Source organism: Leopardus geoffroyi, chromosome B4 (assembly GCF_018350155.1).
Source record: "Leopardus geoffroyi isolate Oge1 chromosome B4, O.geoffroyi_Oge1_pat1.0, whole genome shotgun sequence".
Lineage (NCBI taxonomy): Eukaryota > Metazoa > Chordata > Mammalia > Carnivora > Felidae > Leopardus > Leopardus geoffroyi.
The window spans coordinates 64,435,835-64,580,013 of NC_059341.1; the positions used below are offsets into that span (position 1 = coordinate 64,435,835).

Here is a 144,179-nt window from a genome sequence, read left to right on the forward strand (position 1 = left end):
TCCACGTCAGTTGTGAAGATTACTTAAAAGTAAAATCTTAGAAAAAAAGATCTCTCATCAGACTGTTTGCTTAAGATTTGTGCATTTCAGAGAATGGAATTAGGCCTCAACCAGCGGGGGAGAAAAGGGAAACAAATCCCTGTCCTCATGGCAAGTCCCTGTCCTCAGTTCAATAAGCAAAATAAGGGATGAATACCTATGGAGAAAAGCAAAACAGGGAAAGGAAGGATTACTGTTTTATTTTATGATTTATGTATTTATTTATTTAGGAAGGATTGCAATTTTAAGTAGACTGGTAAGACCTTATGGAGATAGTAGCATTTGAGCAGACTTAAAAGAGAGGAGGGGTCAAAATCTCCAACAAAATACTAGAGAACTGAATTGGACAGCATAGTAAAAGGAACATACACCATGACTAGGCACGATTTACCCCTGCAATACAAGGATGATTCAACATACAAAAAAAATTTTTTTTAAATCTAAAATCTGTTTATTGGAATAGTTTCCATGCATGATGATTCGGGGTGATTTTGGTACTAAAGGAGCATCCTTCTGTAAGCTTGGCTGTTCCTCCTGTGGGTTGGTACAGGACAGTGGAGCAGCCCACACACAAAACCACTGTCCATGATGTAGGAGCTGGGGCTCTGCGCCAGGCGCTCCTTCTTGTGCTTTCTCTTCTCCTCTTCTGGGGACGGGTGCGGGAGGTCCTTCGTGAGGAGCATGTTCTCCTGGGCAGGTAGTCATTGCTGGAAAGCTTCAACATACAAAAATTGATCGATGTCATACACCACATTAACAGAATGAGGGGGGAAAACCACTCAGTCATCTTAATTGATACAGAAAAAGCATTTGGCAACTGAGGGGTTAGTTGTGCTCGTGGTCCGAGGGAAGACCATTCCACGTGGTCCAATGGAAGACCATTTGTGGTATAGCAAGTGTAAGGACCCTGAAGCCGGAAACAGCAAGTGTATTTGAAAACAGCAAGATGATGGGTCTGGCATGTTTGAAAAGGTGTTGAAGGGGGCAGATGATAGGAGTGGAAGTCAGAGAAGGGGCCAGGCTTGTGTGATGGAAGGCACGGTGGGTGCAGTGCTACTGGAGGGCATACAGGGGGGCATTCACATGATCTGACTTCCTTTTCAAAGGATCCCTCTGGCTTTTTCCATTGGGAACAGACCACAAGGAGCAAGGGTGGAAATGGAGAGGTTAGGAGGGCTAGTGCAATAATCCAGATGGTAGGTGATGGTGACTTGTACCAGAGAGAAGCAGTGCCGGTGGTAAGAAGTGGTAAGATTCTGGGCATATATTTTTTAATGTTTATTTATGTAAAAAGTTTTTAATGTGTATTTATTTTTCAGAGAGACAAAGAGTTGTGAGTGGGGAGGGGCAGAGGGACAGGGAGGCACAGAATCTGAAGCAGGCTCCAGGCTCTGAGCTGTCAGCACAGAGACCGTCACAGAATTCGAACTCACGAACTCACAAGATCATGACCTGAGCCAAAGTTGGAGGTTTAACCGCTGAGGCACCCAGGTGTCCCTGATTCTGGGTATATTTTTGAAGGTAGAGTCTATAGGATTTGGTGGTGGATTAGTTGTGGAGTGTGTGTGTGTGTGTGAGAGAGAGAGAGAGGGGGGGGGGGGAGGGAGGGAGGTGATACGGAGAGGGAGAGAGGGAGACGGATGGAGAGGGAGAGGGAGGGAGAGAAGGAGAAAGCAGGAGAGAAGAAGAGAGCAGTGAGAGAGAAAGCAGGCAGAGAATGTGTCATGGGTGACACCAAATCTTTCTTAAACTTTAGGATTTAGCTATCATCGGTGATAAGTGTTTCCGCCGTATTTTACAACTGAATGAATGTATGGTAACATTGTGAGTGAGAATCTGCTCTTTACACAGAATTAAGCCTATGTCACAGTTGCAGGGTTTGTTGGTTTTTGTTTTTCTTTGACCATTTAGCTGACACACCTGGCTGATGTTAAGCTTGCTTATCACTAGATGGCACCGTAGCTTTAGTTGGCAGAAGACTGCGTGTTTCAGTAACAGCTCAATCCCTTTCATTGCAAACTGGTCTTAAAGGGCCAGCTGTCAGGATTTTTAGGCGTGACTAAGTGACCTGGGTTTGTAAGTTTGCCTCCTGAAGGAGCAGCAACCTCAGATGAGGAACTGAAAAGAAAAAACCTACACATTCACACCGACATGGTCCTACACAATGGTTGCGAGGATAGTTTGGTGGAGAGAACCTAGAAGGAAGCTTAAGCTCTAGAAACCCCCTAACTTCACACTTCAAACGTCTGGGGAGAAGCACATTCTGGGATGGCAGAGGCAAATCACACTTCCTTGCATGCAATTTTTTTTGCAAGTAAGCTTTACACCCAACGTGGGGCTTGAACTCAAGACCCTGATATCAAGAGTCACATGCCCTACAGACTGAGCCAGCCAGGCACCCCTCCTTGGGTGCAATTTATGTTCTTTGCATCTTGAGGCTGTTTTTAGAACAAAACTGAAGTGTCAATATTTTATTAGAAATATATTTACAAATTTATTTGTAATTTGTATTTATAAACACTTAAAAGTTATGTTATGTTGGGACACCTGGGTGGCTCAGTAGGTTAAGAGTCCAACTCTTGGTTTCAGCTCAGGTCATGATCTCAGTTTCGTGAGTTTGAGTCCTGCATCAGGCTCTATACTGGCAGTGCAGAGCTTGCTTGGGATTCTCTCTCTCTCTCTCTCTCTCTCTCTCCCCACTCCCCCACTCACACTATTTCTCAAATAAATAAACTTAAAAATTTTTAAAAATTATGTTATATTTATAAACAATATTCTCCCAATGTGGCAAAAGAAGTTATGTTTTTCTCATCATTCCATATAATTCCATTAGCTTTATTGTTCTCCCGGCACTGAGGAAAAACGAAGATAGAAAGCCCCTATTTTTGGTGTACCTGAATTGTGTAAGAACAGAAAACAATGCAACAATTTCGATTTAAAATAAGCCACAAGCCTCAATCAGTTAAGCGTCCACCTCTTGGTTTTGGCTCAGGTCATGATCTCACAGTTCATGAGATGGAGCTTTACCTTGGGCTCTGTACTGACTGTGCGGAGCCTACTTGGGAGTCTCTCTCTCCCTCTCTTTCTGCTCCCACCCCCCGCCAAAATAAATAAATAAACTTTAAAACTATTTAAAAAATAAAATGAGATGATTTGAATAGAAGATGAATGGATGGCAAATAAGCATATGAAAAGATGCTCAAACAACATAGATGAATCTCAAAATAATCATGTTGAGTGAAAATAAAGATGAAAAAGAGTACATACTGTATGATTGCTTTCATATAAGAATCTAGAAAATACAAATTAATCTATGGTGACAGAAAGCAGATCAGTGGCTTCATGGGGATGGAGGAGGGGATGTGGGCAGGGAGGGGTGGGGGGGGGGAGAGAACACGGGGACACCGAATATGTTCACTATCTTGATTTTGGTGATGGTTTCATGAGTGTATACATACATCAAACATCAAATTGTACACTTGAAATATGTAAAGTTTATTGCATGTTAATTATACCTCAATAAAACTGTTAAAATTTAAAAATGAGACACCGATGTGTAATGTTTGTTAATTTACTCATTTATTTGCTTTCTCTTTCACGTAGCAGAATTTATTGAATATCTTAACCGTGCCAAAAGATAAAAGAGGAAAGAGATGGTCTGCCTCTCAGTCTAGTAGAGGAGCCAGGCAGTGACAGTGCTGCATGATATTCCTGTCGGATAGACCCGTAAGAAGCTAAGAAAATGTCAAGATTAGTGTGTATGTGTGTTGGGGAAGGCGTTTCAGAGGGCCTCGACCCTGAGCTGAGTTCTGAAGGATGACGAGGCGGTTAGAGACAGTGAGGATGGGTTGTCTATGTGGGGGTGGCCCTAGCTTGCTGTCTTCATCAAGGCTTAGGGTGAGAGGACAAGGCCCAGAGGCAGGGGAGCAAACTGTAGGAGAGAGAAGGAGCGTCTTGAAACCAGGCGGGATAGAGAGATAGGGACTGATCCCTAAGACCCTGGGAAGCTGTGAGCAGGAACTGGACTCTGACAGGGAAGGTCTGGGGAATCAGGGAGGATTTTAAGCAAGGGAGAACATGATCAAATAGCATGGTTTAAAGAGCATGGACAGGTCAAGTTGAGAAAGAAACACCAATATTCTTGCCCTCAGGTTTTTCCATCATTATGGTTACACAAGTATATTTAACTAGCCTCCAAGTCCTGCTAGGAACTTTTTCCTGAATCTGTTCAGATGTGTCCAATTCTTTCCATCCTTGGCACAACTGCCTTAGTTCTGTCCTCATTATTGCTTGCTTGGATTACCACTACATCCTCTGATAGGGGTCTCCTTGTCCTCTGTCCTGCCTCTATGCTCTACCCGCAGCTTAAAACATTGCTCTGAAACTCAATCTGATCCTCTCAGTCTTAACTGAAAACCTGATCTTCAGCCTCCAGTCTTGTGCCTTACCAACACTATCTCCACATTTCCAACGATAATCAGTTTCAGTGTACTTATCAAGCATTTACAATATGCCAAGAACTGTGCTAAGCACTTTACTTTTTTTCATTAAATCCTCCCAATTCATTTTTATCATCATCACTATTTTACAGCTGAGAAAACTGATTCTTAGTGTAGGGGAGGGAAAGCTTTCCTCTACCTCTTATGAGATCTTCATATTTAACTGAGAGAAGATAAATGAACGGAAAAAAAATAGAACGTAAACATGCAACACATACAGAACTCACTCATGAGTAACTCAAAGGGGGTGGTTAGAATTTGGCACTCCTACATCTAACTCAGTAGGTGATGGGCAAGAGTAGAGAGGGCACTTACAGGAATGACTTTTTGGAAACATCAGTGGTTCTTTAGGAGAACAGGTAGGAGATAATTTTGAGACAATGTCTGTTTGGGCGTGGTATTGATTTCTCAAGTGTAAGAGGATTAGTTGCTCCCAGGAAGGGGCTTATGACAGTTGAGTTCTTTTGGGATGCTCTGCTTTGGGCAGATAAGGGGTTTCAGGAAGTCAAATCTCTTCAGCTCAAAAGAATTCTTATGCTGAAGTAGCATATTTTGGGGTGTCATATCCTGGTCCCCCTCATTAGGAAGGTTTTTAATGTACCTGAGGTCATTTAGCCAATAAGTATAACTGACTTAAAAAACCCTTGAAGACAAATTTCAGTACAGAACAAGATTTTTTACTTGCACTTGCAAGAGAGTCTGCTTATCAGATAGCTGGCTCTCTGAAGAAAAAGAAAAATGTAGGCAGATATTTAGAGGTAAAAATCATAAAGTTAAGTGATAGCTCAATTGTTATTAGACACTTGACAAGTCTGCTTGGTAGCATTTGGGTCAATTTTAATAAAAACAAGACAGTTCTTTCTTTTAACTAAGAAATAATAATACATCAACACCAAGCAACAACAGAAAGAAAAATCCATGTCTGTTTTTCATGACTTATCTGGTCTATCTTATCTTATAGGAACGTAAGGCCTTTTCTGGACTATAGAATATACAATAGCCCAGGAAAAAACATTTAAGTTGTATCATAGAGAAAGAGAGGAAGGTAGGATTGGAGAGAGACTACTTCTCAGAATAGAAAGTGGATCAATTTTAAAATTATTAAGGTGGGCTGGGGCAGCTGGGTAGCTAAGTGGGTTAAGCTACCGGCTCTTGATTTCGGCTCAGGTCATGATCTCAGGGTTCATGAGTTGGGAGCCCCACATCAGGCTCTCTGCTGTCGCACGGAGCCAGCTTTGGATCCTCTGTCTCCCTGTCACTTCCCCTCCCCCACTCGCATGCGCTAACCTTCTCAAAAATAAATAAACATTTAAAAAAAATATTAAGGTGGGGAAAGGACATTGAGCAGTCCCTTTACCTAGTTCCAAGTGTTGGTTAAAGTAGCTTCACATTACTAAATGCATCTTCAGTGATGAGCACTTAGATTTTCTCTTTAAAGTTTATTGATTTATTTTTGAGAGAGACAGGGACAACATGAGTTGGGGAGGGGCAGAGAGACAGGAGAGAGAATCCCAAGCAGTTTCCTCGGCACTGTCAGTGCAGAGCCCTAAGCAGAGCTCAAACTCTTGAAACCGGGAGATGGTGACCTGAGCTGAAACCAAGAATCTGATGCTAAACTGACTGAGCCACCCACGCGCCCCTTGAGCACTTAGATTTTTACTACAAATCCTCTTTTGTAGCAACATTAGGCTTGCTTCTTCTTCCTGGTGTCTTGGGCAACAATTGGGTCGTTCATGCTATTCACTGGGATAGAACACAGAAGCTAGTTAAAAATAATTCTTTGACAAATTGATCTTGAACATGTATTAAGGTTTATTGCTAGTGAGGGAATGGGAGAGCATGTGGAAATAAGAAGTTATAGTTGAGAAAACAAAGGTTTACATCAACAGCTAATTTTTTAAAAAGTAGCTAGTTAATAAATAGAGTTTTATTCACAGTCATTAGCTTTATAGAGGAAATCTAGGGCAGAATGACTCAGAAATGCTAGGTGTGTAGCCTACCAATTTAAAATAAGTATTCATGCAAGCTATTTAAAATTTAAAATAAGCTATTCATGCAAGAAGGAAACGATAAGGATGCATCTGGGCTTGTTAACTGGAGTAACAGTTTCATTCCCTTCTAGTAGTTCCTAGAAGTTCCAGTTTACAGGGAAAATGGGAAACCCCATAAACTGAGGGCAGAAATGGAAAACAGAAGCAACGAGCTCTCATTTTGAAAGGTGGCTGCCAGATACTGCAAACTAAGACGCAGAAACATGGTTTGTCTGTTTTTTCATTTGGGGTCAATTTTCCTTTCCTTTGGCACAGCAGAGCAGGTTTTAATTGTTGTCAGGAGGGATGGTGAGTTGATTTTGGACTATATTTAGTTGAAGGTTGGAAGATGGACATATGGGTCCAGAACTCGAGTGATATAGGTTGCAAACAGATTTACATTGTACATTTATGAAAATTATTGTAAAAGGGAAGACATACATCATGATTTAATCTCAGTTGAAGGTAAGCGTCATAAAAGGCTTATACTGTGTCTATTTTGCTCACCATTCTATGCAGGGTGCCTAGAAGTGTGTGAAGGGGCTCAGAAGGAATTGCCCCAAGGTATGCCACTTTGGCCTGCAGATTATTTCTGAGCTGAAAACAATCAAGGTACAAAAAAGACTCAGGAAGAAACTGACCTCCCCTAACTGCCTAAAAGAATTTAAAAAGAGGACCTGCTCCAGAAGAGAGCTATCACCATAGATGACTATAGTATAAGATGAATTAGATGTGATTAGGGAGGAATTTAGCAGTCTTAAAATTCCTCTCTATGTCCCATTGTTTCCTATGGGGCAGCAAACATTTCTTTACCAAACATTTACTCCTTTTCATCTTCTGTGAATTGCTTTCCTTCCCTTTGAAGTCCCAAACTCCCTTCTCCTCAGTTCAGGATGACATATATCCTCATTTTATCTTCCTGCCTTTTCATTTCTCCTGTACCTGGCATTCCCCATAGGTACAAAATTCAATTTGGTCTTCTTCTGTTAATGTATTTAATGTCAATTTAAGACTAAGATCAGCTGGAAGAAGCTTTGAAGGGTAGAGGAAAGGAAGAGAAACCTGTTTCCTCTCCAACACGTGCCTGGCACAAAGCAGATGCTCCAGTTTGACTGGATGTTGTAGAAATCAGAGTTTGGCGGTTCCCGGTTTCCACAGGGAGGTGGAGCGCCACCTCCTCCGGAAGCCCTGTCCCTTTAAGAAAGGTAGGAAAAGGGAGAGAGAGGCTGCTGGGAAGGAGGGCGGGGCCCTCTGCCACCCGGAGCAGCGCGTCAACCTCCACGCGGGGGCTCGCAAGCGCCAGGCGCGCTTCTAAAAAACGCAGGAAAAGACGCACTGGGGCCGGGGGCTTAGCTTCCCTGGGCCCTGTTAGCCCAGCCTGGTAAGAAGAGGACTGTGTCTGCCCCTTTAAGGCTGACTCCTGTTCTCCTTGGAGGGAAATAACGTGGTCACACACACATTTGGGACTTACCCTTTTGAACTTCCCCTTTTTTCCTTAACAGTGCGTACAGGTGGCAAGTGTCCTCTACGTTAAGTCGCGTGTTCATAACAGATGCTTCATTGGTGCTGGAGTGGGAGGGGGAAACGTCGGTCTAGAAGACATGGTGTCCCAAACCAAAACCAGTTTCACGTTTGTTCTGCTGTATTTTTAAGCTTAGGCTTGTGCGATTCAAGGGCTGACCCGATACTTCTAATAGAAGGAGTCCAGTGAGAAGGCAGGCTGTTAGAGACCCTGGGATCCCGAGGGCACGACCCGGAGATGATTAACACCCGCTGGAAGTCTGTACCGAGTTCACACAAGTGGCCTGACAGGTATTTTAGCCTGCCCTGTGTTTTGATATTTTAATTGATCGCTTGCATTTACAAGTGGGAGTTTATGTGTAAATATCTGGGTTATTATCTTGGGAAGATCTGGCAGTGTGTTCTTCCCTGACCAGTTTGCTGGCCTCTTTGGACTATTGAGAAACCATCTCCAGTTCGCTACAGTCTTTCTGTTACAACCATTGGCATCACTCATCACGAGTCTGGACCCTAGTAAGGGTTTGAGTTTGGGGCCCCTCCTCTAAATATTGGAGTGGATGGATATATGACTATTTAAAACATTTATGTAGAACAGATCAGAGGTCCCAAGTAACTGGGTGTATAGTTCGTGTTTAAACTGCTGTTCCTTACTCTTGCTTATTCTCATTCAAGGTGTTTTTCTGTTGGAACAAGCGTTTTTGGCCCAGGCTTGGGAAAGATGAGTCATCAGAGATATTTACAGAAAGATATTTGGGAGTTGATATTCTTTTGTGACAATTAAATCCACAAAGTTTTCTTTTAAGGAAAACATCTGAATCTTGATTACATTGATGTTTTATGCTACAACAATTTTTATTGAAATAGAGTGTACTCAGTATGATTTATATGTCTTTGTCCATAGGCAGTTATAGTTTGTTAACCTCCACAACTCTTGGCAAGGCTTCATAAAAGCAAGACCAGTGTTTGCCCTGGTAATAACTCTGCCTCACCCACTAGAATCTAAGCTTCCTGAAGCCGCAGACTTTTATTTTGTTCAGGGTGCGTGCTTAAAGGTAAGTGATTTATTCAATGTGTGAAAGCACTTTAAAGGTAAACCTTACTTTATGTAACAGGCATGTTCCCAAGGATTTCTCTCAGATTCAAATGCGTGTATATTTGTTGTTCTAAATTATTAAAAGGCTTTTGTTGTGAAAAGGCTTCCTTTTTGAAAGGTTGTATTTTCCTAAATTGATGCACCAACACTTCCATCTGAAATGGACTTGCACTTGTGAATCATCTGCTACAGAGCTTACACTGTAATATTTTCTCACTGTGTAATGGGATTTGGATGTGTCAGTGAGCCTTGGAATTTTCAGCTTTATTTCTGTTTTTAGAGACGCACAGATTTCCAGTTGAGATCAGTGGCAGCCAGACCCTTCCTTCCTCATGAGGAGCAGCAGCTCTTGTCAACAGCATCACTGACAGAACCTGTGTTTTGGAAAAGGACTGATGGCTTTGAGCCTGGGTGGGAGAACATTTGCACCATTTCCTGTGAACCACTCTGGTGTCTTTCTGAAAGCTGTGAGAAGCAATGGCCTTCCCTTGTTTCCCTGGAGCCACAGCCCCTGGAGAAGAACTGGAAACGTTTTGGATCCTGAGATGAAAGCTTTCCTGGAAGGGAACACTGAAGTCACCAACAGAGGCAGCCTCACTCCTGAAATCCGGTTGCGGCTTTTGACACCAAGATGCAAGTTCTGGTGGCAAAGAGCTGACCTGTGGCCCTACAGCGATCCTTACTGGGCAATCTACTGGCCAGGAGGCCAAGCCCTGTCTAGGTACTGCCCTAATTGAAATGGGAACCTTTAAGGACCATTCAGATCCTTTCTGTTTTCTACAGATCCTTTTTTCTGCATTCTCCTTCTCACAAAAAACCAGAGCAAATCCCTAAATTCTTGTTTGTTTAATTTGGAACAGTTTACTTCAGGCTTATCAAGGTAATTCCCCATATACACTTCTCTGTACAAGAGAAACCCTAGGGTCAGCTGTCAAGACCATTGCCAGCTATAAATGATCTGGAAATTTCACACTATTCTCAGGTTCATGGTTCATAATATATGGCCAGTGCAGAGTTCCTAGATGGAAACTAAAGCCCCAGTCCTTCAGCTTTCCTAGTTTAATTTCATAAATATTGCTCCTCGAGCCTCACACTCCCTCCATCATTGCATCTTAATCTCTCAAAGAACAAGAGATATGAGTGGGCCCCACAAAGGTTCCCTCTTCTGTAGTGGTTTATTGACGTCTCAAGTGAACTCTGGACTTGAATCAGCATTTTTTTTTTTTTTAAAGTAAGCCATATGCCCATTGTGGGGCTTAAACTCATGTCCCCAAGACCAAGGGTTGCATCTCTACTGACTGAGCCAGACAGGCGCCTCTGAATCTGCATTTTTTAAGGTCTCCTAATTCCCCAGACTGCAAAAGTGTTCTTTTTTTTTTTTTTTTTTAAGTGTATTTATTTATTTTTAGAGAGAGAGAGCACATTCGAGCAGAAGAGGGGCAGAGAAAGAGGGAGAGAAAAAATCCCAAGCAGGCTCTGTGCTGTCAGCTCAAGTCCTGGGGCTCCATCCCACGAACCTCAAGATCATAAATGAACCTCAATATCACGACCGGAACCAAAATCTAGAGTCGGAGGCTTAACCGACTGAGCCACCCAGGCACGCACAAAGGTGTTCTTTAGAACATTTTCTCACACATTCACACTATGCTTTTTATTAAAACACAGCTGCTGAAACAAAGGCAAGACCTTGCAGCATTTCAATCTGGTCTTTGCTCTTGGATTGGTAAATGATTAAACCTGTTTATGCCTTGAGGTTCTAGAGCTCTGAAATGAAAAGGATAAGGACTTCTCATTCATAGGTATCATATGGCCTAACAGAACTAATGTTGCTTATAGTTTTAAATGTAAATTAAATAAATGTAAATATAGGGCTTTTCAGAGAATGAAGATTGGAAAGCTTTCTAGGTGTTAATAAACAATTCTGATTTTCTGGTTGTTGTTGGCAAATTTTCAAGCTTTCTTCACTTACATCCTACCTTAAAAATATTGACATTTTAAATGACGTCTATTAAAGTGATTGTTTATCAACTTCAAATACAAATTCCTTAACAGACTGAATCAGAGGCTGCACATCGGTGCACCCACAGATGTGTTTTGTTTGGCCTTGTAAGCTTAAAACAAAAAATTAGTTGCTAACATTTTACAACTTGGAAAACTTCATGTAAAAATCTACTCTGACTTGAAAAACAGGACTATGTGATAACATGGGATTTTGTGTGGCAACAGGGAGCTGAAGATGGGGTAGCAGCTCTCCCTTTAGCCTGGCCATGGACACCGCTACTTTGCCATAGTCCCTGCTGTTCTTCACTTTCCACTAGTAAGGTCGAGTGTCAGTTGATAATTATTATTTCAGGGTTTCTCATCCATCTTCATTGTTTGATAACTATTTATCCCTGGTCCAAATTCTTTAGTTGAACTGGACTGTGTGCCTTATCAGAGAGGTCATTATAATGTTAGCAGTAGGTAAAACCATTCTAGGATGAACAATCAAGAGGAGACTGTGAATATCGGATCTCACTTACTGAGTCCTGATTGTAGCAGTATTTTGTCTGCTTATATTCTTGGTGCTCAACAGTTTCTGGATCCTAGTAAAGTGCTCAGTACTTTAAAACGACACATTTTTGGTGGGTGCTTGGCTGGCTCAGTTAGTAGAGCATGTGACTTTTCATCTTAGGGTCATGAGTTCAAGCCCCATGTTGGTGTAGAGCTTAAAAAAAAAAAAAGGCTTTTTCTTTTATTATTTAAAAAAAAAAATTTTTTTTTTAACGTTTATTTATTTTTGAGACAGAGAGCATGAACAGGGGAGGAGCAGGGAGAGAGGGAGACACAGAATCTGAAACAGGCTCCAGGCTCTGAGCTGTCAGCACAGAGCCCAACGCGGGGCTGGAACTCCTGGACCGTGAGATCATGACCTGAGCCGAAGTCGGACGCTTAACTGACCAAGCCACCCAGGCGCCCCGCCATTTCTTTTATACTTCTTACTGACCTCCCATCTCAGATAGTGTTTTTTTCTTTCTTTCTATGTAGGTATCTTTTGGATAATCCTGATGTTGTCAGAGGAAGGTCTGTATTGGATCTTGGGAGTGGATGTGGAGCTACAGCTATTGCTGCTAAGATGGGCGGGGCATCGAGGATCTTGGCCAATGACATAGACCCTAGTAAGGATTTCATATTTAAAAATATTTAAAACTCAACTTTATTTTCTTTCAGGATAAATATCTATAGATGCCTCAACGTGATAGCTTATTTCCATGCGTATTTTGTAATCTGATATCGTGAACTTATGTTCGGTGGGATATTGATATTATCTGTGAGGATCCTGTGAGGCCTGAATTAAGTACATTTTTCTTAACAGGATTTATATTTATGTCTGTCAGATATCCCAAGGCGATACCAGTTGGGAGCCTGGGAGCACTCACTGTTAATTTCTGGGCTGCGAATTTCCTGAAATATGTAGGTTGTGTGTATTTGACCCCAAACCGAAGTGAGGAGAGGCCTTGGGTTCTTAAGGGAGATTTTAGTCCATTAAAACCCAAGTTGAGACAGGTAAGTTTTAATTTCATCTGAGTTTCTTTTAGTTTTCAGTTTTACCGAGGATTTAGCTCTTGAAGATCCTGTTTTATACAGGGGTCTCAGTTCTAACTTGCCACATTGCTCAAGCTCAAGGTTTGTTTCCCTGTCTCCTAGACTAACAAACCAAACCTCTTGGTTTCTAGGTCAGCAAATGTTCCTTAAAACCTCCACAGTTTTAGGTGTTTTGTGTTGTTTTGTTTTGTTTTCAGGATATCCATTCATATATCTGAAGCAGTAAATGGTTTCTATTGGTGTAAACTGCTTTACCTAAAAAACAACTTACAACAAAAGGGAAAAAATATTGTTAGGAGATTTTCTGAATCACTTAAATGAACCAATAGGGAATCAAAACTGCCCAGCATATACCAATGCATTTTGTTCTTTTTAAAGTTGCAGGAATGGCTATCACACTGAATTGTGAATTGAACCAACTGAATCCTTTTCCAATTTTAACCAAAAACATTTTGGATTTGGAACAAGATAAGTGGGACCTTGTTGTGCTTGGAGACATGTTTTATGATGAAGCCCTTGCAGACAGTCTTCATCAATGGCTGAAGAATTGCTTTTGGACTCACAGAACTCGAGTACTGATTGGTGACCCTGGGCGACCCCAGTTCAGTGGACATAGCATTCAACATCAGCTGCACAAAGTGGTAGAATATTCACTTCCAGAGCCTACTAGGAAGGAAAACAATGGATTGACAACAAGCACCGTATGGGATTTTCGGCCTTGAGTTGTCCAAGTGCTTCTAAGATGAATATAGCTATGTTTGGGTTTACTCGTAAGAGACCTGCCAGTTTAGAGCATGCTGTTCCTGTTAAATGGCAAATCTTGTTTCCAAAATGTGAAGGCTTAAAGTTTTGTCAGCTGTTGTCACGTAGTTCTGCATTATGCCAAATATACAAATCTCTACCTGCAATTTTCTAGTTTTACTGCTGTAGGGATAGAAATATAAAAGACAGTACCAAAATGGTAGCAACATGTAATTTAAGTAGTGGAGAGAAATGAGAAAGTGTGGCAAAGTCTGTTCGTGTAGTTGAGGACAACTATATGATATATCTTTGAATTAAACACAATACAAAATATATAAGAATGCTGTATTTCCAAAAAATTACCTGTAAAGATCAAAGATGCAGTTAGTATGGTACAGAGTACACGGGCTTTGGAGTCAGGCAACTCTGTCACTTTCTAGTTGGGATTTTCAGGTAGTTAAGCTCTCTGAGCTCTAATTTCCTCATCTATAAAATTGTACCAAAACTTAGTAAACCTCACCTCAAAGGCTATTATATTAAATGAAAGCATAAAGTACATAATATATAATAGGACCTCAATGGACAGTCATGCATAAAAATAAAGATTCTAGAATTTCCTACATACTCTGTACTGTGACACCTTATGATGCCTCTTTATATCTCGCTAAGGTTAGCTAGAAATTGGTTATGCTACCACTACATGTCCCAGGTTGTCAGGATCTGATAAGTCAGAAAAAACCCTATGACATAAGTGAGAATGTAAAGAAGAATATGTACAGTATACCACTATTTATATAGAAAAGATATACATATGTACTTACATATATGTTCACATATAAAATACGTATTTGCTTGCAACATACATAGACTATCCCTGAAAAGATAAATAAGTAACTGGTAACAGTGGTTGCGTTCGGGGTAGGGTACCAGACAGCTGGTAGACTGGGGTGGGAGGGAGACCTAGGTTTTACCTTTGGGTCTTATAATTTTGTACTAATTATATGTACTACATTTTCTTTTTTTTTTTTTTTACTTTTTTTAATGTTTAGTTTTGAGACAGTGAGCACGAGTGGGGAAAGGGCAGAGAGAGGGGGACAGAAAATCTGAAGCGGGCTCCACCCTGACAGCAGCAAGGCAACGCGGGGCTTGAACTCATGAACTATGAGATCATGACCTGAGCTGATATCAGACGCTCAACCTACTGAGCCTCCCAGGTGCCCCTATGTACTATATTTTCTATTTTCTAATTTAAAACTAAACACCAGCATCATATATGTTACAAGTGAAGTAGAAGATGCAGCCTTTCTAATGTGCTCTCATGTTCTTATACACTGCTTAGGAATTGTTTATAACATACGCATTATATGTAAGCTTTCTAATAATACATGCATGCCACTGGGATTAGGGTACCAAGGAGATGTGATCAGTTATAGTCATACGGCAGAAATGTGCAGAAAGCAGTAAAGGACAAGTTGTTGCTTAGATAGGAAAATAGGATAATTAGATGGGAATTTTGGAGCTGGGGCTGCAGAGGAACTTGGGATTCTTGAACTTGGAAGTCAGAATTTATTCCAGCCTACTGAAACAACTTTTGTGCATCTAATTCCTGCTGGTTTACTGGGTCTCAAACATTATCAACTGTAAATTTTTATTCAGCCTTGGTTAAAATTAATAGAAATTACAGGCTACAATGGCATTGGATGATATTTGAGAGGAAAGAGTTTTGTTGACATATCCTTTGAAGATTCAGAGTATTCTGCTGGTTATTGCCCTTCTTAGCAAGATAAGAAAGAGAAAATTGGAGAAAATTACACTCTGGAGCACTGTGGAAATTAACCTGAGACAAAGAGAAGATTTAAGCTTAAATATCTACGAACCCTGCTTCTATTATCCTCTCTTGATGATTTATTTGGAGAGCACAAGAAGGTCGTTGAGGGATCCAAATGTTACTTATTTTAAAATCTCCCATGTATATAATGGTGAGCTGTGAATGACTTCATAGTTTAACAAACAGGTTTGTATTAAGACTATTCACATTTAGTGGTGCCTGGCTGGCTCAATTAGTTGGGCATGGGACTCTTGATCTCACCCCACGTTGAGTGTAGATATTACTTAAAAAAATCCTTTTTTTTTTTTTTAAAAAGGACCATTCAGGGAGCGCCTGGGTGGCTCAGTCAGTTAAATGTCCAACTTCGGCTCAGGTCATGATTTCACGGTTCATGGGTTCAAGCCCCGCATCGGGCTCTGTGCTGACAGCTCAGAGCCTGGAGCCTGCTTCAGATTCTGTGTTTCCCTCTTTCTGCCCCTCCCCTGCTTGCCTGTGCTCTCTCTCAAAAATAAACATTTATTTTTAAATTTTTTAAATGTCTTTTAATGTTTATTTTTGAGAGAAAGAGAGAGAGAGAGAGAGACTGAGCATGAGCAGGGGAGGGACAGAGACAGAGGGAGACACAGAATCCGAAGCAGGCTCCAGCCTCTGAGCTGTCAGTGCAAAGCCGGATGCGGGGCTCAAACGCACGAGCTGTGAGGTCATGACCTGAGCTGAAGTTGGACACCTAACCGAGCCACCCAGGTGCCCCAAAAATAAATAAACATTAAAAAAAAAAAATAAAAAAGGACCATTCAATTTTAAAGTGGTTATTGATATAGTTGGATTAATATCTTCCATATTTGTAACTGTTTCCTATTTGTTCCCGAGTTCCTGGTTTACTTTTGGTGTTCTACTCTTGTCCTGCCTTCTCTGCTTTAAAGTTTTTTTTGTTTAATGTTTATTTTTGAGAGAGAGATGGAGCGAGAGACAGAGTGTGAGCAGGGGAGGGCAGAGAGAGGGAAACACAGACTCTGAAGCAGGTTTCAGGCTTTGCGCTGTCAGCACAGAGCCTGATGCAGGGCTCGAACTCATGTACTGTGAGATCATGACCTGAGCCAAAGCCGGGCGCTTAACTGACTGAGCCACCCAGGTGCCCCCTGCCTTCTCTGCTTTAAAAAAAAAAAAAATTTTTTTTTAATGTTTATTTTTGAGAGAGAGAGAGAGAGAGAGAGAGCAGGGGAGGGGCAGAGAGAGAGGGAGACAATCCGAAGCAGGCTCCAGGCTCTGAGCTGTGAGCACAGAGCGTGAAGTGGGGCTCAAACTCACAAAGTGCAAGATAATGACCTGACCTGAAGTCAGACGCTTAAGTCAGACTGAGCCACCCAGGTGCCCTGTGCCTTCTCTGCTTTTAATTGAGCATTTTCTATGATTCTCTCTCTTCCCTTAGGATATCAATTATACATACTAAAAAAAATTTTTTTTAGTGGTATATATTTATAACTAGGCCAAGTCCACGTATAGTACAAGCAGTATTGTAGCACTTAATGACTTTCAGTTTGTTCAGCTTTTATCTTTCGAGGACAGGAGTGATGACTTCCAATCTCTTTATAACATCAGACCAGAAACTGGAAGTACGGAGATTATTTTTATTTATTTATTTTTGTCCTTTATTTTTTTCTGTGTCCATCGATTCAACAAATATTGGGTGCTTGTTATGTACCAGATACTGTTCTAGGTACTGGGAATACAGCAACGGGAAAAATTTTTTTCTGTCTTCGTGAAGCTTATATTCTAGGGTGGGGAGACAGATAGTAAAAAATAGACAAGATGTCAGATGGTGATAGATGGTAAGGAGAAAAATAGAGATCAAGGTAACAGGTGAGGATGATAGAGATAGATAGGCATGGGGTCCTGAAATTTTAAATAGAAATAGCTAATACAACCAGCAATATAAAAAGTCAAGAATATTAAACTGCAAAGTGCTTTAGGAAGATAATCCTTTACAGACCCTAAAAAGCTGATCTTTAGATCTTAAAACTTGTTTCCCCAAGAGAGGAAAAAGCTACTTTGTTTGATATTTACTATTAAATTTTATTGAATTTGTCTTTAGGGGCAGCTGGCTGGCTCAGTTCATAGAGGAGATGAGTCTTAATTTTAGGATTATGAGTTCAAGCCCCACATTGGTGGAACCTACTTAAAAGAAAATTCACAGGTAAAACAGGCTTTACCCATTTTACACATATACCTATGTACCACCTTTGAGGGGCAATATATATATCCATACTATAAACATACCATATTTATAAAGTAATTAATAGTAAGGTCAAGAAATAGAGTTGACTGTGTAAACCCTCCTAAACATGTAGAAGAATTTTGCCTATGCTATACTTCCCTTCTTTTGCACTACATCAGAGTTAAAATAGAAAATCTTTAAGAAAGTCCCACTGAGACAGGCTCATGGCACAGGGAATATTCTGAATTTGGGGGTAGTTTAAACACTGTATATTTCACTGTATACGTGTGATAATAAAAGAGCAATACATTTGAAAACTAAGACCTGTGCTATTTGTTTCACAATGTGAAACCAACAGAGCTTTAGAAACAGCCTCTATAATATTTTGTAGCTACTCATTCTTACACATTCCTGAATGCAGTTTTTAAGGAAGAAATTTCATAGATGCATAGCACGTATTTGGAAAAAGTAGCCATAAAAAGTAAGTGGCTGGGCAAGGGCCTCAGTAACATTCATATGCTGAATGGCTGAGGTGTATGATGTCATGGGTTTATGGCATTAAACTATTATATTTCTTTGTTTTATTGAAATATTGAATTCTGGGAAGATTTAAAGGCCTGATGTTCAGCTTTCCTTTTAGCCAATGACCACTTAAATACTTCAGGAAGGTAGGGGCCAGAAAATAGTTAGGAAGGTAATTATGCCTTTAGAGATGCTTAGAATTCTAATGGTTATTCATATTGGTAAAATTTCTCTTATAATGGCTCAAATATGTAAGTAGGAGAAGGAAATCTCCAGGGAAAACTGGTAATTTAAAACTTTGTTATTTAAGAAACAAACACAATACTCCCCCTACCCCCACCCCGAATACATCAGAGGGCATGCTAGGCTTACCATGTCAAAAACAATGACTCCTCAAACAAACATAGAATAATACCACTATTAAAATGTTTAAGAGTCTGGTTAACTTCAAAGCAAAAACCACATTATTGGAAAGCCAATCTCAAAAACCATTGTTTCCTGGGAATGTAGTATGAAGATCATTGCTTTGATAAGCTTCGATAAGCATCAATAAACAGTCCAAGTCACTTGCTTTAGTTTGTTTGGGCCTACTAATTGCTCCAGGACTTCTCGTGAATGATCTACAAAAGAAAACAATGATAATATATTAACTCACAATAATCAGAAATATTTAATATGTCCTCAATATAAACGAGGGGTGATAATAGCTATTATATCTCATAGGGGTATTTAAAAGATTAAAGGGCATGATATACAAAGAATAGCATACAACTAAAAACATTTAATTAATGGTAACCTTCATTTATTAGCTGCAGTGCACATGTCATAGTAATACTTTTTAAAAATGGGTATTCATTATTTTCTCTGTAATTTCATCTTAATTTCACCAACCAGAGAGTAATGGTATAATTTCACCATTAGTCTGTGTATGAACTTGCCCAGGGTCCTGATGGGAAACAGACATGCTAAAGTGGTGTGCTTGAACAGGGTTTAACAAAACAACTATTTACAAAGGAGTCAGCAGGATTAAAGAAAACCTATAGGTGAGGTAAAGCACCTTGGAAAGCTGCAATATAAATGGTTAGGGGAAGGAGCAGTTACTAGGACAATTTGACTGGTGGGTAAACAGTTCCACATCATACAATATTATTATAAAGCATGATTTTTAATCGATAACTATTATATGAATTCATTATGATTTAACCAATCTATATTATTGGACGTTTAGATGTTCTCAGTTATTCATAATGTATAGCAGCAGTTTTATTATTATTTTTTTTAATATATGAAATTTATTGTCAAATTGGTTTCCATACAACACCCAGTGCTCATCCCAAAAGGTGCCCTCCTCAATACCCATCACCCACCCTCTCCTCCCTCCCACCCCCCATCAACCCTCAGTTTGTTCTCAGTTTTTAACAGTCTCTTATGCTTTGGCTCTCTCCCACTCTAACCTCTTTTTTTTTTTTTTTTTTTTCTTTTTTCCTCCCCCTCCCCCATGGGTTCCTGTTAAGATTCTCAGGATCCACATAAGAGTGAAACCATATGGTATCTGTCTTTCTCTGTATGGCTTATTTCACTTAGCATCACACTCTCCAGTTCCATCCACGTTGCTACAAAAGGCCATATTTCATTTTTTCTCATTGCCACGTAGTATTCCATTGTGTATATAAACCACAATTTCTTTATCCATTCATCAGTTGATGGACATTTAGGCTCTTTCCATAATTTGGCTATTGTTGAGAGTGCTAGCAGCAGTTTTAATATGGTTTACATTTCTTTTGCAAAATTGATTTTATAAGATCTTTTAAAAATATGAATTAAAGCAAAAATACTGATAAAATGTTATTGCTTTAAAAATTATTCACAAGTTTACCAAACTTGTTCCATAGATACAGCCTATGTTGTATATACAACAGATCTCCAAACTAGTCTTGGAAAGTTTCTAGGTTAGTGGTTGTTAGTTACAGATTTCACAAACCAATAGAAAAAAAATTGGGCCCAATATATGGTCCCTAAATTTGATTTTAAACAATACAAAAATAAGCCAAAATGCCAAGATTTAGTGCAAGCAAGAGAACCAGAGTGTATGAAATGAGAATTATAGTTCAAAAAACAAAGGTTTATATCAGCAGCTATTTTTTTTTTTTAAAGCAGCTTGTAAGTGAACAAATGTAGTTATTTTGTCATAAATATCAGGGGTGGGGGTCCTAGGTGGCTCAGTCAGTTAAGTGACCAACTTCAGCTCAGGTCCTGATCTCACATTCCTGAGTTGGAGCCCTGCGTCGGGCTCTGTGCTGACAGCTCAGAGTCTGCTTCAGATTCTATGTCTCCCTCTCTGTCTGCTCCTCTCCCACTTGTGCTCTCTCTTTCCCTCTCTCTCTCTCTCTCTCAAAAATAAATAAACATTTAAAAAATGTATCGGGGCGCCTGGGTGGCTGGCTCAGGTATGTCCAACTCTTCTTGATTTCGGCTCAGGTCATGATCTCAGGGTGGTGGGATCAAGCCCCATGTCAGGCTCCATGCTCAGAGTGAGATTCTCCCTCTCTCTCTCTCTTCCTCTGCCTCTTCCCCTTGCTCTCTCTAATGTAAATTTAGAAAAAATTTTTTTCAACGTTTATTTATTTATTTTTAATTATTATTTTTTTTTAGAGAGAGAGAGCCTGTGCGAGTGTGAGAGGGGCACAGAGAGAGGGAGACACAGAATCTGAAGCAGTCTCCAGGCTCTGAGCTATCAGCATAGAGCCCGACATGGGGCTTGAACCCATGAACTGTGAGATCGTGACCTGAGCTGAAGTCCGACACTTAACCAACTGAGCCAGCCAGGCACCCCAACGTTTATTTATTTTTTGAGAGAGAGAGAGCGAGAAAGGCAGAATGTGAGTGAGGGAGGGGCAGAGACACAGAATCTGAAGCAGACTCCAGGCTCCAAGCTGTCAGCACAGAGCCTGATGCAGGGCTCAAACCCACAAACTGTGAGATTATGACCTCAGCTGAAGTCAGATGCCCAAACAACTGAGCCACCCAGGCACCCCTCTCTAATGTAAATTTTAAAAATATCATTTATTATAGAGGAAATCTAGATTAAAGGCAGGTTTTAAATAGTTTGAAAGCAAAAAGATGGACAAGGCTGTATCATGAAAACAGTAACTATTAACAAAGCTGGAGTGGTTTTACTAAGAGCCGAAATGGGGAATACTTCCTAACTCATTCTGTAAGACCAGTATTACCCTGATGCCCTGATGCCAAATAAAGATATCACATACACACAAAGCTACAGACCCATATCTCTAGTAAATATGTACTCAAAAATCCTCAACAATACACTAGCAAATCAAATCTAACAACATATAAAAAAGCTCATATGCCATGATCAACTGGGATCTATCCCAGGAATGAAAGGTTGGCTTAACATCTGAAAATGAATTAATGTAATACACTGTATTACTTTCTTATTACTAATGTAATAAATTACTACAACCTTACTGGCTTAAAGCAACACAAATTTATTATTATATAGTCAGAATCCAAATTAAGTCTCATTGGGCTAAAATGGATCAGCATTCCTTTTTGGAGGCTCAAGGGAGAGGATTTACCTTTGACTTTTCCAGCTTCTAGAGGCCACCACATTCCTTGCATTCCTCCATATTCAAATGAAACAACATGGGACAGAGTCCTCATGCTGCCATCTCTATGATTCTCCTTCTGCCTCCCTCTTCCACTTACAAAGATTTATGATTACACTGAGCCCACCTAGATAATTCAGGATAATCTCTATTTTAAGATCAATTGATTAGCAACTTTAGTTCCATTTGCAATCTTATGTAACATAGCATACTCAGGTCCTGTGCATTAAAATGTGGACATCTTTGGGTGGGGGCATCATTCTGCCTATAACATACATCATATCAATAGACTAAAGGACAAAAACCACATTATCATTTCAATAGACGCAGAAAAAGCATTTTACAACACTAATGGTAAAAACATTCAACAAACTGGGAATAGAAGGGAACTTCCTCAACCTGATAAAGAACATCTAGGAAAAAGCTAATACTTAATGATGAGAGACTAATGTTTCCCCACTAAGATGAGAAACAAGGATGTCTGCTCTTTCCACTTCTATTCAGCATTGCAGTGGAGGTTCTAGCCAAGGAAATTAGGGAAGAAAAAGAAATAAAAGGCATCCATGTTGGTAAGAAAGTAAAACTATCGTTACCTGTACATTATATAATACTGTATACAGAATGTCCTAAGGAATACACTAAAAAATTAGAACTAGTAAATGACTTCAACAAGTCTCCCCATACAAGATCAATATACAAAAATCAAATGATTTATATACACTAGCAAGGAACAATCCAAAAATGAAATTAAGAATTCCATTTATGTTACCAATAAAAAAGAATAAAATACTTAGAGATAAATTTAACAAAAGAAGTGAAAAAGTCTGAAAACTATAAAACATTGTTGAGAGAAATTCAAGATTTAAATAAATGGAAAGACATTGTGTTCACAGATCAGAAGATAATATTAACACGGCAATACTCCCTAAACTGATTGCAGATTCAATGCAATCTCTCCCAGAATCCCGGTTGCCTTTTTTTTTTTTTTTTTTAGAAATTGACAAGGGATGCCTGGCTGGCTCAGTAGGTAGGGCATGTGACTCTTGATCTCAGGGTTGTAAGTTTGAGCTCCACAATGGATGTAGAGATTACTTAAAAATAATAAAATCTTTAAAAAAAATTGAGAAGATGATCCTAAAGATGAGGGAGCATGGGGCGCACTGAGGGCAAGGTATAAGCTAACAGCACACTCTGCACCCCCCGCGCCCCCCCCCCCCCCCACCGGGTGGAATACGTGTAATATTCCTTGGACACTCCTGGCTATCCAAGAACAAAAGGAAAGGGATTTAAGTGCTTGCCATGGTGATGTGGGAAACTAAGGCAAATGAAAAATTAAACTCTCTTACTGCCTACAGCCCACTGACAAGTCCTTGAAACCAGCAGAGTGACCTCCTACTACGAGCTCAGCTGCCTCTAAGATGACACTTTGCTGGGGGCAAAAGAGAATCTTAGCTGAACATTAAAGGATCCTGTAAGTCTACTTCCTTTATCTCAACTGCCCGAACATATATGCTGTCAATCATACTTCAAGATTATGGCCTCCTCATATACATCTGAAGGGTCTCATGACTGAGGCTTTACTAAACGGTAATAAATGGTGTTTTCCTAACAACAGTTAGCCACCCCCCCGCCAGGTCCTGGAAACCTTGCTTCCAAAATTTCTTAGAGACTTACACTGTCCCCGACCCTCTCCCAAACTGAGGGTATATATATAATGAGTTACCGGTCACAACCCCAGTGCAGCTCTTTCTGCTCATGGGTCCTGTCCCTGTGCTTTAATAAAATCACCTTTTTGCACCAAAGATGTCTTCAAGAATTCTTTCTTGGCCGTCAGCTCCAAACCCCAAAACTTCATCACTAATATGTATATGGGAATTCAAGGGACCCAGAACAGCCAGTACAATTTTGAAAAGAAGAACAAAATTGGAAACTATACTTCCCAATTTCATTTTAGTTGCTTTTAGGATTATTTTGGCATTTTTACTAGTTAGGAATATGTTATCAAACATTATACATACATATTTGTTTTCTAAGTCTATTTGAGTCATTCTTCTATAGAAATTTATTACTGCACATAAATAAGAGGACACTTTTCCGTCCAATAGTAACCATACAATATATTTTTATGTAATTTAAAGATTTTGAGGCTAGGGGCGCCTGGGTGGCACAGTCGGTTAAGGGTCCGACTTCAGCCAGGTCACGATCTCACGGTCCGTGAGTTCGAGCCCCGCGTCAGGCTCTGGGCTGATGGCTCAGAGCCTGGAGCCTGTTTCCGATTCTGTGTCTCCCTCTCTCTCTGCCCCTCCCCCGTTCATGCTCTGTCTCTCTCTGTCCCAAAAACAAATAAACGTTGAAAAAAAAAAAAAAAGATTTTGAGGCTAGATGGCAGTATTATATTACTCAAAGTCTCCCCAGGCACCTTTTTCCTGAGAAAATAGAGTATTTAGGACTGTGAGTTTGAACAGAAGGAGTATTTGGTGCCTATGAGTTTATTATGCTATATGGAGAAACTGCATTCTCTAAGTATTTAGTGATCCCTTGCCAGAACACTGTAGAAACTGTAGGGGAGAAAAAACAATTTCCCCTCTATCCTCTAAGTTCTTGGCTGAGACACTCTTGTAAAAAAAAAAAAAAAAGGCAATTAACCAGAAAAAAACCAGTTTATCAATATGTTTACTTACATCATGTATGCATGAGAGATACCCAGGGAAAATAAGTAAACTCCCTGAGACAGCCCTAGCCACCACCTCAAATCCCATCTTCAGCTAAAGACAAAAGAAAGATATTGGGGTGGAGTGGGCAGGCCAATTATGGGAAGTTACTAGAAAAAGCACAGTAAGGAGTAAAAGGTAAGATTTGCTATACACATTTAGGTTGGTGTCTCCTCCATTGGTAAGATTCTCTTGGACTTAGAGTTACCCTTTTCCTTCCTGGTGTAGAGGGGGAGATCCTTACAGATGGAGATTTCCTTTATAAATGCAAGTTTCTCTTACAAAAGGATAACTTCTCCATTTTCAGAGCTCTCTGGTTGTCTGCTGTTTCTCAGACACAATCAGCTCAAAAAAAAAAAAAAAATCCTTATCCTAAAGAAGCATATTTTGGGGTGGCATGTTCTGCCACCCTTTAAAACACAAACTCTCAACATTGAAAAAGACTCAAAACATCATCAAACCAATCCCACTGCTGTTGCTTGATGTCACTCTCCTATTTCCCTCCCTTTTCTAGTAACAGTTAAGCCTCTTGACACTGTCGGCTCAGGGAATTGCTCTGTTGGGGAAAGAATTAGAGACTGAATCAGGTGACCTAGGTTTTTACTCCCAGTTCTACTATCAAGTGTTTCCACTTAAATTCATTCTCTGTTCCCTTATCCTTAAAACAAGGGTGTTGTATAGATGAAGTCTAAGGAAGCTTCTACCATCTCTCAAAATCTATGACTAACATAGTTGGAGGCCACTTTTTGAAAGAGATGCATGGCAGGGGCTTTTAAAGAACCAAGAAAAAGAAGAAACTGTGGGAAATATAAATTAATGAATGTTTTCGAATGATCAAGGAAGATGTAATTTAGATATTTTTGTAGAATACACAGTGAAAAAGGTGAGGCTGGCAGATTTTTACAAATAATAGTTCTAATGCTTCAAGGTTCTAATGCTTCATTTGTGTCTGGCAGCAAGAAGTTCTGTCATGCGTGGGGCGGGTGGGGATCACCCCGGGTGGCTCAGTCAGTTAAGCCCTTAAGCATCAGACTTCAGCTCAGGTGAACTCAGGCTCAGGTGATCTCAGGGAGTTCAAGCCCCCTGTCAGGCTCTGTGCTGACAGCCTGGAGCCTGCTTTGGATTCTGTGTCTCCCTCTCTCTGCCCCTCCCCTGCACACACACACACTCTCTCTCTCTTTCAAAATAAATAATAAAAACATTTTAAAAACATTAAAAAAAAAGTTCTATCATGTGGGATTGGTAATGGATGAATAAATAAGGAGAAGGAAAAAATAATATAGGGTTTAGAAAAAGTAAAATGCAAAATAAAAAAAGAGTTGTCCTTTAAGCAAGGAATCAACTTTAATTAAAGGAAACTCTGAAGCAAAACACTTGGGTCTTAAAATATATATTTTTTAAGTTTATTTATTTATTTTTAGAGAGATTGAGAGAGAGAGAGGGCAAGCGAGTATGAGCTGGGGAGGGGCCGAAAGAGAGGGAGACAGAGAATCCCAAGCAGGCTCCGGGCTGTCAGCAGAGTCTGATGAGAGGCTGGAACTCATGAATTAGGAGATAATGACCTGAGCTGAAACCAAGAGTTGGTTGCTTAACCGACTGAGCCATACAGGTACCCCTTAAAATACTTTTGTTTTGGGCTCTATGTGGTAAATCGTGACATATTTATGATCCAGGAATTGAAGTAAAGAACTTCCTTGTATAGTAATCAGGATGAAACATATTCTCACATGTGACTAAAATTTGGGTCAGTTCAATAAAAAGTGGCAGATTTCCTGTTGGATTTTCCTGTCTTTCAGTGTAATACATAAATTAATCTAGTGCCGTCTCATTGCTTTATTGCCCTTCTAAAATCTAAACCTCCATGCCTGCAAATACTGTGAAACTGAAATGCATGTCTGTTGTAGATTAGTAAAGGTGTATGAGTTGAACTTACTGATAATCATTGCAGACATAATTGAATTAAAAATAGTTTAATAAGTTGTAAAATTATTTTCCTGCCTCCATAACATGTATAAAAAATATATTATGTGAAAGAACAAAATTCAACCGAGTAAATTATTGGCTTTATTAATCGGTTCATTAATCAGGCTGCATCCCATCTAGCAAGTAGAGGGGAGTTCCAAGGAGTTGTACAAAATGGAAGATTTTTATAGGAAGGAGAGTAACGCAAGAACTTATTAGCAAAAGAAAAGAAAGGATTGGTTCAGGCAAGTTCACCTTCTCATAGGAGGAAAGGCAAGGAAGGGGTCTTATTAGGTGGATTATCTCATCTTTCTTTGGGGGATGAAGAGGGCCCAAATGACAGATTACCTCAGTGGTGCTGACCAGAAAACTCACATTGATTGGGTTAAAATTTCACTCTTGGAGAAGTTGAAACTTCAGTTAAGTCTTAGTTTGCTGTACTGGGGCAAGTGACTCTACCTTTGGCCTGTGGCTTTCTAACAATCATAATTTACGATATTTTAAATAACAGCATAGTTTTTTTCTTTTCTCTTCTGCAGTAATAAAATCAGCGTGTTTCTAAGTTTCAAGACCCAATTTATAATGTGGAGTTCTGTTTATAGTCTGACTGTAAGGTTAAGAAAATTTAAATATACTAAGAATTATAGTAGAGAAGATAAACCTATTAATTGAGGGAATTTGATGAGAAACTACAGCAGAAACTGCCAATTTTGGGGTCTGCTTACTTTGAGGTTAACATAATTGAACATACATGTGCATATATGTTTTTATGGAAAATAAATCATATTATCTTATATATTCATATATAAGCAACCACATAGATATACGAGCATGAAGAAAAAATGTTATATAATGTGTCACATGAAAGACAAAAAACTTTCATTTACCAGGCCAAGAAATTCTTTGGAGAAAAAATAAATAAAAATTAAATATAAAGTGAATATATTACCTCAGTTTATTCTCATTCAATGACAGCAGCAAAAATATACAATGGTTGTAGTGCTGACAGGAAAGGGGAAAGAGTAGAGATGATTTGGGTAGCTGAAAAACTTCAGCTTCTTCTCTTTATAAACCTTTATTAATAAAACCATGGTATATGAAATCTTTTGCATTATTATCAGATCTCCCAATTTTACGTCTGACAATTACACGCAAGGGAAAGCTGAGGTCCACAAAAGTGTTCTGTGCTAAAAAATCTTGGGAAATGCCTGGATAAAGAAAGTTAAATAAGATTCTTAGCTATAGTGTTTCTCAGAGTCTTTGATAAATTAAAATTCATTATAGTGGTATACTGCATTTCTCAAACTTTTTGGACATATAAACACTTTTAGTTCTATGCTATTGTTGGAGAATAAAAATTTCCCTCTACCCTTCAAGATTTTTCTGGCTGATCTATGAATTAAATTGACATGAGACAGATTAACAGGAGAAAATCAAATTTAATTTCCATGTATAGAGGTCTCATAGATATGGGACCTAACAAGTGACCAAGACAGGCAGCTTTTATACTTTTTTGATAGAGAAACAATAAATTTGTGGGGAACTGACAGGAAAAAGAAAACTTATGTTTGGGAGCTTGAATTAATAAGGAATTCTAAACAGAATTTGGGCTGGGGTAGTAAATAAGTAAAAAAACAAGGTTTGTTTACATAGGCTTCTTAGGTCCTGAGTTCCGCATCTCTGATGATAAGGATGTCTTTCTATCTCCTGGTACAGGGAGGGTACCTTTCACATGGGAGATTTGTTTCCTGCTTTCTAGAGACAAAAGACGGTCAGAGTGTTCTTGCACGGGCTGTTTCTTAAGTAACTTTACTTTTTATTTTTATTTTTTAAAACTTTTATTTATTTTTGAGAGAGAGAGAGAGAAAGAGAGAGCTCAAGGGGTAGAGGGGCAGAGAGACAGGGAATCAGAGGATGTGAAGTGGGCTCTGTGCTGATAGCAGAGAGCCAGATACAGGGCTCAAAGTCATGAACTGTGAGACCATGACCTGAGCTGAAGTTGAATACTTAACTGACTGAGCCATCCAGGTGCCCCTCTTAAGTAACTTTAATTCAGAATAATAAATACACTCCAGGGCATATTTTTGGGTGGCCTGCCCTGAGCCCAACACTATACCTATGGTATTTTCGAGAACACCATACCATACCAGGTCACTGTAGTAAGTTTAAGGGATTTCAGGGTAGAGCAAGGAAAAAGATATGACCACAAGGTGGCAGTAGGACACAACGAGCTTTATTTGGGCAGTGCTTTGACAGATTTGTTCGCAGAGGTCCCTCACAACATAAGACCTTCCAAAGACAACAGTGTGTGTGTGTGTGTGTGTGTGTGTGTGTGTGTGTGGTGGTGGGGGGGGGGCACTACTGAGAAGGGAAGGAGGGTAAGGCAACTCTCAGAGGACAGGAGAGGAGGTTTAGGTTTCATGATGTTGCTCAGCATCAAGATAAGGAGTCTCTGGGTCAGAGAGTTCCAAAAGGCAAGGGGGTCTTTCACACCCCTAGGTTTCATCTTATTTCATCTACCATTCCTAGGTGGTAGATGTTGAATGAAGTTTTTTCAGGGTATGCAAAGCAGACAAGCTCTGGATGGCTAAAAATCTTCTTCTTTTAAAAATTTATTTTATTTTATTTATTAATTTTTTAATTGTTTTAAAATTTATTTATTTATTTTGAGAAAGATTAGATAGCACAAGCAGGGGGAGGGGAAGAGAGAAGGAGAGACAGAATCCCAAGCAGGCTCTACGCCATCAGCACAGAATCTGATGTGGGGCTTAAACTCACGAACTGTGAAATCATGACCTGAGCTGAGATCAAGAGTCGGCCACTTGGGGCGCCTGTGTGGCTCAGTCAGTTAAGCATCCAACTTCGGCTCAGGTCATGATCTCACAATTCCTGAGTTTGAGTCCTGTGTTGGGCTCTGTGCTGACAGCTCAGAGCCTGGAGGCTGCTTCAGATTCTGTGTCTCCCTCTCTCTCTGCCCCTCCCTTGCTCACATTCTGTCTCTCTCTCAAAAATAAATAAATGTTAAAACAATTAAAAAAAAAAAGTCAGATGCTTAACTGACTGCACCACCCATGTACCCCCTTTATTTTTTTTATTTTAGAGAGAGTGTGTGAGTTGGGGAGAAGGACAGAGGGAGAGAAAGAATCCCAAGCAGTCTCCTCATTCAGCGTGTAGCCCAATGAGGGGCTTGATCCTATGACCCTGGGATCATGACCTGAGCTGAAATCAAGAGTCAGACACTCAACCAACTGAGCTACCCAGGCCCCCCAAGATCTGCTTTCTTAGCCTGTATTTAAAACCATTGGATAAACAAAGATTCAGTGCTGGTGGGCTTTTGAACTAACAGTCCCAATTTGATGTGAAGAAGTAAACAACATAGAAGTCATCTTTGGTTCATTTACGTAACAGTAACATAGTTGGTAAATGCTGGCCTAGATAATCTTCCAGGTCAATCTATAGTTATTTTATCCTAAGTATTTTGAACTTCTGTCATTTAAAAAAATTTTTTTTTTCAACGTGTATTTATTTTTGGGACAGAGAGAGACAGAGCATGAACGGGGGAGGGGCAGAGAGAGAGGGAGACACAGAATCGGAAACAGGCTCCAGGCTCTGAGCCATCAGCCCAGAGCTCGACGCGGGGCTCGAACTCACGGACCGCGAGATCGTGACCTGGCTGAAGTCGGATGCTTAACCGACTGCGCCACCCAGGCGCCCCAACCTCTGTCATTTTAATGTCTACTTTCACTTCCAGTAGTCACATGAAAATATAAGAAGTGATTTGAAAGGGATATTTGTTCCTGCTCCAAATGCTGAAGTTAACTGATAACTGTTTTTTTTACTGTAAAGCAATGGTTCTCAAAGTGTGGTCTGCAGATCCTCCAGTCAGACCTTTTTAGGGTTGTGAGCTAAACTAGTCATTTTATTCATGGTGCACCATTTTTATTTGAAAGAATAACTGTTAGCCTAAGGTTATTCAGACTTGGGCGCTTCTCAGACGATTTCCTGAAAAAGAGCGAAATGAACCTGTCACTTCAAAGAAAACAAGTGACAGAATTTGTTGGCAATGAAAAATTTTAGCATCCAAGTGAATTTTGGAAAATTTGTAGCTGCCACTATGATCTTGACAACCACCCAATGGTGATATTAACAAATGTGACTTTTTTTGTCTGATGAAATGTGTCAACATTGGAAGATCTGTATTACTAACAGAACCAATATTGTCTACACTGCCAATGCATGACATTACAAAATCATGTATGGGTAAAAGATCCAAAGATCTAATCAAATGCAAGACAGACCAATGGATTGTAATATGTAAGTATATAAAAATTTCATTAATATGTTTTCATTTCCTACACTGCAATTAACCTTTAAGAAACTACCAGTTACTGAGTTTTGGGGTAATATCAAAGAAGAGCATCCACAGGGTAACCAGAAAGATAATGAGGGTAAAATGAGCAACAGTTGATTTTATGACATGTTGTCTAGCCAAGTTATCCTGAGACAAATATAACAGAACATTAAAATAGAACTATTTCAGCTAATGTTCCAGGACTATAGTTACCAGCTAAATCTCTGATTCTAGTGAGATTCCAGACCACGTATACATGACTTGAAAATGCTTGGCTACAATCTGATTTTGGAATCCATGGCACTTCATCCATTCAAAGATACGAAAGTGTTAAAGTTAGAAGGGATGGAGAGTAGGAAATTGAAGAAAGGATTTCTTTGAAGACAGCTGTGACTGGAGTTCTAGAAAGAAGCCTGGAGGTGCTTGCTTTTCCCTTCAAGCCTAATGAGAGGAAATTCTAAGGAGATCAGTCGGTGAGTCTGATATGTCCCTTGGAGCTTGGGGGACACAGGACACCAATATCAGACCCACATCTAAGAAAAATAAAGGACAAAAAGCTATGGTGAGAGTCTATACAGCTAAAGAGAAGACTGGGTTGGGAAGTACCCACACTCTCATTGCTGAAAGTATGTGTTTTCTGTGGACAGAGGTGGGCTGCCATGGGTTTGCCTTATGTTCTGCTCATGAAAGCAACTGAGATAAGTTAGGAAACCTGAAACAGAGGAAGACTGAAGGTATATGCTGGATTCCTGGGGATAGAGAAAGAAAACAGTAGCTACTAGCCAGAAGAGGCACCATGGCTTGAATCAAGAGAGCTGCAGATAGGAGATATATGCAGTGATGGGGGTGGGGAGTAGGAAGTGGGCCCTGCAGAACCTCAAAAGTGCCCCACTGTTGACAGAGGACAGATCAGCTCACCACAGGCCTGGAATGCTGATATTCAATCACAGTAGCACTGATAAGTAAGCCTTTTCTTTCCCTTCCCTCTGTTCCTGCTTATCCCAGGCCCACCCTGTACTAACATTGGTGGGATCAGAAACTGCAGTGGGCAAGCTGGGGGTAGGAAGAAAACTGAGGGCTGGTAAAAGAGAGGAACTAACAATGTCTGCTTATCCACTGCAGGCCAAATCTGAGCTGACCAGAGGAGCAAAAGCTTTCACTTGAACTTGTTTGGAGTACTGCATGGATTGAAGATGTTTTAGTTACGGAAATGAGAGGTTTCAGTGATAAGAAATGACAAGGCATTTTAACTCTCTGAGAATGATAAGAAAAGCCAATGGCACCTGGGATTTCATCTGGCAGTAGGGAAAATCTGCTCTTTAGAGCAGATTTGTAATAAAGTGGTGTGAGGAAAACAGAGTGACTATGAGTACCCCTTGCTTATTCAATCTATTGATCAAATGCACACATAGCTCAGGGGGTAGATTTACACACTTAGATTGTTATTCTGGAAAGATTATCAAAGATTGCTGTTATTACATTCCATATTCTGTGGTCTTCTCTACCTTAAAATAAGAGCCTACTTGTTAGAATACATTTTTTTTTTTGCCTTATTTGATAACCAGAGAACCTCTGTTTGCCTTCTCACAACCCCCAGGATAATGTACGCAGGTACCAATCCCCTGCACTCAGTCCCATGAGTTTTTCTTGCTCTAAGTGATTTTTTAAAAATTATTATTACTAATTTTAATAGATATAACCATCCACATGATACAAAATTCAAAAGGTACAAAGGGTATATAGTATAGGCTTTTTCTTGCTCTTGTCCCTCCACAACTTTCCCTGGAGGTAAGCACTGTTAACACTTCCTTTCTTTCTTTTTTTTAATTTGGGAGAGAGAGAGAGAGAGAGAGAGAGAGAGTGCAAGTGTGAGCAGGGAAGTGGGGCAGAGGGAGAGAGAATCCCAAGCAGGCTCCATGCTGTCAGCACAGAGCCTGATGTGGGACTCGATCCCACAACCCTGGGATCATGACCTGAGCTGAAACCGAGTCAGATGCTCAACCAATTCAGTCACCCAGGTGCCCGTTAACAGTTCCTGATGTCCTTTTTGGCCTTAGTTTTTTGAGAAATGTCTTGGCCAAAAATAAGATTTAGTCTTCATTATAGATGTCACTGATACCACATATAACCTGTTGTCGGCTAGGTTTACATTCACAGTCCAAACATAAGAACAGAAGTTGCTAAAAAGACTTCTAGGATCATAACTCAACCCAGAGAATAACTGTTTAGACTGTAACTAGAGAAATGACATGGAAGGACTGGGCATCAGTGCTGACTTACAAGTGAAGTCCAGGTTATATTGTAGTATGTGGGCCATTGCAGAGGTGATGCAAAATGGCTGAGGTGCTAAGGTTTCAAGACATGGTCATGTATATTATCATGGCTCTTTTTTTTTTCACAATAACAAAATATTTTATTCATTATTTTATATAAATTGTGATACCAAAATGATATTTTGCCATTTAAAAATGTATGTTCTTATATATTACTATTATTGCGATATTTTATAAACAATAAAATATTCTTAAAGGTAAAATCTTTATATTTTACTATCTTTAGTAAAATTTTTTCTTAAAAAATCTTTTTTTGGGGGTGGGAGGGAGGGGAGGGTGGGTGATGGGTATTGAGGAGGGCACCTTTTGGGATGAGCACTGGGTGTTGTATGGAAACCAATTTGATAATAAATTTCATATATTGAAAAAAAAATCTTTTTTTTATTTGAATAGAGTTGACACACAATGTGACATTAGTTTCAGGTGTACAACATAGTGATTCAACATCTCTGCATGTTATACTATCCTCACCACAAATGTAGCTACCATCTGTCACCACACAACAATATCATTGGTTATATTCCCTATGCTATACCTTTTATTTCCAGTATCATGGCTCTTATACATGCCAAATGGGCTGTGACTACTTTGTTCTCCTTCAGTGATGTATCACATTAGCCTAAGAATCCAAACTGTTCTGAATACGCTATGCTCTGCTCTGCTCACCACAAGTGCAGCTACCATCTGTCATCATACAACATCATTGGCTATATTCCCTATGCTGTACCTTTTATTTCCAGTGTCATGGCTTCCAGCCACGGCCTGTGACTACTTTGTTCTCCTTCAGCGAAGTATCTATCACATTAGCCTGAGTCCAAATTGCTCTGAATCTCATTGGCTATAGTTTGATGAGATTATAGTCAACAGGTCATTTAGCATATTTAAGAGACGTAATATTACAAGCTTGAATTTTTTGTGTCTACATAAAACATCATGTTTAATGTCAACACTAGTACCACCACTATCATCCTCATCATAGTTAACGTTTTTTTAATTTTTAAAAATGTTTATTTATTTTAGAAAGAGAGTGTGAGCAGTAGAGGGACAGATAGAGAGGGGGATAGAGAATCTAAAGCATGGTCAGCACAAAGCCCAAAGTGGGGCTTGATCCCACGCACTGCGAGATCATGACCTGAGCTGAAGTCAGATGCTCAACTGACTGAGCCACCCAGGCGCCCCCATAGTTGACATTTATTGAACACTTAGCATTACCAGCACCACCAACATCGTGACTAACATTTACTGAGCCTTTACTATGTGCTAGCCACCATATAAAGTGCTGTCAGATAATTTTCATGATCAAGTTTACTACTATCATGTCCATTTACAGATGAGGAAAGTGAATAATGGAATGAGTTGAGTAATTTATTCAAGGTCACAGTTATTAAAAGATGAAGCCAGGATTTGAACCCAAGCAGTCTATCATACTAACCTGTTATTAGGGGGCATCCATGGAAGAGTAATATACGTATCTGAGGACAGCAAGTGAGGACAGCTTCTACAGCTTCATCAGTCAGATTCACACAATGTCCCATATGAATCTCCTATTTAAAAATAAAGAAAGGACAGTTAAAAGAAAAAACAAATTTATGATGACAGTATGAAAAAGCATGGGAAATACTCTGATACAAAAAGAACCAGGGGCGCCTGGCTGGCTCAGTTGGAGGAGCATGAGCATCTTGATCTCTTGGTCATGAGTTTGAGCCCCATGTTGGGTGTAGAGATTACTCAAATAAATAAAACTTAAACAGCAAACAAACAAAAAGAACGAAATATCTACTTGCAAGAAAAATCCTATAGAAAGGACTAATGTAAGTATGTAGTAATTTGGAAAGTATAGATGACTTAAAAGTTAAGTGCCCAACCATTTTATAAATCAATATGGCAAAATCTGTTAAGGCTGAAGACAAGTATACCCCAGAACCCAGCAGTACCAACTGCAAGTGTCCATTATACATAGAGTTACTCTTGTATATGTGCCCAAGGAAATAACTTATAAATGTGCTCATTTTAATATTATTTGTAATAGTAAAGAAGTGAGTAATGAATAAACAAATGGTGGTTTATTAATGGAACAGAAAAAAGAGTTAAAATGAAAAATATCTCCTTGTATTAATAGGCATAAATCTCAAACAGAATGTTAGTTCAGAAACTTGGGAAACCTGTATGGTTGTGTTTTTTAAAGCCAAATGTGTACTTTCTATATCTAGCAATTCCATTCCTAGGTGTTTACCCAAGACAAATGAAAATGTATGTCTACACAAAGATTTGTATGCAAATCTTCATAGCAGTATTCATAACAGTCCAAAATTAGAACAACCCAAATATCCCTCAAATGGTGAATATCCGAACAAACTGTGTCATATCCACACTATGGAATACTACTCAGCAAAATGAATAAATAAAAGGAATGAAATATTAATACATGCAACAACATGGATGAATCTCAAAAACATTATGCTAAGTGAAAGAAGTAAAATAAAAAGGTAAAAAACAAAGAACAGTATTTCATGACTCTATTTATATAAAATTCTAGAAAAGGCAAAACTATAATGACAAAGTAAATCACTGGTTGCCTGGGGATGGAGGCATGGCAGGGAACGATTGCAAAGGGATGGGAGAAAACTTTTTTAGGATGATGGAATGTTTTCTATATAATTGTGGTGGTTACAAGGCTGTATAACAATTACCAAAATTCATCAAACTTCATTACACTTAAAATGGGTAAATTTTATTGTATGCAAATTATACTTTAATAAAGCTTGAAAAATTAAACAATTTTGAATAAAAAAGCAAATTGTAATAGAACACATATATTATGAAGCTATCATTTGAAAATTTATAACATAAGACAATACTCTATCTTGTTTATAGATCTATATCTATATGTTTCTATCCATATATAGATAAAGTATGCAAACACACAAGGATAAATACACAGGCATCTTTAGAATAGTGGTTACTTCTGCAGGAAGAAAGGGAGAATGAATGTCATGGGAACTTTACAGGTAACATATAATGTTTAACAAGGAACTGAAGTAAGTGCAGAAAATGTTAAAATTCAAGGAGTGTCTGGGTGGCTTAGTCAGTTAAGCATCCAGCTCTTGATTTTAGCCCAGGTGATGATCTCATGGTTCATGGGATCGATCCCCACGTCAGGCTCTGTGCTGACAGCATGAAGCCTGCTTGGGATTCTCCTCTCCCTCTCTCTCTGCCCCTCCCCTGCTCATGCTCTCTCTTTCAAAATAAATAAATAAATTAAAAAAAAAGAAAATGTTAAAATTCAAGTGTTTGGTCCACAGGTTTATGTTATATTACTTTCTATACTTTTTCATATGTTTGAAATATTATATACCCCTTGTTTGATGTTTTAATTTGGAATCCTTCTGCATTGGTGGTGGGAATATAAAATAGTACAGCCACTATGAAAATAGTATGACAGTTCCTTAAAAAAATTAAACATAGCATTACCATATAATCCAGCTATTTCACTTCTAGGTAAATGCCCAAAGAATTGAAAGCAAAGACTCGAACATATTTTTGTATACCTATGCTCATAGCAGCAGTATTCACAATAGTGAAAAGGTAGAAACAAATATTGATAGGTGAATGGATAAACGAAATGTTTATGTACTTATATATACACACCCATAAGCATACATATATAAACACATTCATATATAAGCATGCACATGTTTCTGCATATATATATGAATATACCATATATCTACAATGAAATATTATTCAGTCTTAAAAGGAACGAAATTCTGATATGTGCAACAACAGAGATAAACCTTGCAAACATTGTGCTAAATGAAATAAGTCAGACACAAAAGGACACATATTGTATGATCCACTTATATATGAGTTATCAGGAATAGGCAATTCATCGAGACAGAAAGTAGAATAGAGATAGTTAGAGGCTGGGCGTAAGGGGTAATGGGGAATTACTGTTTTAATGGGTAACGAGTTTCAGTGTAGGATGAGGAAAAATATCTGGGAATGGATAGTGGTGTTGGCAGCACAATAATGTGAATGTGCTTAATTCCACTGAATTGTACACTAAAAATGGTTAATATGGTAAAGTTTGCATTGTGTATATTTGACCACAGCAAAAAATATTTTAAGAATTTTGGAAGTAAGGGGGCACCCTGGTGGCTCAGTCGATGACTGCCTGACTCTGGATTTCCGCTCAGGTCATGATCTCACAGTTTGTGAGTTTGAGCCCCGCATTGGGCTCTGCGCTGACAGTGCAGAGCCTGCTTGGGATTCTCTCTCTCCCTCTGTCTCTCTTTGCCCCTCCCTCACTCATGCTGTCTCTCTTTCTAAACAAACAAACAAACAAACAAACTTAAAAAAAAGAATTTTGGAAGTAAGGTTATATAATGGTTGACACATTTATTTATGGCATTAATATTTTTTCCTTCCAAAAAGTTGATATTAAGTTGGTGTGCATATTATAATCAATCATATCTTGTAAGTAAAGGAAACCTGCATATACCGAAAACTCATAAAATTGAGGAAAAAAGCATTTTCTGTTATAAACTGGCAAAGGTAGCCTATGATATAAATTGGCAAAGGATACGGACAAAGAAATACAATTTGAGAACAGATGGAAGGAATAGCGCTTCACCCAGGTACCATTTAAAATATATTAAGGCATTTAAAAAAAAAAAAGATTCATTGTGCAAACTGGGGTCTTGGCAAAATTGTGAATTCACAACATAACCTTTATAGGAAACAATCTTACAATATGAATTTAGGAGCATTAAAATATCCATACCTATTGACCCACTGATTCCATTTTTTGGAGTTTGTTACAGCAATGGAAGAAAAAATTTGTAAGCCCCAACATATGACTATTTCTAACAGTTAAAAACTGGAAATAATCTGGATTACCAATAACAGAAAAAATGATTAAAGTAAGGAATGATACATTGTATGAACAGATTTTGTTCTCTGATATACCAATGCCTAGAACATAGCAAGTGCTTAATAAATAATTGTTGAAAAAATGAAATTTTACAGGAAAAAAACTTTTAACCATGAAGACTGTAGAAACTTACAAAATGACTGTAATATAAAGTTAATATGATAACATTTATTGAAGTACTATCATGTGCCTGGAACTGCAGTAATACATAGGGATAAAATGATGATAAAATGATGAACAAAATGGTCTCTGCCCACTGGGAACTTAAATCAACAGAAATTTCAAAAACAATCATGACATTCAATAAATGTTGTCACATAAGTTTGTATAACTGTTTCTGAGTCTTTAGGAAAGGTTGTTAGACTTTTTTCTTTCTTTCTTTCTTTCTTTCTTTCTTTCTTTCTTTCTTTCTTTCTTTCTTTCTTTTTTCTTTCCTTCCTTCCTTCCTTCCTTCCTTCCTTCCTTCCTTCCTTCCTTCCTTTCTTTCTTTCTTTCTTTCTTTCTTTCTTTCTTTCTTTCTTTCTTTCTTTCTTTCTTTCTTTCTTTCTTTCTTTCTTTCTTTCTTTCTCTTTTAATTAAGTAAGCTCTATTCCCAATGTGGGGCTTGAACTCATAACACTGAGATCAAGAGTTGCATACTCTGCAGACTGAGCCAGCCAGGTACCTGAAGTCCTTAGAGTTTTAATCAAATTTCCTGTCTTTCTTTCTTTTTTAAAGCTTATTTATTTATTTTAAGAGAGAGAGAGAGAGAGTGAGCATGAGCAGGAGAGAGGCAGAGAGAGAGGGAGAAAGAGAATCCCAAGAAGGTGCCATGCTATCAGCCCACAGCCCAATGCTGGGCTCAATCCCACAAACCATGAGATCATGACCTGAGCTGAAATCAAGGGCAGGATGGATGCCCAACTGACTGAGCCACCCAGGCATCCCCAAATTTATTTTCAAGTTATAAACAATTCAGTAACATTGATAATATAATTTCCAGGAAGAGAACATATAAAAAGCAAGAGATTAAAACAGAGCATGTGATAAAAGGTAGGAATATATATTGCCCACAAGAGAAAAATCAGTAAAAAAGATGAAAAAGTTTGTGTTTCAATGAGCCAGAAATTGTGGTCACAAAAATACTAGATGCTATCAGACAAAAGTCAAAGTATATTTACTTTAAAGAAGGACTTGAAGTTCTTTAAAAAAATTAAAAAAAAATTTTTTTTAATGTTTATTTTTGAGAGAGAGAGAAAGAGAGAGAGAGAGAGAGAGAGAGAGAGAGACAGAGCATGAGCAGGGGAGGAACAGAGAGAGAGGGAGACACAGAATCCGAAGCAGGCTCCAGGCTCTGAGCTGTCAGTACAGAGCCCGACTCAGAGCTCGAACTCATGAACTGCAAGATCATGACCTGAGCCAAAGTTGGATGCTTAACCGACTAAGCCACCCAGGTACCCCTTCTTTAAAAAATTTTTTTTAATGTTTATTCATTCTTAAGAGATAGATAGAGACAGAGTGTGAGTCGGGGTGAGGCAGAGAGAGAGGGAGACCCAGAATCTGAAGTGGGTTCGAGGCTCTGAGCTGTCAGCACAGAGACCAATGTGAGGCTTGAACCGTGAGATTATGACCTGAGCTGAAGTCAGAGGCTTAACCGACTGAGCCACCCAGGTGACCCAACTTCTAATAAAGTTTAGAAATATTTCCATTGAAATATTTTGGCACTTAAAGAACTAAGATTTGTAAGATTGAAAATATGAAAAATTGAACGATATGGCAGTATAATTGCCAACACTTATTGGTTCCTGAATCTCTTCCTAAGTCTGCTTAGGTTGGTGCTCCTAGTTTTGTAACACTGAAGTAAATATGCCGGTATGTTTCCTATCACTGCATAACATCTAATTTCCTGGTAGTTTTATTTGGGAATGGTAAACTGTGTTAACTGTTTGGGAACTTTATTAAAAATGATGATGGGGGCTCCTGGGTAGCTCAGTTGGTTGAGTGTTGACTCTTGATTGTGGCTCAGGTCATGATCCCAGGGTCATGGGATCAAGCTCTGCATCAGGCTTTGTGCTGAGTGTAGAGCCTGACTGAGATTCTCTCTCTCTCCCTCTCTCTCTCCCTCCCCGCCCCCCTCTATCCCCTCCCCTGCTCATGCTCTCTCTCTCTAAACTTAAAAAAAATTATGATGAGTATAGGATAATGTTGTTGTAAGAATTAGATAACCTAATGAATATAAGGCAACAGTATGTAATATATAGTAAGTGCTCAACAAATGTTAGTATTTCAAACAGTAAACGTTATGGCAGAGTTTATTACCCCTACAGTTAGGATGCAATTTGGAATGTTGGAACTTGGTATAAGAAATACGGTAATTTGTTAATCAAAGGATTTGTAAAAATATATATGCTATATGTATGTATATATACACATACACATGCAAATACACATACATACAAGCAGCATGCAGATATAAAAACAAAAAAATTATCTCAGGGCAATAACTCAAGGAGAAATATTTGGGCAAAAACATGGCACTGCTATTCTATTATGATAGTATTAACATTTATAATTCATTTACAGCCTGTTTACTTCCAAAAAACATTTGATGTGGCTTATTAATATAAAGCACATCTATATTAAATAAGACTTAAAAAACCCCAATATAAACTGGGAAAGGCAGAAACCAAAATCCTGGGATAAAAGGCTTCTTAATATATTTAGAAACAGGTTATAGGTGCCACATCAGTCACTGAATGGAAGGGCTGCACACTAATTTAGGATCTTTTTAAATAGCTGTACAATGCAGCTGTTGGGGAGGAAAACTTTTTCTCTATTCTATTATGTTCTATCTTTGGGAGCTTGTGAATTAAACTGACAAAGACAGACTAGCAAGAGAAAAGACAAAGTTTATTCACACACTAGCTCACAAAGAAAGTGGCTCAAAGAAATGGCTATGATTTTGAGTTTATATATCATCTTAACAGGAGAAAGGGAGGGGGAGATAGGACACTTAGAGAAAAACAGATGACTTTTAGGGAAAACAAAATGGGCCTTTAGAGAGTAAAGGAGGTATGACAGTCTTGTGACAATGTTTGTTTATGTAATTTCTCATTTGATTCCTCCAGTGATGGAAGCAATCTTCCTGGTATTGGGTAGTCTTCCTTGAAAGGGGTTCGAGGCAGTTGAGTGCTTTTGGAAGTCTCTGTTTTTAGGCAGATGGGGTGTGTGTGTATGTGTGTGTATGTGCTTCAGACAAAGCCTCTTTTTGCATCTGTAGATTTTTTTAAAGTTTATTTACTTTGAGAGAAAGTGAGAGAGCAAGCTGGGGAGGGTTAGAGAGAGAGAGAGAGAGAGAGAGAATCACAAGCAGGCTCCACACTGCGAGCACAGAGCCTGATGTGAGGCTCGAACTCACTAACCATGAGATCACAACCTGAACCGAAATCTAGAGCCGGATGCTTAACTGACTAAGCCACCCAGGCGCCTGCATCTGTTGATTTTCAAACATCTTTAGCTCAAAATAAGTTTTATGTGACTGGCATATTCTGAATCCCTTCATGTATATTAAGAAAATAGAATAGTAAGGGACTAAGTAGTCCTGGCAATGAAGATTCTAAAGAATGTAATTTTTACACTGATAAACTTTCATAATCTTTACCCATAATAAGATTATCCTTAAATGTGTTAGAAACTAAAACTTATGGAAAATAAGACCTTTTGTTAGAAGCAGAATGGGTTTTTATTTGAAGCATGCTTTATCTAACTTTACTGTTTTTCTTCACTCTGGAAATAAAGAGGTGGAGGCAAAAACCCAAAGCAAACCCAATCAAAATAATGCCATGGAAACACCTAATTTATAAGGCATTGGTTGTTTGCTACATTCAAAAAATAATTTCTGATGATAATATAAAGAATTTAGTCAGCACCAACTTCATAGATATTTAAAAATTACCTCTAATTTCTTGGCACAAGGTCCATTAACAAGCGCAACCACCCCATCATCTGACACCTAAGCAAAGAGAAAAAGCAACACAGCACACAAATGGGAAAGATGGAACTAAAATTTTCTAAATATTATTAATCATTTATGTATAGTTTTATCGCCTCCCATTTAGCAAACATGTGTTTTAGCCACACTTATCTTTTTCACCCTTACTTAAAATAATTGAGGGAAATGTGCCAAATTATATTGCAATTATATAAACAGTGAAGCATGAGGTAGTCAACAAATTCAACAACAACCAAAAGAATTAATTATGCTCTTCTGATGAGTCATGGAAGTTCACTGGGCAAACACATACAGTCTCTATATAGTAAGTCTGTATTTCATTTACCTGCGTAGCTGAGAAATCAACACACTGCAAAAATGGGCAGTTTTCTCCTAATGCATGTAAGGACACATCAGTAATACCTAAACAGCCACCTAAATCAATTATCTTTAGTAGCCGGCAGTTACGTGCAAGAGCAAGGACTCCTTCATCAGTGAGATTGCAGCATCTTTTCAAAGAAGCTTCATGCAGGTATGAACAGGAGGAAGCCACTGCTTTTATTCCTGAGGGGAAACATAATTATGTATCAATGAGCTACATATGCATATATATGAGAAACGTGACTGATTTTCATTTTAGCAGTCACCAGTATTGATGTATCCAACTGTATGTTAGCCTTTTGCAAAGTAGTCCGTCTGTGAGGATATACTTATTTTCCAGTGATGCTGCCATTATTAAAACTCTTTTGGAAAGTTTCAGAAATTCTCTACATAGTCTGTAGTATATCATTCAGAATATCTGTAATGAATGGCAAGGCTTTATTGTTGACAAGTAGATTTGCCTTTAGGAAACAGCCAAAAGTTATTCAGAACCAAATTAGGCAACTGAATAGTAGATAAGTCTTTTTGTTAAAACAAAAGTTTTAAAGTAATAAAGTTAATTTTCTTGTGGACTCTGAAGGGAAATCAAAAGTTAAATTGCCCCAATGTCTTAGGTAATAGTTTTCATTGCTATCCTTAGGAATCATACATATGTTTCTGCACTCTCTCTTCCCCCTTTGACTCTTAAATCCAATTAAACTGATATAAATGCACATTGGAGACTGGTACATGATAATGAGCCACATAAATAAGAGAGTACTTTGGGAATCCTGGGCCCTTTAATCATGCACACACATTACAACAGTGTTAAAAGATAGCTTTATGAGCAAAATACACAAAAGGGAAGATGGTAAATTCATATGTAGGTCATTTTTACTGTTCTCTGTATCTTAAGAACTTCGATTTTTTATTTTTTTTACCCCCCAAAAGAACTTTTATTTTATTTATCAGTGTCCAGCATGAAAGTTCTTTTTAGTGAGTTACTATTTGTGTAAACATTTAAAAAACTTAAGCTTCTTTGTAATATTATAGGTAGCCTAACTTGCTAACCAAGATGACTGCAAAATATAGCCAACTACTCACAAAACTTTCTAGAAACCTAGCTAGACAAATTAGTCCCTCTTTTTTTTTTTAATTTAATTTATTTTTAAAATTTACATCCAAGTTAGTTAGCATATAGTGCAACAATGATTTCAGGAATAGATTCCTTAATGCCCCTTCCCCCTACCACATCTTCTTTATCCATTCATCCATCGATAGTCTCTCTTTCTTATATTGAAGGGAAAGGTTAAAATTCTATATTGATAGAAAAAAAGGGCAAAAACTCTGTAATTCATGCAATAGTGACACTGAAAAATGCAGTCTGACTGGCTATTAAAAACTATGCATTGCAGGGGATGAAAGGTACAGCGTAGGGAATATAGTTGATGGTATTGTAATGGTCTTGCATGGTGACAGAGGGAAGCAACACTTGTGGTGAGCTTTGCATAATGTACAGGCTTGTCTAATCACTAAGTTTGTACCACTGAAACTATTGTAACATTGTATGTCAATCCTACTCCAATAAAAAATTTTTTTAATCAAAAGACATAAAAACAAAAAATAAACTATGCATTGTACAGACTGATAGCAGAGTACTTAGTAAGCTTACTCTGATGATGATTTAACTTTCTGTTGTAATTTTGCATCAAGAAAGCCTTAAAGTATGAACTGGTCGTTTCTTATTCTATAATACCAGGAAAAATATTTCAAATACAGACATCCAAACAAATATCCATGTTTATTTTAAATATGTTTAAATTGCAAGTAGTGACTTAGTGTATTCTTAACTTTCAGCAAAGGTTATAAGCAGGAACTCTAATTTGGATTCTTTAGCTTGGTTTGAATATTAAACATTTTTTTTAATGTTTATTTATTTTTGAGAGAGAGAGAGAGAGTGTGTGTGAGAGAGAGAGTGTGTATATATATATATATATATATATATATATATATATATATACTTGAGTTGGGGAGGGGCAGAGAGCAAGGGAGACACAGAATCTGAAGCAAGGTCCAGACCCCAAGCTGCCAACACAGAGCCCGACATGGGGCTTGAATCCATGAGCCATGAGATCATGACCCGAGCTGAAGTCAGACATATAACAGACTGAACCACCCAGGCACCCCTTAGTTTGAATATTTTTATTGATAAATACAGTTTCTGTTTCTTTGATATCTTCATACTCACTTTTGACATATTTACTACCCCTCCTTCCCGTTCTTTGTTCCAAAATTATACTAGATGAGGAATAGTAGTCTACCAATGTATTCAGTGTTAACAAACATACCTTTTGAAGTTATGGAAATTCTGTTTTCTTTTGAGGAACTTAAATTTAATTTCTTCAGCTTTCTGCAGTTGCACAGGTGCAGGAGAGCAGTATCTGAAATATCACAGCTCCGTAGATCTAGAGTTTGGACTTCAGGATGTAAAATCTATAAAAAATACATGATTTAAAAATTAATTTTTCCTATGAATATAAATGTTTATTCCATATTCAGTGTTTTGGTGGTCCCATCAGATAAATGGTGGATGGAAAATGTAGCAAAGAATACAAAGACATATCTGTGTGGAGACACATATGTAAGGCAGGAAAAATACAAGCCCACTTCTAACTGGAGGTGCAGCTTCTAGCATCCCCAAAATCTTTGCTGGGACCTGAGAAGCAGGATCGAGGTGGTGGCACGTGCTTATCTTTTTTCAGTAGATCTTGACTATTATTAGAGATCCTGGCTACATGCCTCTGCTCAGCAGGTATGAGTCTTTAATCACTTAGACACTGAATGGTTATAGGATATGAATATTACTTATCTACAACATTTACCTCCTTCATTCTTATTGGGAGCTAGTACAAGCAGACCTAGTATTTCTGAATGTTTACTTGAAAGCAACAAATATAGCAAATCAATTTCAAAGGGTTTTGAGCTCTTTTCTTGGGCGTTCTTTTTACTTTATTTTTTCCAAAGTAGAACTAACTTTACTTTTCTGAATGTAAAAGTAATGTATTATTACTGAAAAGATTTAGACAATATAGACAAATTATAAAAATAAGAAGAGTACTAAGTACATTATATACATGATGCCATTTAGTATTCTCTCTTTCTCAAACACATAAACACTCCTGAGAGATTCGTCATTACCATATTATAAAGGAGGGAACTGAGGCATCCAGAGCTTAAATAGTAACACAAAGTACACAGCAAAAAAGAAGCAGAGCTAAGATTGAAAACCAGGTCTTTCCAATTCCAAAGGCTATGATTTTATCCAGTATAACTAAAATTACCCATCATACCAATGCCCAGAGAAAAGCATTTTAGTTTTGGTGTTTTTTGACTTAAAAAAAAAAAAAAAAAAAACAACTTTGAAGAAAAATGGGATCAGATTATATATAAGATGAGCACTTTTTACAAAAACAACTTATTGTGGTTGCATACGATTCCATTTTATGAATGCACCATAATGTATTAAATGCATCCTACACTGACAAACACTTCAGTTGAACATTTAGGTTGAGTTAGGAGGCAATATAGTATAGTGATTAAGAACATGTCCTCTGGAGGCAGACTGCCTGAGTTTGAACCCTTTGAGTGTGATCCAATTCTGGTTTGTGTGTGTGTGTGTGTGTGTGTGTGTGTGTGTGTGTGTATGCGCCTCAATACCCTCTTTATTAAAATTGGTAGAATATTTTGTGACAAATAAAGGTGTCTCACTTATGTGTTATATGTAACTGTCAACTATTATGATAAATAGTATTATGATGAGCATACCTGTGCACTTTCCTGATTATTATTTCTTGGGATTCATGTCAGAAGTAAACGGTAAATGCAGATGCTAAATAACCCTATTGTGGTAATCATTTTGCAATGTGTAAATGTATCAAATCATCACATTATGTTGTAGGCTGTAAACCTACACAATGTTATATGTCAATCATATCTCAATAAAACTGGAAAAAATACTAGGACTAAAATTTTTGAGTCCACAGTAAGTACATTTTTAGGACTTCTGATAGTTAATGCCACACTGTCCTCCTAAAAGGTTTTTATAAATTTACACTCCCACCAACAGGAGACAAAAGTGACTGTTGCCCACACTATTGTCAACACTGGGTATTATTATTTTTTAAGTCTCTGGCAATGCCAAACTGAAAGACAAACTGTGACTTTTATTACTAATGAGGTTAAATATACTTTTATACACTGATAGTAATTTATATTTTTTCCTTTGAGTATTTCCTGATTCTTCTGTTTTAGTATTTGTTTTGATTTTTCTTATTGGTTTGTTATCAAGATAACAAACCTATAGAATTACATGTGTATTGCAAATATTTTTCCTAGTTTGTTACTTGACTTTGTTTCTTTTTTTTTCTTCTTGCAGTAAGAAATTTCATATTATTATGTAATCAAATCCATCAATAGTTTTCTTCTTGGTTTCTAACTTTGGTGTCATGTTTAGAAAGGCCTCCTCCATCTAACTATAAAAAGATTTAGGAAATATTTCAAAAAGAGCCATCCAATGATGCATTCAACTTTGCAACAGATGTTAGATCTGGCTTTTTGAATAATTTCATAAGCAGGACTCCATTTTATAGGACAGGGATTTGAGAGAGAGCACTAAAGAAAGCATACTTCTGTTTTTTCTCTATCTCATTCACCCCTTAGCCCTTTCCTATTCAGGTAAAATGAAGTTTAAATGAATATTAAGGATTGTCATAAAATGAACATTTAAGCCACTCCAATATAAGCTAAAGGGTTAGAACAAAATGGGGATATTGGGGAAAGGAGGAAAAGCATCAATTTTCTGTAGTTTCATAATGTTTCTTCTATGAGCCATACACAACTATATATATCCACAGAACCACTGGCAGTAAGAACCTGGGGTTATTATTCTACCTCCATTGAGTCAAGCAGACTGCAACACTAAAATGTCTACGTTCCAGAGCAAGCTAACATGAAGAAATCAAAGCATTACAGGTACCTCAGGCTGTTAAAAGAAACACTAATGGCACATGTAAGCGCAATTACAAAGAGAGGTCACAGGGACAGTTATGTGCTGGAGTGCTATCACCACAGTTTGTTCCCTTCTGATTCCGGGCTTTGGGCAGAATGTGTACTAAAGTCAGCAGTTGGTAGTTAGAACCAGAGTTTCTATAGTAGACTAGTCTAGTCTAGACTAGAGTCTCTGAAGACAGTGATGATGGCTGCAAACCCATTTTATAGTTAAGGGCACTGACGCTCAATGTTAGAGAGTGGCAAAGCTAGGATTTCAAATCGGGTTGGAGGCCTTTACTATACTTATTGCCTTATAGAATAGCCAATTTTAGCTTAGCTGTAAGGAGGGAGAGTGAGTATTAGTTAGCAGGAGGGAGGTATCCAGAAGAATGAGTTTAGAGGAGTGGCTTTTAACTGCTGATTGTTAGCCATGAGTGGATAAAACCAACTTAGTGGACTCTGATCAACATTTTTGTAAATTGAAATAAGACATAATAGAACAAAATAGAAAATATTCAAGTGTACTGCACACAGTATGTTACGTGTAAATGTGGTTTGTGTACCAGAGGCATAATAGAACATATATTTCTTACTGTGGGTTTTTTTTTTTTTTTTGCCATTTGTGTATTCACCCTGCATTTTAATTTTTTCCAGCCTTATTGAGCTATAATAGTTCAAAAAGCTTAAAACTTTTAAAAAATGTAGAGATCAAGGGTGCTGGTATGATGAAGACAAGGGAAGCAGATGAAAGAATGGTGGGAGAAGATTTTTAAGTAACTATTACACATAAACATTTGGTTATATGCAGAGATAAAAAGAACCCCAATGTTTTATTATATTTTGAAATTATTACTAAACCTAAAAAAAACCATTATTACTAACCTACTATATGCCATTGCTCTAAAAATCTGAAACCATATCTAAATAGTAAAATATAATATGCTTGCTTTACAAATATACATACTCTTACCTCACTTATATTTGAATCTGTTATCTGCCCCTGGGTACTCATTATTTTAATCAGTCTGTCTTTTATGTTTGGAGGCAAAGGCTTAATGTCTGTGATATATCTGGAAATATTCTTCATGAAGCACCAAAGGCATCTGAAATACAAAACAATATAGTAAATTACATGGTACCTATACTGATTCCTAATATTTGATGCTGTTTGTTAGCACTTAGTCCTTTCATAAATAGGGTGTACATTTAATATAAATATTTGCAACATAAGCTTGGTAAGATTTAAAAGCCTAGCGTGTACTCAGTTGTGGACCAGGGGCTCTTCCCTCACATTTTTTTTCTCAGCATACCTCATTTACTAAAATGCATTTTAAATGTCAAAAAAAGTTTTTCCTAAGTCCTAAGTTTTTCTCTAATTCCTAAGACATACTACTAACATTTCTGTTACATATTCCTAAATAAACATAGTATCGGGGCGCCTGGGTGGCGCAGTCGGTTAAGTGTCCGACTTCAGCCAGGTCACGATCTCGCGGTCCGTGAGTTCGAGCCCCGCGTCGGGCTCTGGGCTGATGGCTCAGAGCCTGGAGCCTGTTTCCGGTTCTGGTCTCCCTCCCTCTCTGCCCCCCCCCCCCCCATTCATGCTCTGTCTCTCTCTGTCCCAAAAATAAATAAACGTTGAAAAAAAAAAATTAAAAACAAACAAAAAAAAAAACAGTGAGCTAGGGCCTGTTAATTGACAAGTTTTATCTATTCATGCAGCAAACTTTTCATGATTTTTCTTAAAAATTATTTGTGTAATGAAATCATGAAAGAACTATGACCATGAAGACTGCACAAATAGTACAAATCATGGAGATAACAACCAGGGTTGTATATGCCTAGAGTAGGGTTATCAGAGCAGGCAATAACCAAGACCCGTATGACCAACATATCTCATATGTGGCCTGAAATTCCAACTATCTGAGAACCTCATACTTTAAACAAACAAATAAATATAAACCTTACTTAAATTTCTGACTACAAATATCCCCACATATATATAATTTTACATTCATGAATTTCCCTCTCTGATCCTTTCCCTTTCCTTCCTCCCACTAATATCTAGGGTATGTTCTTTCTTATTTTTTTCTATGCTTTTACACACACACATACACACACACAAACATACACGCATACACATTTAAAGGGTTGTGGGGGGTGGGTGATCATTGTTTCCTAAAATGGCATCACTGTGTACTCTTTTCTTTTTTTTTTTTTTTTAATTTTTTTTTTTGAACGTTTATTTATTTTTGGGACAGAGAGAGACAGAGCATGAACGGGGGAGGGGCAGAGAGAGAGGGAGACACAGAATCGGAAACAGGCTCCAGGCTCTGAGCCATCAGCCCAGAGCCCGACGCGGGGCTCGAACTCACGGACCGCGAGATCGTGACCTGGCTGAAGTCGGACGCTTAACCGACTGCGCCACCCAGGCGCCCCTGTGTACTCTTTTCTATACCCTCTTTAACTCAATAATATCTTACAAAATTCTTCAAAGCATCAAGTATAGTTCTAATGCTCCTTTCATGGCTATATAACATTTCACAGTGTGGATGATTTATTTAGTCATTTATTTAGTCATTCTCCTATATATGATATTCCACTGCTTCTAGGACATGTTAACATATGCTGTCAGATTGTTTTCTAGAAAGTCTGTAACACTTCATGTTTATTGTATCTACCCTATTTCTCTACATCCCTCAGGCAATAGGTTTATTTTACTTAATTTTTCATTTCCATTATCTCCATTTCCCAATCACATCCTCCATTATCCAGGAATCTAATGTCTAGTATGTACCCTTTTGATGTATGTGTCCTTTTAACATGCTTGCATTTCTAATTTATATATGTGGTATTTGTCATAGATTTATCTAGTTTTTCACTCACCACTGCTTTAAAAGTCTACCTACTCTTGGGGCGCCTGGGTGGCACAGTCGGTTAAGCATCCGACTTCAGCCAGGTCACGATCTCGCGGTCCGTGAGTTCGAGCCCCGCGTCGGGCTCTGGGCTGATGGCTCAGAGCCTGGAGCCTGTTTCCGATTCTGTGTCTCCCTCTCTCTCTGCCCCTCCCCCGTTCATGCTCTGTCTCTCTCTGTCCCCAAAATAAAAATAAACGTTGAAAAAAAAAAAAGTCTACCTACTCTTGAATGTTGGAAAATCTTAGGTGTGAAAAGTGGTACATTATTACTTTAATTTGCATTTCTCTACTTACTATAAATTTGACATCTTTTCATGAACCTATTGGCTATCTGGATAGCCTATTTCTCTAAATTGTCTATTCATATCCTTTGCCTATTTTACTATTTTTTGACTTAAATTTGTAAGAGTTGTTTTTGTGGCCAAATACATGACTGAATTTGTATTTGCTCTATAAACATTTAGAGAATGTATGTTCTCTAAGAGATGTAATGTTCTCTCCATTATGCATGTTTGTCTAACTATCTCTCTCCATGTATGTATATGTGTATGCACACAAATATATTATGTGGACATATATGATTATTTATGGATAGTATTAATTCTTCTATGTTCTTTTTTTTATGTTTATTTTTATTTTTAAGACAGAGAGAAACAGAGCATGAGTGGGGGAGGAGCAGAGAGAGAGGTAGACACAAAATCTGAAGCAGGTTGCAGGCTCTGAGCTGTCAGCACGGAGCCCGATGTGAGGCTGAAACCCGCGAACCATGAGATCATGACCTGAGCCGAGCATGACGCCTAACCAACTGAGCCACTCAGCCGCCCCAACTCATCTATGTTCTTATTTTTTCTACTAAATTTGTAGAATTCTTAGTTTACAATACAATGCTTGTATTTTGAAATCAAGTTACTTTCATTTCTTTTTTGGGGGGGGGGTATTTTATTTTATTTATTTATTTTGTAATTTACATCCAAGTTAGTTAGCATATAGTACAATAACTATTTCAGGAGTAGAATCCAGTGATTAATCCCCTATGAAGTTACTTTCATTTCTACTAGTTTTTGCTTTTTGTGCATTACTGTTTTATAATGAAAAAATTTAAATACATAAAAATAAAATAGAATGATATAAAATCCTTGCATCATAAACCTAGAATTTTAAAATTTATTATTTATCATATTGTGTCAAATATCTTTAAGACATAAAACATTTCAGATAAAATTAAAGCCTCCTTTGTACACCTACATAGGTTTACTCTTTATTGCCCTTGGTAGAGGCAACCACAACCATGAAGTTTTTTTTTTTTTAAACAGCTTTTAAAACAGTTTCTGTCCATGATTTTATTATATTTTTACTACTAAAGTATATGTGTGTAAATAACAGAGTATTGTTTTCTATAATTGTAAAATGTAGTATATTAAATTTCCTACCATGGCTGAATGTGTTAATTGTCTTTGTATCTGACGACATTCCTTTTAATAAGACTTTGGTGTTAGTTGCAAATTCATGATCATTATTTCTTCTTGTAGAATATTCCTTTCCTCAGTAAGTAATTTCTCTATCCATATTAATGTTTTTCACATTAGATTGTATTCAGTCTGGTTTTAACGTTGTTCTACCATTTTTCTTTGGCTTCTTTGGCTAACATGTTTACAAGATTCATCTGCATTGTTGCAGGTAGCTATAGTTGATGTAAAAAAAATTGTTTCTTAAAGTTTATTCATTTTTGAGACACAGAGAGAGACAGAGCATGAGCGGGGAAGGGGCAGAGAGAGGGAGACACAGAATCTCAAACAGGCTCCAGGCTCTGAGCTGTCAGTCCAGAGCCTGACGTGGGGCTCGAACTCATGGACTGTGAGATCATGACCCGAGCTGAAGTTGGACGCTCAACTGACTGAGCCACCCAGGTGTCCCAAGTTGATTTTAATTTTGAGTTTGTTCAAGTCCATTTTCAATACTATATAATATTCCATTGTTTGAACAATTTGTCTTTTCTATTGTCAGCGAACATTTGGGTGGTTTATAATTTACTATGATAAATTATATTCATATGAATGCTCTTGGACAGGTCTTTTGGTGCACGTGTGCCTGTTTTAATCAAGTATATGTCTACAAGTGGAATTGCTGGCTCATAGGGTATGCATATGTTTAGCTTCATGCCAAACAGTCTTCAGAAGTGATTGTACTGATTCCTATCTTCAATTAGTGAAAGTTCCTGGAATCCATATCCTTGTCAGCATGGCATTATCAGTCTTTTTAATTGTAGCCAATTTATGAATATATGGCAGCAATGCAATGTGACTTTAAATTGCAACCCCTTATTGGGGCGCCTGGGTGGCTCAGTTGGTTGAGCATCCAATTTTGGCTCAAGTCATGATCTCGCAGTCTGAGTTCGAGCCCTGCGTTGGGCTCTGTGCTGACAGCTCAGAGCCTGGGGTTTGCTTTGGATTCTGTGTCTCCCTCTCTCTCTGCCCCTCCCCTGCTCATGCTGTCTCTCTCTCTCTGTCAAAAATAAATAAAAAAACATTAAAAAAAATTGCAACCCCTTATTATGAATTAATTTGAGCATGTTTTCATTTCTTTATTGTTCATTTGGATAGCCTCTTGTGGAGTATCTGTTCAAGTAGCCTGCCCAGTTTTCTTTTGGGTCTACATTTTACTTACTGACATGTAGGAGTTCCTCTTCTATTCTGGACATGAGCTTTCTGTTGGTTATATATGTGGCAATTATATTCTCCCATTCTGTGGACTGTCTTTTCACTCTCTTTCCTGAGTCTTATGTTGAAGTATAGTCTAATGTTTTCTTTATGGCAAGTTTCTTTTGCATTCTGTTTATGAACTCTTTCACTGTCCTAAGTTCATGAAGCTAATCTGCTATGCTTTCTTCTAGGAAAAATTAACTAAATGTGTTGTTTTATCTTTCACTTAAAAATTTTTTTTTTAATTAAATAATCTCTGTGCCCAATGTGGGGCTTGAACTCACAACCCTGAGATCATGCTCTGCTGAATGAGCCAGCCAGGCACCCCGGCTTTTCACTTTTTGACTTAAAAACTACCTGGAATTGAATTTTGCAGTTGTCAAGAACTATGCAGAGTCTGAGAATTTCCCCCACTTACAAGCCTGCAAGTTAGCCTACTACCATTTCATGAATGCTAGCAGAAGATAGATTCCTGAGTCAAAGAAAAAGCACTTTATTACACATGACAAGAGCAGTAGTCAGAGCTTCACATTTATGCTGGCTTTTCATGCCCTCTAAGTCCTACCATGTAATATAGGTAGGGCCCAGATGAATGCTTGAGAAAAACAATGAGCTTGGGTGATTCACAACTTTTATGGTAAACTGAAGCAAGTTTGCTTTTTTTTTTTTTTTTTTGGAAGGAGACAGTATTTGCTGCAAAAACACATTTGAGAAATGCCCTAGGTAAAGAGTAGTCAAAGCCTTACATTCTTGGCATAACCAGTAGGTTCATGGCAGATTGCCTCTCCCAACATCCACCCAACATGTTCTTGGCTGAACTCAAATATTTATATAAGTACACCACTCAGTCAGCTACTCTAATTTGACCAACAAAGGGAGAAACCAAATCTGTTCAATTTGTCTCTTAAAGCATTTAATTAAGGCTACTATCAATAGTATTCTAAATAGTAAGATAAGGCCAATCTGCAGTAATGACCTCAACAGTGCCCCCCCAGAGTCCCAGACTCAGCTAATTATGAATAAGTATGGAGGGGGGGGAGGAGGACTAGTCAGTCTCATTTAGACAGACAGGATGTAGTTCAATATATCAGCTATTATGAAACATGAAAAGGAATTTAGATTGTTATTCAATCTGAGGATTCCTTAATGCCCTTTACCCATTTAGCCCAACCCCCCTCCCACGACCCCTCCAGCAATCCTCTGTTCTCTATATTTAAGAGTCTCTTATGTTTTGTCCCCCTCCCTGTTTTTTATTTTTTTATTTTTGCTTCCCTTCCCTTACGTCCATCTGTTTTGTATCTTAAAGTCCTCATATGAGTGAAGTCATACGACATTTGTCTTTCTCAGACTGACTAATTTCGCTTAGCATGATACCCTCTAGTTCCATCCACGTAGTTGCAAATGACAAGATTTCATTCTTTTTGATTGCTGAGTAATACTCCATGGTGTGTGTGTGTATATATATATATATATGTATATATATATATATATATATATATATATATATATATATATATACATACACCACATCTTCTTTACCCATTCATCCATCGATGGACATTTGGGCTCTTTCCATATTTTGGCTATTGTCGATAGAGCTGCTATAAACATTGGGGCACATGTGCCCCTTCAAAACAGCACACCTGTATCCCTTGGATAAATGCCTAGCAGTGAAATTGCTGGGTTGCAGGGTAGTTCTATTTTTAAGTTTTTGAGGAACCTCCATTCTGTTTTCCAGAGTGGCTGCACCAGTTTGCCTTCCTACCAGCAATGCAAAAGAGAGCCTCTTTCTTTGCATCCTCACCAATATCTGTTGTTGCCTGAGTTGTTAATGTTAGCCATTCTGACAGGTGTAAGGTGGTATCTCATTGTGGTTTTGATTTGTATTTCCCTGATGATGAGTGAGGTTGAGCATGTTTTCATGTGTCGGTTGGCCATCTGGATGTCTTCTTTGGAGAAGTGTCTATTCATGTCTTTTGCCCATTTCTTCACTGGATTATTTGTTTTTTGGGTGTTGAGTTTGATAAGTTCTTTATAGATTTTGGATACTAACCCTTTATCTGATATGTCATTTGCAAATATCTTCTCCCATTCCGTTGGTTGCCTTTTAGTTTGTTGTTTTTGCTTATTGTTTCCTTTGCTGTCAGTTTTTTATTTTGATGAGGTCCCAATAGTTCATTTTTGCTTTTACTTCCCTTGCTTCTGGAGACATGTTGAGTAAGAAGTTGGCCAAGATCAAAGAGGTTTTTGCCTGCTTTCTCCTTGAGGATTTTGATGGCTTCCTGTCTTACATTTAGGTCTTTCATCCATTTTGAGTTTATTTTTGTGTATGGTGTGAGAAAGTAGTCCAGGTTCATTCTTCTGCATGTCAGTGTCTGGTTTTCCCAGCACCACTTGAAGAGACTGTCTTATTCCATTGGATATTCTTTCCTGCTTTGTCAAAGATTAGTTGGCCATACGTTTGTAGGTCCATTTCTGGGTTCTCTATTCTGTTCCATTGACCTGAGTGTCTATTTTTGTGCCAATACCATACTGCCTTGATGATTACAGCTTTGTAATACAGTGTGAAGTCTGGGATTGTGATGCCTCCAGCTTTGGTTTTCTTTTTCAAGACTGCTTTGGCTATTTGGGGTCTTTTCTGGTTCCATACAAACTTTAGGATTGTTTGTTCTACCTCTGTGAAGAATGCTGGTGTTATTTTGATAGGGATTGCTTGTTTTTTTTTTTTTTTTAAGATTTTATTTTTAAGTAATCTCTACACCATCGTGGGTAGAGAATTTACAGTCCCGAGATTGAGAGTCCTGTGCCCTACTGAATGAGCTAGGCATCCCCACATTTTGTTTATTGATTCATTGGTGATGGACATTTTGTTGTTTCCACTTTTTGGCTATTGTGAATACTGCTACTATGAATATATGTGTATAAGTACTTGTTTGAGTACCTAGTTTCAGTACTATTAGGTATATACCTAGGAGTGGAAGCTGGGTAATATGGTAATTCTACGTTTAACTTCTTGAGGAACTGCCAAGTAGTTTTCTCCTTTACTTCTTAATATGACTTCCCTTAGTTCTTTGAACACATTTATAATACTTTCTCTGAAGCTCTCGCTAAGTCCAACACCTGGGTCCTCTCAAAGGCAGTTTCTTTTGCCTATTTTTTTTCTCTGTGTATGGGTCACAGTTTCTGTTTCTTTGTCTTGCATTTTTTTTTTTTAAACAGCATAGTCTAGACACTATAATATAGTAACTCTGGATATTGATGCCACAGATTTTTGATTATTTACTTGTTTGTTTAGTGACATGACTGGACTAATGCTATTTTCCTGACTGTATGCAACCTCTGATTTGCTCCTTAGTGGGCACGACTTGGACGTAAGCATTGTTACCCTGGGATGTCAGCGGTTGTAGTAGGGGTCTATTTGACTATCTCTTTCTCTGATTATTTTGTTAAGTCTGTATTAGTATCACACCCGCTGTCAGCCTTCACTCATTACAGATCGATTGCTCTAATGTTTTCAAGAATGCGTGGGGTATAAATTGCTCCATAATGTCATCCAATTCATTTTGGACTCCTTTGTAGGATTAGTTTCAGAGGTCAGTGTTTAAGGCTTGTTCTGACCCCAGGCAGGCTCTTGTTATATGTTCCTTTCCCCAGTTCTCTCTGGTAAACTTCCTGGCCTATGGTTTAGCTTGCATCTTACATGAAGCTCTCAGGCTCTTTGTAATTACTTTTATTTAAACTCCCCCCACCCTCTGTTTCAAATAAAGTCATTTTCTTGACAGCTTTGGAGTTCTGTGTTTTGCAGTCTGTCTTTCTTCCTGGGAAAAATCTTTAAGCCAGAATTTCAGAACTGGGAACAAGGATGATGATATGCTTTCCTCTGAGTGAAACCCCTACTTTAGGAGCAGGGTGCTGGGAAGTAGCTTCTGGTCTTCCTGGCTTGTCTCGTTGGAACCTCCACCCACAAATGAGCTGCCCAATAAGTGGGGGCTAGGTGGAGGTAGCAATCCCCCAATCACTGACCATACTCACCCATAATTTAGCCTGTGCACAAGTATCTGGGGTGGAGTGTGATGATAAATGCTGGCATCCTGTCCTTCCCAGGAAAACACTGAGGCCTCTGAGTAGGAGCTGGGGGGAGAGGTAACCCCATCACCTTGGCCATACCCACCTGGAGTGGAGTTATAGTTCCAATGCCAGACTCTTGCTCTTACTGAGTTTTAAAAGATTATCTTGAATGAATGTTTCTTCATTTGCTGTATACCCTTAGGAAGCTGTCTGGAGACTTGAGGCAGTTGTTTTTATAATTTTCAACTTTTATGCTTATTTTACTGGGGGACATATTCTTGGAGCTTCTCATGCTGCCTTTTGTAAGTCTTCCAAATATCATCAATGTTCACATCCATTTAACAAATACCTGTATGCCGTTAATAAGAAATATGGTGACTCCTTTTCCTTTAAATATGTACTTGGGTTCTTTGAAAATAAACTGTTCACTTTAAGTATGCTTACTTTTCAGTAAAAGTTCTTTCTATCTCCATTAATTCTACAACAATTCTTGGAAAGAAATGGTGTGTGTGTGTGCGAGAGAGAGAGACAAAGAGAGAGACATTCATGTATTTTTAAAAATACATAAATTTGCTAAATTGTGTTAAAAATTGAGGTGAGAGATAGTTTTCCTACTTGTGGCTGGTGTTCACAGTTCAATCTTTCATACTTCCATAGGTATGCCATGAATGTAAGGTCCCAACTGCTCTTTATTTGGAGCATTTCTCAAGGGGGTTGTGTTTGCAGCAAACTAAACTGAGAGATGAGGTATCATCTCCCTCCAACCCAAAGGAAAGCTTGCTTACTGCTTGTTATAAAATTGTATCACACAATTGTTTTTGTGTGATACAAAAAACACTCAGTGTTTTTCTTCCTGTAATACACCCACTGTGCAGGTATCCATCTGAGACCTCTGTGTCATCCTCATGGGATTTGGGGGAGAAGGGTAACTGAGGCAAACTGCTTGTGCTGCTTGCTGTGTTGTAACACAGTCCTTTGTCTCTAGCCTAGAAATCGTAGGTCTTCTGCCAGTATCCATGAAACAGTAATAGTCTAATCAAGTAAAATCAAATCCTAGATCTAACAATATTGTGACGAGAATTGGATACTGATGGAAACATAGTTTTATGGAAGAGGAAGAAAGGTTCTGTGGGCCTGGTCTGGAGATATGAGGAGACTCCTTGCGATCTGGTAGCAAATGTTCTCCCCATTTACAGCAATCTGTGCTGTCACCCAAAATAATATTTTAAAAAAATTGTTGCTTTCTCCACCTCCAGCCAAAGCAACTTTATGATCCACCTGAGGCAAGCAGCAGCTGTAGCTGTCAATTTGATCTGCTGCTGGGTTTCTTATCTCTGTCCATGTGCAGTAACAGAAAAATGTCTGTGGATATGGGTGGCCCTGAACTTCTGTGTATTATAAGGAAGGTTGCAGTTACTCAGCGACACTGCCCAGATGGCAGAAGCAAAACAATGTCATAGTGATCCAAATCGAGTTTAACAATAAATCCAGACTAGAGTGACCTGTGTCTCTTTGGTTTATATGGTTGTATGTAGAGAAGAATAGGCCATGGAATATCTCTCAGTTGGGTTGAGGGTTTCTTTTTGGCCCATCTACTATCCCCGTAATTACTGACCATATCACTAAAGATTAACAGGTAAGCTTCAATTTCCTCGTGCAGGTCATAATGGATACTATCCTGGGCTTATACTACCTCTTGCCTAAGACCTACCGGTTTCCCTTGGGATTTATTCACAGCTGAGTCTGGGCTCCTGGGAACACAGCTGAGGTCAATATTGCAGGTTGACCTCACCCTGCTTCTTGGAGCTCTATTAATAGACTCAGTTAAATGCTGTATTTTACAAACTCATTACATTTGGTCCTAGCCTCTGCTGATCAAATTAATCAGTGTGGCTGAAAAAGTATCATACTCATGTGATAATTTGTCAGAAGCCAAGATGGTAGGACCAAAAAGTGGAATGTTAGGAAAGGCAGTTCTTTATGGGCTTTTCATCATCTTACCAGTCTTGCTGGGAATGACAAGAATACACAGCCCTGATATGCTTTATCCGGGCCATCCACAGAGTTGTGTTTATAACAAGCAGCCCTGTGCCATAAAGTAATGTCTCCTTCCAGGACAAAGAGGTTGCTTACTGCTTACTATACATTGGCAGAGTCCCTAAATTCAGTGTTTCTTTTCTGTAATGCAACTCGTTGCTTGAGTAGACATTCATTTGGGCTGTGTTTCTCTCCTGGAATGCAACCCATTGTTTGTGTTGGCATCCATCTGAGCCCTTTGTGTTGCATCTGTGTGTCTTGGAGGTCAAGAGGAAGTGACATAAACATGCGAATGCTCATGTTGCTTGCTGTGCAGTGAATAATAAAGTCCTTTGTGCCTTTGACCCAGGAGACTTTGTTCTTCTACCAGTATCCATGAAACAAGACCAGGCTAAAAATGTATTTGTTTATATATAAGACAGGTAAAATCAAATTCTACACTGACAGTCACTCCCTTTATATTTTCCTTTATGCAGATTTCAGCTATATTTTAAATGTTTACTTTTTTCCATGGTGCCATCTTTTTTGCTCCCCCATGTCTCTTCCTCAGTCTTTGTCATCTTGGCCTTTAGGGTCCTCTTCTCTGAGCTTAGCTGTGCAGCCCGTGCCACGTATTCCCCACAGTAAACGGTTTCCTCTTTCTGCTCCAGTTCCCTCCAGCAGCAACATAAGGGAGTTGGGACAGAAACAATTTAGTATTTTGAAAAATGCTGCTATGAGAATTACTAAATGGCTCACAAAAGCTATCGAAAAGTCTGTTGGTCAAAGAAAGTTTATTAAATTTACTGCAGCAAGGGTTTAACAGGGTTTGGGTAATGTCTCAATAGGGGAAAGCTATGTAAGAGTACATTTGGGATTCTCCCTCCAAGATGGGGAACGGGTTAGGATGAGACAAAATTTGTAACATAATAGTATAAGACTGATGGACACGACACAGGGTCTCAAAGTAAGCCCCGATGAAACAATCTATCCTGATAAACATAATGTTTGCTCTAACAATCAAAATGTTTGCCCTAATAACCAAACATTTGTTTAGATAAACTGATTGCAAAAATTTCCTGGAGTAAAAAGTTATATTGACGTTAAGCGATCTCAGTTCTCAGTCCCAACAGTTGACATAGGTGGTCTAAGTTCTCAATACAAAATGAAAACTGGCCAGCTAGAACTTAACAAAATCTTTAAAAGTTATAGACAAAAAGGGGGGGTGGTGGTGGATAGATCTCTCATTCAATATGAATTGCTCTACATTTTATACTTAAACTTATTAATATAACCATCAGTTATATGGTGAAGTAATGTAACAAAGAAATGATTTTTGGCAAAATGGTCTACTGATATGAGTGTTGCACAAAATTTGGTCCTTAGCTTCCTTTTCTTCTCCCCATATTCTCTCTCATAAATTTAATATGCCTTCATCTACCATTTATTAGAAATTTAGTCCTAATATTTCAGTCTGCTTGTTTGATATTTCTACTGGATATTTGGATTCATTTTTCTCATAAGACACCTACTTCTCCACAGTTATCTAATGATATCACGATTCTCCTGGTCAAGAAAGCTGAAAACTTTAGAGTAATTTTTGCTTTTTCTTTTTTCTTGGTCCTTCTATTCAAAATTATTCACCACTTCCCAGATCCAAAGGATTCTCTAAGGCAGTGCTGTTCAAAATGCTAGTCAGTGAGATTAGGAGCTCATGCAAGGATGTAACCAAGCAGTTTCCTTCATGGAGAAGTCCCATCCTCTGGACAAACAGTGCACTTAGTAAAAGGGTTCATTGCTATTCTGGATCAAGCTCCTTGTTACAATCCAGAAATAGCTTACTGCTGACCAAGTGCCAGCCTGAACATACCTTGTCCCAAAAGGATTTGCAAATATGATTCTCAAGGCATATATGGACCCTTACCTGGGGGACAACACCCTAGTATGACAGTGAAGGTCATGTGGTCATCTTTTTACTTTACTTCCAAGTTCTAGATGATTTTTCTTTTTTTATTTTATATTTAGAGAGAAAGAGAGCAAGTGGGGGAGGGGCAGAGAGAGGTGGGGGCAGAGGATCTGAGGCGGGCTCTGTGCTGACAGCTGAGAACCTGATGCAGGGCGTGAACTCACAAACTGTGAAATCATGACCTGAGGCGAAGTCAGACACTCAACCAACTGAGCCACCCAGGTGCCCCTAGATAGTTTTTCTTACCATGTTTTATTCTGTTTCCTCTTTGCTCACTAAGCACTACATTTTAAAGCTCCATCCATTTGAATATATATTCATCTACTCTTCACTTTCCTAACAGCTGCATAATACTTGAAGGCACCTCTCCCAGCAATGGACATTCCAATTCTCCACAATGGAATTCTGCAATGAACATCTTCATACATGTCTCCTAGTTTGGGCACTCCTTACCTCTTTCCAAGATTTTGCAAGTTTCCTAATTGTCTCTTTATTCCCAACTTCTCCCTAATGCAAATCTCTCTCTACACCCAGTACAGTTCCAAAACCTTTTATAGACCCCTACTGCTATGAAATTAAACAGTCTAATATCATTTTGATCCCCAAAGTTCCACTTCTAATTATCAGCTTTATGTCTTACTGCTCTGCTATTCACATTGTATTCTCTAGCCAAATTGAAATACTACTGTCTGGTCTTCTCACATATTTCTAACTCCTGCTTGTCAAGCCTTTGCCCTTATTATTCCACTCCTTCTTAGACGTTTTTCCTCCCATTTGTAAACATCAGATGCTACCAACCTTAAAATACAACCCTCTTTACAAAGCCTTCTCCTAGTCTTGTATATTCTTCTCATCAGAAATTTCAAAATTCTTTGTTAATCTCTCTTTTGTGCTATTATTCTACCAATATTATAGTTATTTATATACTTGCCTTATGCTTGCCCCATAAAACTGTACCTCTTTTATGCTAGATATTTGTCATAATAATCAGCATAGTGTTTCATATGCTAAATACATGCTTAACTGAATATTGAGCAACTCCTAAAAATAAGGAACTGTGGCTGTGAAGAGATAAAAGACTTGATTCTGGCCACAGAAGTTCAGAGGATCATTTATATGGATGCCTCAGGGAATCTTCAATACAAAGGCAGGAATTAAAAGACAGGAAGATAGCTAGGCTTTCATCTGTCTTCGTAACTTGCACTCTTAACTATTTTTCTGTCTTTACTGACAGAAAGAAAATCTTATTTGGATCAGGTATAAAGTTAAAGCCAAGAATGAAAGCAAATACTTTTCTCAGGACTCTACACAAGCCTGAGTTATACAAAGGAGAGTCAACAGATTTCTCTTTTACAAAAAGTGACTGTGAGGGGTGCTTGTGTGGCTTAGCTGGTTAAGCGCCCAACTTCAGCTGAAATCATGATCTCATGGTTCGTGAGTTTGGGTCCTGTGTTGGACTCTGTGCTGACAGCTCAGAGCCTGGAGCCTGCTTTGGATTCTGTGTCTCCTTCTCTGTCTGCCCCTCCCCCTCTCGTGCTCTGTCTCTCTCAAAAATAAATAAACATGTAAAAAAACATTTAAAACAAGTGACTGTGGATTGAGGGACAGAAGTTTATGAGATGTAATGTAAATATCAATTCAAAAGCATTGATTTCAAAAGCATTCAGCAGATAAAGATAATTGTTCTCCTCAGCCTTAATTTTTACATGGCAATTTTTTTATGTAATATTAACAGACTGAAAACTCCCAGAGAGAAATAATTGCTATTGTAACTACAACTTCCAGCATATATTTCAGTGAAATAATTAATAACAATAAATAACACTTAGTAGTATTTACTACTTGCTAGGGTTAAAATAACATGCAGACCAGGCTTAAAAATTCTTCAAGCAGACAAAACCAGTCAGGTCATATAAGTGAAATTTAATCCAGATTATATCATGAATGTAAGAGAAACTTAACCTAGGTTATTTCTTGTAAATGTCTCTGATAATCATAAATAAACCACCTTTCTAAAATGGTATAAAGAATCACTTTTAACCAATCCCCTTCTATATGTAAACTCTCATTTTTAAAAATTTTAATTCCAGTATACATAACATACAGTGTAATATTAGCTTCAAGAGTATAAAATAATGATTCAATAATTCTATGCATTGCTCAGTGCTCATCATGTTAAGTGCACTTTTTAATCTCCATTACCTATTTCACCCATCTCTACACCCACCTCCCCTCTGGTAATCATCAGTTCTCTATAGTTAAGAGTCTGATTCTTGGTTTGTCTCTCCTTCTCTCTCTCTTATTTTGCTTGTTTTGTTTATTAAATTACACATGAGTGAAATGATATGGTATTTGTCTTTCTCTGACTTCTTTCACTTAGTATTACATTTTCTAGCTTCACTCATGTTGTTGCAAATGGCAAGATTTCATTCATTTTTATGGCTGAATAATATTCCAGTGTGTGTGTGTGTGTGTGTGTGTGTGTGTGTGTGTGTGTATCACATCTTCTTTGTCTATTCACCTCTCAATAGACACTTGGGTTGCTTCTATAATTTGGCTATTGTAAATAGTACTGCAATAAACATAGGGGTGTATATATCTTTTTGAATTAGCGTTTTCGTATTCTTTGGGGAAATACCCAGTAGTGAAATTATTGGATCATCCAGCAATCCTATTTTTAATTTTTTGAAAAACCTTCATACTGTGTAAACTCACCTTGTAATAACCAATCATTGTAAAGATTAAACAACTTCCTCATTCTCACTTTATGAGCCATCCTATGACCACATCTCGAGATTCTAACCATTTTTGGTTTTAAGTCTCCCTGTTCACTAACAGTTTGTTTCTCACTCAGTAAAACATTCATATCAACTAAAAATCTCTGAATTTTCTTTTGAAAGTTTTTGGTGTCAAAAGTGGGATCCAAAGATGACTCCTGATGAGCTCCAAGGCCAGTGAGTAATTAGGTGCCAGCATCCATGGAGCCCAATGCACACTGCTTTCTTAATAACCATGGGATTCCAGGGCAAATCTTCATCAGATCTAAACTCTACTCCCTTTGTGTTGACTCCTCTGATTTTACCGAGCAACACTTGTTGAAGCTTTTCAGTAAGTGATGATATTCTGTTCAAAAGAGGGGGGAATGTGTGATTCCCTCTACTTTGGAATAACTGTTGAAAAACAGGAGCCCTGATAATTAAGTTTTCTTAGGGAATCTAAGACAAAGATGGGTTCCATCTGGTCCAAAGCTCAGATCAGGATCTTATACCTTTTTAGAAAAATGGGTAAACTTTACGAAGAATAATTGGAACTGCAGTGACCATTTTGGGAAAATCTTTAATTTAGATAAAATAGCCCACGTTAGGGGCATCTTTAAAAAAAGAGGATCCCAAATTTCTTAAAGGCAATAAATGCATTCATTGGTTGGTATGTTAAAGCTTCTAAAAGACAAAATGATTCCAAAAATAGCTTCTCTAGAAAATTCTTACAGCAAATGAAAAATGTGTGGTAAAAGCTTAAGTCATTGCAGCACATAACCTTATCCCGTCAGCCAGAAACACAATTTGGGTCCAACTATTCTTTTGAGTTTTGTATTGTTGTACCTGACATACAGCTAAAATTTTTAAATGAAAGCTACAAGATCTGTTTACAACTGTCTGTATACTAATGTATATGTATGTATATATGTATGTATGTTATGTATATGTGATTTAAAAAAGAGCTCTATTTAATTAGCTTAAAGAAAAATAAGTACTTATATAAGTTTAAGGATTCTTAAAACTCTCAGAAATATAAACTAACCGAAATGCTTTTCAAGTTCATATGATCTGGAGAATCTTGAATTATAAAAGCTTCAGAAATAGTTTAGGGGTGCCTAGGTGGCTCAGTTGGTTAGGCATCTGACTCTTGGTTTCAGCTCAGGTCATGATCTCACAGTTTGTAGGATCAAGCCCCACATTGGGTCTGCACTGATAGCGTAGAGCCTCCTTGGAATTCTCTCCCCCCTACTCTCTCTGCCCCTCCCCCCTCTCTTTCTCTCAAAATAAATAAAGTTAAAAAAAAAGAAATAATTTAAATGCGTTGGTTTAATAAAAATAGGCATGTCTTCACAGTAGTCAACATTAAACACAATGCAAATATACAATCTTTTCTACCTGAGTTTACTAGTCAAATACGCTGGTGCTATCTCTGTTATAAAGTTTGTAAGCAAGGGGTGCCTGGGTGGCTCAGTTGGTTAAGGGTTTGACTCTTGATTTTGGCTCAGGTCAAGATTTCATGGTTTGTGGGTTCAAGCCCCACGTTGGGCTCTGGGCTGAGAGTGAGGAGCCTGCTTGGGATTGTCTCTCTTTCCCTCTCTCTGTGTCCCTTCCCTGCTCTCTCTCTCTCTTAAAATAAATAAACAAACTTTAAAATAGTTTTAAATTTGTAAGCAAGAAAAACTTAAGATGCTAGTTAAGTGTTTAATGTTTAATACAAATATGATTATTAAAAACAAATTAAGTAGATTACATTAGGTGATGGGTATTTGTTAAATACGTAGATCATTCAATAACAAGCTAATATACTGAAATATTAATTGCTAAACATATGTTTAAGTTTATTTACTTTTGGCTGCTTAATTTTTACGAGACAAAAGATATTTGGATCTATTTTAATGTGGCCTTTTGCTGCATTAAAAAAATGTACTATGAAGAAGCACATGTCTCTAAAAAGTATATTTTTTTATAATTAAATATTTATAAATTTGCTAATCTACTACAGGATGCTGATATATGCCAGGCAGTTCACAACTTCCTGTCCTAGTTTTCACTGGAAAATAAAGATTTTTTTTTTTTAAATTTTTTTTCAACGTTTATTTATTTTTGGGACAGAGAGAGACAGAGCATGAACGGGGGAGGGGCAGAGAGAGAGGGAGACACAGAATCGGAAACAGGCTCCAGGCTCTGAGCCATCAGCCCAGAGCCTGATGCGGGGCTCGAACTCACGGACCGCGAGATCGTGACCTGGCTGAAGTCGGACGCTTAACCGACTGCGCCACCCAGGCGCCCAAGGAAAATAAAGATTAATAATGGTTAAAACTTATAATCCATATATAAAAATAAGCCTCCTAAAAACAAGAGTGAAAGAAAACAACTTTGTATACAAAGTATGAGAGGAGAATGGGATGTGTTTTTTGTAAGAGTAAGCAAAGAATATAGGATGTGTTTTTATTAGGAAAAAAAAGTAATTTTGTCTTAAAGTAAAATGAGAAAGAAAAAAGGAATAAAACAAAAATCTAAATGAATACAGAAAGTTGCAAAAACCTTGTGAAGAAATTTCATTTTGCATGGTCAAAGTTAGCTAAAATTCAATGGATTTATTTACAAAGATTTCCAAAACTGAGCTGAATAATATACTGACACAAAACCACAGTTTAATTTTCTCTGTTAAAAGAACAAATTTTCTTAGGTTGTTAGTCTGCTCCTAATAAGGGATTATGAAAGGTTTTTCTTTACCTTTGTGTATTTTGTCTAGGAAACAAAGATTCTGTGTCTTATTAAAGTAATTTCCTGTGTTTCATTTTGTCTTTATCAGGTTTTTGATTGCTTAGGAAAACAGTCTTTTCAATATTAAAAGAGCTAAGGTACTTTTTTAAAACTATGTACTTTCTATATTTGCTTTTGAAATCTTTTTGTCACTTTGGTTGAATAGATAACTAAGTATTATTTCACAATGACTTGCGATCCTATTTAATCAAGTGTTTTAAACCTTTTGGCATTTTTTACAAACTTCGCAAAATCAAATTCTAAATTAAGTCTTTTTGACTTTGAGCTAACTTTCAGGGTTCCTAAAGATCTCTAAGTTTTCTTTCTCTTCTTATAAAAAGGGAGACATTAAACTATAGGCTTTTTAAATGTGAAATTGCATGGAAAACATTATCAAGTAAAGCGGATGCTTAACCTTCTTAGGTTGTATTTGTATGGATACATGTTATTAATATAAGTGTTCCAGAAATTGCATGAAATTCCTAGGAATCTGATATGCCCTGATATAATGTTATCAGTCATAGTTCTAATCATTTTTAAATGTTGTATACCACAAAAATAGCCAAACTTAGCAGTCAATCATATCATTTTTTTTTTTGTAGTGAGCTGTAACAAAGGCTGTTTTTATCTTTTGTCATTTACAAACAGCTATTATTATACACTGAATCATCTATGAAAGCATTTATAACCAACTGCAGGCCAAAATGCTTTGTCTTCAAGGAAATTCATGGAAAAGACCCTGACAAATACTCTAGAATACAAGTTTCTGATAATTTTAAGATCATACCACTTAACTGGGTAAGAATTTCTAGCATGCTAATGGAGAAACTGATTGATTCATAAAACTGCTAACCCAAGAGCAAGAAAAAAATAATTGATTACATGGGACTAAACCAACTAATAGAGACGATTATCATTTTTATGACATTGTTTGAAGCATTGCTGGTTCTTTAATGTTTTGCTTTCCAAATTTAAAGAACCCCCTTTCTGTTTTCTTTTAAACTACTATATAACTGGGGAGCCTGGGTGGCTCAGGTGGTTGAGCATCTGATTCCTGATTTTGGCTCAGGTCATGATCCCAGGGTCTTGGGAGGGAGTCCTGTGTCAGGCTCTTTGCTGAGCATGGAACCTGACTAAGATTCTCTCTCTCTCTCTTTTCCTCTACCTCTCTCTAAAAAAAAATAAAATAAATAAAATAAAATAAAATAAAATAAAATAAAATAAAGTAAAATAAAATAAAATAAATAAAGTAAAAACTATATAACATAACAATGTGGTAAACTTTTGAGAACAAAAATTAAACATTTATCTTGTTCTCTCTACCTGATCCCTTCAGAGTTAAGACAAAAGAACTCTTACTGAGTATTGAGTATTCTTATTTTCATGGCAGTGTAGGTATTAGCACAAATTCAATCAGAATTTGCTCTCTTTGTAACAGAACACAATTGGACAACCCATTAGCTTGACTTCTGGCCTAAAGGGGTGTTTAAAGATCTAATCTGAGATTTCTTATTACCAGGCAGTTTTTAAGAAACTAACATTGGATTTTTGGAGCAAACAAAGACCCTTGGATTACCAAAGCTTGGACTTGAATATCATTTTTGAAAATGTGCATAAAGTAACTATTCTGCTGCACTTATATAAATAATGAGCTGAATTTAACGGGACCAGATTCATGTTACAAATAAATTGGTCTTATTATGATTATCTTTGGTAAAAACAAAGTGGTTATAGAGAGAAAAATTATGTTTCAATAGAAAACTATAGTGTACCTGTTATTATATTCTAGTCCCGTTCATTATCTTTGAGGCTTTGTTATCTTTCTGTAAACTGGACTGGATCCTGAATTCTTCTAGTTTCCTCCAACATCTGGCTACAACTTTCCAACCTAACTTTTCCAATTTTCTCTTACCCTTCTGACTTGGAATAAAAACTAAAACTACCCTTTTCCTCAAGTCCTACAACCTAAAGTCAGACAACTTGATATAAACTTCAGAGAAATCACCACAACAGATCATGTACAGACAACCTTCGTGCCTACTTCTATTTCAGGCCACTCAAGAGAGTTCACCAAAATACTCAATGATGTCATCAAAATCATTCAAACTGTAAACCAGGAAAATCCAACAGATAGAAATTGCCTCCTCACTCCATTATCTAAAGATGTTTTGAAAAAAATGAAAATAAAACAAAATAAAATAAAGATGTTTTGAGCTCAAATCTAGAAATTTTCTTGACTGGTTGCTCTCCAGATTCAGAAACTGAGTTTGTAATTTGCTCCAAGTGTTAATTTGTATCTTTCTTTAGTTTCAATAGAAATGCCTAATTGCTCACACCATACAGAGGCGTAACTTAGATGGAAGCGCACCTCTAACACTCCTGAAATCAGACATCCTCATGTTTATCTTCGGTGATCATAACATGATTCAATAGGGCAAGGCACTAATGCAATATAAAGAAATGTACTTTCCACCAGATTTAAAAATGTGATCCATTCCAAAAGAAAACATTCCTAGAGACTTAGTTTATTGGAAAGGATACTCACAAAAGACTACAGTTAAATCTCTTCAGGAGAGATCTTATCTTCTGCAAAATCCCTACCATTACAGCAAGAATCTGTAAACTCTTGCACAGCCTTAGACACCCTAACCACTTAACAAGGAGACGCATATGCTGTAACTGGTTAAAAAAAAAAGGTTCCATGGATTAAAAAAAAAATTTTAAAGTAGGCTTTGTGCCTACTGTGGAGCCCAACACAGGACTCCAACTCACAACCCCAAGATCAAGACCTGACTTGAGATCAAGAGTCGGACACTTAACTGATTGAGCTATCCAGGTGCCCCATTTCCACGTTAATAAATTAGGAATTATTACCCCTAATTTAAAAGATCTTAAAGATCCAATGTCAATCTTTCATCAGATAGGTGATGCTTCTTCCACTGATTTACTTAGTTGGTTAAACCTTGGCTCCTGGGAATCTCTCCCAGAATTTTTGAATTTCCATCTCATAGTCATCATATTAACATCCCTAGCTGTAGCAGCGCTGACAACACTGACTCCATCTTTGGCCCTCCATCTTGTTTCTGCTCTTGCAATGACCTCCCTCGGAGCTGTATGTTCCAAGCCCCTTGGAGGTTAAAGTATGCCCTGACTGGAATGCAGAAAGGCTTGCTCTGATCTTCTCTAAAGTGGTGCACAGAAGGTACCACTTTAGATAACTAGTAGAGATGACTGATGCACAAAAGGCACCACTTTAGATAACCAGGAGAGATGACCGCGAATAGATGGCGCCACTTTAGATAACTACACTTTGCACCATAATGCCCTTTGCTCTATAAAAGCTGTAAGTTAAGGTTTGGACTGGGTGGAGAATAGCTGCATAGCACCTGGATTGTAATGGGACCGAGGTCCACACAGAGAGTCAAGACACTCGGGCTTTTTTCTTTCCAGGGAGCAACTTTATTCATTGTGCCGGCATGGGCTCAATGGGTTTGTACCTGAGAAACTGAGCACCGAGCACAGCGGGGGGGTAGCCTTTTATGCAATTTCTACGTCTTTGTCTCCCATAAATGGTGACATATAGACATACAGTCTGATTGGGTGGTCTATGTTACAAAGTCGTGAGGAATGTCACGTACACACACATAGCCAGGTTGCCTTCCCTTGAGGTTTTCACCACATTCCTTAGGGAGGGGCTCTACCACAGGATCATCTATCCACTGGCTCCCCTTTGTCAGTAGGTCACCCTGAATAAAAGTCTGTGTAAACAGTAATGGAGAGGCTGGCTTCATTTTTCTGCTTCCAAGTGCCTACTCAGTCTGGAGGATACTTTACTGTCCCTCCCCCACCTTTTAACACTAGTGCACTGTATCCTCTCAAGAGTTTTAAATGCCTTTCGGCAGCCACTCACACACCAAATGATAGCCATCAGGATTACACAACTCAAAGAACTCAACGGTCCCACTGCCCATGTCTTCAATGACTATGCAACTGTTGGTAATGGCAACTACATGACCATACAGCCCAATGACTACATCAATGGGTAACAGTAACAGTATATCGGCTCACACTTTCAGCTTTCTGAGGGAATGACCCCAAGGGGATAATTTTTAAAATAAAATAAAATAAAATAAAATGGAGACCATGCTTGAAAATCCCCTAAGCAGACCCAACCAGTTAGGTCACATAAGTGAAGCTAAATCTGGTTTATTTCACAAACTAAGTGAAATTTAGCAGGTTATTTCTTGTAAATCCCTCTGATAATCATAAAGTTTATTTAAAAAAAATTTTTTTTTAACATTTATTTTTGAGAAACAGAGTGAGACAAAGTGTGAGCAGGGGAGGGGCAGAGAGAGAAGGAGACCCAGAATCTGAAGCAGGCTCCAGGCTCTGAGCAAGCAGTCAGCACAGATCAAGATGCAGGGCTGGAACCCACCAACTGTGAGATCACGACCTGAGCCGAGTTCGGGAGGCTCAACCGATTGAGCCACCCAGGCGCCCCAATCATAAAGTTTAAATCATCTCCCTAACATAGTGTAAGACGACCACTTTTAACCAATCCCTTGAGGTTTTTTAAATTGTAGTAACCAACCATTGTAATAACCAATGACTGTGAAGGATAAACAATATAGTCATTCTCAGTGTATAAGTGATTCTGCAACGACATGCCTCTGAGATTCTTGTTTCTCCCTCACTAAAATATTTTTATCAAGTAAAGTTCTTTGAACTTTCTTTTGACACTAGGCATCCTTCAAAGGGCTTTACATCCGTTAAATTTATTCCTTACTACAACTCTATGAGATACGTACTGTTGTTACACTAATTCGATAAATCAAGAACTCAGGCACAGAGGTTAAGTTACTCTCCGTGGTCACGCAGCTGGTGAACGGCAGACTGGGAGCTGAACCCAGCAATCGCGGTCAAGCAATCACGGAGCCGTGCTGCCTCAAAGAATCAATATCTATCCCAGTTACAGGAACTGGGGGAACTCTGCTGAAGGCTTTTGAGAGCCACATGTAGTGTTTTTGTTGTTATTGTTCTACCAAGGCTTTCAGCTCTCCTCAGAAACAGGTCACTGCCAGCAACTACCAGAGCATCGAGGGTCAAGGCTGACAGAGTTCGGACCACCACCCATCTGGCGGCGCCCGGGGCGGAGGACAGAGGGGCAAGCCTCCCCAGCAGCACACTTGGCACAACTGTCATCTACGAGGAGACGACAAGTCAGGAACCCAGCAACAGAAACACCAGCGAGCCCTCTTCAGAGGTCCAGAGGTGGAAAGCGGGCGGGGAGGGAGAGCGAGCACAGGGCGGGGCGAAGGGGAGGCGGGGACCGGGTGAACTCACAGATCCAGGAGCTGACTGACCCGCCGCGAGCTAGGCATCGCGGCCGACCAGGGAAGCCTCTTCCGTGGTCCCGGGGCCGCCCAAACGCAGCCAGAGACCGTCCGTCAACTCCTGCCACCCGCGCGACGCGTAGGCCCTCGTGACGTCACACGGCTTCTTCCGGTGACCAGGACGCAGCCACCCTCGGGACTACAGAGGGAAAGAAGAGAAGTGGCTGGAGGTGATAAAATGTAGAGTAGCCCTAAACTCGGTGAGGCACGACGGGAGTTGTAGTTCTTCCACCTGGCGGGCTCCGTTTCCGGGCGGTTTCCCAGTAGTTTTAGCCCTGCGTGCAGCCTGGCCTAGTACGCCTCCGGTGGCGCTTTGCTTGGAGGTTGCTGCTGTTACTGTAGGGATGTGTTTGATGCTGGTCCATGCATTTGGCGACACACCCTGGAGACTCTCTTGGATACGGACACCATTAACGTCAAACGGAGAGTTGTAGAGCAACCAAGAGTGACCACTGTTTACCGAGCACTTTCTCTGAAGCACGCACTGCGCTACGTGCTCTCAATAATTAGCCACATTCATTTAATCCTATGAAGTCGGAATTATTTAGTCTTATTTTACAGATGACACTACAGGCCAACAAAAAAGCTCAGTAAGAATTCCATTATGGTGGTGGGGGAGGGGCGCTTATGTTCAAATCAGAAGGAATTCCAGAGGGACACCCTTCATTTATCAAGCACTGAAGGAGAGTAGAGATCGTGTTGGTGCTGAGGATTCAGTGGTGAACATATGCACCAGACAAGTAGAAGGATAATCAGAATAACTGTTAAACGCTGATGTGAAGTTGGTTCTATATGAGCACCCATGGAAGAGTAGGGAGAACAGGCAGGTAGGAGGGAAAATGGTGGTCTGTTAGGGACTGCAGACAGTTCAGAGTGGCAGCTACAAAGGGGAGTGGTGAAAGATGAGTAGAGCAGGGGTTGGCAAACTTTAAGTAAAGATTTTAGGGTTTTGTGGGCCATACTGCCTTGGTCACAGCTACTCAACTTGTAGCTGAAAAGAAGCCATAGACAGTATGAATGGGTAGAGTTGTGTTCCAGTAAAGTTTTTTTTATGGATGCTGAAGTTTGAATTTCATGTAGTTTTCACTGTCATGAAATATTAATATTTTGAATTTTCATATATATATGTATGTATATATAAAAGTTTTGTTTATTTTGAGAGAGACAGAGATAGCATGAGTTGGGGAGAGGCAGAGAGAGAGGGGGAGAGAGATAATACCAAACCGGCTCCTCGCTGCCAGGGCGGAGCCGGTCACAGGGCTTGTAACTCAAGAAACTGTGAGATCATTACCTGAGCCAGAACTGAGGGTCAGACGCTTAACCAACTGAGCCACTCAGCCACCACATCATATTTTGATTTTTCCAACCGTTAAAAAATGTAAAGGCTTTACATTGGAAACAAAAACGGGCAGTGGGCTGGATTTGGCTGGCTGGTAGTATGTCCTCCCCTGATCCGAAAGCTAAACTGGGGCCTGATGATCTGTGTTATATTAAACAATTTAGGCTTTGGGTGGAGTCATAGATAAGTTTTAAGCAAGGACAGGGCATGCATAGGTAAAATGAGTTTTAGAAAGAACTCTAGCTGTTAAGCATTAAAAGAACTGTAGAGGTCACAGGTGGAGACCAGATAGGAGTCTTTTGATGACAGCTTAAGTTAAAGTAGTGACAGTGGAACGGATGGACAGATTTGAGAGGTAATAGAAGTAGAACTGATAGGATACAGAGATTGGTGGGGATGAGGGAAAGTGAAGACTTAAGGCTAATTTCTAGGCTTTGGGATTGGAGAATTATGTGGCATATGGTGGTGCTATTTATTGAACTGAGAGGATTACAGGACCTTTTTGAAGAGAGGAGGGTATTTAAATGTTGGACATGTGGATTTTGAAGTATCTATGGAAAATGTAGGCATGGAGCTTTAGATCTGCAAATTGTGCTGGTTTGCTTATAAAGACGAGATTGAGGGGTGCCTGGGTGGCTCAGTTGGTTAAGCCTCTGACTTCGGCTCAGATCATGATCTCATGGTTCCGTGGATTCGGGCCCTGTGTTGGGCTCAGTGCCGACAGCTCAGCCTGGAGCCTGCTTCGGACTCTGTGTCTCCCTCTCTCTCTCTGCCCCTCCCCCGCTCACTCTCTGTCTCTGTCAAAAATAAATAAACGTTGAAAAAAATTAAAAACATAATAAAATAAAGATGAGATTGAATAGCAATGACAATACATCCATTTACTTATTAATACAGTAATTTTTTTGGAAGAATTGTCTGCTGTTCTGGGAGCCAATTACACCTTGGAAGACCATAGGAGAGCTTGACAGAGCAGATAAGGTAGGACTTCATGGTCTTTTCTGTCTGTTGAGTGCTGCACATCTGTCCATCTAGGTCTTCCCACTGATTACTTGATTCTTCAAGCCCAGGAAAATATAGGCCACGTCCCCATCATTATGAGATGTTCAGCCTTGGGTGCCTGAATTGTTCTCAGTGGTCAAAGGAAGTCATCACAGCTGTTTTTTTGTTTTTTTCTTTTAAGAAAATAATTATATAATGAGATAGGATGACAAAGTTCTAGTTGTTTCTAGCCAGTTATTTTAAAAGTCAAAGTTGTGTAAGCCCTCATGATATGAAAATTATTAGAACTATTTTGATTATGATTTCCTGCAGCTTTTAGGACCTGTGGTATCTACAAACCAGCCTCTCCGGTATTTAGCATACTGTATCAAGAATTTATTTTGAGTCTCCATTGAATAAGATAGATCTGATATACATTGTGATTGACTTGACAGTTTTATTTCATCCTTTCCTCTTTTCTTTTCTTTTCTCTTTTCTTCTTCTTCTTCTTCTTCTTCTTCTTCTTCTTCTTCTTCTTCTTCTTTTTTTATGGCAGCCATGTGGTTTGGAGAACTGACCCCATCTTCAGAGGTGGGTCTAGATTAGGCTAATCAGTGATTGCTGCAGTAATTGATTCAGGGATAAGCAGACCTTAATCAAGAAATCCCCATATTCCCTCAGCCACAGAGTTGGGTTCAAAAATAGGCCCAGGGGCATGTGACCTATTTGGGACCAATAAGAAGCGGGAAAAGTTTTGCTGCAGATTTTTGAGAAAGAAGTTTTCTCAAATTTATGATAATGCTTCATGAATCAACATTCTCAGCATTGTCACGTTGAATGAAGTTATATAGAGGAAGACAGATTAAGAGAATCAAGGGAGAGCAGCTAGGGTCCTGACTGAACCGTGCCTGAACACCACCCTTCCTCTCTATTATGAAATGACAAAAATAAAACAATTTAGCATCGAGTTTGATGTTCTTTACTCGAGGGAAAAACATCCATAGATTGAGGGAATCAGTGCCCCACAAGCAGTGGAGCACTCTTCCCATGGGATGTTTGGGCAAGAAGGAGTTTATAGTGTTTGAAGCAGCAACAAGGAAACAGGGAATGATTGGCTAGGGGGTCAGGGATTTCCTTATAAGGCTAGTATGTTAATCAGGGAATAAAGAAAGAATATTTGGCTTAAGCTGATTGGCTGGAGTTGCATATCTGAGAACAAATAAATCATTGCAGATTCTTAGCAGTTGGGGATTGGCTGACTGGATATACCAAACTCTGGTGAAGCAGAGCATTTACAGAAACATGAAAGTTAGAATCCAAGTTTTGTTTTGCTGATGTGGCAACCTGGGCAGGGTGGCTTTATTTTGTGCTGTCACACAATTCAGTTAATTCCCTTTGTTGTTGTAAAAATTAGTGGAGTTGAATTTTCTGTTTCTTGCTGCCAAAACATCCTAACAATTATGTATCCATAACAGGAGTCACCAGTATATAAATGGAAATTGAAGGTATGGGAATTGATGAGCTCACCCATCAGATGTATATAGAGTGAGAACAACAAGTCCTTGGAGAGGCAGCTGAGAACAGCAGTTGACTGGCAATTGACACTGAGAAGGAACAGCCAAAAAGGTAGGGGAAAAAAACAGTGGGGTGCTACAGAAGATAAACATGAGCAAAATTGTCACATGCTGAAGAGATGTCAAGTGGAATAACACTTGAAGGTAGTTTAGCCACAGGAAGGTCATTGAGGGTCCTTGAGGTGATGGTAAAGGATGTAGTCTGATGTAATGGGAGGAATGAAGGGGAAGAGAAGAAATAAACACACAAGTAGCCCAGCTCTCACTTACAATACATACTTGTTCAAATGAATTGCTGCTTCTATTAAGACTCATGCTGAGAAGAAAAGGAGATTGTATAAAGGTAGAGCTCTTTGAATTTTTTTTTTAATGTTTATTTTTGAGACAGAGGGAGATAGAGCGTGAGTGGGGGAATGGCAGAGAGAGAGGGAGACACAGAATCTGAAACAGGCTCCAGGCTCTGAGCTGTCAGCACAGAGCCTGATGCAGGACTCGAACCCATGAACCATGAGATCATGACCTGAGCTGAAGTTGGACGCTTAACCAACTGAGCCACCCAGGTGCCCCATAGACCTCTTTTTCAAAGAAGGTAAAATGGGATAATTCAGGATGATTTATGGACCTTCTAGGTGTCAAACATGGTAAATACTTACATGATCTCATGTAGTCAATCATCAACCAAGTCTGAGATATCATGCTATCTTATAGATGAAGGTGAGCCTTACCTAAATAAATAGCCGTGTCAGACTCCAAAGACCATGCTCTTCCTACTTTATTTGGGTGCTCAGGAGAGGTTTATTTTTTTTATTTTTATTTTTTTAATTTTTTTTTTTCAACGTTTATTTATTTTTGGGACAGAGAGAGACAGAGCATGAACGGGGGAGGGGCAGAGAGAGAGGGAGACACAGAATCGGAAATAGGCTCCAGGCTCTGAGCCATCAGCCCAGAGCCTGACGCGGGGCTCGAACTCACGGACCGCGAGATCGTGACCTGGCTGAAGTCGGACGCTTAACCGACTGCGCCACCCAGGCGCCCCAGGAGAGGTTTATTTTATTTTTGAGAGACAGAGAGAGAAAGCTGGGGAGAGGCAGAGAGAGAGGGAGCCAGAGGATCTAAAGCAGGCTCTTCATTGAGAGTGGAGAGCCCAATGCGGGGCTCAAACTTATAAACCATGAGATCATGACCTGAGCCTGAGTCGGACGCTTAACCAACTGAACCACCCAGGAACCCCAGGAGAGAGGTTTATGATGCATCCAATACCATCAATATAACTTGCAAAACTCCTTTTCAAAAGGTTATTAGGAATTTCAAGATGGTGATAGCAGAGCATTAAACCAAGGCTGGGCCTTGTACGACTGCATCATTAGTTTACCCATGAAGCTGGCCTTGGTATATCCAGTACTTACCAAGAAAATCAGTTCCAACTACTGTCTATCCAGTAACTCTTTGTCAGAATAAAATTCAGAAAGAAATGTGAACACAGGGAAACTTTTTTAAAAAGTTGAAGTACAGTTGACATATTAGTTTCAGGTGTACAACATGGCGAGTTGACAGTTATGTACATTACACAATGCTCATCATAAGTTGTCATTATACAAAGTTATTATAATATTATTGACTATATTCTCTATGCAGTACTTTTCATCCCTGTGACTTATTTTATTTTATCTTTTATAACTGCAGGTTTCTACCTCTTTATCCCCTTTACCTATTTTGCCTTTTATTTGCTAATAAATAAGCGAACCAGGCCTTCAGAAGTAGTGGCTCATCTCATAGAATAGGAGGAATTTATAGCTCTGATGATATGGCGGATATTTATAGCTCAGATATGGCAGTTGACAGTTCAGATTGGATAAGAACAAGATGTTCCTGTCTTTTTGAAAGGAAAACAGGATGTTCTTATTTTTTGTGGCTTATCTCAAGAGGCAAAGATTTCAGGATTTCCTGTTAGTAAATGCTTTTGGGAGGTTCCTGTTATTCATGGTTTATCTTGGAATGCAAGGTTGTTAGGAATAAGTCTTTTCTGGTGCATGGTAAGTGATTTGTGGACAGTGCTAGGCTAAGGGCAGGATGTCATTTTCCCATTCTCCCCTCTTTGCTTGCTGTGCCCACTTTGCTATAGTTTCCTCTAGCTCGAAACCTCTTCCATTTCCTACCCTAGCTACCATATAAAGAAAACTTTATATGTTTCTCTGGGCAGGTTACATGTTTCTCTGGGCAGGTTATATAAGAATAATAAGCAACATTACTTTCCTTAAATTATGCTATTTATTCCTAGTGTGTTTGTGTATGTAAAGAAAAATATGTAATAAATGTATACAGATAAAATGATTAAGTATACCTTATGCTATGTATGTATGTGTATATATGTATACACACAGTTGACCCTTGAACAACATGGATTCGAACTATGCAAGTCTACTTATATGTGGATTTTTTCCGGTACTGCAAATGTATTTTCTTTATGTTTTTCTTCACTTATAATATTTTCTTCTCTCTAGCTTACTTTATTATAAGAATACAGTATATAATACATACAACATATAAAATATGTGTTAATTAACTTTATGTTTTGGTAAGCCTTCCTTCTGGTCAACAGTAGACTATTAGTAATTGAGTTTTGGGGGAGTCAAAAGTTATATGTGAATTTTCGACTGCATAGTGGGTAGGGACATGTAACCCCCACATTATTCAAGGGTCAACTGTATATGTGTGTTTTTGTGTGTGTGCATGTGTGTGCATGTATGTAGTAAATCTTGGGTCATTTATAAGAACATATAGGCATACAAGTAGATAGAAATAAATTGTTGTTCAAATCATCTTTACATGTCATATCAAAATATAAGAACAGGCTATGAGTTAGGGTCTTCACTCTTAAACCATATTATATTTATTTTTTTAATTAAAAATTTTTTTGGGGGCGCCTGGGTGGCTCAGTTGGTTAAGCGTCCGACTTCAGCTCAGGTCACGATCTCGCGGTCCGTGAGTTCGAGCCCCACGTCGGGCCCTGGGCCGATGGCTCAGAGCCTGGAGCCTGCTTCCAATTCTGTGTCTCCCTCTCTCTCTGCCTCTCCCCCATTCATGCTCTGTCTCTCTCTGTCTCAAAAATAAATAAACGTTAAAAAAAATAAAATAAAATAAAATTTTTTTTTAATGTTTATCCATCCTTGAGAGAGAGACACACACAGAGTGTGAGCAGGTGAGGGGCAGAGAGAGAGGGAGACACAAAATCCAAAGCAGGCTCCAGGCTCTGAGCTGTTAGCACAGAGTCTAATGCGGGGCTCGAACCCATGAAGGGTGAGATCGTGACCTGAGCTGAAGTCAGATGCTCAACTGACTGAACCACCCGGGTGCCCCATATTGCTTATATATCGATTCAAAATAGCAATTGCTCTTCTAAAGTTAATTTTCAGCTCAGTATAACCTATACTTCATCATCCACTGTTAACTCCAAATCTTCAGTTGGGTGTTAGTGTCCAGACCAGGTGCAAGATGGAACCACTTATGCTAAACCCACATCAGCAAACTGGAATTTAACTAAGTTTCTATGCTTGGCTCTCCCAGAAAAAGTGGGCCTAGGCCAACCAATCAGTGCTTGCCTGTCTGCACAAGTTATCTAACCTGGCTCCAAGACTCTCCTTTGCTCCATATAAGGGAAGTAATCCTGCTTTAACCAATCAGCAAATGCCTAGTACAACTTCCTTGTTCCTTCTCACTTTGGTCTGTAAATATTTCTTGCCTTGTACAGCTCTTTAGAGCTCCTTTCTATCTGCTAGACTGGATGTTGCCCCATGTATGAGTTACTGAATAAAAGCCTACTAGATCATTAAATTATGGAAAAAACTCTGTTAACAGTATCAGTGATAATTGTGAATACTTGCTGGGTGGCTAGAATAGTGCCTTGCACACAGTGAGTATTTTACAGGGTCAAACTCATTTCACCCTCAAAGAAATCCTCATTGGCAGGTAGTTTTACTGTTATCATACCGATTTTCCAGTTGAGGAAACTGAGGCCCAAACAGATTAAGAAACATGCCCAAGTCCATGTGGCTAGTCAGTGGTAGAGCTGGGATTTGAAGCCAAACAATTAGGCTGCAGAGCTGGGTTCTTAAACAATACTATATTGTTGCCTCTACCTCTTTAAAATAAAAACTCTTGATAGTTCTTCATAATTATAAAATATAGTTATCAGAGATTTAGAACTAAAAGGTATCTTAGCTATAACTCATTCCATCATCTTAATTTTGTAGTTTCAGGAAAGTTGACTGATTTCTCAAGATTTCTGAGCAAAGATGGAACTAGAATATGTTTGCTAATTCCTTGCCCAGTACATTTTCTATTTCTCAGCTCTTTAGGTTGTAACTCTAAAGGGGGCTGAAGACAAACAGAATAAAGAGAAGCCAGATGAGTGACTACTTTATTATCCTACCATGTGCAGGTTATTTCCAGGTAGGAATGTCCTTAATTGGTGCCAATGTGAAAATATTTAATTTCTTTTTGTATCTCATACTGTGTCTTACTCTAAATTGGAAACAACAGTGCCCACGCTCATGAATTCTTGTGCATTGTTAAAATTTTCCATTGACTGAGCCCTTGATTTAATTTGTATATAGGCTATAGACCCAGGTCTTTCAAATTCTCAGGAGTTTGAGGCATAAAATGTATGACTCAGGATTCTTGCAGGAAACAGCTGCAGAAGTTCAAACAGGATAGGCAAGGAGATATTAATAAAGAGGCTGTTTATAAAGATGTGGGCAGAATTTAGGGAAAGCAGGGATAAGGGTGGTTCAATACCTAGACTAGCAATAGCAGGAAGCCCTTACCTCTCCTAGTCCTGAAAGCCAGGAAGGGAACAGTTACCAAAACCAGAGAGAGTGGCCATAGGTGAGGCCATCTAGAAGCAGCTATGGCTTTTGGGCCAGTAAAGGGATGTAGTCAGCCTATGGCAACACAGCTGGCAGGGATCCTGGAAGAGTAAATGCTCTAACCCCATTCTTCATCCCCCTTTAGATCTCCTGGTGCTTCTGTGCATAGTTTCAACACACCCAGAAATTAGAGGTGCAGTCTACAAAAGTCAGCCTCTTAGAGCCCAAAGTAGAGAAGGATAGAGTGGAAAATAACGGATTCATAAGCCACTGATTTTTATATAAAATAATTAAATATCACAAACATTTTGAAAATTAATAAGTAATAGCTTAGTCTGAGCCGAAGTAATAATTGTTGTAGTTTTATAACAGTGAGAGGGATGGCAATCGTGGTCTTTAATCATGATGCTGAGAGCCAGTGCAACAGCAGCTTAAGTGTTGCCTTTTCCTAGTTAGCTTCATTATTTTTATAAAACTATACAATTCGTAACCCACATTTATTAGTCATTTGCAATAGAATCTAGTGCCTGTTATTTCTGTCAGATAGACTTTAAAAGCCCATTAATTACATTTATTCAAATAACTGTTTAATACCTATTATTTGCCAGGCAGTTTATCAGTAAACAAATGTCTCTCTTGGAGTTTACACATTAGTGTGAGAGCTACAAAACAGGCACACAAACACAGCAATATATGGAGATAAGGGCTATAAAGAACTATAAAGATAGAATGGGGGAGAGATGGGGGAGAAGGGGGAGAGACAGAAAGAGAGGGATTAGTTTTACTCTGGTGGTCAAGGAAGGCATCTTTAAGGCTGTAACATTTTTGCTGAGATTTGTTAAAAGATAAACTGAGGGGTATTAAAAATTTTATTTGAGCAAAGATGGATTGGAATTGGGCAGTGCCAAACCGAAAGTAGTTATGAGTGCTGAGCCAACAATTCAGAAGAAAGACTTGTATAGAGAAAGTGCAGAAGCAAAGAAAGGAAATTATTTGATTGGCTATATATTAAAGTCTAGTTGGCTTTTTGTGATTGGTTATCCTTAGTGTTTTGATATTGGAACCTTGAGGCATTTACAGGCTTAGATTTTGGCTTGTATACGTAGGCCACCATGGCATTAGAGCCACCTCAGTCTAATGGCCTCCTTGTTTAATTAGTTTAACAGACTTGAAGGATGAAAGGAGCTAACCATGAAGGAATCTGGGGACAGAAGGAAAAGAAAGGCTCTGAAGCAAAAAATGTGCTTGGTAAAGTTCAAAGGATTGAAGGAGCCAGGTGGAAGGTGCCCCAGAGAAAGAGAAGAACTGTGGTGATAGTGAGCATGAACATCCATAGGACCTTCATGCCTGGGACTTCTGGGATTTCAATTCTGGGTTGGGGTCATGGTGTTGATGAGAGCATTTAGAATCTGAGACTGTTAAATCTCAGAGCCATGAAGCCTGCATGGGAAGAGCTTGGGCTGTAACCTCAGAGTTGGAACGCTTATTTTTTCCACGGTGAATGTAATGTGATTTGTAACAATGGTGAAGTTTTGGGGTGATGGGTGGTTCATGAGGTCTGGAGCCGATGGCCCAGAAATAATTCTTGAAGACATCTTAGGGGGCAAAAAAGGTGATTATTAAAGCATGGGGGCAGGACCCATGGGCAGGAAGAGCTGCACTGGGGTTGTGGGGCGTGACCATTTTATGGAGTTGGGGGAGATGAAGTTAAGAGGGGAGATAAAGTCAAGAGGGAGTTTCCAAAGAGACTTCCATATACTAAAGACTTACTGGAGGCCTAGCTATTATCAAGGTAAGGTTCCCCGCCCCCCCTCTTCTCTCTCTCAAGTCATTAACATTAAGACAGTAGGGAGTTCCTGGATGTTAGGCTGTGATGAGGTTGCCTTTTTCTGGTAAACTGGTGGAGACTCTTATCAGTTTAACCATTTGTTTTTGTTTTTGTTTTTGTTTTTGTTTTTGTTTTCTTGTCCTTTCCTGTTTTGGTGTGGCTGGGAGTGTCCAAGGAATATCATATATTTCCTACTTCGGGAGGGGGTGTGGGCTAACTTGTACTTTGCCCTCAGTTTGCCGCAAGCTTCCTCATCAATAGGACACATATATTTGGTCTTCATCTTGTTTCTGGCAGAGCTCCTAAAACCCTTGGAATTTTTTTTTTTACATTATTTATTTAGAGAAAGAGAATGTACGTGCATGTGGGAGGGGCAGAGAAAGAGGGAGAGAGAGAATCCCAAGCAGTCTCTGAAGAGCCTGATTTGGGGCTGAAACTCAGGAACTGTGAGATCACGATCTGAGCAGAAATCAAGAGTCCTGTGCTTAACCTGCGAAGCCACCCAGATGCCCTAACCCTTGGAATTTCTTAAGAGCAATGGGAGTAGCCTTTGTTATAATATTTGGTCTTTTGTCCTTTGTTCCTGACATAGCTCCAGATCCTTAAAGGTGAAAGGAGTGTCTTGTTATTCATAACAAGGCCCTTTCAACCACACCTGAGTTTATGTTAATGTGGTAACTTTTGAAAAGGCTCTAAGGATGGGGGCTGGTTGCCAGGGGAAGCTACTGGATTAGAAGGTTGGAATTTTTAGTCCCACCCCCCATCTCTGGGGAGGGGAGAAGGGCTGGAGGTCACCAGTGGCCAATGATTAAGTCTATCATGCCTGTGTATGAAGCCTCCATAAAAACTCAAAAGAACAGGTTTGGAGAGCTTCCTGGGTTGGCAAACACGTGGAGATTTGGGGAGGGTGTTGCACCCAGAGAGAACATGGAAGCTCCATGCTCCTTCTCCCAAAACCTGCCCTATGCATTTCTTACATATGGCTGTTCCTGAGTTACATTTCTTAATAATAAATTGGTAATCTAATAAGTAAAATGTTTTCCTGACTTCTGTGAGCTGCTTTAGCAAAGTAATTAAACTGGAGAAGGGGTTCGTGGAATTTCCAATTTAGAGCCAGGAGGTCAGAAACACAGGTGACAACCTGGACTTGTGACTGGCATCATATGTGAGTGTGGGAGGGGATTTGTGAGCCTTTAACTTGTGAGATCCGGTGCTATCCCCAGGTAGATAGTGTCAGATCTGAGTGAAATTGTAGGACACCCAGCTGGTGCTGCAGAATTGCTTGATGTGAAGAAAACTCACACATCTGCTGTCAGAAGTAAAGTAGTGTGCAGATGGTCCCCAACTTACAGTGTTTAACTGATGATTTTTTGACTTTATGGTGGTATGAGAGCAATATGCATTCAGTATAAACTGTACTTCAAATTTTGAATTTTGTTCTTTTCCCAGGCTAGCGATATGTGGCAGGATCCTCTTTTGTGATGTGGGTAGTGGCAATGAGCCACAGCTTCTAGCCAGCCATGATTGCAAAGGTAAACAACCAATACACTTATAACCATTCTGTTTTTCACTTTCAGTACAGTATTCAATAAATTACATAGATATTCAACACTTCATTATAGAACAGGCTTTGTGTTAGATGATTTGCCCAATGTAAGTGATCTGACCATGTTTAAGGTAGGCTAGGCTCGGGGGCGCCTGGGTGGCTCAGTCAGTTGAGCGTTTGACTCTTGATTTCAGCTCAGGTCATGATCTCAAAGTTCATAGGATTGAGCCCCGTATTAGGCTCTGTGCTGTCAGCACAGAGCCTGCATGGGATTCTCTCTCTCTCTCTCTCTCTCTCTCTCTCTCTCTCTCTCCCTCTCCCTCTCCTTCTCCCTCTCCCTCTCCTTCTCCCTCTCCCTCTCCCTCTCTCCCCCTCCCCTGCATTCTCTCTCTCACACAAAATAAATAAACATTAAAATAATAATAAGTAGGCTAAGCTAAGCTATGATGCTCAGTAGTTTAGGTGTATTAAATTCATTTTTGACATGGTATTTTCAGCACATGTAGCTTTATCAAGGTGTAATCCCATCATAAGTTAAGGAAGATACATAGTAGCAGAATATTGAGACTAGAGGAGAAACACACGGAAGTTGAGTTTTCCTTAAATTGAGTCACTTAACTCCTTGGTAATTCAGTTTCTTCACTTGTAAAATGAGGATAGTAATATAGTATCTTATCCAAAATCCATGAGGACAGATATATCTGAGAATTTCTAAATTTTAAGATTTTAGAATGCTGTCATGGTACATATACCAGATATTATGAGACACCCTCACGGGGCTCTAGGGCAAATCAAACATTAATATTTCTGCATTGAAAGGTATTATGGTGGACAGACTCTTAAAGTGACCCCACACTCTCCACTTCCTGGTGTTTACTCCCTTATATGATCCTGTCCCTTCAAGTGTGGGTAGGACCTATGACTTGCTTCTAACTGAAAGAATATGGCAAAGATAATAAGATGTATATGATTGCAAGTGCATGATTATGTGATTACATTACATAGGATTGTAGTATCCGTCTTGCTGGAGTGTCAGTCTCCCGTCTTTTCTTCTCCCTACCACTCATCCTTGCTGGCTTTGAGGAAGCAAATGGCCATGGTAGGGGATGCCACACAGCAATGAATATGACTTCTAAGCTGAGGGCAGCCTCCGACTTACAGGCAGCAAACAAAACAAAACAAAACACACACACACACACACACACACACCCCAAACTGAAGCCCTCAGTCCTACCACCTACCTCAGGGAACTGAATTCTGCCAATAACATGAGTAAACTTGGAAGTGGATCCTTCCCTGTTTGAACCCAGTAGAAACTGCAGCCCCAGCTGACCTTGATAGAAGCCTTGTGAGATCCTCAGCAGAGAACCCAGCTTGGACTCCTGACCAATGGAAACTTAGAGATAGTAGGGGCACCTGGGTGGTTTAGTCGGTTAAGTGTCTAACTTGGGCTCAGGTCGTGATCTCGCGGTTGGTGAGTTTAAGCCCCGTGTGGGCCTCTATGCTGACAGCTCAGAGCCTGGACCCTGCTTTAGATTCTGGTACTCCCTCTCTCTCTGACCCTCCCCCACTCACACTCTGTCTTCCTCCATCTCTCAAAAATAAATAAACATTAAAAAAAAAATTAGGGGCGCCTGGGTCGCTCAGTCGGTTAAGCATCCGACTTCAGCTCAGGTCATGATCTCACAGCTTATGAGTTCGAGCCCTGCATCAGGCTCTGTGCTGACAGCTCGCAGCCTGGAGCCTGCTTCGGATTCTGTGTCTCTTCTCTCTTTGCCCCTCCCCAACTTGTGCTCTCTCTCTCTCTCTGTCTCTCAAAAAACAAATAAATGTAAAAAAAAAAAAAAACTTTTTTAATAAAATAAAAAAAATTTAAAACTTAGAGATAGTAAATGTGTTGGTCTAAGTCACTAAATTTATAGTAATATTGTTCCATAGCAATAGAAAACTAATAAAGTTATGGATATTCATACTTTTTTCCTGATTTTTAATTTTTTAAATAAAAAACATTATAAGTAATCTAAATAGCCTCACATCTGTTCAGGACAAATTTTGCTACCAGGAGAGTTTGGGCAGCAAATATAGGAAAAGTCTGTTGGTTTTCAGGGTCTTTTGGGCTTCCAAATTAAGATAAGAGATCTTAGACTTGTACCATATAACCTTATAGGGTTGCTGGGCGATGGAAAAATATACTGTGTTAAGGGTTTTGGAACAGGATTTAGCACATAAGAAGTACTCCATAAACTATGATTGACTATTATTATGATTAGAATCAGAGTTCCTGGGACAGGTCAGCCTCTCTGCTGTTATTCCTTGCAAGTTGCTTCTCAAGTTTCTCCATTTCTAACAGGAGGGCTTCTTAGCGGAGACCAGAAAGAGAGTTGGGGGAATAACTTCTGTTTATTGAGCCCCTGTTCTGGGGAGGTTTGGGCTGGGTGTTCAGCGAGCTATAATGTGAATTGCTTGTGAGTGAAAAGACATAGGGTCTGCTTGTGGCCTTACTGCTGAAGAGGTGCACAACCCTAGGGAAATGGCTTCTTGCTGAGTCTCAATTTCTTTTTTTTTTTAATTTTATTATTATTTTTTAAGTTTTTTATTTTGAGAGTGAGACAGTGTGCAGGTGCATGAGTGCATGAGTTGGGGAGGGGAAGAGAGAGGTAGAGAGAGAACCCTAAGTAGGCTCCACTGTCAGCACAGAGCTTGATACAGACTCAATCTCAGGAACTTGGAGACCTGAACTGAGATCAAGAGTTGGACACCTAACCAACTGAGCCACCCAGGCAACCCTGAGTCTCAATTTCTTGATCTCTCAGATGGGCTAGCTGATCCCTCCCACCTAAATATGTGAGAGGAGAGGTATGACAAGTGTACTTTAGACTGAAGGATTATTTTTGTTTTTAATGTCATTTGGAAAGGGGAAGAACATATGTAAGTTGTGCCTGACCTTTTCTTATATACACAAAGGAAATGCTCCCAACCCCAATACAAAACCTCACCTTCATCCCTGTGCAGAGCACAGAGGAGTGGCTCCTTGTTTTTTGCCTAGTCTTCTGTGCAATGTGAATGGGGACTACAGGTCTCTACCTGCTCAGATCACCATACCTACCTTTGCATCCCCTATATTTTTTTAAGTTTGTTTATTTATTTATTTAGAGAGAGAGAGCACATGCGAGTGAGGGAAGGGCAGAGAGAGAGGGAGAGGGAGAATCCCAAGCAGGCTCCACACTGTTAGTGCAGAGCTTGAACTCATGAACGGTGAGACCGTGGTCTGAGCCGAAATCAAGAATCGGATTGCTTAACTGGCTGAGCCACCCAGCACCCCTGCATCCCCTATTTCTTATGCAGTTATGACCTGTACAGGATCTCTCTCTACTTCCTCCACTAGACTATGGGTTCATGAGGGCAGTCCAGTGCCCTGCATGCACCTCAGTAAACATGGAATCAATGAAAACAGGAAAAGGAGTAAGGAGATTACCAGGTGAACAGGAGGGTAAAACACTTTCAACCTGGACACTCACTGTTGATAGTCCCAGGCATGTCAGAATAGTCAAATTTGGATATATTTTGAGGGCTTAACCAATAGACTTGCTGAAGTATTGGAAATGAGGGAAAGAGAGAAATCAAGGCATTGTTCATCCATTCATTTTCAACTGATAATTATTGGCTATTGACTAGATACTAGGTACTATTTAAGATGCTTTAGGTGCAGAGCAAACAAGATGTTAAAGAGCTCATGTTCTGATTGATGGAGGCAAGCAATAAACAAGTAAGATATTGCAAAGAATGTTAAGTGCTAAGAAGAAGACAAAAGAGGACAATGTAACAGGTTATTAGGTAGGATATATTTGGCTGAAAACCCAATTCAGAATGGCGTGAACGTTAAGAGTTTTATGTCATGAGAAAACTCAGAGTAGGATTGTTCCACAGTTGGTTATTCGGTGGCTCGATGACACCATGGCTCCAGCTCAGCATCTCTGTGACTCTCAGGTTTTCTTCTCACGCTTGTAAGATGATTCTACAGGTCTAAGCAATACCTCCTTGCACTAAGGTGTAGGCAGGGAAAATCTGTTTTTTCTCACATCTCTCTTTTAAGGGCATAGAAATCTTTGCCTAGAAGAACCCTCCAGCTCTATCCTTACTAAACCATCCTTGCCAAGGGGAATGAGACATCATCTTTTTTTTTTTTTTTTTAATTTTTTTTTTTTTTCAACGTTTATTTATTTTTGGGACAGAGAGAGACAGAGCATGAATGGGGGAGGGGCAGAGAGAGAGGGAGACACAGAATCGGAAACAGGCTCCAGGCTCTGAGCCATCAGCCCAGAGCCCGACGCGGGGCTCGAACTCACGGACCGCAAGATCGTGACCTGGCTGAAGTCGGACGCTTAACCGACTGCGCCACCCAGGCGCCCCGAGACATCATCTTTGATGTAGATCAGTCATGATTTATCCCTTGGGGTTGGACATGGGCCTGACCACCCTTGTAGCATGTAGGTATTGGATACATGAACAAAATGATGATTCTGTTAAAGAGAGAGGGAATGACCATAAGCAACAAACACTGTCATCCAAAGAGGCAGGGAATAATTAGAAAGGGTAATGTGACCTCCCTAGAGATGGTAATGCTTGTTTGAGTCTTGTCAAGAAGTAGTTGTTAGTCTTAGGAAATCTGGGGACTAGCACTGAGTATAGGGTTTCTTTTTGGGGTGATGAAAATGTTCTGAAATTGATTGTGGTGATTTTTGTACAATTCTGTGAATATACTAAAATGTGTTAAATTATATACCTCAAGTGGGTGAATTATATGGCCTATGACTAGACAAACTTGGTATGAATCACAAAAATTGTTTGATTCACTGGGCCAGATTCAGTGGAGAATTCTCATAGCAAACTTTAGTTATAATTCATTCATTAACAAAGGGTATGAAACTGAATTTCAGAACTTTTATTTTATTATTATTATGTTTTTTGGTGCAAAAAGGTGATTTTATTAAAGCGTGGGGACAGGACCCATGGGCTGGAAAAGCTGTGTCAGAACTTTTAATAAAAGGTAGAGAAATACCCTGTATTTTCAGATGTGTTATTCCCTGTTGGTGTTTTTTTTTTTTTTTTTTCCCCCAAGAATGCAGTTTTCCTAGGCTTCAAGCCACTCAGCATGGATGGCCTCCAACAGACCTGCAGCCACTAGTAGGTGGGATCTTGTCTCATCCAAAGGGCTTCTTCTGTGGCTTATAGAAGGAGATGTTACATTCTCCTTACATGTAACATCTGGTCTACTAATTCAGATGATCATTTTCCATTGGATACAAGCTTCAATGATAGATATTACCCAGCTTAGTTTCTGTCTTTCTCTTTTGTGGCTGAGATTATTTTTGCTGTTCAGGGATTAGTTTTTGTTTGTTTGTTTTTGTTTTTGTTTTTTTTGGTCCTAACACAATTATAAGAAAACATGTTTAAAAGATCACTTTAACATTATTGAAATATAGGGACGCCTGGGTGGCTCAGTTGGTTGAGTGTCCGACTTCGGCTTGGGTCATGATCTCATGGTTCGTGAGTTCGAGCCCTGCATTGGACTCTGTGCTGACAGCTTAGAGTCTGGAGCCTGCTTCTGATTCTGTGTCTTCTCTCTCTCTGCCCCTCCCCAACTCCTGCTCTGTTTCTCTCAACAATAAATAAACATTAAAAAAAAAGTTTTAAATGGGAATGCAAGCTGGTACAGCCACTCTGGAAAACAGTATGGAGGTTCCTCAAAAAGTTAAAAATAGAACTACCCTACAACCCAGCAATTGCACTACTAAGCATTTATCCAAGGGGTTCAGGTGTGCTGTTTCGAAGGGACACATGCACCCCAATGTTTATAGCAGCACTATTGACAATAGCCAAAGTATGGAAAGAGCCCAAATGTCCACTGATGGATGAATGGATAAAGAAGATGTGGTATATATATGTACACAATGGAGTATTAGTTGGCAATCAAAAAGAATGAAGTCTTGCCATTTGCAACTACGTGGATGGAACTGGAGGGTATTATGCTAAGTGAAATGAGTCCGTCAGAGAAAGACAAAAATCGTTTGACTTCACTCATATGAGGACTTTAAGAGACAAAACAGATGAACATAAAAGGGAAGGGAAACAAAAATAATATAAAAACAGGGAGGGGGACAAAACAGAAGAGACTCATAAATATGGAGAACAAACTGAGGGTTACGGGATGGGTTGTGGGAGGGGGGATGGGCTAAATGGGTAAGGGGCACTAAGGAATCTACTCCTGAAATCATTGTTGCACTATATGCTAACTAATTTGGATGTAAATTAAAAAAAATAAAAGAAGTTAAAAAAAATTTTTTTTGAAAACACTGTGCTCACCATTGATAGGAGTACAGTGCCTTGTACAGATGAGGAAGCTGATACAAGTGTTATATAACTGTTCTTTGTGTTTAATAAATGGCAGCATGAGAATCTGAAAAAAAATTTTTTTTAAATTATTGAAATATAGTTGACATACAATGTTGTATTAGTTTCAGGTGTAAAATGCACTGATTCAACAATTCTATACAAAAAGAAAGCATTTTTATCAGAGCCAGTGCTTTGCACCTTGCAGCTGGGCCTTTTCTAACACTCTGCAGAGGTGCAAATGAGCATTTACTAAGAACTGGCATTTGTCCAAAGCTGTGCAAGAGAGGGAGCTCAAGTCTATCTCCTAAACATAACTGAGGAACAAAAAGAAGGCCAGTGTTGCTGGAGTTCAGGGACAGAGAGATAGGCGGGACTGGATCATTTAGGGCCTTGACAGCTAACTGCAGTTGGGAGCCACTGGAAGTCTTGAAACAAGGACATGACAAGACCTGGAAGGCATTTTAAACAGATCAATTTAGAGCCATAAATTTGGGTAAAATACCTGCAACATGAGTAACTGAAGAAGACTAGTATCTAGAGTATAAAAAGTACTCCCACAAGATAAATATGATAAAAGCCAAAAAATGCAATTGGAAAATCAGCAAAATACCTGAGTCACCAGTTTCCCCAAAGAGGAAATCCAGATGGTCAATAAACATGTAAAAAATGTTCAGTCTCATTAATCAACCAGGAAAATATGCTAAAACCACACACACACACAAATACCCATATAAGCCACCAGATTGTTAAAAGTAGAAAAAAAGAATCTGATATTATCAAAGAGCTTTGACAGTAGTAATGCAAACATTATGTAGGGAGACAGTGGAGAGCACCAGGGACTCAGGATAGAGTGTTCATAATTAAAAGCCAGACAGAGGAAGGGGTGGGTCCTCAAAAGGATATTGAAAAGGAGCAGCCAGTGAGAAGGGAGGGGAACAGAAGAGTGTGGCTTTAGGAAATCTTAGAGAGGAAAGTGTTTCAAAGAGATACTGCTCAGAGATCAATTATGATTTAGATGGAGAACAAATCATTAGATTTGGCAAGGTGAAGATGGGTGGCAGGTTTGATAAGGGATATTTTGTGGAGGAAGCAGGCAAAAGCCTGATTGACTTTACCCAGCCACAGTGGGGAGTTGAATGCTCAGGGGCCACCATTTAGTTTGTTCACTTTCTTCTTTTTTACGGTTTGTCTCAAAAAATATCAAGAGACATATTGTTGACCACCAATTCTTTATAAGGCAGTGCACGTATGCCTTCTTACATGTAGCTAGCTGGTATCAGAACTAAATCCATCATACCCTTTCCAGTCCAAGTTACAAAATAGTGATAATCTTAAAAAAAAAAAAAAAAAAAGAGTTCTCCTTAAGCACTGGATTTTAATAATGAGCAGAACAAAAAGTCCTCTAATACTTCTCCTTATACCACATATATGCCTAGAACTGACTCATTTTCTAGACATTTGTGATTAGTGGCATCATACAACTCTAAATAGAATATTTGCTAGCATGAACACAGAGCAGTAATTCCTCTTTCACATTAAATGCCATTGACATTATATGATGCCAAATGCACTGACATGGAATTTTGCCAGCAGCTTGTTTTGCTTTCTCTGAGCATATTTTCAAGAACTTTCTAGCTGGCTTTTACAAACCTTTTGACAACAGTGAGAACCACCTGGTTTAGTAAATAAGGAATGCAGCTCTGAATGAAATATTGGTAGTTTTGGTCTGTTTCTGACTTTAGCAAAAATAATTATTAAATTCTGTACTAAATTGTTTTGTTGTAGTAGTAAAAAATTTAATTGGTTTACCGGAGGTCACAATGTTATGCTAGAAATTGAAATGAAGGCATCATTAACTTCATGCCAAAACCTGACAAAGTTTCTTAGAAGATAGATAGCACAGTGTCAAAAAAAATAACTGCATTGCTGATTTTCAGATATTCACCCTTACACTTCTATCCATATATTTTTTTACTTGTTTCTGTGAAATTACCACATTGGTCTCCTTCTAAAAATGGGCATCCTGTTCATTTTTTATATTTATGCCATTATGAACTTTAATATTTACATTGCTATTTTTATCATTAGATTTTTGCTTTAGTGCTTCCCAATTTCTTGATAACATTTATTTAAACATTGGAGATATAAGACCACACAATAGTAACCACACAAAACTTAAAGTGTGAAAATATTTTAAATCGAGATGAACTGCACCTGATAACTGAATATTAGTGGAGACAAATTGCCAAACACAGTTCTTATAGTTCATGTGGTATGCCAAAAATGGTATAATCACAAAGAATGTAGCAGGACTTCTTATTATTTGAAGACAGTAGTATAAAGTTAGTATTTGTCCTTTTGGGGGGTAAATCACTCAAAAGTAAAGAACAGAATAAGAAAAACTATGAGGCAAATCCTTAAGTTACAAAATAAGTGGATGGGAGTGAGAGTATGGGAGGTTGTTAAGAGTGCAGATTTTAGAAAGATCTTATTAGATTTAGGGTTTCAGATTGGATTGGGGTCAGGGTTAGGATTAAATAGCAAAATATACTACTTAAAAGTTAAGGACATAGCTTAAATCTCTTGTATAGAGCCTAAATCTTTCATTTCAAAGGCAGGAATGCAATTCACAGGTTGGTTGTAGGAGCTTCCCTGGATCCACATGGCTTCAAGAATCAGAGAAAGTGCAGCAACATATGTATCACATAGACAAGTTGTACCTTCAGAAAACAGTCTTTGTCTGTGACACTTGGGGAGAAGAGACTGCACTGTGAATATCCCTATATGGCCTATCTCCATTTGCTGGGGAAAAGTTAAGGTCAAGCAAAATACTGGGTCATAAGCAAAATTCTTGTTGGTTCGGAAAACAGTAGATAGCCAGAGTAACAGGAAGCTGCCTGAATGGGCAGGAAGCCAGGAAGAACCGTGTAGGCCTGAGGAAGTGTTCCTATAGCAACACAGTTGTTGTGCGTACCAACCCTTGGAATGGCAGCTATGTGGACAAGCTGAACCTGGGACACTCTTAAGCCAAAACCCAAGGAAGACTGAAGTGGTCTTGGCTGCTGACAGAAATAGAAACAAACATTATCTGGAGGAGAGCTCTCCAAGTTCAGTTCAGAGGATTCCCACAGATTATGACTAAGCACTGAACTCAGAAACAAGATTACCAAATACACAAGAAGGCAATAACCATGAGTAAGAGTCAGCAGAAACAAACTATCAATTTAGATTCCCCAAAGATTTCAAGTATTGGAATTATATATATATATATATATATATATATATATATATATATATAACATGTATAAATAAAACATATGTATAAATAAAACATATATAAATATGTATAAATAAAATATATGTATTTATATATTTTTGAGGGGCACCTGGGTGGCTCAGTCCTTTAAGCATCTGACTTCAGCTCAGGTCATGATCTCACGGTCATGAGTTTGAGCCCTGCATCGGCTCTCTGCTGTCAGCACAGAGCCTGCTTCAGATCCTCTGTCCCCCTCTCTCTGCCCTTCCCCTGTTCTTGTGTGCACGTGCTCTCTCAAAAATAAAACATTTTTAAAAAAGCAGCTGTGTGAACTGTTTAAATAAAGCATGTAATTTAAAAAGTGATCATTCAGGGGCGCCTGGGTGGCGCAGTCGGTTAAGCGTCCGACTTCAGCCAGGTCACGATCTCGCGGTCCGTGAGTTCGAGCCCCGCGTCGGGCTCTGGGCTGATGGCTCAGAGCCTGGAGCCTGTTTCCGATTCTGTGTCTCCCTCTCTCTCTGCCCCTCCCCCGTTCATGCTCTGTCTCTCTCTGTCCCAAAAATAAATAAACGTTGAAAAAAAAATTTAAAAAAAAAAAAAAAAAAAAAAAAAAAGAAAAAAAAAAGTGATCATTCAATTAAAAACATCCAGGAATGAACAGAAACATTTTGGGAACAATTCAAAAGAAACCAGAAATAAAAAATACAATTGTTGGCAGCAAAAACAAATAAGCAAACAAATAATAAACTGTGAAGAGATTAACTAGATAACTCAAGTGGGAGTTTATGAACCAGAAGATCTGTCTGAAGATCTGATCCAGAATGTAGTAAAGAGAAACAAGGAAATGGAAAATGTGAATAAAAAAAAAAGGTTAGAAGATATGGAAGTTGGAATGATAAGATCTAACACTTAGAGTTCTACATAGAAAGAATGAGAAAGGAGGAGAAGCAATATATAGAGATAATGGCTGTGAATTTTTTTCTAGAACTGATGAAAAACCATAAATCCACAGATCTTAAAAGCAAAGGGAAAAAATTAAAAATCTAATTCAAGAAAAAAATCACAGAAATAAAAAGATACTTGAGTCTGAAAATATAAAAGGGCAAATACTATTTTACAAAAATAGTCCCACATGGTCAATACCAACATATGTCCTCATAAAATTCTTAGATTTCAAAAATTAGCATTCTTTGAAAGTGAAAGAAAATAAATCACTTATAATGAGGAAAACAGGCTGACTTCACATTTTTCCACAATATTCATTCCTAGAAGACATTGTAGATAGAGCAATACAGGTAAAATCCTCAAGGAAAGAGATGTGACCCAGGAATTATATATCCAGTCAAACTGTTGCTGAAGTATAAAGGTAAACAGTTCTGAAAACACAAGATCCTAGGGATAATGTTTCTGTTGACTCATTTGAAGATTCTGCCAGTGAACAATTTTTTATCAAACAATAGATAACTAGAAAGCATAAGGTAGGTAACATTAAGGATTGCTGATAAATAGGATTAAAACTAAAAAACAAATATGGGTATTATATTTACTAAACAAAGGTAAACATTAAGAAAGATAATATAACTAAAATTGGGAAGTTATGGAGAAGAAAGGGAGGTGGAATGATGAGGCAAACTACTAATTAATTGTTGCTTAAAATTGGGCATTTATAATCCTGTCTAAAGAAAGAAGATTAGACATTGACAAAAATACCAAGTCATAATTATCAGAAGAATTGCATGTCATAGGGGCACTTGTACCCCAATGTTTATAGCAGCACTCTCAACAATAGCCAAATTATGGAAAGAGCCTAAATGTCCATCAACTGATGAATGGATAAAAAAATTATGGTTTATATACACAATGGAGTACTACGTGGCAATGAGAAAGAATGAAATATGGCCCTTTGTAGCAACATGGATGGAACTGGAGAGTGTGATGCTAAGTGAAATAAGCCATACAGAGAAAGACAGATACCATATGGTTTCACTCTTATGTGGATCCTGAGAAACTTAACAGAAACCCATGGGGGAGGGGAAGGAAAAAAAAAAAAAAAAAGGTTAGAGTGGAAGAGAGCCAAAGCATAAGAGACTCTTCAAAACTGAGAACAAACTGAGGGTTGATGGGGGGTGGGAGGGAGGGGAGGGTGGGTGATGGGTATTGAGGAGGGCACCTTTTGGGATGAGCACTGGGTGTTGTATGGAAACCAATTTGACAATAAACTTCATATATTGAAAAAAAAAAAAAAAGAATTGCATGTATAACCAAGCAAAATACCACACAGGAAATAATTTTTTAACCTTAAAAGCATGAATGATATCACAATATAACAACTAAACAGTCATGGCATTCTTATGACTAAATAATTGTAATAATTATAATTATAATATAATTGTAAATAATTGTAATAATTATAAATGAGTTAAACTCATCCAGTAAAAGGGAAGAGTCAGATTGTATACAAAATAAAAGTAATTCTACACTGTAAAGAAAGAGAAACTTAAAACTGAAAGAAAAACATTAAATAAGACAAGACACTTCATATGCAAAAGGGTGCAATTCACAGAGATAAGAATTAGGGATACCTAGGGGCGCCTGGGTGGCTCAGTCAGTTGGGTGTCCGACTTCAGCTCAGGTCATGATCTCAAGGTTCGTGAGTTCGAGCCTCACGTCAGGCTGTGTTGACAGCTCAGGGCCTGGAGTCTGTTTTGGATTCTGTGTCTCCCTCTCTCTCTCTGCTCCTCTCCTGCTCATGTTCTGTCTCTCTCTCAAAAATAAATAAAGATTAAAAAAAAAAAAAAAAGAGTTAGGGATATCTATGTACATATGACATAGCATCAATATAAGCATAGTCCTTAAAGCAAAAGTTAAGGTCTACACAGAGAAGTAGACAGAAGCACATTAATGGCAGGATACTTCAATTCATCCCCCAAGTCCATGACAGATTAAATATACAAAGAAACAAATAAAGATATCATGGACTTAAATAACATAATATAGTAGAGTTATTAATCAATTTTGTGATTCTGAAAACAGAGAATATATCTCATATTTTCCCAATTAAACAGGAAACCTTAATAAATTCCAAAAACAAACAAAAACCAAACAGTACAGACAACTTTCTCTAGAAGCAATACAAGAAAACTAGAAGGCAATAGCATAACAAGGAAACAAAAGCCCCACTTGGAAAATAAAATATCTTGGGTTAAACAGCTCTTGGGCCCAAGGGAAAAATGGAATTGCAGACTATTTGGATAAAACAGTAATAAAAACATTACATATCAGAATTTATGTGTTACTGCTAAAAGAGTGTTCAGAGGAAAATATTTTAAATATTTTTATAGTATATCACAATTTGGTTAGAATAGCTAGGGATTGTACTAGGGGATTTCAAAAACCTACTACATACATAAATATCCTATTTAATAAGCAAAAATCACTGGCAACAAAATTATAATCCAAAACTCAATGGAATTCTAGAAATCAAAGTGTCTTTCAAATGCATACGATGTCAAAACAAAAATATGAGTCTGGATATTAGCAAGGCAAGTATTTATTAAGGGGGACTATTGCAATAGGGAGATACTCAAAACCTAAGCGAGAAACATCTCTGAGAAGGCGTGGGCAAGCAAAACTTTTATATGCACAGACCAGGGGACAGGTGACTGTAGAAAGAGGAAGAGGGACACTAAAATTGCAAGGAGGGTGGGTCTTGAACTTAATGAACTGTGTCAAATATTGCAAAAGCAGAAAGATCAAGGTAGGAAATTTTAGTTGGTGGTTAGGCACATGGGGTGGAGTTTGCATCTGAGACGGAGCAAACAATTACAGTGCAGAAAGTTTGCATAAAGGTCAGGGTCTAACTGTCCTTTAGCAAACTAACGTTATGTCAAGCATTAAATTTGACCAGTTTTGTCACTGGCTATCAGTGGTTGCTTAAATGATTTTGTTTTTTAAGTGGATATAAATTTCATATGTATCAGGTCATGTTGATACAAACATATCCTAGACTATAGCTCTATAAATGTTCCAAAGTAGGTCTTATCCACAGGTCATTAAATTACAAAGCAGCTAGAATATTTCACCATATTAACTAATAAGAAAGAATGAAGCATCCAAATGAAATTAAAGATCAGCAAAAAAAATGTTAGAAAACAGAGAAGATTAAAAAGATAAAAGTAGAAACTACTTAATTATAAAATAAAAATGGTAGAATTAAATAACCCAACAGCTGGTTGCTTGAAAAAAAAAAAAAACTTTTAAGTATGTTAATTAAGAAAAAAAGCACAAATATACATGATGCAATAATTTGGAAATTCTAGGTAAAATGGGTTTGTTTTAAGAAACTATAATATACCCAGGGTGCCTGAGTGGCTCAATCAATTAAGCGTCTGACTCTTGGTTTTGGCTCAGGTTATCATCTCATGGTTCATGAGATTGAGTCCACATTGGGCTCTGTGCTGACAGCATGGAGCCTACTTGGGGTTCTCTCTCTCTCTCTCTCTCTCTCTCTCTCTCTCTGCCCCTCCCCATGCTCTCACTCACTTGCTCTCAAAATAAATAAATAAACCTTAAAAAAAAGAAAGTAGCTGTAATATGCCAAACAGATCTGAAAAGAAACTGAAAGTCTAAACAAATTAATTACTTAAAAGAAAGTATAAAGAGCTATCCCACACACACAAAAAAACACTTTTTATAGGCTGTTACACTGCAACCTTAAAGGATAGATAATTCCAAAATTATTTAAGGTATTCCAGCACACAGAGAAAGAAGAGACCTTCCAAGTTCTTTATATGAAACAAGAATAATTTAGATACTAAATCTGATAAAGACTATAAGGAAAGGAAATGCCCATTAATTTCACTTATTGATGAAATAATACTAATTAAAATATTAGGACATGGAATCATGCAATATCTTAAAAGAACAGTATGACAGAATGGGTTTATTTCAGGAATACAAAGGTGATTAAGTATTAGGACATACATTTTATGAATAGATACAAAGAATATCAACTACAGACTTTGAAACAGGATTTGATCAAAACTTAAAATCTACTTTTGAATCAAAATGTTTATAAAAGAATAAGAATAGAATATACTACCTTAACATAAATCTATTTTAATGCCCAAGACAGCATCTGTTTGATAGAAAAATATTAGAAGCACTCCCATTAACAAAAAGTTTAAAAAATAATGACTACTATTTTCACCAACGTTTTCCTAGCTAATGCAATTATCTTTATAATTTGGGGAAAAATTAGAAGTTAAAAAATATTGGAAATAAGTATGCTGCTCCCATTCAACATTGTACTAGAGGTTTCAGCCAAGGCAATTAGGTAAGAAAATAAAATAAAAGGCATCTAGATTAAAAAAGAAGTAAAACTATTTCTATCTGCAGATGACATAGTTTTATATATATAGAAAGTCCTAGAGAATCTACAAATCCATGGGGGCTAATAAATGAGTATAGCAATATTTCAGAGATACAGCATCAATATACAAAAATAATTGTATTTTTATGCATTAGTAATAACAATCCAAAATTGAAGAAAATATTTCCATTTACAATAGTATTAAAAAGAACAAGAAAGTTAATATAAATTTAACAAAAGAAGTGAATGGCTCATAGTTAAAAAATAAAACATCATTGAAAGAAATTAAAGAAGACTGGAAATTGAACAAACGCTCATGTTTATAGATTGGAATACCTAATGTTAAGATGACACTACTCCCCCACATTAACCTACAATACAATGCCTGTCAAAATTCCAATCGCCTTTTTGCAGAAATGGAGAAGCTGGTCCTCAAGTTCAAGGGGCAAGGGGCCTTATAGAGCTAAAACATCTTGAAAAAGAAGCACAATATTCCAGTTATAAAAATAAGTAAGATAGGGGTGGCTGGGTGGCTCAGTTGGTTAAGTATCTGACTTCAGCTGAAGTCATGATCTTGTGGCTCATGAGTTCGAGCTCCACATTGGGCTCTGTGCTGACAGCTCAGAGCCTGGAGCCTGCTTCAGATTCTGTGTCTCCCTCTCTCTCTCCCCCTTCCCCGCTCATACTCTGTCTGTCTGTCTGTCTGTCTCAAAAATAAACATTAAAAAAATAAATAAATAAGATATAGGGATATAATGAACAGTGTAGGGAATATAGTCAATAACACTGTTACAATTTTATATGATGACCGACTTATTATGGTGACTATTTTGTATATAAATATCAAATCATGTTATACACCTGAAACTAATACAACATTATATGTCAATTATTTTTTCAATAAAAAAGACTTTCAGATGTATAACAAAAGAAAAAGTTCAAAGTTCGAACACACAATTCTCCATTTGAAAACTTACTTTAAAGCTCCAGTATTCAAGGCTATGTGGTACTAGCATAAGGATACACATACAGATGAATGGAATGAACTGAGAGTCCAGAAAAAAACCCATACACTTATGGTAAAATGATTTTCAATAAGAGTGTTAAGACAATTCAATGGGGGGAAAGAATAGTCTTTAATGAATAGTTCTGTGACAATTGGAATCTACAAACAAATGAATTTAGAACTTAAGTACCACCCACTATACACAAAAATTAACTGAAACCGGATTAATACCTAGATATAAGGGCTAAAGCTATAAGAAAACATAGATATAGATCTTTGTGACCTTGCATTAGTCAGTGGTTTCTTAGATATGGCACCAAAAGCATAAGCAACAAAAGAAAAAAAAAATAGATAAATTGGACTTCATTAAAATTAGAAATTTTTGTGCTTCCAGAACATTACCTAGAAAGTGAAAAGACAACCAAAGAATGGGATAAAGTGTTTTCAAGTCACATTTTAAAAAAATTCTGCAGGGGAAGAGTTACCATAAAGTAAGTCAAAAGGTAATGGCTACTTGAGGAAATTCATTTTATATTTGTATCACAAAGGGATAATTTTCCTAATATAAAAGAGCACCTACAATAACTAAAGGAAAAAACAACCCAATAAAAAATGGACAAATCATATGACCAGATAATTCACAGAAAAGGTAATACAAATGATTCAAACATAAAAAAAAAAGTAAACTTCTTTCACAATAGAATGCTAGTTAATGTCCTGCTAAGTGATCATTTTTGAACTGTTTGATTAGCAGAGAAAATAATTTGATAATAATGTATTGTGTGGCTGAGCCTATGGGGAACTAGGCACTCTAATTTCCATGAGAGGATGAATTGCCCTCATGAAGAGAGATTTTGGCAGTAACTTTAAAAGTTACAAATTCACATACCTTTTGACCCAACAGTTCTGTCTCTAGGAATTGGTCCTACAGATAGATTCAAATGTGTATGAACTAACATTTGTACAAAGTTATTTATTGAGATCTTAGTAGTTTAAAAAAGAAAACTTCTTTATGTCCATTCAAGAATTCTCTGAGCTGTATAAGAGAATGAGACTACTCTGTGTACTGAAATGGAAGGCTGCCATAGACATACTGTTGCATGTATGTAACAAGTAAGGTGCAGAAGACTATAGCCTAAACCACTTGTCTAAAATGATCAGTGGTGTGTGTATGTGTGAGTGTGTTTTCTTATATGTTGTAAAATATCTCTGGGGGCTCCTGAGTGGCTCAGTCGATTAGGCGTCTGACTTTGGCTCAGGTCATGGTCTCGTGGTCTGTGAGTTTGAGCCCCGCGTCGGGCTCTGTGCTGATAGCTCAGAGCCTGGAGCCTGTTTCGGATTCTGTGTCTCCCTCTCTCTTTCTGACACCTCCCCCCCCCCCCCCCCCCCCGTTCATGCTCTGTCTCTCTCTGTCTCAAAAATAAATAAACATTAAAAAAAAATTTTTTTTAAATAAAGTATCTCTGGAAGGATACATAACAAACTGACCAATATTGGCTAGGGGATGTGGTTGTGGTGAGACTTTTTACTGTTTATCCTTTGACCTTTTTCAATTTTATGTTTTAAGTAATCTCTACACCCAAGGTGGGTCTCAAACTCACAATCCCTGAGATCAAGAGTCATGTGCTCTACCGACTGAGCCAGCCAGGTGCCCCAACTGTTTTCAGTTTTGAATCATGAAAATCATAATCTATTTTTAAGATAATGAACTAAGAATATAAGAGGATTTCTGTAAAAATAAGTAATGAATCTTTAAAAAAATTTTTTTTAATGTTCATTTTTGAGAGTGTGATAGAGCATGAATGGGGGAGGGGGAGAGGTGGGGTTGGGGAGGGACATAGAATCTGAAGCAGGCAGGCTCCAGGCTCTAAGCTGTTAGCACAGAGCCTGACTTGGGGCTAGAACCCACGAACTATGAGATCATGACCTGAGCCAAACTCAGACGCTTAACTGACTGAACCACCCAGGTGCCCCCAAGAAGTAATTAATCTTAACCTCACTTTTATGAACTATGTGTGAACAAAATTACCTCTTTGCTTTTTCCCCCTGAAATGGCCAACTTTTTTTGAATATTTGATAAACCACCACTAGTTGACTACTCTTTGAGCAATTCTGTCCTAGAACATTAAACATTAAGATCCTAAAGAGTCCACCACAGATGGACTCAGGATCTGTCTATATTGCCTTAGGACTAAGTATTATATTCTTATACCAGAAATTAAATGGGATCTTATTTAGAGAAATTTAGTTCTTAATTCAATTCAATAAATATTTGTTGAAAACCCATTATGTAATGTAACTTGTTATGGAGAGATGAATGTATCATGGCTACCATTCTTAAGAAGCCCACAACCGTGCTAAAATACCAAACTATACTTAGCCATATAAAATACGTTCCAAAGATCCTAGCAACACCATGGCAACTGGTTAAAATAGCCTTCTTATAACACCTTGTGCCTAAGTTTACATCTGAGAAGATATACATAAAATTGTTATTAGCAATTACCTCTGTTGGGTGGGGTTAGTAGGAAGCAGATCAGGACTTGTAAGTTTTTAAATATTAAGAAAATGAAGATGGTGGGATCATGAGTGATTTCATTTAGTTTTAGGATTTTTGTTTTTCAAATGTAAACATAGGAACAAATCAAGAGTTTAAAAAAAAACAAATAGAAGGGGTGCCTCGGTGGCTCAGTCAGTTTAAAGTCCAACTCTTGATGTTGGCTCAGGTTATGATCTCGCGGTTTGTGGGTTCAAGTCCCACATTGGGCTCTCTGCAAAGCCCACTTTGGATCCTCTGTCTTCCACTCTCTCTGTCCCTTCCCCATTCGTGTGCTTGCTCTCTCTCTCCCTCTCTCAAAAATAAATAAATATTAAAAAAACACATAAAATTATTTCTTCCCATAATGAAAACAAATTCTTATATACTGCTTTTCCAACAACCTTCACTTAACAATATCAAAACTTGGCACTTTGTGTTTTCCTTGACCCTTGATAAATTAAGTTTGTCTTAAGAAGAACGTATAATATTTCAAAGGATGAGATCATCAACCAAAATGTGAAACCTAGACACTGCATTTATTGTTTACTTAAGTAAGGGAAGGCTATGCTGATCAGACACAGTCTCACTGAGCAAAGCAAATACAGGTTTTATGGGAAATTTTGTTTGGGGAGGTATTGGTTACTGAGGAAGGAGTAGCTGAAAATCAGCCTTAGAGACTTGGGTTATAGAAGCATGTTTCCTGTTCCTGAGGTGTGTTTACTGAAGTTGTCACTTATCAGTTAAATAGTTTTTAAAACCAGCTTTGGTGTTTGTTACCATGGCTATAAAAATATCCATCTTTTCCTAGGTTCCTGGGGATATTTTTTTATTCTTAAAAAATAAGTTATGTCTCTTTTTGCCTGCCCTGGATTTAAAAACTAGAGGTTATCTTACACTAAAAGGAAACAATTTCCTTAGTCTAACCATAATTTGTTATTAAAAGGTCTTAATATAGTGTATTCATTTCCTATTGCCAGTGTAACAGATTACTGCATATTTAGTGGTTTGAACAACAAGAATTTACTGTTTTATAGTTCGGTAGGTTAGAAATCTGACACAGGCCTCACTAGGCTAAAACTAAGGTGTCAGAAAGGCTGCATTCCTTCTGGTCTCAGGGGAAGATGCTGTTTCGTTTTCCAGCTTCTAGGGGTTGCCTACATTCCTTGCCTCACCGCCCCCTTCCTCCTCCTCCAAAGCCAGCAACATAGCATTCCTTTGACTCTGCTTCCGTTGTCACATATTTCTCTGATCCTTCCTTCTACCTCTCTCTTTCCCTTATAGGGACTTTTATAATCACATTGGGTCCAACTGGACAATCCAGGACATTCTCCCCAAATCTGGTTGAAGGGAGGTCCAAGACTGGTATGGTAGCTCAACACCACCACCAACTGACCCTTCTGTCTTGCTGTATACCATACTTGGCAATGACCAGTCAGACTCCAGAATCATGCATGTGTTCCAGGCAAGAAGCATGAAATGGAAGAGGCGGTACCAGAAATAGTATTCAGCTTACATTTCATTTGCCAGAACTGAGTTATAGGACCACCTCTAATGGCAAGGACATCTGAGAAGGTAAGTTAGCTTTCTTACATCTCTAAAAAGGGAAGGAAAATGGAGATCCGTGTTGGAACAAGGGATAGATGCGCTAACCTACCAGAATGACTGCAAGAACTAGATGAACTTAACAAAGAACTTTGTCCGGTTACTGAAGAGCAGGGACCAGGTGCTAGAATTTTAGTGGACGACTTGCTACATGTGTTATGTAATACCTGGTGACAGGTTAGGTGTGGCTTCCACTCTCCTCCACTCCTCAGGGCTGAGTTACAAGAGATGAGGGCAAACCTGGTGCAGACAGTTTCACCTTAGGACAGCCACTCCATCTGTTCCCTCCCCGTGTTACCCGTGTGTAATCCCCTGCTTGTTACATAGTTTCTTCAGGAGCAAATGCCAAGTCACATGCCTCCCAGTGCAGCTGCAACCCATCAGTCAGATTTCACAATGAATGCTTCTGTAAACCAGGTGCAATCTGACCTGCTAACATTCCACGTTTATCTTACTTTGCTACCTTCTGGAGAGCTGAATGGCAAGAAGGCAAATCTAAGGTCATATCCCCAGGGTCCCTTGGTCTGATGTAGGAGTTCAGACCAGCTGAAACCCCTTTTCTTGCAGGAACCAAGTACCTAAAAAAAAAAAATCATCCCTTTCTTCCTCTCCAATTCAGAATCAGTTGAAAGAGATACAGAATCAGACAAATGAAGGTCAAACTATCAGCTTCATAAAGCTGACTGGAAGACACGGCCAAGTGGGCACTCTCACACTTTTCCCAGAGTTATCCAGTAGTCACTGGCACAGTGGAACAACACAGTCTTCCCAGTGGAATAAAGTCCCCGGAGAGGAAAGCTGACACGCTGTCTGCAAAACACTGGACTAGAGAGGGTGGGGGAAGGGCTGAGCTGTTTATTCTCCCCAGCTTCCCTAGGGAGGAGTAAATGAGGGGTGGAGAGAAGCTCAGTAATTCTCAGTTTTCCAGGAAGTTTGAGGTCACCAGGGAACAAATGAGCAGCCAATTAGAAAACCGTTTTGGTCTAGTTCAAATTACTGCGTATGGAAACACAAGGGGTGGAGAGAACGCTTCTTCCCTATAGCTAGGAAAGTTCATTTTGTGTTTGTGTGTGCGTTGTTTTTCTTCTTTTTTCCTAATGTTTATTTCTGAGAGAGAGAGAGAGAGAGAGAGAGAGAGAGAGAGAGAGAGAGAATGAGTGGGGGAGGAGCAGAGAAGAGGGACAGAGGATCTGAGATCTTAAGCTGGTTCATCACTGACAGCAGAGAGCCAGATTTAGGGCTCAAACTCATGAACTGTGAGATCATGACCTGAGCTAAGACGCTCAACTGACTGAGCCACCCAGGTGCCCCTGTTGTTTTTTTCTTTTTCTTTTTCTTTATTTATTAAAAAAAATTTTTTTTTTCAACGTTTATTTATTTTTGGGACAGAGAGAGACAGAGCATGAACGGGGGAGGGGCAGAGAGAGAGGGAGACACAGAATCGGAAACAGGCTCCAGGCTCTGAGCCATCAGCCCAGAGCCCGAGGCGGGGCTCGAACTCACGGACGGCGAGATCGTGACCTGGCTGAAGTCGGACGCTTAACCGACTGCGCCACCCAGGCGCCCCATTGTTTTTCTTTTTAATTAAACTTTTTTTTTGAGATAATGGTAGATTCACATACAGTTGTAAGAAATAATGCAGAGAGATCCCATCTAGCTTTCTCCGGTGGTAACATTTTGCAAAACCATAGTACAATATCACAACCAACATATTGACATTGATACAGTCAAGGTACAGATTATTTCCATCAACACAAGGACCCTTCATCTTGCCCTTTTATAACCATGCTCATTTCTTGTCCCCCACACTCCAGAAAGGGTTGGTTTAATGTGCTCTACTGTTTTCATAAATGGTAGATTTCCTCTGATGTATTTTCCTTCCTTTTAATACACAGCAAATAAAGACACTTGCTTTCAATTTCTTTGTATCAGTAGGACTATCTTTAGGCACCAAAAACGTTTTGCCTCTAGGCTTGTGTTAACACTCTTTTTGTTTGAGAGTCATATTACCTAGTCATATTACCTACAGTCATAAAACATTTCTCTGGGGAAAGGTGTGGGTAGGAAAATAAGTTCATTCATAAAATATCCTTCAGACATTCTTCACTAAGTTTGTAAATACCATGATCAATATAGATTTCATTTTTCCTTTGTTCAATCTCTGGAGCAGATTTTATTTTTAAGATGGTTGTGAAAATGAACTGTCTCCCTCCTGCTTAAGTCTTCAATAGCTAAATAGTGTTCTTTGATTGTATCAGAAACTAAAACACAATTAGAACTTTATTTATTCTTTGTGGACCTGTCATGACATACCTCAGTTTCTCAGGACATGTCTCTCACTGGGTTTACTTCATAGAATTTCTGGAATCATCTCAGAAGACTCCCAGAAATACCCTCACCTCACCTGTTTCACCACCCTGTCCTTCCAGTTCTCCTGGTTTTGAAGTCCCCTTCTGGCCTTACATTTCTTTTTTTTTTTTTTTTAAGTTTATTTATTTATTTTGAGAGAGAGAGAGCATGTGAGCAGGGGAGGGGCAGAGAGAAAGGGAGAGAGAGGGAGAGAGAATTCCAAGCAGGCTCCGTGCTGCCAGCAGAGAGTCCGATGTGTGGCTCGAACCCACGAACGGTGAGATCATGACCTGAGCCGAAATCAAAAGTCAGATGCTTAACTGACTGAGCCACCGAGGCATCCCTGGCCTCACTTTCATCCCTAGCTTGGAGGCCCTACCACCCATCATCATTTGCAGGCTTCCTGACCCTCTCACATTCTTACTCTCCTATTCCACCTGTACTGTAACCCCCAAACAATTGTCTTCTTCATTCCCATTAGGAGGCAACTTGGCAAAGAACATACCATATTAGGTTTTACATGTGACAAATATAGATTCAGATCTTAATTCTGAAGCTTTTATTCTTTTATCTACAGCAGACATTTATTAATTTTTGCTCACCATCATCCAACCCCTTTTCTTTTGGCAACAGCATCACAATTCTTTAGTGAATTACCTGTCCAACCCTCTAGGCTTGGAGGCAGCTCCCCTAAGCATATGAGCCTTGCTAGGACAAACAGTTTCTCTCTCTCTGGAACTGGACTCTGGAATGGAGTGATCCAAAGCATTAAGTGATTCACATAGGCAGCTATTTGTTTCTACTACCAAGACCTGTGAAAACATTTTGTCCTTTACATACTGGTTCATTAGCCTCCCCTTTGTTTTGATAGCTTGCACATATCCTTTCAATGAAATTGCTTTTTATCTTCTATTAGCCAGAGTAATTTTCTGTTATTTGCAACCATGAGACCCTAATGTGCTAGCGGTAGAAGCTTATATTAGTGCCTTAAATTCTGTATAATCAAGACAAATTACATATACATACATGGATGTCACGAGCATTAAATGTGAAAACAAACCTAATGGTTCTGGCATGTAAGAGCCACAATAAATCCATGACCTCTAAATTCAGGTGAAACTCCAACAGAGCTTGGCAATCTTTATTTGTTCTGGGCCATCTGCTTCTCCAAAATTCCCTCAGCAGATTTTACAAACATTTATAATTTTCTTCAAGCTGCCCATTTAGCCTCCCACTCAATCTCAACAGCCTGTCTTAAGCATAACAGGAGAATGTCAAGGAGACAGAGGTACTAGGTTTGCAGAACCTTGGAAGGTTTTATTGATCTTGTGATTCATGCCAGTGTTGTGATGTCTCAAACCTAGCTCGTGAGAATGAACTTTTGAAAAACCATATATGATCAAAGCCATCCCAGATTGACATGTTGATGACAACAATGGTAAGAGTCTCCTTTCCATTACCTACATCCTATAATAAGTAATACTTGGAGTGCTTCAGTGGTTCCTTTGGCATATAGGTACCACTGTGCAATATGCAGGCTTAGACTGGGCAGATGGATGGAGTGGGGTTGCTCTGCTGTTGAAATTCTTTCTCTTAATTTGATGATGGTGGACTTGAAGGTCATATCTGCTAGTTTACCTTCTAATGTAGGCTTCTGGTATGTGTGGAAGTCAGTACTATTCAGTCTTTGAACAGCTGTTAGGATCAGAATGCTCCTGGTTTGTTCCAGTGCTAGAGACACTATTGGAAACTTTTTGTGCCTTTTTCCCAAACATCAGAAGATCAAGATTACATGTGGCTCTAAATAATTAATGTAGTAAAGGATGCAAATTATGTCTTTTTTAACTGACATATAATTAACATACAGTGGTGTATTAGTTTCAGGTGTACAATATAATGATTCATCAGTTCTGTACATTTCTCAGTGCTCAAGATAAGTATACTCTTAATCCCCTTATTAATATTTCATATTTTATATTTCACCTGTGAATTATGTCTTGGTTACAAGAGTCTATAAAGCATTCTCAAAATAACAAAAATACAAGCATATCAGTGTAAAACAACATCAGCCATAAATTTATGCCATCTCAATAAGTAAAAAAATAGTGCTATAAGAGAAAGGAATCCCGACTAACTTGCAAAGGTAGTTTCAGAGTATCTAGAGCCAAACCTTGTATTTTCTTATTAATTTCTAGATAAAGAAGCTTTTTGTATATACTTTTCTCTTTCCTTCCCTTCCCCCTCACTTTTCCCTACTCTTCCCTTCCTTCCTTTCTTCTTCTCTGCCTTTTCACCGTAAATAATCTAGAACTAGCATTAAGTTTGTTAGACATGGCATTTTCTCAGTACATATGTTGCAAATATTCTATTTATTTGTTTGTTTATTTATTTATTTATTTTCCCACTTGAGAGAGAGTATGCATGCACAAGCAGGGGAGAGGGGCGGGGGGCGGGGAGAGAAAGAGAAAGAGAGAGAGAGAGAGAGAGAGAGAGAGAATGAGAATCTCAAGCAGGCTTCACTTTGAGCATGGAGCCAAACATGGGGCTTGATCCCATGGCACTGGGATTATGACCTGAGCTGAAATTGAGCCAACCAGGCACCCCATCACATTTTTTCTATTTAAAATTTTGTTTTATTTTACAATTCTCTCCCCCCCCCCCCCCCACAACTACTAAAGTTTTTCAATGTTTTCATATTTTTCCCTGGATGAAACATGGTTTTTCTTCTTCTTTTTATTTTTTTAAATGTTTTTTTTTTTATTTTTGAGAGAGAGAAAGAACATGAGCAGGGAGGTTCAGAGAGAGAGGAAGACAGAGAATCCCAAACAAGCTCCATCCACACTGTCAGTGCAGAGCCTGATGTGGGGCTTGAACTCAGGAACTGTGAGATCATGACCTGAGCCAAACTCAAGAGTTGGATGCTTAATGGACTGAGCCACCCAGGCACGCTGAAACATGAGTTTTTCTTGTGATCCTTGATCAGTTTTATACCTTAGAACCACAGTAGCACTTGCTGGCTGGTTTCTGGCAGTCTCTTGACTAGATGGGCTTAAAGTACAGAGATGGTTACATTAGCCTTAGAATGAGGCTCTGGAGGCTCCAAGGTACGAAGAAATTCTGGGTGCTCAGTCTCAATGCCAGTGACTTCACTGGCAAAAATAAGGTTTGTGGCTTGAATAAAAGGAAACACCTATGCACCTGACGTCTAGTTTTGCCCGTGAGAGGAGCACATACCAACGTGGAAATGTTCAATGTTTCTGACCCTGTGGGCATATGAACAGCAGGCTGCTGCCTGGGACCATGTGTCTGGGCATCACGACGTTATTGAACATGATGAACTCTTGCTCACAGCACATTTATATGGTGGAAATGTGAGGATGTGAGGACGGCACGAGTAGCTGCAGTAACAACAGCTGCGGGTTGTGGACCCAGCGTCTGTGCTAACAATACACGGTGGGACGTGACTCAGAGTGTGGTCTCGTGACAATAGTTTGGGAGCAGTTTAGGTCTGAAACCCTGAGCATTCCAGGGAGAAGCTGGTCTTCGCTGGACAATTTGTCCAGGAGGACAGAATGTGGCAAGGTCCTGGGAGCCTTGGCACAGCCACCGTGAAGTATCTGAAGGTGGTGCTGGTGAATAGGAGTTGATTATGAAGCTGCATGCAGCTCTTGATTTTACCAATCTCTGCATGAACTGATTTTGACAGTGAGCTGCTGACTCTTCTTTATGTTGAACTAAAATGGTGAATAATGGCTTGGTGGATAAATTGGTGGCTTCTCCTAGGAAGACAGGGAAACCCTTTGCTGGGATCACACTCCATCATGCCTTTGCACTAAAGGTTGTGCCAAATGGATAAAACTCTGTTTGGAGATAAGGTTTCCTTTAGAATACTTTTTTTTTGGATGCCTGGATGACTCGTCTGACTTCAGCTCAGGTCATGATCTCACAGTTTGTGAGTTCAAGTCCCACATCGGGCTCGTTGCTGTCAGCAGGGAGCCTGCTTTGAATCTTCTGTCCCTTTCTCTCTGTGCCCCTCCACCACTTGTGTTCCGTCTCTCTCTCTCTCAAAAAAAAAAAAAAAAAAAAAAATATATATATATATATATATATATATATATATATATATTACTTTCTTCTTTTATTAAGGTGTCCCCTCCCAATTACAAGTTCTCAGAAGTAACTGATCTCCTCAAACTGAGTCAACACATCTATCTATTGAGAAACCTGTGGGGGCTTTCACAGTCTTAAGTAAGGAGTTGGTTATAATGGTGTGAAGTTCAAGAAAGAGAAGGAATCTGGAGATTTAGATTTGGCAGTTAGCTGCATACAGATGGTAGCAAAAGCCACTGGAATAGAAAAAAAGGGAGAGTGTTTAAAATAATAAGAAAAAGAGGTGAGGGTTGAATTGCAGAGAATACCAATACTTACGGAGAGGTAAAGGAAAAAGGTCAGCAATGGAAGTAAGAAATAGTCATGAAATTAGAACAAAAGCCAGGGAGGAATGGTGTCACAGCAGCCAAGGGAAAAGAAATTCATGGAAAACAAATGACGCAGAGATTAAGTAAGGACTGAAAATGTGTTGGAATTTACATTTTTAAATGTTTATTTATTTTTGAGCAGAGAGAGAGGGAGACAGAGAATCTGAAACAGGCTCCAGGCTCTGAGCTGTCAGCACGGAGCCCGATGCAGGCCTTGAACACAGGAGCAGTGAATTCACAGCCTGAGCCGAAGTCAGATACTTAACCAACTGAACCACCCAGGCGCCCCAAATGTATTAGAATTTTAAATGAAGAACTCCTAGCAATGTTCCAGTGACCTGGGATTACAGTTCCATTGGACAGGGTGGGGTGCAGGTCAGATTTCTGTGGACCAGGTGAAGAAGTGTAAGCGTGTATGGATTTCTCTTTCAGGAATTCAGCCATGGAGACTGGTAACTAGAGTTGAACTAGGAAGAACAGTTTAGGAAGGACTTTGTTTTTTCTTTTTTCCCAAGAAGGTATACAAGTGAAGTTCCAGAGGATAGTGTCAGAGTGTCTAGAACCAAGATAGAAGAAGAGCTAGTAAGGACAAAGTAGTTCAAGTTGAAAGAGCACAAGGGTGATGGGAGCCGGAGAAGAGAATAAAGGATACAAGGGAAGGGAGGTCCCCCCATCAGCCCTGCATCCCCGTATTCACACCCTTGTGTCACCTCCTCCCATATAGTGTCAGGGATGGTCTTTGTGACCGATTGGATACAACAAAAATGGTGCTATGTCACTTCTGAGATGAGGTTATAAAAGACACTGTAGTTTCATCTTGGTGCCTTCTCTCTCCCTCGTCATTTGCTCTGGGGGAGGCCGGCTGCCATTGCATAAGCAATCCTATGGAGAGGGCACACATGGTGACGAGCTGAGGCTTCTTGCTGACAACCAAGTGACAGGCTTGGGAGGGGATCCTCCAGCTCCGTTAAGTCTTCATATGACCGCGGCGCTGGCTGACAGTTTGGCTGTAACCTCATGAGATATTCTGAGGCAGCAACACTCAGCTAAGCTGTTCCCAGATTCCTCACCATTTGAAATGGTGTGAGATAATAAGTGTTTATTGTTTTAAGCTGCTAAGTCTCTGTAATTTGCTATGCAGTGTAGGGGAGGAAAAAGTTTTCTTCAACCCTGTTAAGGTCCCTGGCTGGGTCTGAAAATTAAACCGGCAAAGACAGATTAACAAGAGAAAAGCATACAAATTTAATACAAGTGTTATGTGACACAGGAGCCTTCATAAGGAAATGAAGACCCAAAGAAACAGACCTCAGTATTTTGATGCTAGGTTTGCTGGAGAGTGGATTGTTGTGGAGGAATACGATAGATGAAGGGAGTATGAGGTAACTGCAGTAGCATACTTAGCAAGGCCTGTTTGCTCGGATTCTTCTTAGTGTCCTTTTGTCTTTGGAGATAAAGATGCTCCTTTCCACCACATTTAGGGAAGGCGCCTCTCACATGAGGGCTTTATGACCCGTTTCAAGGCAGAAGGGTAGAAAGAAGGTCAGAGTGATCTTACTTCTGCTTGTTTTCTCAAACTCCTTCAGCTTAAAACACTCAGTGCTCATATTTTGGGATAGCGTGTTCTGAACCCCATCTGCATAAATAATACAGGAGGGATTGGCTTTGGGCAGGAGGATGTTCTTTGCTTTCTCTGAGACGTTATCAAGTCTGGTCATTTTTACAAGTTCTTTTCTTTAAGCTTATCTTTTATTGCTTACACTTGGTATCTTAAAATATTTCACATTCTAACTTACAACTAGACTTTAACTATTTTTATTACTCAAAAAAACCACATTAGAATCTCCTACTTTTTTGTAACATCCCATTGGAATTTGTCTATACCACCTCTTAGCTAGTATCCATTTAATGATTCATTTGAAAAATGTTTAAACTTTAGAGAATGTTATAATGTTATAAACTTTAGAGAAAGCAGTGGTTACTTTTAAAATAGTAGAATGACAGATGAGCTAGTATATTTGCTAGTATATCCAAATTATCCAACAATAAGGCTTTACTGAACAAAGCGGTATGGGTGTTAGCATAAAAGCATGAACAAATACCCAAATAGTATACTTGCGAAGTTAATAATTCAGGCAGAAAAAAATGATACATACAGAGAACCCATACATGCCTGAAGAACAATCTGAGAACGTATCAAATCAAAGTTGTGTTCAAAGCAAAAATCATGTTTGCATGACGAACAGTAGAGTATCAGTGAAGACAAATGATACCCTTGATCACAGAACAATGAGAAATTCTTCCAGCAAGTGAGCGTAACTGCCAAATGGGATCATATAAAAGAAGTATGAAGGGAAAACTAATTTTGAGGATATAACCAGGTGGAACTGAAGCTGATTCTTGAAGTTCTGCTTCAGGTCATCCAAGAGAGTTGTGGCCCGTTTTTAACCATTAATGATAAGTATAAGATTCATGCAGGAGCGCCTGTGTGGCTCAGTTGGTTAAGCATCAGACTTCGGCTCAGGTCATGATCTCACGGTTCGTGAGTTCGAGCCCCATGTCGGGCTCTGTGTTGACAGCTGGGAGCCTAGAGCCTGCTTTAGATTCTGTGTGTCCCTCTCTCTCTGCCCCTCCCCTACTCACGCTCAGTCTCTCTCTCTCTCTCTCTCTCTCTCTCTCTCTCTCTCTCAAAAATAAACATTAAAGGGGCGCCTGGGTGTCTCAGTCAGTTAAGTGGTTAAGTGTCTGACTTCGGCTCAAGGCATGATCTCACAGTTTGTGGGTTCCAGCCCCACATCAGGCTCTGTGTTAACAGCTCAGTCTGGAGCCTGCTTCAGATTCTGTGTCTCCCTCTCTCTTTTCCCCTCCCCCACTCTCACTCAAAAATAAACAAACATTAAAAAAATAAAAAAAATAAACATTAAAAAAACTTTTAAGTAAAAGATTCATACATAAACAATTATTCTGCTGGTGGATGTGACTTATTGCATTAATAAACTTGTGAATTTTCAGTCATTTCCATTATTTGTCTCAGACCGTTACTCTTGTATTCATTTTAGGAAGGATTTATATGCAAACCATTGTACAAATTTTAAAATGCCAAATATGCCTCAAAGAAATGAAAGACAGTGGGTTTTTTTCCTTAACAAAAGAGGTGTTTTTTGTTTTTGTTTCTGTTTTTGTTTTTCATTTTTTTATTGCCATCTATTCTCCTTTGTTGTATTTTGGGTTTCCCTAGTTTGGAGCAGGATGGACCACAGTGAGAGTCTGGAGCTTGGCCGGGTCATGGGACCAGGCAAAGGTGAGAAGATTAACCGGCCCTTCTGTCAGTACAGAGAAGGGTTTAACAAGGTGGACAAGGCATAGTTTTCATGGTTTCCCATTAATATTCTATAGGAAAAATTACAGTACTTGGATATGGAAGATCTTGATTTGAATTCTGATTTTACTATTTAGTAGCTATGTGATACTGAGCAAGATATTTACCTCTCTGAGTCTCAGTGTCTCCCCCACAAAGTAGAGCTAAAAAAAACCCTGCCATTATTACATTCTATTTTTTTCTTAAAAGTCAAATGAGCCCTGTATGAAATATTTGTGAAGCTATTTTTTAAATCTATAAATATTATTATTTTTATTGTTGATACTATTATCGTTTCTTCTTACCTTGAATTTTTGTGTCCTATTACCATAGGCCTAGGCCAGGCTCTTTTCTCCTCCATTCTAGATTATTGAAGTAAGTTTTCTTACTGGTCTCCTTCTTTCTAGTCTTTTTGCTCTATAATTCATTTTATAGACCTTTTTAATGCATCATTACATTGCTCAAAAATATTGACTGTTTCTACATTCTATAGCAGAGGTTGCAAAGTGGATCTCCAAGGCTGGATATAGTCTGCAAATTTGTTTTATTGCTCCAATGTTCTGAACATTGTTTAATTAGTTGGAATCCTTTAGGTGGGTCATATGCTTCACTGATTTATGTTCCTCGCCTGGCTTCTAGGTTTCCAAGTATAGCTGAGCAGATTTTGCATTGTATAACTCCAGGGGGCACTATGTACATAGCACCCCCTACAGTTGTGCAGTGCACAACCTATATGATCACAGCCCGTCTTGAAGCCTCCAGAGGTTTGAAGCTCTACACTCTAGTTTATATAATATGGCAAAGAAAACTGTTGTCTAACCCTGTCCACAATAACGACTAATCAAGCCCATGACGTACTAAAGCCTAAAAAAGGCTGACATTTCTAAAAGCATTTCACTCTAAGACAAGTCTTAAAAAAACAGGAATATTCTAAAAGCCTTGAATTCTAAGATAAGCCCTAAAGTTATTTTTTATTCAAAAGAAACATTTTGTTTTTCTTTTTTATCAAAATGGACCCCAAAGCTATCTAATCAGAATTACTGACTACCAAGGAACAAATGGAGTTATCTCCTGACCTTGTGATTTTTTTTAATTCAAAGACTTCTATTTTCTTGAATAGGTGAGCCAGTTCTGTATTAACTTGTCTCCTTTGCAAATGCAAGTTAAAACTCTAGTCAGTTCTTCAATTTGTGTCTGAGTTTTGCAAAATAAAGTTCCTTTAATCCTAATTCTAAAGTCTTTACAATGTGGATCCTATATCCCCACAGTTTTCTCTTTTGCATAAATATTACACTTGAGACAAACCAATTTCTCCCTTCACATAAACTTCACAATGCTTTGTTGCATTTCTCCTTCCCCTAATCCTCTGCCCTCCTTTCCTTCTTCTCTTAACCTACGTTGCTTCTGTTTAAGGCCATTTCAATGCCACTGCCTTTGCGAAACATCTTTTGCCACTCTTGTTTCCATCTGTTTTTCTTGGAACTCTTTATGCCCGTATTGTCTTAACCTTATTTATTTGATGCTGTGTGAACCTGTATGTATGTGAATTTTTTAAAAATTATTTTTTATCTTTTTTCTTAAAATTATTTTCTATCTTTCTTCTTATAAAAGTAAAACTTGTTCAACTTAAAATACAGAAAATATAAAGGAGCAAAATGAAATGAAACACTTGTCATAAAACAGTAAATATCAAAGGAAAAGAAACCCTAATGAATATTTGTATAATCTTGGGATGAAAGGGGGATATTCTGATGCCAAAAATATAAACCTTGAATTTAGAAACAATAATTTCCTTTGTAAAAGAGTTACCTTTCTACATGAACACAGGAAAAAATGGACAGCCTTTCCAGACCTTGATTAATAGCAGCATGTATCTCTATAAAGCTCTTTGTGCTATTGTACAGATAGGGTAAAAATGTGTAGAATGTTGACACTTACAATAGAAACTGTTCATATCACCAGAGCTTTTGGTTCTGGACAGAATTTGGACAGTTCTGGCAAGGAAATAATGGAAAATTTGTGATTTCTGGGAATGAAACTACTAAACAGCAGATGGGAATTAATCACCATTCTTTTAGGCTTAGTGCTAAAGAGAAGCTATTGGATTAGTCATTAATACTTTTGACATCTGAAGAAATCTACCTTATTTTCAAAGAGCCAAAAAAAAAAAAAAAAAAAAGGAAAAAGGAAAGAAAAAAAGGAATTTCTTTCCCCCAAGGAAAATATAGTAAAACCTCTAAGTAATGAGTACCAAATAAAACACCTTCAAACTACTATGAATCACCGGTCTGTGTTCCAACCTATTGAGTGGGTGAGGTCCAACGACAGCTTGGGAAGTCCCCGACTCCAAAATCTCTAGGCATACTCTCTACCCCTAACCTCATATGGCTTTTGAAGTTTTCATCCTTTATTATGAATAATTGATTTTTTCTCAAACTTACGGAAACTGTGAATCAAAGCTTCTGTAGTAAATTGTGTTTTATTTATTGGCCTATAATATGTAATCTAAGTAGAAAATGATGAATTTATTATGCAAATACAAGAAAGCCTTGGGAAAGTCCCTTAGCTCTCCCTTAAAGATCCAGAATGTTGGCTTTTAGAGATGGCAACTTGGTTGGGTTGAGAAGGATGGCGAATGGTACAGTGTCATAGGGATTAGTGTTGAGCTAGTTCTTTGAGAACAAGTCATTTTCCACATCAGAGGATGTATGTGGAAGAGTTTATTAAAATGATGGAAGCAGGCGCCTGGGTGGCTCAGTCGTTATGTATCTGACTTTGGCTCAGGTCATGATCTCACAGTTAGTGAGTTAAGTCCCACATTGGGTGACCACGAGCCCCCTTTCGGGTGAACACAAGCCCTGCTTCAGGTGAACATGAACCCTGCTTCTCTCACTCTCCCTCTCTGCCCCTCGTGGGATTCTCTCTCTCTTCCTCTGCCTCTCACTCACTTGCATCCTCTCTCTCTCTCTCTCTCTCTCTCTCTCAAAAAAAAAAAAAAAAAAAAAAAAATTACGTAGACACTAATGCCAATCCAAGCCTCCTTTTGTTACTGACCCCCTTCCAAATGAATTGTGTCAGTCACTGTTTTGCCTGCTTTATATTTAATAACATATTTACTCTTCTCAACAACTTGGGAGGTATGTACTATATATCCTTTTGTTTTGTGGTGAGGACATTTGAGTTTGGGAGAGAGGAAAATTTATGTAAGAGTCCCTGAGGATGTAAGAGTTTTCCATGTGGCCCCTGTATGTCTACTTTGCCTGAATTGTTTCTCCCATTCTTCTTGCACAGGATCCTAGTCCCTATCTGTCTCTCCCATCTATGTTGATAAATTCAAGTTGCCCAAATAATGGCTGGTAATCTGCAGTACAATTTCCTCCTCTTTCAAGACACTTTTCTGACCAGCTATTCCCCAAACTAGCTGAATTTTGGCTGATAGTCTCCTACTCAACACCAGCTAAAATTCTATGAAATTCTTGCCCCTTCTTTCCCAAAGATAAACTGTTCTCTAGCTCCTTCAAGAGACTTCTTGGGACCAATATTTTAAAATAAAGTCTTATGCTAATGGTGCTCTGACTGATTTTTTCCATACTATTTTCCCCAAAGCCACATAGTTAGGAAGTAGTAGAGCTAGGATTTAGATGCTGATCATTTAGTAGACTATACTGATAATTCTCCATTTTAAAAGTTACTGGTTGAATTTGTTTGCAACCTGAAATACCCTTTCTCATAGAAATATCCTTATCATAGAAGTGATCCCATGGTCTGAAACCAGCTCTTTAGGATGTTATAACCACCCTGAGCTGCTATAAGTGGAAGAAACAAAGCAATAATGAAATAAAAGATTGGAATTAAGTGAATGAAAGAAGCAGGTTTTGACAGAGTCACCATAAAGTTTATTGTCCAAGTAGGAGACTTGGGAGAGTGAAAGAGTTGCTATTAATAATTACACTAGGAGAACAGGCATAAATGGGGACTATACTGGACACGCCAGCACATATCTTCAATCTAGGTGTAGGTCACAGCTGAATGACTTTGAGCAAGGCCTCAGCCTGCTTGAGCCCCAATTTCTTCACTGTAAGTGGGAGTGTTGACACCTAACTCAAGGGGGCAGTAGCGAGAATGAAACAAGAGTATACTGCACACTTGAATTTGTAAAATACTGTATAAATATAACCTTTTAATAATGATAATTACTAATATTACTTACCTGCACCATCACACAGTATGTGAATACATATGTATGTATGTATAATTTTTTATTGAGGTAAAATTGACATATTAGTTTCAGGTGTATGATTTAATGATCTGATATTTATATACACTGCAAAATGACTAGTGCACATCATCCACTGTATGTTAAATGTCGATTTGTATTGCTTTTCTCTTTGATACTCTCCCCGTCTAGATCGTCTCTTTGTAACTGTAGTAAGAGGCAGAGAAAGCAAACCAAGCAGTAAGAGGCCATAGGCATCTATTCTCTACCAGGGCACACAAACTACCTGGGGAATAAGTTCTGTTTCATTTCAGGAAAAACAAAACAAAACAATACAAAACAAAAAAACCAACTTGTTTTTATTGAAGTATAATATGAATCAATGTTGTTGATTCAAAGGTCAAATTTATAACTACAAACCCCAGTCGTGAATCCAGCTGGAGAAAGGTTCATGGATATTCAATAACCATGAAGTTCTTGAGCCCAAGTTTATTTTTATTTACAGTCTAAAATCTGTACTCAGGTATTCTTATCCTTGATCCATGGTTACATCTCCCCCAGGTCTTCCTCCAAGGTGGCACTGATTAGATCAATATGCTTAGTGATGATTTTCTTCATTTCTCATTATAATATTATCCTCAAGAGGAGGCTCATCTCTTTGGTAACCAGTGCATGCCTGGGGAGTCCTGCTTTGTGGAGCCCTTTACCTACGCCCTGGGCCAGCTTCCAATGTGTTCTTGGCTTACTCAGTAAGTAAGATCTGGTTGTCTCAAGTCTGAAGCACAATTTGATCTTCATTCTTTTATCTCTTGTCTGAGAGCCAGCTATTCAACTTCATTCTTCTTTATTGCTGACCAGGGCAATTTTCCCATAGAACTGAAAACCCTCCAAATACCCATATCTGTATGTCCTTGTTTTCCATTTTCCAAGGCTTTTAACCAAATATAACTGTTATTTACAATTCTGTGTAAATTCTATGTGTGTTTCTTGCATTCTGTTAGGATTCATTTATTCGTACATTCAACAAATGTTTATTGGGCACCTAGTATATGACAGGCATTGGTTTAGGTGTAGAGATAATACAGTGTGAAGACTAAGTTTTTGTTTGCATTCAATTGGGGAACACAAAAACAACAAATAAATAGATAATATATTAAATAGTAATAGGTGCTGTGGAGAAAAATAAGAGCAAGGTGGGTTAGGCTGTCCTAAGGGTGGGTGGCAGAAATACAAAATAGTTTGTAGGGTGGTCAGGGAGAGCTTCTCCGTGAAGGTGACATCTAAATAGAGACCTGAAGGATGTAAGGGAGGAAGCCATATGGTTATGCGATGAAATAGTCTTCCAAACAGAAGGAAAAGTAAGTGCCAAGGTCCTGAGGTATAGAAGCATGCTTGCATTCAGGAAACCGAAAAGAAGCCAGTGTGGCTGGAGCTGAGGGACCAATGGGAAGAATAAAAGGAGAAGTAGGGAGGCGAGGGCTGGGTGTTGCTTATAAAATCATGAGTGAGATAGAATGTCATTGAGGCCTTGAGCCAAAATGTGACACGATCTGGTGTCCATTTTCAACAGAATGAAGAACAGCTACAAAGAAATCTAGAGATTAATTAGAAAGTTATTGCAATAATCTGGGCAAGAAATGATGATGGTTTGGAACATGGTGGTAGCAGTGAAGTGCTATGGGATGGGCAGTTATGGTTATTGTACATTTTGATTTTAAAGCCGATGTAATTTGTTAAAGGATTCATGGAGAGTTTGAGAGAAAGACATCAAAGATGACTCCAAGATTTTTGCCCTAAACATGCAAGGAAAGTTTTTCTTCACTGAGCTGGGTAATGCTATAGGAAGGGTAGGATTTTTTTTTGTTTTTCCCAGTTGGGGAATATTGGGTTGTTTCCAGGTTTTGGTGATTATTGATAAAGCTGCTTTAAACATTCACATACAGGTTTTTTGTGTGAACATAGATTTTCATTGCCTTCAGATAAATGTGCAAAGTGTATGTTTCACTTTAAAAGAAACTGCTAAAGAGTTTTCTAAATTGGCTGTCCTATTCTGCAGTCTCACCGGCAAAATATAAGGATGCCAGTTACTTTGAGTCCTCACCAGCACTTGGTATTGTCAGGTTTTTGTGTGTGTGTAGTCATGCTAATAGGTACATAGTATTTCGTTTTCATTGTAGTTTTAATTTGCATTTCCCTAATGACTAGTGATGTTGAACATCTCTTCATAGGCTTATTTGCCATCTGTACATCCTATTTGGCAAAGTGATTGTTTAAATCTTTTAAAAAGAAGGCTATTGGGGCATTTGGGTGGCTCAGTTGGTTAAGCATCCATTTCTTGGTTTAGCTCAGGTCACGATCTCATGGTTTGTGAAATTGAGTCCGACATGCTGACAGCATGGAGCCTGCATGGAAATCTGTCTCTGTCTCTGTCTCTCTCTGCCCCTCCCCTGCTCATGTGTGTGCATGCGCACTCTCTCTCAAAATAAATAAATAAAACTTTTAAAAAATAAAAAATAAAATAAAAAGAAGCTTATTTATTTTCTTATTTCTGCATTTTGAGAGTTCTTTCCATATTCTGGAGTCAAGTCCTTTGTCAGATAGATGGTTTGCAAATATTTTTGAGGAAAGGTAGGATTGAAAGAAAATCGGGAATTTGTTTTTGGAGAAGTTGAGTTTGTGATCCCTGACATTCAAGTGGGGGTGTGAAATAGGTAGAAGTTCAGAGGAGAGGCGCAGGCTAGATATATAAATTGGGGAGTTATCAGCTTGTAGGTGGTTTTTAAAGCCATGTAACTAGTTAAGTCCACCTGAGCAAGAGTAGACAGAGAAGGGAAGAAGTCCAAAGAGTGAGTTCTGTGGGAAGATGTAGAGGAATTAGCAAAGGATACTGACACATAGTAGGGAGATAGGAGGGGGATCAAGAGATAGAAGGGTGATGTGGTGCATGGGTGGCTCAGTTGGTTAAGCCGCTGACTCTTGATTTTGGCTCAGATCATGATCTCCTGGTTTGTGGGATCAAGCCCTGAGTCTGGGTCTGCCCTGATAGGTCTTCTCCCGCTTGCATGCCCTCTCTCTGTCTCTCAAAATATATCAACTTTTAAAGAAAGGCAGAGGAATATCACATAAGCCACATGAAGAAAATGGTCATAAACATACTCTAAAATGATATGCTTTTTAATTTTATCACATGATATCAGTTTCCTCATTTGCCTTCTTCACTAAATGTCAGATTTTGAGGCCCGGGAATTTATCACATCCATTACTCTCTCTCTGGGGCTCTGGTTAGCTCAGAGTCTGCCACATATTAGACTCTCTTGATGGGATTTCTTTTCCATGTATTTATTTATTTATTTATTTATTTATTTATTTATTTATTTATTTTTAATTTTTTTAACGTTTATTTATTTTTGAGAGAGAGAGAACCAGTGTGGGAGGAGCAGAGAGAATGGGGGACAGAGGATCTGAAGTGGGCTCTGTGCTGACAGCAGAGAACCTGACTCAGGGCTCAAACTCATGAAATATAAGATCAACTGAGCTCAAGCTGGACGCTTACCTGACTGAGCCACCCAGGTGCCCCTACTTTTGTTTATTTTGAAAAAAGTTGTAAATTAGAGAAAAGTTACAAGAATACTATCATGAGCTCTGGAACCCCCTTTACCCAGGTCAATAATGTTTAGTAAACATTTTGCCAGATTTGATTCTTTTTCTTTCTCCCTTTGAAACTAAGTTACAGAGATCACGACGTATCATACCTAAGTAATTTAGCATCCATCCTTAAGAAAAAGGTATTGTCATACAAAACCACAGTATAATTACCAAATTCAGGAATTTTGACATCAATACACTGTTGCTGTGAATATACAATCCATGTACAAATTTTGCCAGTTGTTTCAGTAATGCCCTCCTTCCCCTTCTCACTTTTCTTTTTTCTTTTTTTTTTTTTTTTTAACTTTTTTTTTTTTTATTTATTTTTGGGACAGAGAGAGACAGAGCATGAACGGGGGAGGGGCAGAGAGAGAGGGAGACACAGAATCGGAAACAGGCTCCAGGCTCTGAGCCATCAGCCCAGAGCCCGACGCGGGGCTCGAACTCCCGGACCGTGAGATCGTGACCTGGCTGAAGTCGGACGCTTAACCGACTGCGCCACCCAGGCGCCCCCCCCCTTCTCACTTTTCATTCAGCTCCTGTGTCCCTTTAGTCTCCTCTGATCTGGAACAGTTCCTCAGACTTTGTCTTCTTTGACATTGACTTTTCTTTTTTTTGACATTGATGTTTTTGAAGCACATAGACCAATGTTTTTAGAATGTTAGCCAATTAAGATTTTTTCCAATGTTTCTTTATGTTTAGATTTCTTCCATTTTAGGCAGCAAAATGCGTAAGTGACATTGTATACATATTAGAAACTCAATGTTGGTTGAATCATTATTAAAGAGAGTAATTCACTAATTTCTTAAAGGGAGATTATGTCAAGTCAGAAACGAAGATGAATATTAGATGCTACCCTGCTTGCATAGAGATAGGTAGATAGGAAGGTGGGGTTGGGGGGAGGTGCTAGCAAAAACAGGTCTCTGGATGAGAGATTAGAACTTTTATTTACTCACAGCAATAACGCCAGGTGGACTAACACTGTTGCATAGTCCCTCAGGCCTAAAACCCCACACAGGGAGACACTGATGAGAGCAAGGTGGCTAGACCTACATGTAGGGAGGGATGAGGGACTCTGCTCCCTTATAGAAAGAGAAATAACCTTTCTTCTTTCCCTTCCTTGAAGGAGGGAGAAAAGTCTTTGCCTCTAGTGTAAACTAATTCTCCTTAGGAACAGAGGGGAAGAATTCTTGGATTGTTACCCTTTGGAAGCTAAATTATCTAAATTGTCTCCAAGGGAAGATAAAACTAGCCTCTTTGAGATTGCAGCCAGGGTTTTCTGTTCTTTTGATGTGTGAGCACATAGGCAGATAGTTCCCCAAATCCTTCCTTAGGCATCTTTGGGGAGGAGGGAAAGTTCCCTGTCCTGGAATGTAAGGCTTTGACTCCAGGTAAGATAACTTTTATTACCCTTTAAAGGGCAACAAACATCTTTGAAAGCAAGACTTTAAACATTCTCATCTTCATAGTAGATCAACGTCCATAGCTCAATGTCCTGCAGAAACACAGGAACATAGGGAAAATTGCTCTTCTCTAGGCTACAGTGCAAAATTTCAGAATGGGCAAAATTTGTATTTTGTGATGCGTGGGCGTCCTTTCTGCACTCTTTCCCTCTCATTTAGTGCATCTTTCCTTTGACCTTTGGTAGTCTCATGAGGCTCTACCCTATCACTTCAATTTGGGGTATGAGATCCGTTTCAAAATACTCTATGCTACAAGATTATTTTGTCCTGTGTCCCCAAATTAAAAAGTTCCATACTTTTAGGGTACTGGATCTTAGCTTCTTAGAAGGAGAGCAAGCTAAAGTTTAACCATCAAAATTAGCCATCAGCAAATCATGTGCTCTTAATATTGCAGGAGATTTTTGTCTCCCAGAGTTCTGATACCTATCACGTAGAGGTGGAGGGATTGAAAGAATGAGATGAAGTAAATTTTGTGAAAGCACACTTGGGATTCGTAAAATCCCATATAAATGAACGCAAATTTGTGTAATAATAATTACTAATGCTACTGCACTAAGGCCTGGGTACAAGAAGACACTATTTTAATTCATGGCTTGTGTTGACTTCTGCCATTTTAGTACATAGGCATTCATTTTCCTGCTTTCCGTCTCATGGCCACAAGATGGTTTCTGCATCTACAGACACATTTGTGTACATTCCTGGCAGAAAGAAGGATGTGAAGTAAAGAGCAAAGAGGACAAAATAAGCTGTGTCTTTTTATTCAGAAAGAGACACTATCTCCAGAAACTACTACCCGATGGGGTTTTGGAGTGGTGGTGGGGGTTTGGAGCTGGCGGCCAAGAAAGAATTCTTGGAGATGTCTTTGGTGCAAAAAGGTGATTTTTATTAAAGCACGGGGACAGGACCCGTGGGCAGAAAGAACTACACTGGGGTTGTGAAGAGTGTCTGGTTATATATTATGGAGTTGGGGGAGGTAAAGTCAAGAGGAAGTTTCTTAAAGGGATTTCCATATGCTAAAGAAGACTCAGATTACTGGCGCCCTAGCTATTGTCAAGTTAAGGTTGTCTTCCCTCTAGTAAGGCATTAACATTATGACAGTAGGGGGTTCCTACTCTGTATTTGCCTCAAGTATTTGTCAATGGGCTGCAGGTTATAAAGAAATTTAATTATACCTGCCCTTTCCTTCTTGTCTTTGTTTCCCATATCACTATGAAGGAGAGGGTGATATTAGGGGATCCAGGAAACTGAGTCTATAGGTTTCTAGAGATTAGGCTATTGATAAGATTGTCCTTTTCTTGTAATTTACTAAGATATTTGTAAACTGATGGAGACTCAGGACTGGCATGACTGTGATCTCTATCAGTTAACCATTTGTTTGCTTTGCTTTCCTTTGTTCTTGGGCAGCCAGGAATGCCTGAGGAATATCACACATATCCCACGGTGGGGGGAGTTGTGAAGGGTGAGGGTGGGGAGAGTGTGGGGGGGGGTGCTAGTTTGTGATTTGCCCTCAGTTTGCCTTATGCTCCCTCATCACTACCTTCATCTTATTTTGAAAACTGTCACCTGACCAGCCCAGATGCCAAGGAAGATGAAAGAGTATTTTTTAAATCACATCTACTTTGAATAAAATCAGTGCTCTATTAGGAAGAAGGACTGGGCAGGGGTGGGGTGGGTATTGTTTGAATAGGCAACTGGCAATGTTAGTCCCATATAACAGTTTTACTTCTAGGAATTTATCCTACAGTTTTACTCACTGTTGCAGAATCTGTTGGTGCCCCAGGCATCCCTGCTACCATTTTGGTGTGCTCATCCCCCCAGCAGCTGTGGGAGCTGCTGGGAATAGCTCCCACCTACAACCCCAGAAGATTGCCCTTGGATGATTAGAGCCACCTGAATCTTAAAGTACCTGGAGTTATGTGCTGCTTTCCCATACCTCCCCCCCAACCCCCATCCTGGAGTAGCCAGTGACTATTTGGATGTTGGAAGGTGGTGGGAGGGACACTAAAATATCCTCCAGACTGAGAATGCACTTTGAGACGAAAAAACAGAGCAAGCCACTCCATACCATACACAGAACTTCTTTAGGGTGAACAACCTACTCATGGGGGAGATCAGGCAGGCAAGGATCCAGGCAACACACAGCTATTCTCTGCCCAGTCTGGACTTTAACTTACAGCTTTTTTAGAGTGAGGGAATCATTGTGGTGAGGTCAAAGGGTAGTCATCTAAAGTGGTGACTTTTGTCTGTAAGTCACCTCTAGTAGTTATCTAAAAGGGTGCAATCTGTGAGCCAGTCATCTCTACTCGTTATCTAAAGTGATGTCTTCTGCGTGCCAGTTTAGGGAGGTCAGAACAAACCTTCCTGTATTCTGTTCAGGGCACACATAGTCTGGAACACATAGTCCCGAGGGAGGTCATTGTGCAGGCATGAACAAGGTGGAGGGCCAAAGATGGAGTCAGTGTTGTCAGCACTCCCACAGTGAGGGTACAAATGTTCTGGTCCTTGTCTGAAGGCAGACAGCAGCTGCTTGTACTTTATGCTTCAGAGGTCCCTGAAGGAACAGACTGAATCCAGACTTCATCTGCAACCACATTCTTGCTTTACTTCTTCTCCTTCCTTGTACTGCTTCCCTCATTCTCTTAGGTTTACTCCTGAGAGTGTTCTAATAAAACACTTGCACAAGAATCTCCACCAGAATCTCTGCAGCTGGAAAGACAGACCTAAGACACTCACACATATGTGAAATGACACATACAAGATTATCCATTGCTTTATTATTTGTAATAGGAAAAGACTCTTAACAAGCTAAATGCCCATCACTAGTATACTGGTTAAATAAAGTATGGTAACATATATAATTGAATACTTACCATGCGAGGGTTAAAAAGAATGAGGCAGCTAAACTCGTAATATTGGTTCTTCTGGGAAAGAAACTGTGGGTTGAGGAACAGGGTGAGAAGTAAACATTTCACTGTACTGTTTGTTCCTTTTGAACTTGAAACCATTTGGATGTATTGAATATTTTATAAAGCAAAATTGACATTAAAAATTAATGTGGACTAAGCAAGTAAATTTGGTACTTAAGTGAAAACTCCCAAGTACCTGTAACATTTATTAAATGACTATAAAATAGTAGTAACGAAAACTATTGTTTACTAAGAGATTACTCGGTGGCCTATGTCTTCTCCTTTTATATCTGCATTTCTCAAAGTCATATATACATCCTGTCACCATACAGGTCTGTCCTCTCTGCTAAGATAACTCTTAATAAGCTTATCAATGACCTCCTTGTCTTTAAATCCAGTAGCTGTTTTTCAATCCTCATTTTTGTTGTCTCTCAACAGCATTCTGTGACATTATGCCTCCTGGTTTACTGCCTACACTATACCCATGTCTTCCTAGCCTCCTTGCTCAGTTTGTCTGCTGCTGCCATCTTTAAATGTCCAAATTTCTCAAGACTCAGACTTAGGCTGGCTTCCCTTCTTACTTTGTGCTCTTTTCTCAGGCATTACTATCCACATCCATGGCTTCAGTGACAATCTATGGACAAACGCATCCCTGATTTTATAAAATCTCCTCTGAACTCCTGTTTTCAAATGCATATTTACTATGTCCTCTTGGATGTCCAGTGAATGGCACCACCAGTGACCCAATTTCTCCTTTCAGGAGACTAGAGATTGTCTTTCTCCTTTAATGCTCATATCCAATCCAATGTGATGTACCTCCCTTCAATAAAACTTTGCAATGGGTTTTCATTGCATTTCAGATAAAATCTAAATTTCTCACCAAGGATTCCAAGACTACATGATCTGAGCTATGCCTACCTCTTCAATCTCATTTCAAAGCATTCTCACTTTGGCTCCCTCAGGGTTCTGTCCTCAATACTGGCTCTTCATTGTCTCACCTACTTTTGTTGTTTTAAGTTTTTAACATTATTTTTCGTGCTTTCATGTGTTTGGCCTTTTCTCAGTGTTCAAGTCTCAGATCAAGTGTTACTTCCTCAAAAATTGTTCTCTAACTATGCATCTAAAGTACCTTCATGCTGTTTTATATTTTCTTCTTAGCACTTACCACAATATGTTGTTACACTCATTTATACATGCATATACATACATACAGTATTTATTTATGAGTTTATTATCTGTCTCTAAAATTCACCTCTATCCCACATGTCCACCCTATTAGGGCACAGACCTGTCAGTCTTATTCACCACTGTATTCCTTTTATCTAGAAAAATGCCTGGCATATAGGAAGAAATTAATAAACATTTGTTAAAAGACTTTCACATCACTCTTATGTTTTTGCCCTCTGGTCACATTGGCTTTATTTGAGCTCTCAAAAAAATGCAGGCAACTTTCTCCCTCAGCACCTTAGCACATCCTATTTGCTTTGCCTGTAGAATTCCTTGCCACCATATTTTTAGTTACCAGCTACTGTTTTTCAGGTCTTACTGTACATGTTATTTTCTCAACTTTATTATCCCTGATATTCTAGACTAGATGAGGTCAGTGTTATATAATCTCCTAATGCCTGTATTTTTCCTTCATAACGCTTATGCAAATTTGTAATTATATTTATTTGTTGCTCTGTTTCCTACAGACTAGAGATCAGCAAGCTATGGCCAATGAGCCAAGTCTAGCCACAACCTATTCTGTAAATAAAATATATTGGAACACTGTAACACCCATTCATTTATGTATTGCTTGTATGGCTCCTAAAATATTTACATTCTGGGTGCCTGGGTGGCTTAGTAGGTTAAGTAGCCAACTCTTGATTTCAGCTCAGGTCATAATCTGGCAGTTCTTGAGTTCAAGTCCCGCATTGGGTTCCATGCTGACAGTGCAGAGCTTGCTTGGGATTCTCTGTCTGCCCCTCTGTCTGCCCTCCCTGATTTCTCACTCTCTCTCAAGATAAATAAATAAACTTAAAAACAATTAAAATATTTACATCCTGGTTCTTTACAGAAAAAAATTGTTGATTATCTGCTGTAGACTAGAATATAATCTCTATTAAGGCAAGCATACTATCTGTTTTACTTATGTCTTCCTAGATCACTACTAAAAATTAAAGAACTCCAATAAAAACTAGTTAAAATAAATGAATGGTAATCACTCTGCTAAGTACTTTGCATATATTATCATATTTTATTCTTTACAACTTTATGAAATAATTAGTATTATCTACAATTTACAGATGAGGAAACTGAAGCTCAGAGCCATCAGTGAGTGCCCTAAGATCACACAACTGATATGTAGCAAACCAAAGTTTGAAACTAAGTTAAAAATTTTTTTTCTTCTATAAATTTTATTTATAAATAATTAATTGATACTAAAACTAGTCAGTAAAAGTTTAATAAGGAACAGTATATTACACAAATTACTAATTAATTATAAAAGAAAAACAGAACTTTGCAGTGGTAACACCAGTTGATTAAGGTTAACGTCACCAATAATGGGGTAAACTGATATTATTTCCTCCTGATGCAATATAATGAGAAGGTCATAACATCTGTTATGCAATGTTAATGCCCAAAACACATGATCTGAATCTAATTACCAGGAAATATCAGACAAATTGAGGGATATTCTGCAAAATTCAAAATTTCGAAAGATCAATTAAAAAAACAAAATTCAAAAATGTCGATGTCATGATAGATGAAGAAAAGTTAAGGAACTATTACAAATTAAAGGAAACTAAAGAGATATGACAACTAAAGGCAATGTGTGATCTCAAATTGGATCCTCGAATAGAGAATCTTTACTTTGTCGATAAAGGATATCATTGGAACAGCTGATGAATTTATGTTAGAAATATTGAAGGGGGTGCCTGGGTGGCTCAGTTGGTTGAGCATCTGACTCTTGGTTTCGACTCAGGTTGTGATCTCATGGTTTGTGAGATTGAGCCCTGTGTTGGGCTCTCGTCTGATAGCATGGAGCCTGCCTGGGATTCTCTCCTTCCCTCTCTGCCCCTCCCCTGCTTGCACACACTCTCTCTCAAAAATAAGGAAAAATTAAAAAAAAAAAAAATAGTGGAGGATTACATGTAGGTGCAGATTTGTTTGTAGCTTCTCCTGAAAAGAGGGGGAGACTGTTTCTCCACTGTATAAGTCAGGGCTCTCTAGAAAGAGAGAACCGATGGAATGGATATGAAAAAAAATCTAGATATATAGATAAGAAGGATTGGCTCATGTGATTACAGAGGCCAAGAAGTCCCAATGTCTGCCATCTGCAAGCTGAAGAACCAAGATAGCCAGTGGTATGTTAGTCCAAGTCTGAAGTTTTGAGAATCTGGGATTGTTGGCATGTGTCCTGAGCTGAGTCTGAACACCTGAGAACCAGGAGTGACAATGTCTGAGGGCAGGAGGCGATGGATGTCTGAGTTCAAGCAGACTGAGTGAATTTGTCCCTCCTTTTTGTTCTACTCAGGCCTTTGAAGGACTGGAAGATGCCCACTCACACTGATGAGGGTGTTGTTCTTTATTCAGTCTGCTGTTTCAAATGCTAATCCCTCCCGCAGACATCCCCACAGACACACTCAGAAATCATGTTTTACCAGCTATCTGGGCATCCCTTATCCTAGTTAAGCAGACAACATAAAATTAACCATCATGCCTACTTCTTGAATCTTGGGCTGGTCTCATGACTTAGTTTGCCCAATCAAAGTAGAAACAGTGTTATAGATTTCTGAATTTCAGCCTCCAAAGGTCATGTGCTTTTGCTCTTGCTTTCTTAGAATGCTGCCCTGAGACTACCATGTAAATAAGCTCAGTCTAGGTTACTGGACTATAAATAATAAATAAAACAAATTTAAAATTGTTTTATTTTGGGGTGCCTGGGTGGCTCAGTCGGTTGGGCGGCCGACTTCGGCTCAGGTCACGATCTTGCGGTCCGTGAGTTCGAGCCCCGCGTCAGGCTCTGGGCTGATGGCTCAGAGCCTGGAGCCTGCTTCCAATTCTGTGTCTCCCTCTCTCTCTGCCCCTCCCCCGTTCATGCTCTGTCTCTCTCTGTCTCAAAAATAAATAAAACGTTAAAAAAAAATTAAAAAAAAATTGTTTTATTTTCATGAAGTCAGGGAGTGATTCTGTGTGCTAAGGTTTTAGATACATACTTGGTATAGTTAAAAGAGAGATGATTGTCAGAAAGGTTTATTTTTACACATAAAGCCAAAAAAAAAAAAAAAAAACAAAAAAACAAACAAACAAAAAACCTTTTTGTGAGCCTGGGTGGCTCAGTTGGTTAAGCGTCTGACTTCAGCTCAAGTCATGATCTCATGGTTCATAGGTTCGAGCCCCACATCGGGCTCTGTGCTGACAGCTCAGAGCCTGGAGCCTGCTTCTGATTCTGTGTCTCCCTCTCTCTGCACCTCCCCTGTTTGTGCTCTCTCTCTCTCTGACTCTCAAAAAATAAATAAATGTTAATAAAAAAATAAAAAAAAATAACTATATGTTAAAAAAAATTTTTTAATGCAAAAGAAAACATAAGAATCATCTTATTTTACTTATGTGCCACTTAACTTTAATTTATTATTGTTTATTTGTGTTTAGACAAGAAAGAAGGATTTTTTTTCAGAAAGTAAACAATTTCTTTTTTTTTTTTTCTTTTTTTTTCAACGTTTATTCATTTTTGGGACAGAGAGAGACAGAGCATGAACGGGGGAGAGAGGGAGACACAGAATCGGAAACAGGCTCCAGGCTCCGAGCCATCAGCCCAGAGCCTGATGCGGGGCTCGAACTCATGGACCGTGAGATCGTGACCTGGCTGAAGTCGGACGCCTAACTGACTGCGCCACCCAGGCGCCCCTTTTTTTTTTTTTTTTTTTTTTTTAACAATTTCTATTTCAAAGGAGCACTAGTTGAGAGCCAGCACAAGTGCCATTTGTGTGAATGAGACTATCTTGGAGAGATTACTGTAGCCACATTAGTAATTCCAGGGAAGACCAGCAGAACTACCACCCAGCTGAACAAATTGCAATTCTCAAAACTATGAGCAATAAATAGATGCTGTTTTAGGTTACTAATTTTGGGGGTGTTTTGTAATGCAACAAAAGCTAACTGAGACAGGTGTATCAGAGATCAATTGGCTGCTTGAGTAAAGGCTCACGAGGTGAAATTGTTAATTAGAGTCATCAATGTACAGTCCGGTTCTCAGCTCACAGATGTGCAAATTTAAAATCGTTAATAAGTCCAGCATTGATCAGACTCCATGAATATGATGATAACCAAACTCAGAAGAAATGGTTTATAAACCAGGACATCTAACAGAAAAAATTATAGTAAAAATTATATATTTTTTCATTTCCTCTGTTTAGGTGACTGGAAAGCATTTATATAATCACTTTACTTACAGGCGAATGGAATTAGAGCAATAGGAAGTATATTGTTTATCCAAACTATGAAATTCTTTTTTTTTAAGTTTGTTTTTAATGTTTATTTATTTTTGAGAGAGAGAGCACGAGTGGGGGAAGGGCAGAGAGAGACGGAAACACAGAATCTGAAGCAGGCTCCAGGCTCTGAGCTGTTGGCACAGAGCTCAACATGGGGCTCAAACTCACGAACTGTGAAATCATGACCTGAGCTGAAGTTGGATGCTTAACTGACTGAGCCGCCCAGGCACCCCAAACTATGAAATTCTTGATCTAAATTATAATGAGGTAAAGTAAGCCAACTTTATCCTCCAGGAGTCTGTAACTATGGCACAGAGTACATGTGTCCACCATGGTCAATTTCTCTGGACTCTAGTAATTAGGTAATCAGTGCCAAAATCTTGCTCTCTTGCTATCATCAATTATCTCCTCTAAACTTTGCTTTTACTGCAAAATTTCTTTGGACAGTGTAAAATTGATATTTTAGCAATGTTGGGTACAATCACATTCTAGTCCTTTCTCAATAGTCTTACATCCCAATCACCTTAATGGATCTTGTGTGTTTCTAGGTATTCTTATATCATAGGTGTTTCTCATTTGCCTTTTGACCTTGTTAATACTTTCTTGACTTATGCCATGTGTAATTTTTTTTAGTAATCAAGTTTGTCATTTAAAAAGATCTCTTTGGGATTTTGTGTCACACTTAGGAGGTCAGAGTCCTCAGAGATATACCTCTGGGTGTTGGAGGCAAAAAAAAAAACACCAAAAACCAAAAAAAAAACAACTTTTATCCCAGGGTCAGCACTACAGGAGTAGGCTAGTTGACCTGGTAACAAAACACATGACTTCAATATAGATAGTAAGAACCCATGTCAATTATATCTCAGTAAAGCTGGAAGATAGATAGATAGATAGATAGATAGATAGATAGATAAATGAATAGATAGATAGGAAGAGTTCCTGAATATAATAAAAAATCAAAAACTTGAACTTGAAGAAAAACAATCTTCCTCATTCCTGATCTTTGAAACAATTTCCTGATTCATAATAGAGGATTGTCTCACTAGCTTTGGTTTTGTTTTATTTTCACGAAGTCAGGGAGTTGCTATTCTGTTCTGTGTGATAAGGTTTCAGATACATACCTGGTATACTTACATGAGAGATGATTGTCAAAAAGGTTTATTTTTAACACTAAAGCAAAAGAAAACAACACAGGAATCTTCTTATTTTACTTACCTGCCACTTATTTTAATTTATTATTGTTTATTTGTGTTTAGACAAGAAAGAAGGATTTTTTTTTCAGAAATTTAAATAATTTCTATTTCAGAGACAATTTAGATAACTGTGCATTCTGGGTAACCTGAAATTTTTGTCCTGTTATAATATGCACAAATATTTTTTGTATATACACAAAACAACTTACGTTTATGTTCCCTGGCCATGACCCAAATCTATTATCTTTTAACCTAATGGTATATTATCTTTTGTATCAAAGTAAAATTTGACCTAACAGAAAAGCGTATGTAAAAAAGAATAAAGCAGCATTTAGGGTATATTTGCTTATGTTGCTGTAAATTTGTATAAAGTGACATTCTAGTGATACTTCCTATATTGTCACATTTATAAATATGTGACCGGGGCACTGGTCGCTTAGTTGGTTGAGCCTCCGACTTTGGTGCAGGTCATGAACTCCAGGCCTGTAAGTTGAGCCCCACATCAGGCTCTGTGCTATAAATGCAGAGCCCTGCTTTGGGATTCTCTGTCCTCTTCTCTCTCTGCCCCTGGCCCACTCTCATGCTGTCTCTCTGAAAAATAAATAAATAAATAAATAAATAAATAAATAAATACATACATACATACATACATACAACAACAACAACAACAACAACAAATGTGACCATACAGTGTGGAAAAGTAATGCTATGTGTTCCTTATATAATTGTTATTATAAGATCTTATTCATTTTCAACTGTATTTATGTCATTAAAATTCATCTCCATAGGTCTGCTTTTAGCTTATAATGCTAACTAGTGAAAATACAGAGCTTGGTTTTATCAGTGCAAACCTTTCTAATGAATAAAAGATGTCTCAGAAAGCTATAAAGGATATGCTCCCATGCCCTATAGCACAGAGAAAGAGATCTCTTTCTGTGACATAAACCTTGTTCAAAATATTTGATTTTATAAAATGTTAAATGGTGGATATTCATAAAAATATCGATTTTTTTTCTGTACAATATTGAGATAGTGTAAATATTCATAATTATTTTCAGCATGTTTTATTTCTTGTTATTATAAATCTGTCCTGGAAAGTATATATTTTTTTCTATTTAATGAAACTCTGTATTTCTTTTCTTTTTTTTCTTTTTATTTATGTATTTTATTTTAATTTTATTGTTTAACTTTACATCCAAATTAGTTAGCATATAGTGCAACAATGATTTCAGGAGTAGATTCCTTAATGCCCCTTGCCCATTTAACCATCCCCCCTCCCTCAACCCCTCCAGCAACCCTCTGTTTGTTCTCCGTATTTAAGAGTCTCATGTTTTGTCCCCCTCCCTGTTTTTATATTATTTTTGCTTCCCTTCCCTTATTGTCATCTGTTTTGTCTCTTAAAGTCCTCACATGAGTGAAGTCATATGATATTTGTCTTTCTCTGACTGGATAATCTCGCTTAGCATAATACCCTCTAGTTCCATCCATGTAGTTGCAAATGGAAAGATTTCATTCTTTTTGATTGCTGAGTAATACTCCATAGTGTGTGTGTGTGTGTGTGTGTGTGTGTGTGTGTGTGTGTGTATACACACACACATATATATATATATATATATACCACCTCTTCTTTATCCATTCATCCATCGATGGACATTTGGACTCTTTCCATGCTTTGTCTATTGTTGACAGTGCTGCTATAAGCATTGGGGTGTATGTGTCCCTTCAAAACAGCATCCCTGTATCCCTTGGATAAATACCTAGTAGTGCAATTGCTGGGTCGTAGGGTAGTTCTATTTTCAGTTTTTTGAGGAACCTCCATACTGTTTTCCAGAGTGGCTGCACCAGTTTGCATTCCCACCAACAGTGCAAAAGAGATCCTCTTTCTCTGCATCCTTGCCAACATCTGTTGTTGCCTGAGTTGTTAATGTTAGCTGTTCTGACAGGTATAGGTGGTATCTCCCTGTGGTTTTGATTTGTATTTTCCTGATGGTGAGTGATGTGAGCATTTTTTCATGTGTCGGTTGGCCATCTAGATGTCTTTTTTGGAGAAGTGTCTATTCATGTCTTTTGCCTATTTCTTCACTGGATTATTTGTTTTTTGGGTGTTGAGTTTGGACTTAGCATGCTTTCAAGATTCATTCATGTTATAACATGCATTAGTACTTCATTTCTTTTTATTGCTGAATAATATTCCATTGTATAACTATATCACATTCAATTTATCCATTCATCAGTTGATGGAAGTTTGTTTCTACATTTTGGCTATGATGAATAGCGCTACCATAAACACTCGTGTACAGGGTTGCCTGGGGGAGCTCAGTTGGTTAAATGTCCGACTTTGGCTCAGGTCATGATCTTGTGGTTCATGAGTTTGAGCCCCGCGTTGGGCTTTGTGCTGACAGCTCAGAGCCTGGCGCCTGCTCCAGATTCTGTGTCTCCCTTTCTCTCTGCCCCTCGCCTGCTCACACTCTGTCCTTCTCTCTCAAAAATAAATAAACATTAAAAAAACTAAAAAAAAATATTCATGTACAGGTTATATTTGAACATACACTTTCATTTCTCTTGGGTATATAGCTGGGAGTGGAATTGCTGGGTCATATGAGAGTTCCAGGTTTAACGTTTTGAGGAACTTCTAAACTCTTCCTTCCAACATTGCATAAGGGTTTCTATTTTTTCACATCCTCCCCAACACTTATTATTTGTCTTTTCATGACTGCTATGCAAGGTGGATTTTTTCTTTCATACTTCCAGGTATAATCTGTGATGAAAAATCAATAATTACCATCTTGAGACTGTCCTAAGTTCTGAAAAAGGATAATGCTCTGAGAGAATAGTTTCTTGTTTATCACTCAATTTTTCTGTTCAGTTTTTAGTTGGGAATATTATGTTATATAATTGTTCAAGTCAAATGATTTCTAAATTTACATATCACCAAGAAGTGGTGAATTCACCATTACTGGGCATATTTGAATAGATACGGCATGACTAGTTAGCAGAGACATTAATTACAAAGGCAGTATGGGTTAGAATAGATGGTGTTTTGGGGACTCCAAGATCACCCCACATTTGGTGATTTTTTATACAACATAAGCTACAGAGCAAAAGCAATAGGAAAAAGACATGAATCAGGTGGTGTCTAAAGAGGTCTAATACGTATTACAAATCCTGCCTTATCTGAAGCCACACAGGATATGCTTTCTCTCCAGAAGCAAATTACAGGGACATAGGAGGAATATCTTTACTCAGAGAAGGCCATTCAGGACTCAGAGTATGAGGTTTTTATGGAGGACTGGTCACACAGACACATGCTGTTGTGCTACCAGTGGTAGCAACCACAACTCAGGACCTCAACAATGAGCCCAGGTGTATATCATCAGTATGGATTTTGTGCAAAGCAAATTGACAAGCTGGTATGGCATTGTACATTGCTTCGGATGTACATAATAAAAATAATTAATTAGTGACGTAAAGAACACTCTGAGGACCACATTGCTGGAGGCTGGCCAAGGGTCAGCTCTAGTTCAAGCCTGCCTTAGAGATGTGAGGACTGAGTGACTAGATCTGGTGTGTTGGCTTTCCTCATTGATAGTCTCTTCAAGAGAGTTTTTATCATTCTAGATTCTTTATCAACAAGATTCACACACAAAAAAGTCAATATGCCCAAAGACTGGAGAACAAATTTATTGAGGAGAAAACTTAGATTGCAAGGAAAATAATAAGGAAGTGACTAGAATCAATTACATAAATCAGTTTAATATATTTGCTTAAAGAAAAGATTGGTAAGTAGAACTTAGATATCAATACTGTGGTATTAATTTTTTATTATTTTTTAAGATTTTTACTTTAATTCCAGTTATTTAACATACAGGGTTGTCTTAGTTTCAGGTGTACATGTGGTATTTACTTTTAACTTGGGATGGACCTATCAAGTCTATTCTATCTTCTACAGCATGAAGTCTAATTTCTATCTTGATATGAGCTGAAATATGGCTCAGTAGGAGTCCAGCAGGTAGGCATGCAGGAATAAGAGAGTATATAGTATATAATCCGTTTCAGAAGGGGGAAACAGAAATTCTGGGTATCAGAAGGTTAAGTTTGGACCAGATAGCAAGGTCACACTGGCCCTTTTAGTAAAGGGAAGCTTAAACAGCTAAGAGTGAAACTTCAGGGTAGATGAGGAAGTGAAAATGCTTAGTAGGGGAAAAGAGTAGAAGCAGGAAGGGAAATGGGACCACAAGTGTTGCTTTTTGTTTCTCTTCCTTTTTCTTCCTTCCTCTTCTCTCTCAACAAATATTTATAAAATACCTGTAGTATAGACATGAAGAAAATTTACAATGTGCCCTGAATGAATGATTTTCAAATCAACTTGAGTCACATGTGTCTAGATGTTTTCCTAATGTGCATTAAACCCCTCGGTTTGTTGAATTTGCACTGAGGGCTCTTAAAGGAAAGGCCTTTCTTGGGAAAGTGTGGACAGACAATAGATTGATTTATAGCTTTGGGGAAGCCTGGATGTTTGGATTCTGACTCTTGGTTAACGTAAGGGCAGTGGAATTTATGATGTGCTATTTAAAATTTGAATCTCCCCCGGCAACTCCCAAAGTCACTTTCTTTACTAATGGTTTTCAACCAGTCTAACCAGTTAGATCACCTGGTTTGATTATGTGACCAGAGGGACAAAAACCCTGCTGGAAACTTCTGTTCTAGCCTCTCCTGAAGCCAAGATTCCTTGCACATATCTTTAGGGTTCAAATTGGTGATAAAGCCTCAGTCCTCCACAAGTTTAAGAACCAGGGGAACTTTTTTATTTTGTTGTTGTTTTAAGCTACTAAACTTTTGAGGTAATTTCTATACAGTAATAGATAAATAGCTAATTAATCAAGGCGTGAGTTGGTCATTTGGGTATCTGGATGAAATAAAGCTGAATGTGATGAATAGTCTCTTTATTTCTTGCTCTAGAGAGCATTTTTACAGTTCCCCATCCACACACTACACACATTATACACATTTTGAAATGGGTGAGAGGTATGCCTTATTTTCTAAGTTGGGAAAAGGGTGATTGGAATACTAGTACACCACAACACATTCCCAAGCAGATCGGTTTTATGAGAGGGCAAATAGAAGCTGAGAGACAGAAATTAGTTCTTTTAAAGCTATTCATGTTCATGCACATCATGGAAATTCTTCAAGTTCCCCCAAGGGAACATATCCCAGTTTGAAGACTGGAGAGGAGATGTTGTGCTGTGTTGGGAAATACTCCATACTAGGAAACAGTGAGTGTGATGAAATAAATACTTTTGAAAAGGATTCCAGTGGGTCACTGTTGCTGACTGTCAAGCTATAGTCACATCTAGAAAGGCATCATAAACCAGGATCTGGGATCAGTTGGGTTTTCTGGGACAATAGAAGATATCTATGCATGGACTCCATCTCCTTGTCTTTTTTTTTTTTTTTTTTTTTAATTTTCTTTCCAATGTGTGTTTATTTTTGAGAGAGAGAGACAGAATGCAAGTGAGGGAGGGGAGCGAGAGAGGGAGACACAGAATCGGAAACAGGCCCCAGTCTCTGAGCTGTCAGCACAGAGCTGCACACGGGGCTGGAACCCACAAGCCACAAGATTATGACCTGAGCTAAAGTTGGATGTTTATCCGATTGGGCCACCCAGGCACCCCATCCATCTCCCTGCCTTTGATTCTCTTTTTCTCTGAGAGATGGAAGATGGGTGTCAGCTTGCTTGGTTGTTTTTGACAACTTTTTTCCCCCTGGAATTCTTTTGTTTTATTATGCTTATTAATGTGGATCTTCTAATTGTTTCTTTCTCCCTCATACATATTTACCCAACATAGGATCTTTTGCCCTTCATGGTATGTTTTGCATGGCAACTCTCGATACATTTAGCCAACATAAGACATTTCAAATGTGACTCTGCAGTAGCTATTTAATGTTTTATTATCACTGCCAGTGCATAATCACATTTTTAAAATTTCTTTTTTTTTAGTTTTTTTTTTGAGATATGATTGATGTACAGCATTACAATACATTAACACCCGCCATCTCATAGATACAAAAAAAAAAAGGAAAAGGAAAAAAATTGTTTCAAATATACTATACCATTTAAAAAACCTTTTCAATCCACTTGGAAGCTGACTCTTAATAAAGGGTACAAGTAGAACTCATTCTCAGATATCTTTACAGTTCCTGAGGTTTTGGTCAACTCTCATAGCTTCACTTGCCATCTATGCATCTATAACAAAGATGCTAAAAGTGATTCTTCACTAGATCAGAATTGGGGACTGGTGTTGAAAGCCGCGACAACCAAAAAAGAGAGATGTTTTAAAGAGAGTTACCCATTTTGGGGCTAGATTCCAACCCTGGGCTTACCAACACATAGTAGGATGAGCTTTACTCAAACCAGCTTTCACCTTGTCTCCAACTCCAATCTACAGAAGAGGGCTAGGGAGGGGTGAGGGTCAGAGTTTCCCACAGCCAGTGGTCCTTGCTTCCTTCACAAAACTACATGAGGGAGAAGACTCCAATAGAAATACTGAGAGAGCTTGGGATGCCTACAACACGGAGACTGGCATTTCTTCTCCAGGTGAACCTTAGAGTTGTCAGCATGATAGTGAGAGACAGCCTTGGAGTCGTCACAACTCTCACTGGATGGAATGGCAGGAATACACGTGTTTCCTTGGGCCTTCAGCTAGCCCCAAAACACTTTTGGTAAGGTGAAGGGATGCTAGCAGTAAAAAGCTAGAGGAATGCAATAGGGGTAGGATGAGGTGGAAGAGGTCAAGTGAAAGCCTGATCTCATGTCAGTGTAGTGGAGGAAATCATGGAACTGAATATTACTGACCCAACCCCACCCCCACCCCCAGCTACTTTCAGTTCCTCAAGCCAAAACTCTAGCAAGAAATGAAGAATGAAGGGTAGGGAAGTTTTGAATTACATATATGACTTCATTTTTTAAGTGGGCTGGACTAAGTTTTAATAACTGAAAGTGAGGAATCCAAATGGAGATCATGGACTCTGTCCATGATGTTGTTACAAGACAAAGAAAGGGAATTCAACAGAGCATGATTGAAAGCACTGACTTAAGAAAAATTTTTTTTCATATATGCACCCCACTGAATTGAGATTCTTATAAGCTGCTTACTGGCTGATGACTCTAAAATTCACATTTCTAGCTCCATTTCTATATTCTCAACGGCCTTCTGGGCATCTCCACTGGGATACTGTACAAAGTCCATATATGTTAGTTCATTAGTAGGGGCTCAGGAGCCAGACTGACTGGGTTAATTCCAGTCTCTGTAACCCTAGCTCTGTAACCCTGGGCAAGTTATTTAACCTTTTTGTGCCTCAGTTTCTTCATTTATGAAATGTTGATAATAATATATTACTCTTAGGATTGTTATATGGACTAAATTATTTATATTGGCTGGCACTTGATAGAACAAAGCGAATAGTAGAACAAGGATTTCAACCCAGTTTTATGAGATTCCAGAGTACATGCTGTCAATCTCTGAGATCTACTCATGATTACATGCTGAAGTGACAATATTTTGACATATATGACTGTAAAATATATTAGTAAAATTCATTTCAATTAACTTCAGCTCTTTCATCTTCTTTGATGTGATTACTAGAAAATTGAAAACTGCACGTGTGGCTCACATTCTATTTCCGCTGGACAGTGCTGCTCAGAACCTTATTATCTGAAATTTTCTAGCCTTCAAAATCTCAAACATCTCACTCACCAAATACAATCTCTTTCCTTGCATTTTTCCTAAAATGGTCTCAGCTCCTCAACTTATGCACAGAGACACCCAATCCATCAGTTCACCTAATAAACACCTAATCATCATTTAGGGGCAAATCAATGATCACTTCCTCAGAGAAGCCTTCCTTGACTTCTCTGATTAGGTCACAGGCCCTATTATAGCATTCCTTAAACATTGTATACTCAGTTCTTTCTGTCTTATTCCTTGTTATAGTTACAATTTTCTGTTTATTTGTGCAATTATTTGAGTGTTGTTTGGTTCCTCCACTAGAATGGAAAATCCCTAAGCGGGTGAACTGTATGTTTTGACCCAACAGAAATTCCCCAGTGTCTAGCCAAGCAGTTAGCCCATACTAAACATTCAAAAAGATAAATTTTAAGTACATAAACATTCTTTTTTTTTTTTTTTTTTAAATGTTTTTTTCAACGTTTATTTATTTTTGGGACAGAGAGAGACAGAGCATGAATGGGGGAGGGGCAGAGAGAGAGGGAGACACAGAATCGGAAACAGGCTCCAGGCTCCGAGCCATCAGCCCAGAGCCTGACGCGGGGCTCGAACTCACGGACCGCGAGATCGTGACCTGGCTGAAGTCGGACGCTTAACCGACTGCGCCACCCAGGCGCCCCTAAACATTCTTTTTAAAAAAAATTTTTTTTTTACATTTATTTATTTTTGAGAGACAGAGTGAGACAGAGCACAAGTGGAGGAGGGACAGAGAAAGAAGGAGACACAGAATCTGAAGCTCCAGGCTCTGAGCTGTCAGCACAGAGCCTGATGTGGGTCCCGAACTCACAAACCATGAGATCATGACCCGAGCTGAAGTTGGATGCTTAACCGACTGAGCCACCCAGGTGCCCCAGTACATAAACATTCTCAATAATTTCCAAACTCACAGGGCTCTAGACTCTACTGACACTAATATTCTATATTTTGTCCCTATTCATCAGTCCTCTCCTAACTGTATTGACACCTGCCCAGATTAGATGCCATGATTAATTACTGCAATGGTTTCTTCCAAGTATCAAACTCGTTTTATTGCATCTCACTAGCTCTAACTTGAGGTAAACCCGATCCTCTGCCTTCTCTTTTTTTATACCTGGCTAGCCTTTTTCCAAGCCCTGGTGGAGAAAATGAAACCAGGTATGGTGGGTGCCTCTCAATTCATAAACTCTAAACTTGACTGTTTGGCAAACCCAAAAGGCTTCATACTTCCTGGCAATTCTACTTTATCTTGATGTAGAATTTCTGTCCCACTGTTGTTTAAAAAAATTTTTTTTATTGTGAAATATCATTTGTACAAAACTTTAAACACAACATATACATAATAATAAAAAGCATCCATATATCCACCGTTCTGTTTAAGAAATAGAATATTACCAGTATCTTTAACTAAGTGTGACTTTCACCTTTTCACTTTTAAGAGTGAAAGGGTGTGCTAAATGGTCAGGGTGCAATGACAAGAGGTGTAAACCAGTACTCTCCCAGGCAAATCAGGACACGTGGTCACCACAGGCACTCTCCTGTGCCCTCCTGTGTGCCTCACTCAAATTGTATACTCCTCTACTCTGAATTTCATATTATCTTATTTTTGTTTCTTTATAGTATGTATGTATTCCTAAACAAAGTTGTTTCATTTTATCTGTTTCTAAGCATAATATAAGTTGAATCATACCACATAAATTTTTCTGGTGTTTGTTTCTTTTATATAACAGTGTTTTTGAGATTTATCCATGTGATGTAAATATCTGTAGTTCATTCAGATTTTTCTGCCTTATTCCATTCATGAATACACAAAATTTACCAATTCTGTGGTTGATTGACATAAAGCAATTTTCAGTTGGTTGACATAAGGCAATTTTTAGTTGGGGGCTATTACAGTGTTGTTAAGAAGATTCTTGGGATTGTGTCCTGATGCTCATGTGCCAAACTGTGGATCAAGGACTTTAGGTTATGTGCATGTTCAACTTCACTCTGTAATGCAAAACTACTTTACAAAGTGGTTATATCAATTCCCACCAGCACGGTGTGAATGTTTTTATTCCATATCCTCACCGACACTTGGTCTCATCAGATTAAAACATTTTTGCAAATCCAGTGCCTAGGAAATATTATCTCATTGTGATTTTAATTTGCATTCCTTCTTTCCTAAACAGGTTGAACATTTTTTTCATATGTTTATGGTTCCTACTTTATGAAATGCTTTTTGCCCATTTTTCTGTGTATTTTTCTTTTTTATTTGTAGAAATTCTTTATGTATTCTGGGTATTAATCCTTTCGGTTGTATGATTGCAGGTATTTTCCTTTTCCTTATGCATTATCTTTCACTTAATAATGGCTTTGATAGATGTTCTTAATTCTAATGTGATTCAATTAATCAATCTTTTGTTGAGTGTTGTTTGTGTTGTTTAACAAACACTTGCTTACTTTAAATTCTTAAAATAATTTCTTATTTTGTCCTCCAAAAGTTTTGTAGTTTTGCCTTTTATATTTAAGACTATAATTTGTTTAGAATTCTTTTTTGTCTCAGCACCCTTTTCTCGGGAGCCATGCTTTTTACACTGATTTGCAGTGTTGTTCTTTCATAAGTAATGATTCTATATATGCAGGGAACTTTTTCTGGGTTCTTATTCTTATTTCATTGATCCATTTTATTATTATTTGAAAAATTTTTTTAATGTTTATTTTTGAGAGAGGGAGAGAGAGACAGAGTGCAAGTGGGGGAGGGGCAGAGAGAGAGGGAGCCAGAATCTGAAGCAAACTCCAGGCTCTGAGCTGTCAGCACAAAGCCTGATGAGGGGCTTGAAATCACGAACAGCCAGATCATGACCTGAGCCAAAGTCAGATGCTTAACCAACTGAGCTACCCAGGTGCCCCTCCATGGATCCATTTAAAAAAATCTCAAAGCTAACATATGTTTTTAAAAAACGGAGTATTGGGGGCGCCTGGGTGGCTCAGTCCGTTAAGCGTCCGACTTCAACTCAGGTCACGATCTCGTGGTCTGTGAGTTCGAGCCCGCGTCGGGCTCTGGGCTGATGGCTCGGAGCCTGGAGCCTGCTTCCGATTATGTGTC

General features: G+C 38.6%; 2 protein-coding genes and 2 long non-coding RNA genes across 14 annotated transcripts; 2 read left to right on the forward strand and 2 right to left on the reverse strand.

The window, feature by feature from the left end:
* Positions 1 to 476: 476 nt before the first annotated feature.
* Positions 477 to 8,158, reverse strand: LOC123591288. The gene is made up of 2 exons (XR_006709209.1): positions 8,040 to 8,158; positions 477 to 754 (listed from the first exon to the last, which is right to left on the reverse strand). It is a non-coding gene; the product is annotated as an uncharacterized LOC123591288 (long non-coding RNA).
* ETFBKMT (electron transfer flavoprotein subunit beta lysine methyltransferase) lies at positions 7,794 to 14,130 on the forward strand. Of its 7 annotated transcripts, none has more exons than XM_045465365.1 (6): positions 7,794 to 8,097; positions 8,222 to 8,380; positions 8,991 to 9,141; positions 9,463 to 9,903; positions 12,210 to 12,340; positions 13,146 to 14,130. In XM_045465365.1, exons 4-6 carry the CDS (start codon positions 9,578 to 9,580, stop codon positions 13,487 to 13,489), a joined length of 801 nt encoding a protein of 266 aa, XP_045321321.1. In that variant the 5' UTR covers positions 7,794 to 8,097; positions 8,222 to 8,380; positions 8,991 to 9,141; positions 9,463 to 9,577; the 3' UTR covers positions 13,490 to 14,130. The 7 variants fall into 7 exon arrangements, with proteins under 7 accessions (XP_045321321.1, XP_045321322.1, XP_045321320.1 ...); XM_045465366.1 differs by having other exon boundaries at positions 8,227 to 8,380; XM_045465364.1 differs by having other exon boundaries at positions 7,794 to 8,079.
* On the reverse strand, positions 13,840 to 72,006 carry AMN1 (antagonist of mitotic exit network 1 homolog). Of its 2 annotated transcripts, XM_045465373.1 has the most exons (8): positions 71,900 to 72,006; positions 59,589 to 59,740; positions 48,339 to 48,471; positions 44,668 to 44,812; positions 42,306 to 42,523; positions 41,924 to 41,980; positions 34,489 to 34,600; positions 16,951 to 18,693 (listed from the first exon to the last, which is right to left on the reverse strand). In XM_045465373.1, exons 2-8 carry the CDS (start codon positions 59,621 to 59,623, stop codon positions 18,620 to 18,622), a joined length of 774 nt encoding a protein of 257 aa, XP_045321329.1. In that variant the 5' UTR covers positions 59,624 to 59,740; positions 71,900 to 72,006; the 3' UTR covers positions 16,951 to 18,619. The 2 variants fall into 2 exon arrangements, with proteins under 2 accessions (XP_045321328.1, XP_045321329.1); XM_045465372.1 differs by lacking the exon at positions 59,589 to 59,740 and having other exon boundaries at positions 13,840 to 18,693; positions 71,900 to 72,000.
* Positions 72,007 to 72,039: 33 nt separating this feature from the next.
* On the forward strand, positions 72,040 to 104,373 carry LOC123591287. Of its 4 annotated transcripts, none has more exons than XR_006709208.1 (5): positions 72,040 to 72,149; positions 74,186 to 74,269; positions 75,745 to 75,895; positions 83,986 to 84,068; positions 103,929 to 104,373. It is a non-coding gene; the product is annotated as an uncharacterized LOC123591287 (long non-coding RNA). The 4 variants fall into 4 exon arrangements; XR_006709207.1 differs by lacking the exon at positions 103,929 to 104,373 and adding an exon at positions 89,771 to 89,815; XR_006709206.1 differs by lacking the exon at positions 103,929 to 104,373 and adding an exon at positions 89,202 to 89,652.
* Positions 104,374 to 144,179: the final 39,806 nt, after the last annotated feature.

What these genes read in the sequence shown, in the direction of transcription:
- ETFBKMT (XM_045465365.1), top strand. Translation starts at nt 9,578, where the DNA reads ATGGCTTTGAGCCTGGGTGGGAGAACATTTGCACCATTTCCTGTGAAC. An exon ending in GGAGGCCAAGCCCTGTCTAG is followed by an intron (nt 9,904 to 12,209) that starts GTACTGCCCTAA and finishes CTTTCTATGTAG; the next exon opens with GTATCTTTTGGATAATCCTG. An exon ending in GGCCAATGACATAGACCCTA is followed by an intron (nt 12,341 to 13,145) that starts GTAAGGATTTCA and finishes TTCTTTTTAAAG; the next exon opens with TTGCAGGAATGGCTATCACA.
- AMN1 (XM_045465372.1), bottom strand. Translation starts at nt 71,937, where the DNA reads ATGCCTAGCTCGCGGCGGGTCAGTCAGCTCCTGGATCT. An exon ending in GTCAGTCAGCTCCTGGATCT is followed by an intron (nt 48,472 to 71,899) that starts GTGAGTTCACCC and finishes TTTGTATTTCAG; the next exon opens with ATGCCTTTGGTGCTTCATGA. An exon ending in TGGATGCCCCCTAATAACAG is followed by an intron (nt 18,694 to 34,488) that starts GTTAGTATGATA and finishes TTTCTTTTGTAG; the next exon opens with ATCATTCACGAGAAGTCCTG.